The sequence below is a fragment of the Enoplosus armatus genome, chromosome 20 (genome assembly GCF_043641665.1).
Source record: "Enoplosus armatus isolate fEnoArm2 chromosome 20, fEnoArm2.hap1, whole genome shotgun sequence".
Classification (NCBI taxonomy): domain Eukaryota; kingdom Metazoa; phylum Chordata; class Actinopteri; order Centrarchiformes; family Enoplosidae; genus Enoplosus; species Enoplosus armatus.
Window position 1 is genome coordinate 17,412,129 of NC_092199.1, and position 144,179 is coordinate 17,556,307.

Sequence of the window (144,179 nt, forward strand, 5' to 3'; positions counted from 1 at the left end):
CCGTGCAGTCCAAAAGGCATTGTTCTGAAATGATAAAGTCCACTAGGAATCCTAAACATTGTATAGTCTTTAGAAGACTCAGTCAATGGCACCTGCCAATACAGTTTACAGAGATCAAGTGTTGTAAGATACTTGGCATTTCCCAAATGCGCAATCAACTCCCCTACTCTTGGTATTGGGTTTGATCTTGGCATTGATCAAAAGCAGAAACAGCATTCAGTTTAGAGAAATGTATGTCTAGATGGCTCAATGACCCCCATGCCAAGCATGTCTTCCATCTCCTGCTTCAGTGCAGGTTGTGTCCCTGATGGGTTGTTGGTTGAGACAACGTAGCCGTATATCATGTTGGATGATGTATTGATGATGCAGGTCTGTCAAGCCAAATTAACATGAAATACCTGATGCTTCTTTCGGCGATCTGGCATGCACAGTTCATAGGTGACAGAACCTACTTTCCTGTTGATCACATAGGGCCCCTGCCACTTGGCTAAAAGACCACTCTCTGATGTTGGAAGAAGAAACAGAACTTTGTGGCCCTCTTGGAAGAACCTCCGGAGAGCCACCTTGTCATAGTTCTGCTTTTGACACCACTGAGCACTGACCAGATGAGTGTTGGCCATCTCCTGGAACTGTTCAAGTTTGTCTCTCATCTTCAATACATAAGAGAGAACACCACATTGAATTTCAGGTTTTGGTCCCACCCTGCTGCGATGATACAGTTGCTCACCCTTCAGAAGAAATACCTCCCTGACACTCTCTGTAGCCTCAGTTGAGTCAGAGACACACTTGGAAAAGAGGGGTGCTAGAGGGTGGTCCTGCCTTTGAAGCTGGGCTATATCACTTAGTATGACCAATAGTTCATCACTTTCTGGCTCTCGAACTGGCTCCACAATCCTTGTTCCCCTCACTTTACACTGTCTCCTCTGCACTCTGCTCTTCCTTGCACAACCCTGTCTGGATCCCTCAGCCTCAGGAATTTCACTGCCTAGAAGTCACCCCAACCTAGACCTGGCTCTGAATGGTGCTCACTGTGTTTGGACCTGGTGACTGCAATCATACCCTCACATCCATCTGGCTATCAGATCCCAAAGGATGTGGAGATCCCTGCCCAACACCACTTGGTAAGGAAGTTTATCCATTACTCCCACTGACAGTAAATACTGCTGGCCATCAACTTGAATATTGACATTAGCAAAGGGGTAGTCTACAGTGTCACCCTGAACACACCAAACTTTAACTCTCCTACTGAAGGTGACATCCCTGGGGAGACAATCCTGCCTGACAAGAGTGCGGCTACTACCTGAATCTAAGAGGGCAACACAAGGCTTTACCTCAATAAAGACACGTGTGCTCTTCATCACTGCGGTGCTAGTGTAACGCCCCTAGAAAGGGGAAATACAGACGAAAGAAACAGACACGATGTTGCTGCCTTCAAGTCATATGTATTATGAGCGACCAATATGTAGACATTGCATATTCAAGTATATTCAGTATGAACAAAGAGCCAGCTTTCTAGCTAAATCTGCTAGCACGTCTCTATTGCTCAGCTGCACTACATAGCAAGCACGCTAGTCTGCACATTTCTTTGATGTTCACATTAACGGAATTATCAGGCAAAAATAACAGTCTAACAAATGTTCCACCATCCATGGGTCCCTTACACCATATAAAACATAGCGTGAGTGTTCGATAACATATTTCAACTGTTATGCTTACCTAGAAATGGGAAACACAGACGAAAGAAACAGACACGATGTTGCTGCCTTCAAGTCAAATGTATTATGAGCGACCGGCAAGCAACACGCGCCCTTAGTGGACGGACCCGGAAGCAGGTGTAAACAGAGACCAGATTAATCAAATCCTGACTCAACTCTAGAGCAATGGATTACCAATAAACTGATGTTTTAACTGAAGTATATAGGGAGAATTATAAAACAAAAGGTATATACAAAATAAATCTATTCAAAATATTAATAAATAAAATAAGATAATTCCAGTGTCCTTTTAACATCTATTTCAATGCTCACATTGCATATAGTGTATATTCTTATATCCATTACACTAGCACCACAACTTCTTCTTCATGACAATCCAAAAAGCTTATATATGTTTTACCAACCTGCTGACCTGGACAAGTGACCTGTTTGACCACATACCGAGGGGCCTCTGTGCTTAAATTCCCTAATCCGATTGTTGGTTGCACTCAGAGGACCTTTCTGTGAGTTACTGAATCTGTGCCCATGCCCGCCTTACCCAATGACAGACTGGGTCTGGGAGTGGTGTAACTTTTTAGTGTGTGTGGGGCAGCAAGGAAAACGCCAGCCATTTCTGCAGCTTGCTTTGATGTGGTCGGGTTGCACTCTTTTTTCCAGGTCCGAAGGTCGGGGTTGACAATCATCACAATAGCATCTCCTATTTGTTCCTTTTTTTTTCCCTAGGGACCATCCATACATGTCTTTCAGGCATTCAATTCAATTCAATTCAATTTTATTTATATAGCGCCAAATCACAACAAAAGTCATCTCATGACACTTTACAAATAGAGCAGGTCTAGACCGACTCTTTATGATGTTATTACAGAGACCCAACAGTTCCCACCGTGAGCAAGCACTTTGGCGACAGTGGCAAGGAAAAACTTCCTTTTAAGAGGCAGAAACCTCGAGCAGAACCAGACTCTAGGTGGGGGGGGGGGTCATCTGTTTTGACCGGTTGGGTTTGAGAGAGAGAGAGAGAGAGACATAGAGAGGGAGGGAGAAAGAGAGAGGGGGAGAGACAGATAGACAGACAGAAAGAGACAGAGAGAGAGAGATAGACGTAGAGACACAGATAGACAGACTGACAGACCAACAGACAGACAGACAGACAGGCAGAGATGTATGGCAGTAGCAGTAGAAATAGCAGCTATAATTATAATAATACTGGAAATATGACTGATAATAGTAGTTACAGCTGTAATAATAGCTGAGATTAATAATAGCAATAACAGCTTTAATAGTAACAGAACTACGACTAAACATAATAACTGTAGTGATGAGAGTCAGGCAGGCCCATGGCAGCAGCACCCTGGCGTACCAGGACCACGATCCACAGGAACCTGCGAGACGAGAAAGCACAAAGAAACTCCGGGGAAGATTTAAAGTTAGTGACATTCATTGTGTGCAGTGTGTCTGCCTCCCGGACCCAAACTGGGAGCCGATTCCACAGGAGAGGAGCTTGATAGCTGAAGGCTCTGGCTCCTGTTCTGCTTTTGGAGACTCTAGGAACCACAAGCAACCCTGCATTCTGGGAGCGCAGTGCTCTAGTGGGGTAATAGGATACTATGAGCTCTTTAAGATATGATGGTGCCTGACCAGTAAGAGCTTTGTAAGTCAGGAGAAGGATTTTAAACTCTATTCTAGATTTTACAGGGAGCCAGTGCAGCAAAGTTAACACAGGAGAAATATGATCTCTTTTCCTGCTTCCTGTCAGTACACGTGCCGCAGCATTCTGGATCAGCTGGAGAGTCCTCAGGGACTTATTGGGACAGCCTGATAATAAGGAATTGCAATAATCCAGCCTAGACGTGACTGAAATGCATGGACTAATTTTTCTGCATCTGTTTGAGACAGGATCTTCCTGATTTTTGCAATGTTACGGAGGTGAAAGAAGGCAGTCCTTGAAGTTTGTTTTACGTGGGAGTTAAAGGACATGTCCTGATCAAAGACAACTCCGAGATTCCTCACGGTGGCGCTGGAGGCCAGGGCAATGCCATCTAGGGTAACAATATCCTTAGATACTGTGTTTCTGAGGTGTTCAGGGCCAAGAACAATAACTTCTGTCTTGTCCGAGTTCAACATCAGATAATTACAGGTCATCCAGGTCTTTATGTCCTTAAGGCATGCTTGGAGCTTGGCATAGCATAGCAATGAAAATGTATGGAGTGTTTTCTAATGATATCTCCTAAAGGAAGCATATATAAGGTGAATAGTATTGGTCCAAGCACAGAACCTTGTGATTCATCGTTAACATGTACAAACTGAGATCGATCTGATAAATACGACTTAAACCAGCTTAGTGCGGTTCCTTTGATGCCAATTAAATGTTCCAGTCTCTGTAATAGGATATGATGGTCAATGGTGTCGAATGCAGCACTAAGATCTAACAAAACAAGTATAGAGACAAGTCCCTTGTCTGATGCAGTTAGAAGGTCATTTGTAACTTTCACCAGTGCTGCCTCTGTGCGATGATGAGCTCTGAAACCTGACTGAAAGTCCTCAAGCAACTTATTGTCATGTAGAAAATCACACAGCTGGTTGGCGACTGCTTTCTCAAGAATCTTGGAGAGAAAGGGAAGGCTAGATATAGGTCTATAGTTGGCTAAAACCTCTGGATCAAGAGTGGGCTTTTTAAGAAGAGGTTTAATTACAGCTACTTTAAAGGACTGTGGTACGTAGCCTGTTAATAAAGACAGATTGTTCATGTCTAGTAAAGAAGTGCTGACTAAAGGTAAAACCTCTTTAAGCAGCCAGGTTGGGATGGGGTCTAAGAGACAAGTTGATGGCTTAGATGAAGAGATGGTTTTAGTAATTTGGTGAAGGTCAATGGGAGAAAAGCAATCTAAATATACATCAGGTTTTACAGCTATTTCTGAGATTCCTGTGTTTGAAGGTAAGGTACTACCTAAAGACAGGAGGTGATCAATTCTGTCTCTAATAGTTAGAATTTTATCATTAAAGAAGCTCATGAAGTCATTACTGCTGAGGGTTATAGGAATACATGGCTCAATAGAGCTGTGACTCTCTGTCAGCCTGGCTACAGTGCTGAAGAGAAACCTGGGGTTGTTCTTGTTCTCTTCTATTAATGATGAGTAATAGGCTGCTCTGGCTTTACAGAGGGCCTTCCTATAAGTTCTAAGACTATCTTGCCAAATTAAACGTGATTCCTCCAGTTTGGTGGAGTGCCATTTCCTTTCCAGTTTCTGCACTGATTGCTTTAATTTGCGGGTTTGGGTGTTATACCATGGAGCTGACTTTCTTTGTTTTATTATCTTCTTTTTAAGAGGGGCAATAGAGTCAAGTGTCAATCGCATTGAGCCTGCAGCACTGTCAACAAGATTGTCCATTTGAGAGGGACGAAGGTTAGCATAGGAGTCCTCAGTTGTATTGAGACATGGCATTGAATTTAATGCCGATGGAATCACTTCCTTAAATTTAGCTACAGCACTGGTGTAGGCTTTTTTGCCTAATGGCGTGTGGTCCAGTAAGAGGAATTCAAAAGTTATTAAATAATGGTCCGATAACAAAGGATTCTGTGGAAAGACAATTAGATGTTCAATTTCAAGTCCATATGTCAGAACCAGGTCAAGGGTGTGATTAAAACAGTGAGTGGGTTTCTGTACCCTATAAATGCAGTACCAAGGCTATCCTTATCAACGTCCACATGAATATTAAAATCCCCTACGATAATGACTGTCTGTTTTAAGGAGTAAACCTGATAAAAACTCTGAGAATTCAGATAAGAATTCAGAGTATAGACCTGGAGCGCGATAGACTATAACGAATAAGACTGGCTTCAGTGTTTTCCAGGTTGGGAGTGAGAGACTCAGAACAAGGCTTTCAAATGAGTTATAATCCAGTTTAGGTCTAGAGTTCATCTTGAGTCAAAAATGGCTGCAACTCCACCAGTTGCATGTCTGCAACTCCTTGGGGGTCTCATCATCCTCCACCGTAGTGGAGTGGAATCTCATTCGGTAAGTCTCTGCGCTTATTTCAGGAACAGTCTATAGTCTCTTCCATGTCCATAGCTACATAAGCAGCTCGTGCCTTTCCATTGAACAGTGGAGCAAGTTGTAGGTCCCACTCCTCCTGTGGCCACTGGCATGCACTGGCGATTCTCTCAAAAGTTGTTAGGTAGTGTGCAATACCTTCGTCTTCATGGTCTTTCCACCCAGGGAACCTTGCCAGGCCAGAAGAGTGTGCTGCACCGGACGCCTCCAAAAGGTCCTGGCAGAACAGGTTGAAGTGCCGGTTGCTCTGTAGTAGGCCGCTGCCTCCTACTGGCCTGGCACGAGCTGCTTATGAAGCACTGCTACCATTTGTGAGATAGTTTGGCTCAAATGTCAAGGAAGGTGGTAGGTAGGCAGACTCAGCAGACATGACGAGTTCCCAGAGGTGAATATTTATTTAAAGTGCTCTCCATTTTACATTTAACTAAAAAAAAGAGAAAAAATACAAAGAAAATTAAGAAAATGAGCTCAAGCAAATCAAACTAACAGCACTTGTTAATGGCAGCATGGCCACACCTCTCACCTCCCATAGCAAAAACCCAACTGACTATTTATAGGGTGTTCAATTAACACCAAGACTGCTTCAGCAAGTACCAAAAACAAAGCGGATGAACTACCCAGTTAACGTATCATCAGGAAATCAAATACCATTCATGGGCTTACATCTCAGCTCATTGACCTTACTGAATGGCTCTTTAACGGTAAATAATCCTAATACATGAATTAGAATGTGTTGTTAATTTCTTCTTCATTCCCCAGATGTAGGCGATGATCCGATGATGGAAGGAAACTCTGCTGATACTGACTTTTCACATAATATTCTTTATTTGCATCAAAGATCCGGATCAACAGGCATGCGCATCTTAACCTGGACAGCACCCGTAGCCAAATCAGTACTGCTGCCTCGAACACTGTTCAAGCTCGTCTTTTATACCTTTAGACATGCATGGGGTCCTACTATAACACACGAGTCTGTAAACTTCCGTTCCCTATCTAGGGGTCAGGAAAAGAGACCTCTCAGAATGATGTTTCACGTACCTTAACCTCTCAGAGATAACCTTTCACATACCAAGGAAGACCACGTCTCAACAACAATACATCTTATCTTTATGGGGCCCCAACGTCTGCTAGTTGTTCACCTGGAATATTGCATACGTGGCAACTTTGTACTGCATATCATTTTCTGAAAAGACTACTTTTATGATTAGTATCAAATAATACACATCAAATGCCTAAGATAAACAAAAGAAAACCTCTCCACTTTGGCCCAATGATGTCAGCTATGACATCACCAACACCATAAAAATCAGGAAATTCTGGGAACAAACAATTAAACCATGTTCAAACTTGCAACTCAATAAAGGTAACTGAAACTAATTTACGGCTGTGCGTTTGCTTTAACCTACATATGCTTTAAGATAAAATAAGATAATCCTTTATTAATCCCTCAGCTGGGAAATGTGCTGCTATAACAATTTATAGCAGCATACAGGATAGTGCAATAGCAAGAGACATATAGGCCTAGACTGCTGGGGGACGATGATGCACTGAGCTTTCCTCCTCTCCCTCTTCATCTTTGCACATTCATCACAGTCCAATGCATGTTACTAACTTTAAATCTTCCCCGGAGTTTCTTTGTGCTTTCTCGTCTCGCAGGTTCCTGTGGATCGTGGTCCTGGTACGCCTGGGTGCTGCTGCCATGGGCCTGCCTGACTCTCATCACTACAGTTATTATGTTTAGTCGTAGTTCTGTTACTATTAAAGCTGTTATTGCTATTATTAATCTCAGCTATTATTACAGCTGTAACTACTATTATCAGTCATATTTCCAGTATTATTATAATTATAGCTGCTATTTCTACTGCTAGTGCTGCCATACATCTCTGCCTGTCTGTCTGTCTGTCTGTCTGTTGGTCTGTCGGTCTGTCTATCTGTGTCTCTACGTCTATCTCTCTCTCTCTGTCTCTTTCTGTCTGTCTATCTGTCTCTCCCCCTCTCTCTTTCTCCCTCCCTCTCTATGTCTTTCTCTCTCTCTCTCTCTCTCTCTCTCTCTCTCTCTCTCTCAAACCCAACCGGTCAAAACAGATGACCCCCCCCACCTAGAGTCTGGTTCTGCTCGAGGTTTCTGCCTCTTAAAAGGAAGTTTTTCCTTGCCACTGTCGCCAAAGTGCTTGCTCACGGTGGGAACTGTTGGGTCTCTGTAATAACATCAGAGTCGGTCTAGACCTGCTCTATTTGTAAAGTGTCATGAGATGACTTTTGTTGTGATTTGGCGCTATATAAATAAAATTGAATTGAATTGAATTGAATGCCTAAACAATAATGAACATTATAAAAAAAAAACACAATAATTTACAAATTCACAGAACGGGTGAATTTTACTGTATTACACATAGAGAGATGTAGATATTGCACCATTTATTATACAATCAGACTATCATATTGTATGAGAGTGGATTGCCCATTTTGGTGTGTGTGGTCTACTGGGAGCAATGCTGATTGTAAAGCCTGACAGCAGCCGGGAGGAAAGACCTGTGGTACCTCTCCAGAGTGTCCTGCATGGGGTGGGACATGTTCCCTCCACTGAGTCCAGGGGGCATCCCAGAACAGAGCTGGCCAATTCTTGCAAGAAGATGAGCTGTCAGTCAACAGAGTATTAGTCTATTGCATGAGAGAACTCATAACTCAGTACAGAAAACCTCAGATACTTATAGGGAGAGACAAACAAGAGCAGGCAAAGGCGGGGGTGCTGAGTCATGCTCCCTTAGTCGCTGCCTGTAGCAGGTGTTGCTCAAGGCTGCACAGGGGGTGCAGACGATGGGGGTTGCAGCAGAGTGGACTGCGCGTGGGGGTGGGCAGATGTCTGATGAATCTATTGAAGAAGACGTTCAGATGATTCACCCACTTCTGGTCCCCCACAGGCTGGGAGTTGGGTTCCTTATAACCAGAGACGGTTTTAAGGCCCTTTCAGACTCCACTGATGTTGTTCTGCTGCAGCTGATCCTCCATCTTCCTCCTGTAGCTGATCCTCCACCTCAGCTCCTTCTGCACGTTCTTCAGCTCCTCCTTGTTTCCTGACTTAAAGGCCCTCTTCTTTTCCTTGAGGAGAGCATCCGGGGTAATCCAGGGTTTGTTGTTGTTGAAAAAACACCGTACAGTCCTGGTGGGTATTTTCCACACAGAAGTTAATATACAGTGCATCCGGAAAGTATTCACGGCGCTTCACTTTTTCCACATTTTGTTATGTTACACCCTTATTCCAAAATGGATTAAATAAATTTTTTTTCCTCAAAATTCTACACACAACACCCCATAATGACAATGTGAAAAAAGTTTTTTTGAAATTTTTGCAAATTTATTAAAAATAAAAAACTAAGAAATCACATGTACATAAGTATTCACAGCCTTTGCCATGAAGCTCAAAATTGAGCTCAGGTGCATCCTGTTTCCACTGATCATCCTTGAGATGTTTCTGCAGCTTAATTGGAGTCCACCTGTGGTAAATTCAGTTGATTGGACATGATTTGGAAAGGCACACACCTGTCTATATAAGGTCCCACAGTTGACAGTGCATGTCAGAGCACAAACCAAGCATGAAGTCAAAGGAATTGTCTGTAGACCTCCGAGACAGGATTGTCTCGAGGCACAAATCTGGGGAAGGTTACAGAAAAATTTCTGCTGCTTTGAAGGTCCCAATGAGCACAGTGGCCTCCATCATCCGTAAGTGGAAGAAGTTCGGAACCACCAGGACTCTTCCTAGAGCTGGCCGGCCATCTAAACTGAGTAATCAGGGGAGAAGGGCCTTAGTCAGGGAGGTGACCAAGAACCCGATGGTCACTCTGTCAGAGCTCCAGAGTTCCTCTGTGGAGAGAGGAGAACCTTCCAGAAGGACAACCATCTCTGCAGCAATCCACCAATCAGGCCTGTATGGTAGAGTGGCCAGACGGAAGCCACTCCTTAGTAAAAGGCACATAGCAGCCCACCTGGAGTTTGCCAAAAGGCACCTGAAGGACTCTCAGACCATGAGAAACAAAATTCTCTGGTCTGATGAGACAAAGATTGAACTCTTTGGTGTGAATGCCAGGCGTCATGTTTGGAGGAAACCAGGCACCGCTCATCACCAGGCCAATACCATCCCTACAGTGAAGCATGGTGGTGGCAGCATCATGCTGTGGGGATGTTTTTCAGCGGCAGGAACTGGGAGACTAGTCAGGATAGAGGGAAAGATGAATGCAGCAAAGTACAGAGACATCCTGGATGAAAACCTGCTCCAGAGCGCTCTTGACCTCAGACTGGGGCGACGGTTTATCTTTCAGCAGGACAACGACCCTAAGCACACAGCCAAGATATCAAAGGAGTGGCTTCAGGACAACTCTGTGAATGTCCTTGAGTGGCCCAGCCAGAGCCCAGACTTGAATCCGATTGAACATCTCTGGAGAGATCTGAAAATGGCTGTGCACCGACGCTTCCCATCCAACCTGATGGAGCTTGAGAGGTGCTGCAAAGAGGAATGGGTGAAACTGCCCAAAGATAGGTGTGCCAAGCTTGTGGCATCATATTCAAAAAGACTTGAGGCTGTAATTGCTGCCAAAGGTGCATCAACAAAGTATTGAGCAAAGGCTGTGAATACTTATGTACATGTGATTTCTCAGGTTTTTTATTTTTAATAAATTTGCAAAAATCTCAAAACTTTTTTCACGTTGTCATTATGGGGTGTTGTGTGTAGAATTTTGAGGAAAAAAATGAATTTAATCCATTTTGGTATAAGGCTGCAACATAACAAAATGTGGAAAAAGTGAAGCGCTGTGAATACTTTCCGGATGCACTGTAGTCCGTTATGCAGTGTGTGAGACTGTCAATGTCCTCCCCATGAAGATCCCACATCGTTGTGTCAAAACAGTCCCTCAAAGCATCATCAGCTTCGTTAGACCATCTTTTCCATCTTTTCACTGTGCGGGAGAGAGAGTACCAGGGGTTTGTACACAGGCAAGAGGTGCACCAGGTTGTGATCAGATCTTCCCAGGGGAGGGAGGGGTGATTCGAGTTATATGCCTCCTTGGTGTTGGCATGAAACAAGTCCAGCATGTCTCTTGTGCGGCATATGACATACTGGGTGAAGGTGGGCAGGGTGTAGGACGGAGAGGCATGGTTAAAGTCCCCACAGATAAAAAGGAGGGCATGCAGGTGCCACATGCCCTCCTGCAGCCTGCAGGTCTGCAGCCTGCCTGTAACAGAGTGGAGGACGTCACAGGGGGAATATACGCTGCTATCGCGATAACATCCGTGAATTCTCTCTGTAGATACTATGGTCTCATGCTAACGGCTAACAGCGGGGCGTTGGTATCTGGGGTTAGCGGTGTTAGCCATGTCTCCGAAAAACACCATGATGCTACACTCCCGGTATTCCCTCTGGTGCCGGGTCAGCGCCGCTAACTCATCCATCTTATTGGGCAGAGATCTCACATTCCCCATGATGAGCGATGGAAGGACAGGTTTAAAGCGTCTCCTCCCGGCGCGGCGCTCGGCTCCAGCACGATTTCCCCGTCTCCTCCTCCTCACCTCACGGGGGGTGAGTTCTTTAACAAACTAAAGAAAATAACAAAATAACAAAATAATAAAACGGTGAGCCAGAGCTGCTGTAACAGGCTGCCACTAGTGCGGCGCCATTCTTAAGCTTTGATGTGGACTGTAACATAATTCTAACACAAACAAACATGCCGGTGAGTAAAGCAGAGTTCTTACCCACTTTGTCACAATACCATGTTCTACCTTTGTGTTACACAGTAGGGCTTTACTTATCCCACTTGTTGATGCTGTGCTGATTGATTGTACATTGATGTAACAAGTAATGTAAATCAGACTGTTCCCCTGTCTCAATCAGTGCTTCCGGCTCGGCCGTGTGTATCATCAAATGTGGAGTATGCAGGTGGGAGGCTGGTGAGAGATCATTTTTCAGCATTTGCAACATTCTACTGCAGACCACCTGTGCACACAAATCTGTTTTAATTTTTTAGGATATTCTCTATTTTTCTATGAAAGAAGTTTTACCTCTTTGGGCCTTGAACAGTTACTTAAATGAAACCATCTGAGAAGTTTACATGGGACAACAAGCCAACACCCCCAAACCCAGATAAAATGTCTGCCATTTCGCAGCAAAAATTATACAAACATACATATAGTATTTTACTGCAATGTAGATGAAATGTCACCCATAGCCTAGATATCTGCACTGTTTCAATGGAGGACTGACTAAAATTTGCCAATTTATCAATCGCAGGGAAACAACAAATTTGACTCAACAACATGTAAATTCTTCAATTCAAAGCCAGAATGACCATGTATCAAACCTAATGTAAATGCAAGCTGTGCTTAGCCTTACTGAAAGTTGTTACATCATTAAACCTGATGTTTATCGATCACCCACTTAAGCTGATCCTAAACCCCCCAAAGCTCAGGGAAGTCCTTCTCAAACCAGTTTACAATGGCACACAGGGAAACTCCTAACTGCTTAGAGAATAAACAGAACAAATTCTCTTGTATTAGGGCAGAACGATATGCAAAAAAAAATCATACTACGATTATTTTGACAGATATGGGTCATGACTTTAGTGGGAATGCTCATTTTTGCATCTCCTTTTCACTGAAGAAAAAAAACAAAAAAAACGATGATGTGATTTTTAGCTGGGATCTGTACCAAACGTATGTTCCCATACGTCTGGAGAATATGATTTGTAGGCCGGGGGCATCTCTGTAGCACCACCATGATTTATTTATAATGGTATATTTTACCATTATCAAAAATTTGCAGCTCCAACGATTTGGATATTGCACTTGGCCAAATGCTACTTCGATGAGTTGTTCTTGCACGGAGCTGGCATTGGTTGACCCGGAGCCTTGGAGCCGTGTTCAGCTTTAAAATATTAACCTTATTCTTGCCAGCCGCCGTTTATAAGGAAGCAGGTGGGTGTGTTCCTTCTCCTGGTAGGTGAGGACTTCTGCTCTGTTCCCAGTTTTTCCAAACCCTTTCCTCTCGACAACCACTTGACCTCATAATGAAAGGCTAGATGCTCAGCTTGCACAGCTCCCTGAACAGCCTTGTTTGGAGAGTCCTTCACTTGAGTCAGAAACCTCCCCGAAGTTTCTCTGTGTGCTTCGCTGGCCTCTCAATATCATTTGATGCTCTTTCAGCACTTCACCTCAGTTGACGGTGAATATAAGACAAGACTGAGCTTTCATTTCTTATCTGTGTCACTCTCAGCCATCTGCTATCTTGACTTCTTTTTTTTTTTTTTTTAAATACTACTAATTTGCTTTGCCAAATTATATATTTTTAGTGGCATGCAATGGTCCAAATGTGTTATTTCAACCAAACTTATAATTCAGTAGTGTAGCTTAAGGGACTTGAAGAGTCTCCTGTCACCATAACCTTTCTCCTATGATGGTTCCTCGTGTTTCAAAAAGTGAAGTCCAGTCAGGTTGGAAGGAACATTCTGGAACTGGTCAAGCCCAATTCCTAAATCCTATGAATTATTGTTGTATAGTGAAAACTACACAACATTATAACATCCCTCATTTGAACACACAGACTGTCTCAGAAACACAGAAATAAACATGATGTATATTCATGATTCTTGATATCCATCTTTTACATGTTGGATTTATGGAGAAAGAAACACAAAACACTCAAAGTGATTAGCGAGAGGCCTTTATTAGTTGTGACACACATACTGGAAATATTACAATATAAGAGAGGAGCATACACTGTCACGTCCTTCTCCTTTTCACAGCAGTCAAATCGCCACATTTGCCTCCAGTCACCTGACCCTTCATAGACCAGGTCGGAGGTCTCAGAGGTCAGGTCGGCTGTTGTATAGTGGGACTGCTGCTGGAGGTCATGAAACCAAGTGAGGGTTCATGGGAGTCAGAGACAGCTCCGGGAGGATACAGCCTTATATCCACACACAACAGGTGGCTTAATAGTCATTCACAACCTAAAAGCTGATTTTGGGGAAGGATGCAACATTTAGTGAGGACATTTACGTACCAAACCGGTTCAGTACATCTCTATGGGTCTGTCAACATACTGTCACTAGTTTTCACCTTGTGTTCACAGCGCAGAACGACCAATAAACTCAACAATGTGTTGGCATGAACAGGTTTGTCAGCTGGGAAAAGTTGGCATGGGCTGACCTATGCTGTGGTCCTTGTTTGCTCATCAGTGTGGCCCTATTTCATGAACAGTCCCTTATCAGTCTGTAACAAGTTATCTGTCTGGCAAATGCAGCATCTTCACTTTCTACAAATTCTTATTTGACGCAATGCAGGATGAAGATAAAGATAGTAGCATAGATGTGACTACAGCAACAAGGCAGCTGACTTGGTATTTGCTCACTACAGCCACAGAGCCAGTCTTTCATGCTATGCTAGGCTAAATTCTAGAAGTGAAAGGTGGAACATGATGCCTAAGACATTCTACTATAATCTAGACATGTTAACCATTGTTTAAGTGCAGTTAACTGATCCAAAACATTAACTGAAAATGTAGGAGGTGAGGGACACGCAGTTTGAGGCTATGTTCAAACCAACATCAGGGCTGCTTAAAGAAAATGCAGCGCCCTGTTTTAGTTCAATTAATGCCAAAACAGAGGCTCGCAGGGTCGTCCAGCAATGCAATGTCATCCAGCAGCGAGCTGCACCCACAGACTGTATATAAAGATGGACGACACGACAGCTCCCCAAAAGTGAAGCCAAAACGTCTCAATCGCCCCCGGTGGCTGGCTGCAGTATAGGTCATCCATGTTAGCGAATGGGACATGGACCAAACAAAAAAAAATCCCAAAGATGGTTTCTGTCATTTCAGGTAGTTCTTTTCACGTTGATGTTTGTTCAAGTGTTCCTTTTTCTGATACGTTTGGTTTTAATTAGTAATTTGATGCTATAAAAAGGGGGTGAAACATCATGATTGACGAGATTGACTGTGGTGTGCTCGTGATTGGGTTGGGTGGGTGTGTGGGCGGGACCTTGATACCTTAATACCAAGATGGTAGCGGCCTTATCCAGGATATTTTGGCTTCATTTTTGTACAGTGGGAGGAAATGGAGACGCATCGGCCATCTTTATATACAGTCTGTGGCTGCACCCAGTCAATTAGTAAGTGCACATTGTTGATAACACATTCACGTTACAAAGTAATCCGTTTACCTGGCCATCGTTGAGACAAAGCATGAAATGATTGTCACGGTGAATTGTGAAATTCTTTCACATAGTTTTAAGAAATTGCTGTGCAGTTTTTTGGCATGACGTATCTATTGTTCAAACTGGACTCTCTCACCATCATTGGTGTGGACATGTTGTTTGTCTAAATACCAGGTAACAGTCAGTCTGTTCTGCGCTTGCCTTGGTCTGCTCACTGTGGCAGTCTCCAGAGCCAACTGTCCTGAGTAACAAGTTGGTATATGTGTGATATTTAATGTGGCCTTATCCTGTCTGGATATAGCCTAGGATGACTGTCAGTGAGGACTTAGGTACAGTAGGCAATATTACTGAAATATAATTTTGGTTGAAATAACTAATTTTGACCATTACACGTCACTAACAATATCTAAACTTTAAAAAAAATGTGTGTCTGTGAGCACCCGCCCCCTTTGTATGTAGTCTTTCAAAAAACTGGACCAGGTCTGAATCAAACAACCAATCAGGGTATTCAGGGGTTCTGTGTTCTGATTCACTCTCCAATCCAGAAGGTGGAACCTTCTGTAGAACGCCCTTGTTTGTACATAGCCAATGTGATTGGCCAGTTACGTGCTAGCTAACCCTGATTGGTTGTTTGATTCAGACCTGGGGCGGGTGCTCACAGACACACATTTTTTGCGCGCTAATGTCAAACTAACAAGCTCCAACAGAGAACAATGCTAATGTTACTCCCTGTAGATAAGCATTTTACACATGCTTCCACTGATGTCTGAAACAGAAGCCAAAAACCGTCCAACTGGATGACACTGGTTCCACCTGAGGAGGTGATTTAGCAGCTGGACTAGCTACAGTGAACAGACTGCACACAGCTAGTAGATAGAATTAGCTCATTTCTTAAATAAAACTATTTGTTGTCTTATTCTAGATTTCTGCTCGCTAACAGACATTTTCAGTTGGCCAACAGACACAACAGGATGGGACGAGGTTTGTTTTAAGTTAGTCTCATATTGTTCTAAATTCCGTGTCCTCCATTGAAACCTGTGTGTCATTTTAGAAATACTGACAGATGGAGTGGGAACATGCACAAGCAGCAATTTTAAGTGAATTATGAATTTCATAATGCAAAATAATAAATTTTTTCTTGGATTGTGCTATGAAAATAGCTCATGTAAATAGTATAAAAAAAAGAAAAGTGACTAATGATTAATCAGTTATCGGTCACTTTATAGCTGACTCTTGATTAGAGAAATTGCTTTATCCCCCCCCCAAAAAAACTGAATGAAACATAGCAACATAATGAGACATAACTTAGAACATCTCACTCATACTGTACAAAATGACCGCTGGTAAACAAACGTGGTAAGAGCTCTGATAGGTTATGAAGAGCGTCCATTGCTTGGATTGACCAATGAGATTTGAAAAGGTGCAATCAGGAGGAATAAGGTGCATTTGGGATATTTGGGCCAAATGGCAAAGAACGTAAACATGCCGCGTCAAAAGACTTACTATATTATTGTCACTGTATAAAAAAAAGTTAAACCTACACATCTTGAACTAATTGGAGGAAGAGACCCATTTGGGGAATTTTGTGGAATTAGTGTGAAGGTGGAGGGTGTGGTCGGGATTGGGGCGCGTCTAGCCCTCCCTTGCTGTGACACGTGGCTCAGCCAGTGAGCTGTGGATGATGCTGATGATGGACTCCGCCCCCTCTCCTTCCAGGAAGCTGCGGTGGTCTCCCTCGATGACGTGGACTGACACGTCGCCGTCGCATACCTGAAGAGAGACAGGCCAGTCAGACGGAACTCATTCAGCGTTGAAGTAGAGAGAGATTCGTCTCATAGTCATATTTTCAATATGTGCTGTTAAAATACTATAGTTTGAGATGGACAGTCACTTCTGAAAGGTTTGGCTTTTTGCTATAAAATGTTGTCAAAATGATAAGCAAATTAATCAGATAAAACTGCAAGCAGAGATTTCAGTCACATCCAGTGAATACAAACATTTTTCCAAAGTGAGGGTAGATATGTTGAGCAATAATTTTACTCCACAGTTGTTTTGTATGTGGGCAAGACCAAAATAAATGCACCAGTGTTCCTCTGAGCTCTCCACAACTTGCATCAATGTCTTTCTTGAATTTCTGCAAACAATGATTAGTTGGATAAAACCTGTGAAGCATTTTGAAGGATATTTCTTTGACTTTGCTAGTCAAAAGGAACCAGTTGAGCCAATCTCTGAGAAAAGTCATAGCATTCTATTACTAATAGTACTGCATGATTTGATGTATTTTTTGTGTTTGTGCTGACAACTGTACAAGAACAATATATAGAATATGCAGAACTAGAGAATGCAATTTCTGAGGAATTTGCTTTGTGAATGCTGACTGTTGAAAGGCTGACGGTGAACTGGATTGTTGACTTTATGAAGAAGCAGCTGAATGAGTATGAAGAGTCGGAAAAGTGGAGAATGGTCTAAATACAATGAATAGGATTGAAAAGTTGAATAAACCTCATTGTGTGTTCCAAATGTGGAACATTTTAAGGTTCGAATGGAATTTCTAGCTGAAAGTATGAATAAAAAATTGAGACCTGAAAAACGCCTGACAAAGTGCAAGTATGTCTTAGTACCTGTATGTTTGTGTGTCAAACTCCATTAATCAGCTGTGTGTCTCCAGGTGCAGTCAAAGGTTGCCATGGTGATGATAACTGCTTTGAGACTCTTGGCTCAGACAGGTCATTTCACTGCGATTTTAGGTGAGACGAACCTCTCAAAGTCCAGCTTACCAGGGAAAGACTGTAACTCTATCGTCTAAACTAAATTATCGTAAGAGAGAGGAGTCAAAAATGTGAGCACAGGAGCGGTTTACAAAAGACCCTTTTTCTGCCTCCCTCCCGAAATTTGTGCTCTCAGTTACCATGAGAGTCCACGGGACAGTTGGTTCGCAACCTGTCACTCTGAAGCTGACTGTGAGAACTGTGTGAGTCCGTTAGATTCCATAGTTAGATCATATGAAAGAGCCAAGATCCTACAAGTGGACGTATAAATTATGGATGTCAGATGAAAATTGTGGGTGTAAGAGCAAGTTTAAGACAAGATTTTTTACACGATTTTACTTTCCCTCTGCACTCTAGAGATGACATCAGCCATCCATTAGCTCTGAACACTACACACCAATGCAAATGTCTCAGAAGGGCTGAAAAAGTTTTCTCTTCAAACAAAGTTGAATATTTTTAATTGTTTTCATGGGATTTGAAGGTTGAATAATATCCAGAATGTGAGGGAGATGTGGAACATTTTGATGTTTGAATGGAGTTTCTAGCTGAAAGTATGAACGAGTAGTTAACAGTTGAAAAATCTTTTTTTGAACATTCATTCAAGTGAATGGAGGGAATTTCCATGAATGAGAGCTGAGCTGAATATTTTGACGTTTGAATGAAGTTTCTACGTTGAAAAATGTGGAAGGAGAAGATGTTTTTGCTTTCAGTAGGTAAGAGGTATAGTAATAGTTCAGGCTCACCAATTAGAGTAAGAGTAAAAAACTATAAATATATGTCATACTTGAAAAGTGCTTTCATATTTGTAATAAAAAAACAATTGTAGATGAGACAGTTACAGACAGAGTTCATCATCCTGATGGTCTGAAAGAAGAAGCTTTTTCTGAGTCTCTCCGTGTTGCTGAATAGTCCATAGTGGGTCCTTCAGAATCCTACTAGCTTTGGTTCACACCCTCTTATAAAGTCCTGTGAAGATCCAATGATAAGAGTCTAATTATGGTACTGAAAGCTAAAGTCTACAAAGCCCCTGATTAGGGCTACAGGGAAATCCAGGCATCCTGGTGAAGAGTTCTTGGGCACAAGAAGAGAATAGTGAGGCATGTGGGGACCACAGACCCCAGGGACAGGTTGAGTATAATGGTGAACACAGGAGCTAAACATGTCTATGCCTTTAAAATTGTTTGACAAAATAATCTTAACTCAAGGACTACTTTGTGTGCAAATGTGTGAGTTGATGTTACCTCGCTGAGCTTGTAGTCAGCTCCCAGGTTCTGTTCGTATTCACTGCTGGTTTTGGCACGCAGTAGCGTCACGTTGCCATGGTATTTCGTCGCAGGCACATAGCCGTCGGCAGCCTTCAACTTGTGGTAGAAGGTGGTGGCTGCAAAGTGCAGCGAGTCTCGGCTGATGTTCTTGTGGCTGGAGGTGATTAAGTCCACCGCAGTGTTGACGCGGGCCTCCAGGTCCGACAGCGGGAGAAGAGTCTCCAGAAGCTGCAGAATGAGAGGGAATCAGAGATTTGGATGGAGACCACTACAGGAACTGTTCTGTGGTCTGGTCTATCACTATATCAAGGACAGACTGTGGTCTGGGGTTACACAAAAAGTCAGTGTGCTATTACATTGCTCAAGCAGCCGGAGACTAATATTGTGAGTGATGAAGATCTTTGGTGAGCGTGTGTGTGTGTGTGTGTGTGTGTGTGTCAGAAGCTGTATACCTTGTTGTACTCGATGCCAGCGAACAGCTGGATGAAGGCACACAGGGCTTCGGTTTCAGCCTCAGACTCTTTACCTGGTGTCAACTTGGCCCTGTAGGTCTGGAAACCAAATACTGAGTTAACTTGACATAACCAACCTACAAGTTGGGAACCCTGAATGTCATTAAACTAGATCATATTGTGGATTAGCTCTTTCCTCTAACCTGTGTGTACGCTGCCACGTAGGAGTGTGATCCGTCAAACAAGAAGAGGTACTCCACGGGCCGATTCTGGGTTTGAAGCTGGGAGCACATTTCAAATGCCACGCAGGCGCCAAAGGAGTAGCCGGCGATTCGATACGGCCCGTCTGGCTGAACCTGTCTGATACAGTTCACATAGTAGGCTGCGAGGGACTGGATGCTGTCCAGAGGTGCAGCTGGGGGGAGAGGGGATACATTGGTGAGCTTGGTTGGACATAATCAATTTAATGGAAACAGTCAAAGCTGGTAGCCTTTGACCACAGTATATATAGTCAAAGACTACCGGGGACACTTCACACATTCAATCAAACAACATTATTAAGATCCTCACGGCACCTAAAATCAATGTAAAGAAATGTGCATGCACTAGTGGAATGACTTTAGAACCAGGTATGAGAACAAATCGAATGCCGAGTTCGGGGCCTGTCGCCCCACCGCCGTTGGGGGTGGGATCCACCTCTGAGGTGGAGGTCAGGGGCCCTGGTGCCTGCATTGCCAAATATCGCTGACGCTAAGCTTCAGGAAAAACCTTACTTACCATGTCAGTTTTGGATAGAGATGTTGGTGAGCATTACACCATCAGTAATGACCAGAGAGAGGAGTCAACCATCTGTGACTCAGGCTCAGCACAAATTGTAATATTCAGGACTTAACATAAGCAATCCAAGGACAAAGTGTGGCCTAGCTCCTTATTAGCGTATTAATACAATGGTTGATATTTTCTTTTCTCTTGGCCTTGTATGAGCCTAAGTGAGTGTGGTTTGTGAACACCAGAATACCTTTTGTGCACTGCAGGCCGTAGCAAGGCACGCTGAGCTTGAGGGCGAGTGTCTTAAAGGCGGCAATGGAGCCCTCAATGGGATGGACCAGGAACAGTGGCCTCTCCTGGCTCTGAACCTTGTTGAGCGGTGTCACCGTGGGGCCATTGGGGTTGACTAATAGTTGGGTCAGATCAGACTCGAACAAAGAGCGAACGCCATCCCTCTTAGCTGTGGCCTGGTGAGATTCTGGAGAGTTAGAAGTAACGAAGAAAAAAAAATCATTCTTTCTGTTGTGAGTGTATCTGCAGGTTTTAAAAAGTCACATCCTACAAAGAACGTGATTTTAGTCTATGGTTGTTGTTTTTAAGAGCAGCTCTTAATAGTACCATTTGATCCGCCTGGCTTGCTATTGGCCAGCTCTCGCAGCTTGTTGATGGTGAGCTGGCGGATCTCCCTCATGGCCATGACGATGTCGTAGTCCCGCTCCAGAGTCTGGCGAACCTCCACGCCCATCAAGGAGTCCAGGCCCAGGTCAGCCAATGAGGCATCGGCGTTCAGGCTGTTGACATCCCTCACACCTGAAGGTGAATAAAAAAATGTCAAATTTGCTCATTTAAATAGAGCAGTTCTTTCATACTTCACCTCTAAATATCTTTTTTAGCCACTGGTTTCCATCACAGACTGTATATAAAGATGGACAACATGACAGCTCCCTGAAAGTGAAACCAAAACGTCTTGCTCACCCCCTGGTGGCTGGCTGCAGTATAGGTCATAAACCCCACCCCCACCATGTTACCGAATGGGACATGGGCCAAACTAAAAAATCAAAGTACACATCAAATACATTTTTCCCAAAGATGGTTTCTGTCATTTCAGGTAGTTCTTATCAGCTGATGTTTGTTCAAGTGTTCGTTTTTCTGATCAGTTTGGTTTCAATTAGTTATTTGATGCTATAAAAAGGGATGAAACATCATGATTGACAGCTGTGATTGACTGTGGTGTGCTTCTGATTGGGTCGGGTGGGTGTATGGGCGGGACCTCGATCACCACTGCGCCGACTCCAAATGATGCCACCAGGCAACATGGCTTCATGTTTGTACAGTGGAAGGAAGAGGAGACGCGTCGGCCATCTTTATAGAAAGTCTATGATTTCTATTCATCTCAGTACACTGTAAAAATCAACTTTCAATTTTTTAAAAACTTGCTACACTTAGGTCAGCTTAGTGAGTAGTAGTCCTGCATTTCCTAACGGTTTGATGATGCTTTACAGACTTTTCAAATCAGTCTGAGATTGCAAAAGGGGCACAACAGGGGCCAGTCAACATTCACAACAGATGACAGGCATGATTACACCTTGTTTGCAGAACATGTGCTTCAAAGTGTGGTTTTGTTTAGCTCAGCTCTCACCCAGAATGTGAGCCACAGCCTCCACCAGGTCTCTCTGGCTTCCTGCCGTGCTCTTCACCGCCGTCCTCTCTGCCAGCACGAAGCTAGACATCACTGGCTGCTTCTGGCACAGGAAGAGGTCGAGCACCTCCATGCAGGATGTGATGCGCTGCGGTAGGGTGCCACCAATCACTGCGTCGTTGCCGCCCATGGTCTCCAGCACCACGCCCACATCACCAATGGCACCCCACTGGACTGCCAGTCCAGGTAGGCCATCACGGTGGCGCTTTTCACACACGCGCTCCATGGCTGAGTTAGCGTAACCGTAGTTACTTTGGCCGGCGTTGCCGCGGCCGCAGCTGACTGAGGAGAAGGCCACAAAGTAGCTGAGGTCTGGACACAACTTTCTTGTCGCTCTGGAGAGGGAATGGAAGTGAGTGCATCAATAGAGGATCTTCATTAAAGCGCCCTGATTTAAACAGAAGGATGATTGTGCGTCTTACTTGTCCAGGTTTATGGTGCCGTCATATTTAGGTTTGTTCACATCAAGGAAGAGTTGAGGAGTCAGATTCTCCAACATGCCATCTTTCAACACCTGATAACGACATACCAAACAATGAAGTTTAGGTGAAAGCCAAATCAACTTAAATGGAGCAGCAGTTTTCAGAGCAATAACATCTGAGTGGTCAGTCTTGCAGCAGTGCTACCATGGACATAATCACAGTAAAGAACTGTGGTGTCAAATATTAGACAACTTATACAGTATGAAAATATCATTCGCTGTCTGACAGTCGACTGTATGGTTTCTGCAGATGCCTTCCCAAGTATGCCACGGAGAGAGGTGGGCAAGGTCGGCTAACAGACATTGCTATCCATAGAGCCACGATGCTAGTGTGGATAAAAATAAAGAACACGTAGGATTATTTGGGATTTTGATATAGAAAAAATTGGATTGGTGTTTATTTGAATCTGGGAGAATAATGGATATGGTAAATGAACTTCACTTTCAACCTTAATGGTTCCCAAAGTGCTTTACAGATCAGGTCTCATACACGCACCGACGGCGACCGAGCTGCCATGCAAGGTGCTGGCCTCCATTGGGAGCAACTTCAGTGTCTTGCCCAAGAATACCTTGACATGTGGGCTGCGGGTTGAACCGTCAACAGGCTCTACCTCTTGGGCGACAGTGCTGACCACTGCACCATGCCGCCCCTGGATCTTAACAATACTAAAAATTCCCATTCCATTTTTCACTTCACTTTCTACTTTTGAAATGTCGCAAAAAATAAATGCAAATCAGGCGTGTTTCCATCAACTGGTTTGGAGCGAATAAACTAGGCTTGTTGCAGAAGTTGGCGGTATAGGCTATGCTTTACACATGGCTGTAATCCTCCAGTAAACAGAAGAAGTAGTTTCTATTGGCCATGTTTCATGCGGTCTCTCTAATAACAAATTGATACGGAAGCTGGTCAGTCATGTGAGTTGAATGTTTGCTACATCACAACTTATTCAGTAAAGGCGTTTCCATATCCCATTTAGAGCATCAACTCTTTTTTGACAAAGGAAAAAAACACCTCAAGTGAGCATAAAATTGAGTACGTTTTATCGAATTCTGAGGTTTCCATACAGCTTTTCTAATGTGATACTTCAACATACGCATAAAAATACATATAGGGAAACACAGCTAGTGTCATCTTGCAGCAGGAAACACAACATATCAACAAAGCTTTGCTACTACCTAACCTTCAGAGTTTTAGTTTTAGATGAGATTGTCTCACTATCCCAACAGCTGGGCAGCAACTATTACTGTTGGACATGGATTTTTGAGTGCCGAAGGGGTCAGAAAAATGGATTTTTACATAATGTTCATAACCAGTATTTTCTACATTTGAAAAAATGATTTCTGGTGGCTTAAAAAAAAAAAGAGTTGAGGGGGACTGATGATGAGGTGGACTGATGCATTACCATGGCTAGGTGGAAGACACCGCCCACTGGGCCCAGTACGCAGGCCTCGGTGATGAGTCGCTCTGATCCCTCCAGTGTGCTGACATCATTGGTTGACACGAGCACTTCCACATCTTGACTCTGCCATTCACGCACTCGCTTCGCCTGGTAACCTAGAAACAGTTAGAGTAAAACTTCAAATGACCAACTTTGTGATCATACTGTCATACTGATGTGAAAGATGATAAAAAATATATTATACGAATAATGTTTGTAGCTCACACTTCATATCACACAAGGTTAAATAAAGTATTGTCTGTTGTAGGTACGGACAACGTTATGTGTCTACAGGTTTGTCATGCCCACCTCATCAGAAATGGGGGAATAGCGTTAGGTGATTTCTCTTGCTACGTTAACTCTTTTATCACATTAGCTAACTTTGTTACGAAACTCATTTGTTAAATCTTTGCATTTCAAGTCTTGCAGGCCTACATGACCATTCATAGTTATAGGAATGTAAAGAGTTATACGCCCTCAGTTTCTTTTTACTGTACACGCTTGGTTTCTCTATCAGGTAGGTGTACCGCTAAATGTCCGGCCATTCCACCGGAGTGGGCGTGTACGGGTTCGCCAGTCTGGCCCCATGTTAACTTTAACCGAGTGAGTGACCATACATATTCAGAGAAACTCCTATTTTCTTCAGCCACTGTTAAAAGCCAACAAAACTTGCTAGCTAGCGTTAGCTAACGTGTTCAGGGAATTATTCTGCCTCCACCTAAGCTCCGCCTACTAAAAAACGTCATAATGTTTACTAACAGAAAAGGGGTCTATATGATTTGATTTAAATCCCTTCAGTAATATCCCCACATATTCAATTAAATGTGGACACAGGTAACATGACTCCAGATACAGACATTCTAACTTCTGCCCTTTTATACCTAACAACACTTAACTGCTTTCGATTAATCTGAATGTAACGGAGCAGCAACCTCAGCAGCCTTGTGGCTACGGAGGGACCTACCATTCCTGATGCCTGATCTGGAAGTCAGCACCAGTTTGCGGGCTCCTCTCTCTGTCAGCCACTGAGCAAGCTCCAGACCAAAGCCCCCGAGTCCACCAGTGATGATGTAGGAGTGGGAGGGGTGGCAGAAGGTGCGACAGATAGCTGGAAAAGACAAAGGGGAAGCAGTTTGGACCACTGCACCCCTCTCCTCACGACAGACCTGTGTGAAGAGACGAACCAGTAAGAGGATACATTCTGGTGTAGAGTAATATTTTGCAGTCAGTCACATAACAATTATTTGAACTTAATCAGATACTGAAGTGGAAACATCTAGGATCTTCCAGGTGTATTCAGTTTTTATTCATATTCTAAGCAGGAACCAACGGGCACTTGAGTTATTACAATCTACAGTCCTCTCACACTAATATCAAAGGCTGAAGGTCGGGGGTGAAACTGACCTGCAGGAGGACCTTGCCAATGTGCTTGCCCTGAGCCATGTATCTGAACGCATCCTCCACTTGGTCCCTCTCAAACACCGTGGTCTTCAGAGGCTGAACAACGCCTCCATTAATGCCTTCCTTCAGCAGCTGGGACACTTCCTCCCACTCCTGGTTGCCCTCTTCAAAGAGAGCGTCCAGCAGGATGCCGTGGAACGCCACATTCTTCAGGAACAGAGCCATGCCTGGGAGAGATCAACAACAACATGATGACACTGGTTAGTGCTGACCTTGTTGAAGGAAGAACCAGACCTTGGACAGTCTGCAGTCTGCATTTGTAACATCGAAAGTAACTTTTACAGATTATGCTGAGCACATTGAATGTAACACAGGTAGCCTTTCATTTCTATTTGGGTAAAGTTCTATGAAATGACAAAGACACCAAAGAACCCGCAGTATTGTGGGAAAAGGTCACTATTTATATGTAGTCAGGCACAAGTTTGTATGCTTTACAGATGCTCACCATTCACTTTCTATATATTTCTATTTGAGTAGCCTATAATGTTACATAAGGCAGGGTGCAGGGTGCAGCCACTGGGGACCAGCCATCATTTCATCTTTTATTTTTTCTCCCAGGTGGGACAATAATAATAATAATAATAATATGATGATAATAATTTATGCAGGGTGCGATTTAATAGTTTTTATAAAACCTGACTGTATCACTGCATTTGCCGGAATGTTTATTGTCCTTTCCTCATGCGGACACGTGGGGGATGCGATCATACACAACAAATAACCCACTTTTTCTAAGTGGGTTTATACACTACCCTTCAACTCTCCTGCGCCCCTCTGGGAAGGAGCGCCTCACACTTTGAAGACCTCTGGTCTAGAGTACAAAGTTTAGTACAAGGTTTTCTCTGGAAAAAGGCAAAAAAAACCCAAAAACTGCTGGTACAATGAACACTATAGACTGGGACCAGAATGAATTGATAGTATAATAAAGCGACTGTACATTTATTTACTAACTCAAAAAAAGTGTATTAAATCACCCAATTAATAACCTGTAAATGATCACAACAAGCGAATGTTTTCCTTTTACTTGATTAGAAATTAAAATAGCAGCAATATTTCACACAGAAACGTTTCTACTAGTCCTCATTTATTCTAGAGGTTTCTGGCTGTTAAAGGAAGTTTTTCCTTGTTGCTGCTGCTGTAATAATATTATAAAGAGGACGGTCTAGACCTGCTCTATATGTAAAGTGTCATGGGATGAGTTTTGTTGTAATATGGCGCTATATAAATAAACATTTAATTCAATTGAAAGTTAGGACGGCAACAAATTTCTTCTGACACTTAGAGGAAGATGTAATTACTTACTTTTATGTATTTGTAAGGATGGAAATTAAAAGGAGAAACTGACACTTGCACTGTTACTATAAGCCTGAGTGTGTGAGCCTGCGGCTACCTACTGACCGAGAGGGGAGTTGTTGGACAGGTCGTATTTGCCTATCTCCAGGAATCGCCCATGTCTGGCGAGGCAGCGAACACTGGCCTGCAGCTTCTCCTCAGCCAGAGAGTTCAGCACCACGTTCACACCTGAAACACACACACACACACACACACACACACACAAAATACAACGTATGTCACAAAAAGTGTACTTTGTGCAGTGCTACTGTAATCTGAAAGTGTAATTTACTGGTTGCTCATTCAACAAACAATTGTTTCTTACAGAGCTCAAAAACGGTAAACCGGTCTTAAAAGAAAACTCTTATTTTAGAAATACAGAGAGAATAAATTGAAATGGTGTCTGACCTTTGCCCTGTGTGTGGAGCAGGATGTGCTGTTCAAAAGAGGTATCTCTGGAGTTGGCGAAGGACTCTGCTGAGAGCTGAGGGAACCTCTTCTGCAGGTAGGCCCGCTTCTCTGCCGAGCCTAATGATAACACACACAAAATGGGTTAGGGTTAAAAAAAGAAGATTTTCACAAAATTATGACTTTCTCAGAACGAAAAAGACACAAGTCATAATTATGAGAAAAATACTAACCGACTGTGGTGAAGACTTTGCAGTTCTTGCTGAGTGCTATAGCGATGGCAGCCTGGCCGACCCCCCCTGACCCTGAGTGGATGAGAACAGTCTCTCCGGGGTGGAGCCTGCCGCGCACCACCAGAGAATAGTAGGCTGTGGCGTAGACCACTGGCACCGAGGCTGCCTGCTCCAGTGTCCTGCATGCACACAGGTGCATCATCAATATTATTTGCAATTATATAGTATTATATTTGTATTGCACTTACATTAAGAGGACAAAGAGGAGAGCAGCTTGTTTAACACCATGATGCTCACGAATACACTTCAGGGTTCAACAAATGTTTAATGAGATCTCAGATGGAACATAAGGAGCAACAACATGATCGTCTTTGGAAAATTTTAAAAACATTTTAAGGTTCAAATTTAAAGTTACACTTCAGGCCACGCCCCAAATGAATGTTGTCACAACAGCAACAGTAATCATCTGTTCCCATATCGCTCATAAGAGGGTGGCCAGAAGTACAACAAACTTCAAAAAGGGTGCTCTCCATTCTGGGGGGGTGAGGAGAGAGGAGACTCCCAGAGGAGCTTGGGGCAATGAACCACGGTGTATCCTATGCAGTGATTGGTCAGCTGATCTGATGGGGCAGTAAAAGGAGCTTGTGAACTCTGAAGCTTTTACGTGTCTTAAAAAAGGCAGTTGCTAAAAAGCTCAACCAACATACAACATTCAAGAACTGCTTATATCAATAATAATGATTCAACAACATAATAATACAATATTAGTACATTTAGTTACTACTACTGCTATACGATATATATGAAGTAGATTACTTCTTCTGCCACTGCTTTAGTTGTAGCTTCCATTGTGGTTACATTGCAAGTAAAGCCTTTGACCTCCCTGCAGTGCAGTGAATGTCTTCTGCTCCACTGTTTAATGTTTATTTAGCCTTTAGAAATCATACATTTCCCCTAAGGACCACTATGAAACTCTAGCTTTGACCTGACCTCCACCTTTTCTTTCATATGCTCCATCTACCTTGTGTATGTACACTCACACAGACTATTTCCTGATTGTAACAAACACATCATTTAAAAATGTGACACTAACCAGCTGGAGGGAACATGCCAGAGGAAGCGCTTGTCAGCGTCCACACTTGTCGCCAGGCCTTTAGCAGGCAGCAGCCCCATCACACGCCGACCGGTGGGGTCACAACCGGAAAACTCCATACCCAACATGCACTGCTGCAGAGCTAGGTCACCTACATGATGTACAATGAATAGGAGAAGTTAGTTGTCTAATTGTGGGTGCTTGATCTACAAAAAATGTGTTTGTGTAGTCTACGTAAACAATAAAACCCCTCAAGATGCTGTGGGTTACTACGGTTATAGGAACCATGGAATTCCTTGTTGTGTGTCTTCTACCTGGAATAGCGTCTGGAGGAAGTTTGCCAGTGGCCAGCATTATATCTCTGAAGTTGAGCGAGCTGTAGTAGACGCGGCACAGCTGCACGTTGGGGTTGCTGGTCACGAAGTGGCGGAGTGGCGAGGCAATCCAGCGCAGAGAAGACAGGTCACCTCGGGTTAACACGTTGACGTAGGCCTGCTCTGTCAACTCTTCATTTAGATCTGACAACCAGGAAACACAGACACGATATACGCATTACACTGAGCCAGATAAATCCCCTCTGTCAACGAGCTTTCTCTTGGTTTAAGTGACATGGTTACCAACACATGCACTTTCTACAATCTTCACAAAGAAGCGGGGGGGGTATTACCATACATCATACATACATACATTACCATACTGTTAAACAATGTGTTTAAGGCATGTCAAAGCACAGCTTCAAACAGGCAAAAAACTAAGCACATCCACGTATCAATCTGTCCACAATGAAAAAGGCTGCATTAAACCTATGCAGCTCATTCAGATTTAGAACTGTCACTGTTTATTCTGCATTAGGCCACACCGTGGTATGTGACCAGCACTGCAGCAACAATAATGATCCATGTAGGCATTACACTGTATAAAAAAAGGAATGTTGAGCAGACAAGAATGTGATGATGTAATAATATGAAGGTATGATCTCTAAAAGAACACAGCTGCTATTCTGCCACTATCAGTCTGTTGTGGTTTGACAGGTGAACCGTGGTGCTTCCCCTCGCAAAGTTCAATTCTTTCTCCACAAAATCCCCCCAAAAAATGTAGCTTGCTTCAGAACAATCCATGTAAAAGGTTTCTCACAGATAACCACTGTTAAAACTCAAATATAATAGTTGTGGTGTACAAATGAAACAGAACCACATCAGTCTAATCGATATTTTGATATTCTGGTACCGTGAGTGATGAGCTGATGCCTGAAGACGCCCCAGTGTCCGTCTCTGAACACGTTCATAACCAGATCCCCCTCCAGCACCGCCTGCATGGACTTGTGGGGCGGCTGGAGGCTCGGTGCTGCTGAAGACTCGTTCAGATTGGACACAAACGCACAGCTGGTGACGAGGAAAGGAGAAAGCAGAAAAGGGACATTATAAAAGAGAACACAGGACAAAAACCTTCGGACTGACCCAATACATGGATGAATATGTAAGCCAATGCCCACATACAACATATATATGAACATATATGTTTTGTGAATTTTTATATTGTGTGAAGGCCAACATTCTGTTACTGTGACAACACTAGTACAGGAGTATGTATGGTAGAGTATTTTACAATTGTATATACACTGACAACCCCCACCGACCCCCACCCACATACAATTACAAAAAATGGGTAAAAGCAACATACTTATTTTGAAATATCTTTATGTATATTTCATTATATTCATTGTATAAAAAACAATAACAGCACAGAACAATTAACTGTACAATAAACCCAAATATTGAACTTAACACCTGCAGGAAGATTGAGTAAAACTACTTTTGTATAAAATTCTGAACAGACTATTTCCTGTGGAGATTACAATGCATCAGACAATTTTGCCTTATATCTTTAGGAACACAATTCTATGTCCGTATTATGATTTTCTTTTAATTTCACTATCATACATACGTTTAATAGTTTAAAAAAAACTTACCCTTCTTCAGAGAAATTAATTAAATGCATGTATATTATATTTTGTATGTATGAAAATTTGTACACCCTTAAAATCAAGAGGGCTTTGGCGACCCCTGATGGGGGTCAGGAACCTCTGTGGTAGAAGATACATGTCCTACCGTATTCGGTTGCCTCCTGGCTCCTGCCGTAGACAGTTGACCATTCCCACAATGCCACAATGAGCCTGAGAGGCCGTCAACCACACTGGGCCATCTGACGACTCGGCCATCGTCGCCTGCAGCACAGATACCCACACAGTTACGACTAATGTCACACTTGTAAATGATGACTGACGCCACAAGGAAACACTATTCTGACCTACTTTGAGGGTGTTATACATTCTGTTCTGACCTGAAAACAGTATTTCTGGTCACTGTTGGATATTTCAAAAGCCAGACACACACACAGAAGGTTATGGAACCCACCTTGAGTGTTTCCACCCACTTGTAATCGGTGCTGTCCACGGTTAGGAAAACGGGCTGTTTGCTTGGAGACCCGCGGCGACAAAGAAAGAGGGCCGAGCCATAAAAAGACTTCCTGACAGCCACCAGGCTGAGGGAGGCCTCGGAGAACACCGTCTCCCACTCAGCCTGGTGAGGAGAAGGAGATAATATCAGCAAAACATCTCAGCATGTTACAGATCAATCTCACTTCTTTTACTTCTTTCTTTGAGCTTCCAGCTTCGGGGGTGTTAAAATCGAGCAGCTTGACGCTCGCTAAATGTTCTCATATGTTTTGAACACTGTCTCCACTGACCTGTGTGAGCAGTCCTCGCTGGCTGCTGCTCTGAGCGGTGCTGGAGAGGAACGCAACCGTTTCCCCAAGAGTCTCTCCCTTCAGCAGGGTGTGGAGGAGAACGAACCCCCCTTGTTTGGCTCCAGAAGCCAGATTTTCCACCAGTAGTCTAGGGTCCGTCCTCAGAGGGCCCCAGGCGTGGTTACACACCACCAGGTCTGCCCCTCCTACTACACCTCCAGGAGCCGGGCCCATCAATGGGTCCCACTGAGCTGAAGTGACCGCTAGCTTCTCCATGGTGTCCTGGTGGGGGGTAAGGAGTTCCACGTTGGTTGCCGTGGCGGTGTAATCCACGTGCAGCATGGGCTGGATGTTGAGGAGGGCTACCACGCGAGAGAAGAGCTGGCCATCGTTGGAGAGAGCCTGACAGTGGTCGGAGAGGTGGAGACGGTTGGAGACTGTAGCATAATTCAGCCATTCTGCAACAGGATGACATTTGCCAGATCATTCTTACCTCCAGGACTTTGATCTTGCCAGTCATGCTGTTTTCTATGGTGGTGTCCAGGCAGTGTCTGAGGGCCGGGTTGTCTAGCAGGCCCTGTAGCAGGCTGTCCTGCAGTAGACACGTCCTCTCCTTCTCCACTGTCTGTTCTAGCTCGGATTGAAGGTTCCCGTTCAGCTCCAGGCTGCAGAGCAGGGCCAGCAGCCGCACCAGGCCGGGCTCAGAGGGTTCGGGACTGGGTAAAGGACCGTCTGACTCCCCTTGTAGCCCGGGGATGGAGAGCTTGACGCCGTGAGGGGCCAACTTTTGCTGCAGCCTGTGGATTAAACCTGGATGGAGACACAAAGAGTTAGGACGAGTACAGGCAGATGATACAAAAAAAAGAAATGCACTGATCGTTAACATTTTGTTGATTTCATAGAGCATGCTTTTTACTTCCTTGCTTTACAGAACAACTCAGGTATGTCCAATATAACAAAAAATATCAAACATTGTAATAAGAAGACAGTAAGTAAAAAATGCCACTGACCTTTTAAACATAATTTGTCTACAAATCATGTTCTTGGGAAAACTATTTTTTTTTTATAATACTAGTAAGACTGAAAGCTAACACTAATGGCTGCTTCATCCCACAAAAGTCAACAGTGTTAAAAAAAAATTATCAAAAATTATCAAAACAAAGAAATCAAAGAAATCAAGCCGCCAGCGTTCGTCGTACCTTTGCAGAGCCTCAGCTGCTCTGCAAGTTTCCCATTGGCTGTCAGGCACTCTGTTTCCACATAGGGAACAAACACAAACTCCTCCAGGGTGGGGGGACTCTGCTGCTGCTGCCGACGGGGGGCCACGGTGGCGTGCAGACCGCAGATCTGGACTCCACCAGCAACAATGTTGTCAAGACAGTGGTTTACGTGGACGTCCACGGCTACGGGAACGAGAGAGAGAAGCGAGTCTGTGTAGATTCTTGTGCAGACACAGATTATGGAAAATCCATTTGGAATAGATTGATTACACACAAACGCACACCTTGCTTTCCGTCAGTGTACTCGCAGACCTTCTCCAGATGGACAGCCGGATCAACACACACCGAGCGGATCCTGGTCGGCAAACGCAGACTACGACCCGACAGGCCGACCACGATCATCTGGAGCATGGTGTCCAGAAAGGTCACCCAGTTTCCTGTCCACTGCAGTTTACCGCTGTCTCCTAGAAACCGCCGATCACACAGTGACAGTGTCCAATCAGCAAATGTATAGTGCATTATAACAAAATGAATGACAGAAAACCAATGACAACTAATAAAAAAAGCTTCAAAAACACACCACTGTTACCTGCATTGTTGGACTCTAAGATGCCTTGGAAAGTCTTCCCATAGTCGTAGCCACGCAGTCGCAGCTCTTTGTAGATATCATGTGTCGTGAGCTTCATTTTGGGGTCGCCATCGTCGTTGGTGGCTTGTCGACTTATCTGACTCCGGAATGAGTCGAGGGCTGAGTCCTCCAGAATGCTCACCTTACCTATAAAAAAAAAAAAATCACGTGTGAATAAGACCAGGACAAATCACGACAGAGACACTAGGGCTTGCAAAAGGTACTAAATGACATGACGCAGACCAGAAGTAATTCATTTAAATTCCAATTTAATAGGATGTCTGGCCTGAACCACTACCTACCACTGACAGCCAGGTTTCCGTTCTCTGACACCTCAAACTTGTTGGTGGCAGGCATGAGACGTACTTCCAACTGGACAGAGCCTTAGAGTAACAGAAGACAGCAAAATCAGATGGACATTGAACAGGAAGGCAAACAGCTCATCAGTCCATCACAATCAAACACCTCCAACCCCCCCCCGTGATCACACCTCTGTTGCTCTGCTCTCACCTGTCTTTGGCAGGATGGTGGCCCTGTGGATGGTGATGTCCTCAAAGGTTACAGGGGTGGTTTCCATGACGGCCCCCAGACTTCTCAGCAAGGTACGCCAGGCCAGCACCAAGTAACCCGTCGCCGGGTAAAGGACGCGCCCATCAATGCAGTGTCCAATCAGGTAGTAGTCTGTGGACTCTGGGTTTATGTCTGTTGTTGGTCAGGGAGAGTTGGACACAGAAGAACACCACAAGTGGTCAAAATAAATAACAAAGCGCTGTTTTTCTTAATATGACACAAGAAGGTACACGCAGAGCTGCTTTTCTTACCGATGTTATAGACAGTGGCAGAATTGGATGCTCCTGAACCAGAGGAAAAATCCTCTACCTTGGGGACATCCCAGGTCTGGGCATGGTCCCATTGTACCAAGGGGGAGATAAGAGGGGTACCAACCGGCACAGGGTACTTCACTGCTGGGCAGAGGCTGTTAACATTCACGTTGACGCTAAAGCGAAAGAAACAAAACAAAAAAAACAAAAATCTAATATTAGCAATCTGAAACCCATCCAGAACATCCAGGTCCCCCCAAATACATTAAGGGCTTGTGTTCATATAGCGTTAATGAGGACAGAGGCACCCAGCAATGTTTTTCAGCGTGTGGCCACTCCGAGTACTTAAAGTTGAAAATCTCTGAACTTTTCAGAAAAGCGCTGGTGTCGTCACTGTCACACCTTTTCTGGAAACTACACATCGTATAGTCCTATTAGATGGGGGCGGGACTTGTCCAAGAAAATGGAGGAGAGGCTTGTTCTGGCCGTGTGCGCCTCTCCTGAGATTTATGACAGAAAACCCCATTTGAAGGAGCAGATTGTTGCTGTTCAGTGTTGTGCTTTTATCACCCTACATGTTGTTAGCTTGCTGTTCGCTGTGTAGTCACCCCTCAATTAACATAGCATTCAGATATTGTTGTCACAGAAACAAAAATCCACGTGCTGTGCTACATGTGCACAAGCCCTAATGCACCAAAAGTCACTAAATGCAGACCGAGTGAGGCGTTTACTGACCCGTTCATATGGATTTTGCCAATGTGTGAAAGGAAGAACTCGAGGTTGTTGGCGTGGCCTCTCTTCATCAAAGGGAGGATGGAACACGTGTGCTTCAGGCTACGCTTCAGGATGGCCTGTGAAAGAAAACATATGAGTTGAACGGTGGAAGAGAAGATAAAGAGAGAAGATGCAGGCAGTAAGACACAATGTGATTGGACAGGGCTGACTAGCTGACCCTTTTAAATTATACACATTTATATCACGTTTATTTACTATTCAAGCTATATTTATTGTTTAACTGACTTGCCAGAGTTTACTTACAGCCTACTGCGAATGGCTTTTTTGATAAATATCATTATGAGATTCAAGCTATTTATCAATTTTGGCATCATGTTCTTGTAAAACCTATAGCATAGTCAGCTATATTATACTATCTACTACATCTTACGATTTAATATTTAAAATCGAAACTTTCAGACCAACTACAACACATCTTCTTAAATGTCGCACTTGGGGTCGTCCTAGCTGAGAGTCATCATACAAGTCCTACTCTGAGGTAGGAGGGTATTTAGTCCGAGTTCAACTTTGAGCATCATTCCTAGGAGGGATTCTGAGATGCTTGATCAATACAGGTCCTAGTGCACATTGTATAGGCGGCTGTGAGTCTTGAGCTTCCCAACCGTTTTCTTAAGGGACCCCTATTCTGGCATTGTATATACAGTGACGACCCCCATCGCCCCCCACCCACATAAAAAAGGGAAAAAGTAGCCTACCTCTTCTGGAATATCTTTATGTATATTTTATTAAATTCATTGCATAAAAAACAATAACAGCACAGAACAATTAACTGTACAATTAACCCAAATACTGAACTTAACACCTGTAGGAAGTTTGAGTAAAACTACTTTTGTACGAAATTCTGAACAGACTATTTCTTGTGGATATGACAATGCATCAGACTTTTCCTGATATTTTTAAGAACACAATTCTATGTGTGCACTATGATTTTCTTTTAATTTCACTATCATACATACGTTTTAATAGTCCAAGCAACCTGGCTTTATAATAAATAAATACGATTGAAATTATTTAAATGCATGTATATTATATTTTATACATACAAAAATTCTTACACACTTAAAATGAAGAGGGCTTCATGTCCCCCTGTGGAACTTTGGCGACCCCTAATGGGGGTCGGGACCCCCAGGTTGGGAACCACGGCTTTTAACAGTCTCTAAACTAAACAAAAGGTCTATGGTATTTGGACATTAATCAGAACCATCAGACAGCAGTGGCAGGCCAATACAACACCATCCACCAAACTACACTGTATACAATATATACAGCAAGCTCATTATTTTCAATTAAACAAATATAATGGGCAAATATTACATTTTCATTTCACTGCAAATTCAATAAGTGAAATGTTGCTAAAGTATAAAATTAAATGCAAAATAATCAACTCTATTTTATTTGCCTTTCCCAATGGACACACATGGGCATGCAATACACACAGTTCACCCCTCCCCCTTATCCCACCTCCAGCTACCAATTCAAGTAAATTTGTATAAAAACGAGAATAGATGTATAACTCCGTGCCAAATAATGAAGTTTGCTTCAATGATACACTGTTTATGTGTGTCCAAAGTGCTCAAACCGCTGCTTTTCAGGAGTGATGTTGAATGTTACACGCTGAGCGTACCTGCAGCAGAGCATGAGGCGCGATCTCCACCACCACAGCATTTTCGGGCACCATACGGAGGCCTTCCTGGAACAACACTGGGCTCACCAGGTTGTTGACGTGATAGTCAGCTGAGCTGTACAGAGCCAGAGGAGATTCCCACTCGGACTGAGGGATGCTGGTGCTCACCCAGCGGGGCGAACGCTGCCGCGGCTCCTTGATCACCTGCGCACAAGACGTTGTTTTATGTTATTTATTAACATTCAAATATGTGCCACACAGCATGAAACCTGATCTGCATCAAGCAGCTTGGTTCTTTTAGTTGGAATATATAATAATGATATTAATTATCTGATGTGCAGTGAAGAAAGACAAAGGTTCTAGACATAAAGCAGCCAAAACATTCATCATGCTGAATTTGCAGGATACAAAACACTCTCTCTCAACACAGTCACTGTAAAGGTGTTCCTACATATGTGGGTCCAGAAGTCTAACAATACTAACCTACAGCTTATCCAATATTCCGATACATGCTTACTCTGCTCAGTGAACACATCAGACAATGACTTCCACTACTACACCTGGCTCTACCCACCAACTCATTACTTCTGGAGACAAGTCACTGATGAGCTGTGGCATCCCTCTGTCTGCTCGGTGACCTCTCAGCTAACAACTAGGGCTGGAAGGAATCAATTGATTCATCTAATGATTAATCGATGAATCTTTTAGTCTAGAAAAAGTAAAAGATTTGTGAAAAATGCTCGTCACAGTTTCCCAGAGCCCAAAGTGACGGCTTCAAATAGCTTATTTTGTCCAACCAACACTCCAAAACCCAAATACTCTTCATTTACTGTTATGAACGACAAAGAAAAGCAGCACATTTAAGTAGCTGGAACCAGCAAACGTTAGACATTTTTGCTTGAAAAATTAGTTGGCAACTAATTTACTTTCGATCGATTAATCGTTGCAGCTCTACTATCAGCCCGCCCGTCCAGACCTACAAACCCACTCACTGCCCTAGCCATCACCAAGCAAACTATCCTGTTAAACTGGAAAACACGAAACACAACCTTCTTTTCTCCATCACTTACATTATTTTATTTATTTATCGTCCCCCGACTCCATCCATCTTTTGCTCCATCTTGACTGTTCACCTGTCTACTCGTATGTCTGAGTGTCTTGCTCTCTGTCCGTCCATCTGCCTGTCTGTCTGACCATCTGTCTGTCTATTACTGTCCCCGTCTGTGAAAATATGTGTATCATTCACAAATGGTTTGGAAGGTGGGCGTGAGAGGGCAGGAAGGGAACGAGGGGAGGGGTAGGGTAAGGAGGACTTTACCTGGGTCTGTAATATGTGCACAAAGTTGAATAAAGAAAACACAGCAGGAGCTATGTACCTTCTTCAGAGCAGCCAGCAGGGTTGGAGCGATGGAGGCCATGTAGTAGGAGTGGAAAGCAACGCCAGCGCTGCGCACCTCCTTTGCAAACACTCCCTGCTCCTTCAGCTCGGACACATATTTACTGATTGCTTCCTGATGACACACGCACACGCACACGCACACACACACACACACACACACACACACACACACACACACACACCACATTGACATTTTTACATTGTTTAAAGCATCCTGGCGTCTTTAGTGTCGTTACTGCCATGCTAGTTAACAACTAGCTGTTGGCCAACTACTATATTCTTGTTCCCTCTTCTCTTCCTGTTGCCATCTGTCAGAAAAAGTTACAGTTTCAATCTAAAAGTGAAGGTTAGCTATTTTTCCAGCTACTCATCTGTAAAATAAACACAGCACTGGTGACATATTACAAACTTTCCAACTTGTAGGATACAGGTGACTAAACCTGCACAATAAGCACAGTTAAAAAATCAACACCACAGTGAGCAAATGGAAATGCAAACGTACGTAATACCATACGTAAAAGCAAGTTCAGACTGTGTAAAGCTCAGGTTCTCTGTGCGTTAACGGGGCTATAAAAGACTAAAAAAGAAAAACAAAAAGAGTCTGATAGAATGTTCAACCTGAGGACCAGAGATAGTGACGGTGTCCTCGGCGTTGTGGCAGGCTGGGACCACCCCCTGAGGACACTGAGCCAGACACTCCTGCCAGGTCAACCCTGGAACACAGACGGCAAGCAACTAGGTCAAATATGTGCAAAAAAATACATAAAAACAAACAGTGAAAAAACACTGTGCCGCCCAATATATATAACAGTAGTTTACTCCATAGTAAGTAGTACATTGCTAAGTCTAACATCTATCAAATGCAACAGATTGCATTGTGGGTTTCCACCTTTTCCTAACTAATACACCTATGGACAAACGTATACAGTGTCTGCGCAGAGGACAGTACAGTGGGATTGTTAGCAAAACGCAGTGTCCATGCCATGTACACAACTTATTACCAGTTATAAGTCTGCATGACGCAACATAAAATTGAGACCAGTGAGCCTCAAAAAAATCATGGAAAAATCTGCTGCTGTCAGACAATCAAAACAAACACAGATAAATTATTAGATTTGTTTTGATGAAAATCCCAAGAAATGAGCCATATCTACAGAAAAAAACACTTGCCTGACCAGTAACGTCAGCCAATATTACCGTCATTTTCAGTGATTGAAATGTCAGTGATGTCTCCAAAACAGTATATCCTAGAACTGGTCTTTCTGTTGTGTAAAGGCTTGTTGAACAGTCAACATCAGAGAAAAATATCAAACCCTCCTTGCCAGGATCATCTATTTTTGAGGAGATATTTTGGCTGAAATATAGACTTTTGAAACCCTGACTGATGGATTAAAGTTCTTCCAAATGGATTGTAGCATTTCAGAATAGAAACTTACAGTTGACACACTTGGACTATGAAGGTTTTCAGTCCAAACAAGCACATTTTACAATGAATTCCTTCTCTTCTTTTTTCATGAAACAGCTGTTGAAATGTGGTAAAGAATGCACTCTCTCTCTCTTACCGACCGCAGCCATGCCTCCTGGAGGGAGGTTGGCCTCCTTGATGCAGCGGCCTCTCCAGTAGGCAGCCAGGATGGCCTCGCTGTGACTGAGGGACCCGTCAGCGTAGCCACAGGCCAACTCCCCCACTGAGTGCCCCACGATGCCATCAGGCTGCAGACCCATCTTGGTGAGCAGGTCGATCTCGGCTATCTGTAAGGAGGTGAGCCACAAAACACACATGGGAATGTTTTTACATAACTGTATATGAGCAGTTCCAAAAGTCATCATTGAACTATGTAAAAGACCTTTCATGTATGTTGTTCCCACTGCATGGAACCTTCTGCTACTAGACTTGATCTCTCTCTACAAGTTGAACCCACTGCTGCTGTAGGGCATATTTATTTTAATAGCACGTCTTCATGTGTTAACTCTGTAGACCCCATGGCGCCCGTCATTTTAAAACCATTCCCAGAGTGTCAAAACAAGGAAAATAGTTATTATTTTATATATAGTATTATCTGGGCCAGGTCACTCTTGAAAAAGAGAGATTTTTAGCTGCAAGCGGCAATGAGCGGGCACCCATTTGCACACATTTACTGGAGGTCGCCTGACATGGACTTTCATGAATATTGGACATTGCATGAAGGAGTGGCGCACTAAATTATACATTATGTTGCTGTATGTCAAGTGTAGACCACACAATGTCAATTTGATGTAAACTGAACGATGTTTGTCACATTCATCGACTTCCTGAAATGGTTCCCGGGACCCGGGAAAGCTGTCATGGTAGAATATACACAGACATGCTGGGGTTCAGTGTTGTGTTCTTTGCTCATTGTTCTTTACCAGTAGTGGAGTAGTGGAACAAAATACAGATAAGTGAAATCAAGATATGGAAATATATGATCAAATGGATTCAGAATCAGAATAAACTCCTTGAGATAAGATATAGCACATATCATATATCAAAGCTCCGAGGTACAAGTCTGTAACTTGCATGAAATAACTAACATACAACAGCACTTTGTGTTAAAAGTTCCACCATATGGTCCACGTGGAAAACATGCGCCTCCACTCTACCTGTATGGCGGCGAGGCCGACGAAGGCGTGAACAGTGTCTTCAAAAGTGGCTTCGTCTGCCTCCATGAGCAGGCGAGACACAACCAGGCCGGTGTCCTTCAGGGCGGCGTCTGACCGCAGGACGGACTCTCTGAAATCCGGTAGCTGCATGAGACTGCGGCCCATACCTGCCCACTGTGTTCCCATACCTGTTGATGCAATGAAATGAAAAGTCATGCACCTTCATCCAGCAATACATCAGCTACTGAAAAACACCCATCTGTCTGATCTGAGCTCCATTCCAAAAGGTAAGAGTTACTGTTTGAGCCATTGTGGGGTTCTTTATTCTTTTCTCTTTTGTTTTTTTGAAAACCACTGATGAAATATATATAAATATTTCTGTCAATGTTAGATATCTTCTTTTAAAATTGATATATTAATAATATTAACAAATTACAGTGTTTCCAAAGGCACATAAATCAGTTGCTCAAGTCTACAAAAATATTTAATGGGTTGGTTCACCCTAATCCTCACTTAACACTGGTGGTATCTTTTCCATGCAGAGTTTTATTTGTCCAGGAATGGAGATGTGCCTCTGGGATTTCCGTTTCCCCCCAATACAATGGAAGTGAATGGACTTTCCTTCCACAGCATTGAAAAATTGCCTTTAGAATAAATCAACAGCAACATCTCTTTCCAGAAACAGATAATCCACAAACTGAACTGTGAACTATTTCCATTGGGAATTTTACAAAAACTGGAGACATCTTACTCTATAGATGATAAAAAGCAATTACTAGCCAACCTATAGATCAGTTAAGCTGAAACCTGTTGGATTTCATCTATTTGTTTGATGACTCACCTGAGCAGACGTACCAGAGCGGCCTGGCAGCGGCTTGCGCCTGCTGCACCTCCGTGATGTCACTCTGAGAGCCAATCAGTGTGTAGCCTCGGTAGGGCATGCTGGCGATGGGAACTCCTGACACATGATTCAGTAAAGAGAGGAAGCTGTCATCCGCAGCGCATTCCTTCCCCTTTTGGAGCATGGCTTTCACCGCGGCCTCTGTACGGCCGCAGACCTGAAGCACCCTGGGAAGCGTCCTGGGCGGCGGCGCATCAGTGGGTTTCTCGGCTGGACGGAGGATCACGTGAACATTTGAACCCCCGAATCCAAAGGAATTGATGCCCACAATGCCGCCTCGGACGGGAATAGGCCGGTCGACGACTTGAACCCGACCGTCGGTGAGGGCGGGGATGTCAGTGTTGGGGCTGTTGAAGTGCAGGTTGGGAGCCCAGACTCCTCGCTCCAAAGAAAGCACCACCTGTGTGTGGGATGAAAAACAACCAACAAAATAAAAGCACAGACGAAATGAAGAGCATCCCTTTAGTGTGGCTGAAATAACAAAAATAGCTCATTATTCCTTTTCTCTTTAGTTGATTTGGTATCAAAGATGCCCTACCTACTTTCTTTCTGAAAATAAACTGCAGTCAAGATCACTGTAACACACAGTATATCATCTCCTATGAAGAAATGAAGGAAATAAAATCAACAAGCGTCCCTTGTGCTCACAGTGGTCATTAATTAAGGCTTCACTTGCATCAGTGATGCAAGCTGTGAGAAAACATCACATCATTCAACTTGTCAGCTTGTCGCTGTTTTGCAGCAGTGACGCCGCATCCTCTCGTGCACATTTCTCTGGAAATGTCCGGTCATGTCGGAAAGAAAAGCTGTGAAAACTTTAACGTCACCTCTGTGAATCAATTTAAACAGCCCGATGAAGCCAACGTATGTTACGTATTCTATGGCTGAAAAAGCCAGAGCTGTGCGTCGTAATCTCCGATATAATTCTTTGTGTCAAGACTATAAAGATCAGAGAGGCAGTGGGGTGCAGCAAGAAGAGGCTGTGACGGCAGGTTTCTCACCCCACCTTCCAGGGTGAACATTCAGAAGAGGTAGAAACATTTTGACTGCAGACATGGCCTGAAAATACAAACAACAAAAAAAAGGTCTCTCACTCTCACCTTTGCCAGGGCAGCCAGACCGGAGGCCGGTTCTGGATGGCCCATGTTGGACTTGGTGGAGCCAATAAGGAGAGGCTCTCGCTTTGACTGACAAAACACGCCGACGATGCCGTTCACTTCCTGTGGGTCGCCAACCTGCATGTAGAGAGCAGAGACGCCACAGAGGTAAGACACTCCTGGTGATGTGTGTGTGAAGGTGACTAAAATGTGTAGCATGTGACGGTGTGTGCAAAGACCTTTGTTCCGGTGCCGTGGGCTTCGATGTACTCCACTTGCTCAGGAGTTATATTCACCTCTTGGTAGAGAGAACGAACCAGCCTCTGCTGCATCTCCCCCGAAGGAAACGTTACGCCTGAGGGACCAAGAGGAGTGTGTGAGGACGAGTACGGTACACCATACCATAACTGCACTTACACATTTTCGTCACAGACATTCAAAAGTTGATATTTCTGTTCAAACCTGAGGTTTTTTAGATTGCCGTTTCTGAGATGTACCCCGATAAGACCTTACAGTGATGTTGAAAGAATGTGTGCAATTCAAGATGCTATTTGAGTTCCTTTCTCTATGCAACAATATTGCTTAACCCTCTAGACCCCAGTAGAATTCTAGAACCCTGCTGCAGTTCACTGAGACCCCTCACTTAAATGAGCAGTTTCCTACTTAATCCAAACAGACAGCTTTATCTAAAAAACATTAAGACACTGATACTCACAAGTTGTTTTCATTTTAAAAAACATAACTTGCTCTTTAATTTCATACCAAACATGTGGCATGTGTAGTTTTTTAGACTGAGTTTGATTCAACACATTTACAACAACAAATTGCACTGAAACTCTTATAAATAGCTATTTCCTATAACTTTCTCATATCTTCCTCACACACACTTTGAACGAAACGTGTGATCCACAACATTTCTCTCCGTCCTGAGTCAACATTCAGAGTCTGACAACAAAACAGACCCTCCACTGGATAACGCTAGGCTTTCAAAATAAAAGAGAAATGTCCCACACGGCAATGTTATTAGAACAAACAACAGTGATGTGGAAGCATGTTGTGTCTTTGGTGACTTATATGAGAAAAAAAAAGGCTGAATTTATATGTGGAAAAGTTGCGGCGGTGCAGTCAGTCCTCCCTACCGACTGTTTATTGTACTGCGACAGCCTAGAAGGTCCCGCTGTCCTGAAGGTGATTTTGAGCAAAAAACTTGAACTTGCAGTGTCTTTGGTGCTTTCCACGAAGGTCAGGGTCTCTCTCACAACACAATCTTACATCAGATTATAAAGACGATGGTTTCTTACATTTACAAGTGGAAACCAAGTGGGAATGGAGAAAAGTCAGATGTCAACGTTACAATGTGTATTTCCGATTATTGATGACAACTTGAAGTATCTACAATACAAAGTTCAGGCCTTTATTTTCCGTGTTTTGACACTCTGGGAATGGTTTTAAAATGACGGGTGCTCCCGGGCGCTATGGGGTCGAGAGGGTTGAAGGAAAACTAGGGTTTTATTACAACATGGATTATATTTTGGTATCTCTGGCCAAGTTAATTGCAGTGACGTCACTAAAAATAGGTCCAACAAGTCAAGAAACACGAGCAGTCAGGTGTCCAAACAGGTTGTAAACACAGCCGACAGTTTATCCAGGTTATTTAAATCACTCGGGAGATAAAAACTGAAAATGAGTGCACCTAAAATGTCAGTAACAATCTTAATTGCACACAATTACAGTAAGTGCAGTAGGTCAAAGTTGTGAACATTTGGGTTACAGTTTTACTTTTCACCTTCATTTTCCAACTAATCTGATCCTCTAACGTGCCCCTTCTGACTTTCTTTTTTATGTCACCGTGTTCTCCAATTCCTCGCAAGTAAATAAGTGGGTACAGTATTATTATTACTGATAAAAATTGTCAGAGGTACAAAAATAAAACCCAGTTTGCAATAAACTTAAACATAGTTTTCCTGTAACCAAACTGCAGAAATGATGGCAGCCACCATAAAGGTTCCTGCCTTGAAATCTCTTTTTTTGGACAACAGATCATACATTGACCTGAACGGAATTAGGGGGAAAAAAGGTGACTTTATCTTCTTTTCAGAAGTATTGTGAACTTGTGAGTGTGCCATCAAGATAACCTGAATAATCCACAGGACTGAAAATCAATCTGCAACTATTCTGCTAACTGATAAGTCCTTTTTAAGTCAAACTGAAATAACATTCATACGGTGGTGGAAGAAGTGTTCAGAGTAGAAATACCGTCGTCACAGGGATGTTAACTTTGCTCCTCACCCTGCTCTTTGTATCCATCTGTGTTGTTGCCAGCGTTTACCACTGTGGCGTAGACCCTTCGGGCCACCGACCGCTTGGTCAGCAGCACTGCCACTGCTGCCTCAGAACGGCAGTATCCGTTTCCTGGCCAACAGAATGATAAAAAATAGAAACTTCATATATACACATATGTACACAGAGTGCATCAACAAGTGTAAATAATACATCATGCACAGTTAGATCAATATGACTCGAAGACTGTAAGCAAATGGTGACGATGGAGAAACAAGCTTTAAGATAAATAGGTGTGCAGATGAAAAACGACGCTGAGCCAGATGCAACAAAGGTCTCCAGCCGGATTCCACCGGTAGACATTGCTGTTCAAAGGGGGGGGCCCCACTGACTTTCTTTTACCTGATGAGTCAAAGGACTTGCAGGTCCCCTCAGGACTGAGCATGCCCAGTTTCATGAACTGCACCGAGGTGTTCGGCTTGAGCAGCAGGTTGACTCCCCCCACCAGAGCGGCATCACACTGGCCCTGGCGAATGGCGTGGAAGGCGTTCTCTAAAGCCAGCAAGCTGGAGGAGCAGGCTGTGTCGATGGCGGTACTGGGGCCTGGACAGGGAGATGGAAGGGGGTGGATTAAATTAGAGCGAGAAACCACATCTGCAGAAAAGGATATCCAGGGATACAGAGGAGTACGTGGAACGGTTCAAGTTGACTAAATGACATTCACTTCAGACTAGAAAGCACTCAGACCAAACAATCCTCTAAATCATAGGTCACTAACTGGCGGACCGCGGTCCGAGTCCGGACCCAGACGCCGTCCTATACTGACCCGGACCTATAATCAATAAATGATTAAGGGATTTTAAATTTTGACGGGGCGCTTCTATTTTAACTGGCGCAGCTTTTCTAGTCTTTACTGCACTGTTTCAGCAGATCAGGAAACTCACAGGCCAATTGCATATGAGTTAAGCCAGCCCACGTGATGCTACTCAGCCAATCAAATCTGTGCATTCCAGGCGCTAAACATTGCGACTCTGAATACAGACAGATGAGAGAGGTGAGAGGCGAGTGGCAGATGATAAGACGAGTATTTATTTTCTCTATTTTATTTTTAAATGCAGCCCTCCTTTAACTTAGTGAGAGAAGAACATTATACATATCTACAGTATTATATATCTGTATAGTTCCATGTTAAGTGACAAATATTGTCAAAATGTTTTTGAATTGTACTTTCTTTATTTGATTGACAGTCAGTTGTTGATTACATGCAGACGTTGATACAACTACTAGGCTACTTCAATATATATCACACGAAATCACAACGCAACAACAAGTTAGACATTAGGATGTTCCGGACCTTTGCTTGAGGACATTTTCTCTAACTGGACCTCTTCGAATTTTAGTTGAATACCCCTGCTCTAAATCATGTTACAGCAGATGTTATATATGAATATTTCTACATCTTGGAGTCTGGTATCTAGTCTTCACAATACATTCCAGATTTGAACAGAAAAAGACATCCCCTACTTAGTCTGCTGTGTGTGTGTGTGTGCTTTCAGACCAGCATCAAACTAACAGCCAAAGAATGAACGTACCGCTGAAGTCAAAGAAGTAGGAGAGTCTGTTTGCCAACATGGCGCGCTGGCAGCCGGTCATGCTGTAGCCCAGCAGCTCCTCTGGATCTCTGCTGAACGCCTCGCCGGCCTCCGAGCCACTCACCCCGATGTAGACGCCAGTCTTACTGCCGCGCATTGCGGCTGGGTTCAGTCCTGCATCACAGCAGACCATTCGCTCAGCATTTCAACAGGTAGCCTCACTCAGATCATGAGCTCCGAGAGCAAACATTTACTGTATTCCTTTCCCACCATTTCTACCCACTTTCACTCAAGTTACTGTCCTCTACTGATCTGCAGTTTCCTCACCTCCATCTACAATAGCCTCGTAGGCGATCTCCAGCATGAGACGGAGCTGGGGGTCCATGGTGTTGGCCTGTTTGGGGTGGACGCCGAAGAAGGCTGCATCAAAGTGACTGATGTCCTTCAGTTTACCATTCCTCTTTGGAAGACCATACAGACCTAGACAAGAGGAGGTGGTTGTGAGCACATTGCAAGTACAGAGTTTGTATCACATATGACAAAACATCATAAAATCATTCAAACACAAGTTACTGAGATTCTATTCTACATGTAGAATTAGACATTTTTATATCAGTGAATCATTATGATACTCATTTTGGAGACATTTGGGATCCTCTAATGGCTTGGATTCAGAGGGAAAGAAGAGAGCGAGGCGTTTTGTTTCAGTACAAGAATTTCAGCACCAACAGAAAACCGTTCACTCCTGAAATCTCACACAGCTATGGTAAAAAAAAGTAGTTGAAAACTGTTAGCACTCTTGGCGTCTTCCACCTGGATCACTGACTGGCTGAAATCACCTGTGTGGCTACCTTCTTTTCTGGTTAGGTAGCTACTAGTGAGGCCACCAGGGGGTGCTGCTCCCTTTAGCATACCATACTACACTTGAGGAACTATATTAAAACTAGACTAGGTCGAAAACCTAGTATAAGGCTGGACTGTGTATGGTTAATGTGGCCAAATTGTTACACAGAGAGTCGGTGGTGGTGGATGTGAATTCCTGAATATTAAATGTTCATCTGCAATTTTCCGTAGTAAATAAATAAAGTAAATAAAATGAAGCAGAATATTACATGACATGGTCAAGCTACATTTGTTTTCAAAAACAATACTTTCCACTTATATAATGCACCACCTCCGGATGTAGCTCGGTGAGCACAGGTTTTGGTTTTGGTCTCTGTACAGGCACAATGGTATCAAACCTGGCAACCTCACTGCACCTGTCACCTGCAGCTGGCTGCTGTTCCACAAGAAGAAGTTCCAATGCATAACCCCTCTTAAAACTGCAAATTGTCATTTTGGCATTTCAGTTTGAGTACAGATTAAAAAAAAGATCTGACATATTACTTTGTGAGTTGTAGATAAATGGTAAATGATCTCACTTATATAGCACTTTTCAACCTTCACAGTTCCCAAAGCGCTTTACAGCTAAGTCTCATTCACCCATTTACTCACACACCAATGGCGACCGAGCTGCCATGCAAGGTGATGGAGACCAGCACCTTGCGACTTAGGGTTCAGTGTCTTGCTCAAGGACACTTCGACATGATGGGGGCAGCCGGGGATCGAACCCCCAACCCGCTCTAACCAGCTTTACCTCCTGTGCAACAGTGCTAACCACTGCCCCACCATGCCGCCATGTAGGGGAGTTGGTAGGTGTTTAGTCGTGTTAGAGAGAGCAAGGTTAGTCATTTCCCCCTGCATCTTTGTGCTAAGCTAGGCTAACCACCATCTGTCTCCAGCTCAGAATGCAGACATGACTCATCTTCTCTCAAAAAGACAGGAAAAAAAAGCCTATTTCCCAAAACATTGAGCTATTTCTTAATAATATCCTATGTCAAATGATGAATGTCTTGGAGTCATGGAATAAGGATGGGATAACGTACAGTGAACCTCTCATCAGTAAAGAATGTCCAACACAGTGAAGGATCACCCTCACCTTATCTAACTGGTATGTTTAGGCCAGGCCAAATCAGAAATGTCCAACTTGTGGTTAGCAAGTTGGAAACTTCACTGTCAAAGTTTTAGTTCTTTGAACCACTTGGACCGTGGCAGTCCCTGAGCCTGAACACTGAGGAAGTCATTAGCTGCAACCTCCCTGCTTGTTAGGACAAACGAAAATAGCAATGCAGCAAATGTGAACTTCACAAAAAAAGACTTGTGTGAGTGTGGACCAGTTTACCTCTAGTTGGACATAACCAGCTTGCTGTACATCATTCCTCATAAAGTCTGTCATTTCCCATTTTCCTTTTATTTTATGCAAGGACTCCGTCAGCCCATGAACCTTTTTATTGCTTTCTCTGTCTCCCTTTTCTATACTTCCTACTCTCCCATGATGCCCAGTGTGTGGTCTCAGCCGTGCCAGCTGGCCCGGGCCTACCCTTTCAGCACATGAATGTGAGTTCAAGATGGTTGCTAGGCACTGGAGGGATGGGTCTTTCATTCACAGAGAGGAGAAAACTGCAAGCAAGAGAGAAGGAGCATTGGAAAGAGTGGGACAGCGGAGAAAGCTGTTACAACTGGTTAAAAATGTGACACATAAAAGTAAAGTAAGAGTAGGGTAGAATGATACAGAATACCAAAAATCTGTTAGCTAGTCAGGATGGGTGACCAACTAGCACTTATTGAAAGCAATACTAAGGAAATGGGTGAGGCCGCAGTTCAGAACCACTTTAGCCCTCTCTGAAAAAAACACAGCCCCTCATTAATTTGAATGGGGCCCCTCCAGCGACAGAAGCAGGCGGTGCCAGCGCTAAGTGCTCCAGGAAAAAAAAAAAAAAGCAGGGTTGTCCAGCAAAAAAAATGTAACCTGGTTCAACTTTTGCTGCCACACAAAGTGGCCTCATCCAGCAAGACGCTGCATTGACCAATCAAACACATGCAAGCACACATTCCTGGTGGATTGCTTACGTAACTTCAACATTTCCCTACGTTTACCTACATTTTCCCACTGCACAGTCAAATGATTTCTCTGGTCGGCTATGTGCTGTGAAATGACAATAAAACCCACTGACTAGAGGAGCCTCATATTAGTGACAAAAGGTTGGCTTTTGTTCTCAATTCCTTTTGCTGTTTTTGCACAGAGCCTCTGTCTGTTAGAGCTTTTTTATTCAATAGTTCAACATGTCTCAATGTGAACGAGCCTTTTTTGTCTGTCCATGACTGACTTACTGAGTGAGTGATGAAGTTACACCATTGGTCAGTTGAGGGAGTTTCCCCATAGGCCGTTGTTCTTTCGTAAAGAACAGGCGCAAACATTGGTTATGTACCATTACGTACCCCACTAGTTCCTTTAACCAGCTGAAGAAACTGCAGACAGTCCAGTCTCAGCTTAACTTGTACACAAGGTGAGGCGCACATAGTAAGTAGGCTTAAGCTAGGCTTCAGTAGCCTATAGGCTACACATAGAGTCTGGAGTTAGGGTACGTAACTAATGTTCTATTTAGTATAGGCTTCACCCTCTAAGGCTATTGCTAGTGCGATAAGGGCGAAGCAGGATGTGGTCCATGCCCCACTGGGTCTGTCGGGTGTACCCGCAAGCAAGAAATCAATAACCAGGCCACACCTCGCCAATGCATCACAGTGAAATGGCTCATCACAGTACATCATATGCGCACAGACGGCACAGAGAGAGTACAATACATCCGTTCCGATCATTCAGTAAAACATATTGTCCACTGTCCATTGTGGCCAATTGTCACATTGTCACGCTCTGACACCACAATAAATGTATAATCAGTGTTGGAGCAGCATTCATCAGGCATGCAGTTGAGATGCTGTCCGTCACGAGTGGTTGCAGTCTCCTCAAAATGATGCTGGAGTGAGCCAGGAATGTCCCGTTTGGTACGATTCCTGTCTCTCTGACTCTGTCCTCGCATCTCTGTGTATATTTTTATTTTCTATTTCTTATTTTTTATATTTTGTACATACACATTTCCCCCCCAGGGATCAATAAAGTATTTCTGATTCTGATTCTGATGTGCTAAGCATCACTTTGAAGAAGGAGCAATTACAATCAATCAATTCCAGCTTTATGAAGGGGTCTCACCTGGTGTCCACCGCCGGTTGTCCTCTGTCACCATGTCCACACCGTTGATGAGGTTTTCCCAGAATTCCTCCAGGTTGTTAGACTCGGGCAAACGGCCCGATATCCCTGCTATAACTATCTCATCCATGCTGAATTACTGTGGAGAGAGAGAGAGAGAGAGAGAGAGATGTTAACAATAAGAGTGGTACACATTTTATACACATTGTAATGAAATGCTGTTGTAGCCCCCTCCACGTTATGTACACAGAATATGTATAAACAAATATTCAATACAATATTAGCGGTTCCAATTAAATCAATCAATGAGGCATGCTTCAACAACACTGTGCCTTGGTTTAAAGGTCCCATATAGTAGAAAGTGAGGTTTCCATGTCTTGTTTGATTCTAAAGCAGCTCTAGGTGCTGTATAAATACTGTGAAAGGTTCAAAACGCTCAGTCCACAGAGAAATGCACACAGCCAGTATTCAGACACTGTGCCTTTAAACGAGCCGTCGGGACTTCCGTAAGGTTGTGATGTCACAACTATACAGTCATCACACTAAGCCACGCCCCCACCCAGCAGGTCATCTGCTCCAGGCACAGCACCACCCACCAAGTACAGGGACGCTCATCCACCCTGTCATCCACCCTGTCTGTCTAAGTAATTGGAGCGCTCTGCTCAGGAACTACTCTTCAGGTTTGTGTAAAAGGGCTTGTTTCAGACAGAGGGGGAACTGAGGGGCTGCAGAAAGGGCCGGGACAAGATACATAAGGACTTTTTGAACTGTGAATCATGCAAAGCTGTTCTGGTGGAGTCCCAGAATAAAAATATAGAGCTGAAATGAGCAGAATATGGGACCTTTAACTTGTGCAGCCCCTCTTCTCCAGCTGATATTTGGAATGAATCAGTCATCAGTGTACATCATTGGAACATGATGAGAAATCCTGAGTTTAACACTAACAACACGAACGATGTGAGCTCCTCAACATTCTGCACAAACAATTATGTTATTTAATTATGTCTGAGATGCTTTTTTCGCAGACAGTCAGCTGATGGGGAAAAGAAATATGTGGAATAACCGCATGTCTTGAAATTCTTAAATCACAGAAAAACATGAGATGTGAAATTTCAGTGATTCACACTAAACATGTTTCAGTATTGAAGCATATGTAATTGTGTTGCCGTTGACTGGCAGGTTTGGAAATGAGGAGTCCCTCTGAGCATGCATGAAAGAGCACTTACAGCAGACAATGTAGTCTGCTGATAGACTACTCTGTCTACATGAGTGAGCATTATACATGTCGTACTGTGTGTATGTGGTGTGTGTGTGTGTGTGTATGTGTGTGTGTGTGTGTGTGTGTGTGTGTGTGTGTGTGTGCGTGTGTATGTCTTAGTCTTTGTCCCTTGTTTCTAGGCCAGGCCGTTTTCATGTCAGCAGGGCCAGAACCCGTCAACCAATGAGCTAGCAGCTTGGGACAGAGCTACTCCAAATGAAAGCATGTCACCACCTCAATGTAGAGCAGCCAGGAACGGCTGCCATCATCCTCAGACACCTTCCCTCATAATATACTGTACACACTCCAGAGGTGTTCAGCATACTGCCTGAGCCCACATGGTCGAGCAAACACATGGCATTAGATGGCGCTTCCTGTTGTTAACACAGGCTGACAGGGAAATATATTATCCAACATTTCTTCAATATTTATGATGCCATTGTGTTATCATAGATACAAACTGGTACAAGGCAAACAAAAGCCTGAAATTCATTTCAACTTTAGAGGAGACATTGTACAAACATGAAGTGTCTTCAACTCAAATTATAATTTGAGTCCCCATAGCTGGTCATCTGCCTACGTCCACAGCAGTCTGTATGCATGCACCAACTGCACGTTAGCAAATATGCAGCTCTATGCAGGTTTGGGAGGATATCCGGGCCTTTAGTAAAGTGTAGCTCCACCACAAACCTCCAGAACAGCTTCAATGCTGTTCATACACTTCACATTCATTTCATACTCATCAAACCATCAGTGGGCCTTCATGGCAAGCAGATGGGGGCCATTGTCATCCTGGACACTCCCCACCATCAGGACAGAGGTGTTTAATCACAGGATAAAAGGTGATCATACAAAACTAACTCTGCATTAAGCTGCAGCTACTAATCCATCAAGGGGACAAGTGAACCCAAAGAATGTCCCCCAGGGCACAACAAGAGCCTCACTATAGAGGTCTAGCACTCAGGCCTGTACATGCACCACACCTGCACTTGCACAGTCTTGTCGCTAATATGGTAATTTTTACTGGTCGTGAGCAGTCGTTAAAGTACCTATATGGATATGTAATTTTTTAATTAATTTTAAATTAATTTTAATTAATTAATAACTGTCTGCCACACCGCAGCCTACAAGCTGTATGAACATCCTCCCAAAGTATGTTCAATAAGGATGACTGTCATTGTAGCATTGTCTTCTAGGGTTATCCCTTCTTACGTTCCCATCAGCCCCAACATTCTGGATACAAGACCTGACTTGTCACACAAACCGAACCTGAAGTTGGAAATAGGCAACTATATGATCCTCTTGAAGAGGACAAACTTGTTCCTGGATTGCAGTGATGAAACCAGTTCACTTCACAGTTCCAGATGGGGTTGTCTCTCCCTTGCACACTTGTGGTCTCACTGCTGTTTGAAGATATTTCTTAGTTAATTACAATGTTTTGTTGTTTAATTGGTGACAAATACTTTTCAATTTGTTTGTAATAAGGTGGCAACATACACACACACAGCCAATTCCTCAACAACATGTTAACGTGAGCAAACTACACTGAATTTATTCCAGGGTCTTTATGTCACATCACTCTTTTTCTGGTTTAACTCAACCATGTTGCACCAGAGATATTCCTGTAACAGGGAATTCCATGTATCATCAGTATTGCAGTAATAACAGACCAGTGGTGTGTTATTTACTCCACACACTACAGTCACCAACACATCCCATCATGCACTACAGTTACAGCTGGATTAGCTAGTTTTGTATAGCAGCAGGGTTTACTTTCACCGGGCAGGTTTATCTGATGCAGCACCCTAATTTGAGCTAAGTGTCCAACACAGAGTGCTAAGCTACTGAAATCTAGGCACAAGGACAAGCAGGACAATACTTTCTATCCCATAATACAATGCGAATATTATGAGAATCAGCAATAACCGAACGAATGTATGAATGAATTTGGCCTTGAATATGATCCACCAATCAAGAGGAAGCAGACAACAATGCAAGCCATTTCCAAAAAGTTAGAATTCATGCAAATAAAAGCCGCATGGTGATACAGTACGTAAGTTAGCTACAAGTCTAATGTAGAATTGAACCAACATAAAGTAGCTTTAGCTAGCTAAATATTGACCAAAGAAAATATGCCTAGTCACAGCGTTAATTAAAGAAGTTATTCTTAGTGATATAACACTGTCACGACCCGGTGTTAAGCAACGACACGTTAAACATGCACGTTTTTATAGCGTTTAAATTAGCGTAGCATATTATTGCGATAGCTAATAAACGTTAGCAACTTACCTGTGTTATCCAGACCGGTTTAATGTCCCTGAAAAAAAAAAACGAATTCGAAGCACTTGGTGAACTGTTAACACTCGTTTGGCATGTATTCGCCCGGTTATGGCCGTTAGCTACCCTGTGTCGGTTCACGGTGGTGTTCCTCTCGCTGCAACAGCAGGGGAGGAATGTCTATCTCTGTCGCTTCCCTGTCTATAAGGTTAGCGTTAGACTCCGTGCTTCTTTGAATCTTTTATTTTTTTTCTCTCTCTCGGATGAATTTAAATGTCTCACATTCTGCCTGGCCACGCCACATGGGCTGACAGCTTGGATTGGCAGCACAGTCCAATGAGAGAAGAGGCAGGGCTCGTGGATCCAGCCAGTGATGGAGTAATTCGTTGAACAACCCCCGTTGTCACACGGAGAGAGAGAGAGAGAGAGAGAGAGAGGAAAATTTTTTTAATGTTGAGACGGGGTTACTGGAGTTCAAACTGGATTCGTCCACCGTCGCTCCGCCCCGCCGGACGACCAGACAGGCGACAGCTGCATCACACTACAAAGTGACTTGAACTCAACAAATAAAATAACGACGTGTGGCACACACCACACCTAACTGATGACCTTGTTGCATAGTACTGCGTTTGTAGTATTTCTTTTTGATTGTGTTGGTTGTCCAAAGACTTACATGTTAATTGGACACTCATAATTGACCATAGATGTGAGTGTGTGTCCTGGAGACCTGTCCAGATGTGTCCCTCGCTCAATTGCGGCACCCTATAAACTCTGCATGCATGGATGGGTGTTACGTGTTTACCGCTGATCACCAACATACCTTACACTATGGACATACCTTATATTATTTACAAGTGTTAATGTTGGTGGAACTTGTGGTACTCAAACCTTAAAGGGGACCATTTGGAAAACACCTGCCTGGAAGACAGGCTGTCTGTGTGACACATGGTATTGTATCAGAGCTATGTTCCAAGTCAAACTTTAGAAATCCTGTGCAGGACAAATATTTGTTAACATGTGATGGAATGTTATATGCTTTGTGATAATTGACTGCTTCATTATTTTCTCCCCTGGGTGATACTTTCCATCTGGAGATGTGGCCGTAAACCTGAGAGCCACTAGCGGCTCTGTGTGGCTGTATACTGAGGCCATCAGTGGTGCTTTGAGCCATATGCTCACATCTGCATGCTAACATGCTCATAACTATAATGCTGCAGCATGTTGATTTCTTTAGCAGGTATGTTTACCATTTCAGTTTAGCATGTTAGCAATGCTAACATCTGCATCCATGTAGAACACACAATAATAGTGTGCTTTATTGTCACATCAAGCAGCAGTTCTATTTTGACCACTTTAGGCTTACAATATAAACATGAATAACCTCTTCAACATGTGCCTTCTCAGGCTTGTGGGCCTTACCGTGTTCATGTTTCCCTCTACATTACGTAACTTTACATTAAACCTGGAACTACAGGCCGGCGTCGGCACACGTGTGTACACATATTTGCGTATTCAGGATGGCATGTAAATCGGCCAATCACGGAGCGAGGGTGTGAGGCTTCGTCCAATCACTATAGACGGGAGGGTGCTGCTGGAAGATAGGGTGATTAAAAGGCGGGGCCCCAAGTGGTGACGTAGCCAGGAAAGCTCGTCTGACTTCTATGGGGAGGTGGGGGGTGGGGGGGGGGTTACTGGAGTTCATCGTTTCAGATAGCATGATGTTCTAAGGAAGGTTTTTTTTCTTCCTACTGACCCACTGTGGCAGCACGGTGATAAACAGGCTCTAAAGGCACAGTGCCCCTGTGATCAATGCAGAAACAGCCCATGGGTGCTTCGGCTGATATTAAGTAGCCCCTCTTTATTTAATGGACTGGCATAGTAGAACATTTGAGTTGAATAGACATGGGTTGCTTTCTTTTCTTTAATAAAAATGTATTTATAGACGATATTATTTAATAGAAATTTGTTTCATGGCCCATGTGCAAAATCATAGAACTGTGGGGATTGTGCTCTGCAGCATTATCTCTATCTGTATGAGGACAGTCACCATGAAGATGATATTTATGAGACATCAAGACAGTATTATCAAGAAATGAGATGGCATTGTACTCATAAAAACAGCAGAAATGAATGCATTTTCTGACAAGATATTGCATTCCTGCTCGTATACTGGCACTCACAGCAAGCGATAAAATGACAGGAAATGAGTGGGCATGACACGTAACAAAAGGTCCCCAGCCTGACACGAACCGGGGTTCGGATGTTCAGTTCACGGTCGGTGCTTTCACCATGAACCACCATGTGAAGCAATCTGAGCTCAATCAATGAAAACAGACAATTTCACAAACAAATCTTGAACTGTTTTTTGGGAAATAAAAAAATAAAAAAAGGCGAGTTTACTACAATGCAATGAACCATGCAGAACAGCCTTGAACCATATATATATGGTTATATATAAAATATGATTGAGGAATATACACAACACACAGTAAAGCCTATAGGTCTATTTTCATTGTGGTGCTATTGTAGTCCATTAACTGCACACATGAGCTCCAATGTCCTTTTCTGTTCGGGTTATGGAATGACCTACCAGAGATGACCAGGGAAGCTAACACATTGTCTTCTTTTAAAAACTTTAGACTTGCTTTTTATAAACTGTCTGTTTCAATGCCTTTCGTTTTTATCATATTTTCTCATCATTTTTTATCAACTGTTGGCTTATTGTCTGTTTTTAACTGTATGTAAAGTGCTTCGTAACTTATTTTGAAAAAAGCGCTATATAAATAAAAGGTATTATCCTTCTTTTTATTGTTATTCTTTTAATTCCTACTATGGGTCAAGCTTCAATAAAAAACAGGATCTCCATGATCCTAGGTTTAAATGCAGGCTAGTTGTGGCTGAGATAACCCTGATGACATCACTATGACATAATCAGGGTTATTTTCTCAGTCTTGACAAAGCTCCTCCAGAGATTTTAAACATCTGTTTCCACAGGCTGAGTAGCACTGACCAGTATACTGACGGATTGTCCTACGTGTGTGTGTGTGTGTGTCAGTCTTTCACATTGTAATTTCTGATCTTGCTGATCCTGCCAGGGGCTCCAGGTCTGCTGGTCTTGGTAGTGTTTGATGGTGGGTTCCTCTTCTGCTGGACCTTGGTTGGGGGCTGGCTATGGATGGAAACACTGATGCCACGCGCCACCGTCTGGACTCCAGCGCCACCTGACTCAGCCACCTCCCTCCTGCTCAGCTCATCGTCACCTTTAGGTGCAGACAAGAGAGATGCAATTTTTAATGGCTGTTGACAGATGAAACGTTTTCATTTGCTGGTATCTTTAACCAAGTTCAGGTTCAAATTTGTAGGTGTCTGAGTGGATCAGCCATTACTTTTTCTGTGCAGATGTGGATGCAGGACTATTAACTACATTTTAAATCTATGGTTGTCTATCCCTGTGCGTGTCACATGAGAGGAACTTTATCTAACCTTTACTCATACACCTGTTAAATATCTGTAATAACCTCTTTGACCCAGTCAGTGCAGTTATTATGTGTGTACCAAAACCTTGTGCCAGGTTTGTCTGGTTTCACAATTATTAGATGGTGTGATGCTGATCTGGCAGCTACTCTGGTTGAGAAACTGTTCCTTGGAGAGTTGACAGCGATTACAGCCACAAATTGGGCAACAACCCTCCCTCCGTCTGTCCAACAGTGTTCATATTGGGTGAAGTGGTTATGTATTTTGATTTTCTGCAGACATACCGTCCCTCACACATAAGACTAGCCCACTAGTTTGATGAATTACTGCGGACACACTTCTTAAATCCCTGTTCACACAAGACTACACTTGGCAGAACTTGGATGTCAGGATGAGTCTTTATGATTCTGTATCGCCAGCCTGAGACAAGATAAGCAGCTGTTTAGAGCCCTGCAGCCTGTAGGGGTCCCCAAAAGATGTCCACCCACCAGACTTCAGTTCAATTCAGTTTTATATATATATAGCGTCAAATCATACCAGAAGTTATCTCAGGGCACTTTTCATACAGAACAGGTCTAGACCGTAATATGTAATATTATTATAATATTACAGATCCAACAGTTCCTACCATGAGCAAACACTTGGCAACAGTGGCATGGTACAACTCACTTTTAACAGGCAGAAACCTTGAGCAGAACTAGGCCCCTGCCTCGAGCGGTTGGGGAGGGGGAGGGGGAGAGAGTGAGAGACAACATACAGTAGCACAATCCCACATAGTCCTACATAGAGACGTCTCCGTCGTTTCCATGGATATGTATTAAATTTCCTAACCCTTTGACCCATCTTGTAACCCAAGTATTTTTCTTAACAGTTCTTAACAGTAGACAACGGTTGACATTCACAATAAAACTTTCCCTTTATATGAGCATGGAAGGTCCCATATTGTAGAAAGTGAGGTTTCCATGTCTTGTTTCAGACATATGTATATTTGAATATTAAATACATTACAAGAACATTGGCACCACTCCTTGCCCACCGTGTTCCTAAAAAATAATAAGAGACTTCTGCCACATACACATACATCCAGCCTTGCCCCATTTTCTTCTAGCGGTTGGCATCGATTAGGGTTGCATTATCGCCATCTGCTGGTTCAGGAGCATTTTAAGTTTTTCATGTACATTGATGCTTGTGAAGTTAACTGGTTAACCACGACTGACTGAGGTGCCCTAACGTACGCCTGAACTCCTCAGATGTTGGCATAATGGGTAATTATTAAAATGTAAAAACAAGACAGGTGGTACTAAGTTATATAGTTTGGATTAGTTAGATAAATACATTAGGTTGGGGAGTGACATTAAGTGATCTACCACAGATTTAGGTGTACAGTTAGCACACTATCTAACCCTGAACCACTTAAAATGTTGTACGTCAAGTTATCATTTTTTTGCTTTTACTCCGTAAAACACCCAAACATGTCGGGTGTAAACATGCAGTTTATCTGACCTGATAGGAAATACCAGGCAAAATGCTGAGTCATGTGTCAGCATTGTGATTTTTAGGCATAGCCATATTCAATATTGACTAAATATCAGATATATGAAAAAAATTAATCGGTCTCCAAAAAAGTTAGTAGTAGTAGAGCCCCCCAGTTATTCCACTGTGGTTACCTTCTGAGAAAATAGATGGACTCAATCCATGGTCTAGTATCTCCCACAGCTCCTTTAACGACCGAAGTGATTCCTCGGACGACAAATGAGACCTGGACAGACCCGAGGGGGGCTGTGGTGGCCCCACATCCAGCGAGCTCTGCGTCTGGCTGAGCGGAGGAGTGTTCTCTTTGTTCTCAGAACTCTAAAGAAGAAGAGGGCCGGAGAGTAAATTCATTTTAACACGTTTTACTTAACAGTGTGTGTAAGAAATACATTTTCTATATTTTTGTTTACTTTCCAGTACATTATAAATGTATATATAAAAATACATAGATTTTAGAATGAACTTAGGTACAGTTTTGCAACAGATATCCATTCAACATGAGGAGTGAATGGGACAACTGAGCTGTTATTGCTTATCAATGCAGTATTTAAGACTCTGCTGTTACCTCTGGCCTGTCTGTGGCTTTGTGCTCCACGGACCAAGGGTTGGCAGCCCCCTTTGTGGCAGGACCTCGGTTGTTGGTTCCAGGGAGGAGTTGTTCGGCAAAAGTGCAAGCCCTCTGCCTCAAAGCGTACTGCAGCTCCTGAAGGCACAAATTAGTGGACCCACTGTGCTCTCTGGAGGTAGCACAGGAAAGTACACACACCAGGATCACTCCTTCTCTGGGGGTCTTTGAGACAGCGTTCTTGGTGGCTGCCTTTTTATTTGTTATTTGTGTTTGTCCTCCTGGCCTGGAGGATGTAGCACTTGGGTTGTTCATGCTCTAGTTGCCAAGATGTCTAGACTAATTTACCATTCTTCGATAGCCCTGTCAAGTTATGTCTTTTGTTATTAAATGTTCTTCTGAGTTACTATAAAATGTTTATTAGGCAGAAAAAACGACAAAGAATGCATTTAAATTATTTTGTTGTTATGTTATCAGAAAATAACATCACAGTATCAGCGTGGAAAAATATCATTCCATTGAGCATGTCACCTGTTTTAAATGATCCTAATGTCAGAACTGTCCCAGTTTTTAAAAGTAAGTAAATAAACATACTTATTCACTTTCCTGCCAAGAATGATTGTTAATTAAAAGAATGTTAATTACTGAGATTCATAGCTGTTGGTAATCTTTGGACAGAACCTGCAGAAAGCAGTTTCCCCCTTTTTCCAGTCTTCAAAGTGCACTAGGCTAGTCACGACTCCTCATCCACCCGCTCAGTCTGTGTAAGTTATCGGAGCGCTCTGCTCAGGACTACTCTTCAGGTTTTTTAGAGGTTGTTCAGTTTGTCTAAAACGGCTTGTTTCAGACAGAGGGGGAACTGAGGGGCTGCAGAAAGGGCAAGGACAAGATACATAAGGACTTTTTCAACTGTGAATCATGCAAAGCTGCTCTAGGGGGACCTTTAAATACAAGTACAAAATATCTTTGGTGTCAGTTAAAAATAAAATATTGCTCTGACCACTATTCATCAACTCTATCAACATATGCTTATTTGATTCTGGGGAAAAAGTGAAAGAATGGATTGAAATTTTATGTTGGGGGGGGTTCAACGTTTTGGTAGTGCACCAACACAAAATATCCTATATACACGATGAAAATAAAACATCACTGAGTTGCAGCAGACCGTGTTAAAAGAGTTCCATTCATTTATAGGGAAAGTTAGAGTTTCCAAGACGGTGAGAGGAACCCAGAGTACTGAAAGAAAAGCCATTCCAAAAGGCCACCATCAGCAGAGGTGCTGCAGTATTTGTAACTTGGATACACACAAATTATGGTACCAAATGTGAGACAACAGAGGCAAAGAAGATTCTCATGTCCAGCCGGCTATTACCAGTTGGGTACTAAAGTGAACACTGAAGAGGCACAATGTGAAGGTGGCTCTGAGGTAAGCGCCTGAAGGTTCATCTGAAGAAATTGAGAGGAAGGAGCAGTTTATTGGTGAGAGATGGACTTGAAGAGTCGGAGCAGATACCTGTGTGGTGAGCTGGTACTGCAGCTGTTCCAGAGCGGACAGACGGTCGTGTTGGTCTCCTTGTTTCTCTGTGGAGGAGTCCCTCTCTGGTTCTGTTGGATACACAGAGTTCTAGGGGTGATTTCCATTCTGCTAATTGTGATTCCTACTGTCCTCGCTCCTCTTTGATTGGAATCTGTCTAGTGATTGGTCAGCTGATGGGGCAGTAAAAGCAGTGGCCAGCTGCTGTGGAAATGGCTTTCCGATAATATTCATAATTCTGTATGATTGTAATACTGTAGTTTGGGTGAACTCCCTGTGGAAACAGGAATAACAGCATCAACAGTGGATCTATATTTATAAAAAAAAAAAATTATTAAATATGAGTGTGGAGAATCTGAATCATGAATGTGTTAAAGACATCATGGTAGCATCATATCATACTGCAGCATCAGGTGATGCTGACTGATGCTGCAGCACTCATCAAGCACAAAGTGATTTGAAACTGTAATTGCTGTGTGCTATGAGTAATAAGCCGTCTCCTCAAAATGCTGCTGGAGTGAGCCAGGATGTCCCGTTTGGTACATACAACTCCTGCCTCCTCCCGAGTCTTGCTCGCATCTCTCACTCGCATCACCACTGAGAGGAGCTAAGACTCAAGTAAGAGACGTGAGAGTTGGCTGAATTGAAAGCACCCTACCGGAGAATACAAATAGCCTATTAGTAAGCTATGATAAATGGAAATGGTAATATATATAAAAATATTTGAAAAAAACACTGTTCAAAAATCAATAAAAGTCAACAGCGCCACAAACTACAGCCTCTAAAATGGCCGATATATGATATATGTTTGAATCAGCACATTTCTGGTACAACAGAAACTCAACAAGCTAGGTTTTACGGCAGTTGTACTGAATTTAGCTAGGTGTACCAAATAAACAGTAACTCTGCCTCATGAAATACCCCACAGGAGGTGAGTCTTTAGAACCACAAATCTTACCTGGCCCATTAAAGCTACAGCAGGCAATATTTTTGTTAGTGACATGCAATGGTCAAATTTCGTTATTTCAACCGAAATTATGATTCAATAATATTGCCTACTGTGGCTTTAACTGTGTCATTGTTGCTGATCACCAGCCCCATTAACCCAACAGATGAGTTGTGGTCAGTTACTGTACCTACTGATATTGTCCCATTATTTACACTGCCAGCTCTTTCATGTAGTGTGTGTGGTGGTGAGTGTGTCGGTTATTGTACCCTGTAGTCCAGCAGCAGCGATCTGGGCACGGAGGCGGTTGCCCACCTCTATCAGCTGCTGTTTCTCTCTGCTCAGACGGGCGATACAGAACGCTGCCTGCCTCAGTCTGGTATGCACGAGAGGAAGGTTGCTTTTAGCACCCTGGACATTTTCAAACGAATCACCAGACATCAGACCCGAGGACTGCTGCCGCCGCAAACACTGGTTCTCCTCTTGGAGCTGTCGCACCAGTGCACTCTGGAAGGAAGATGAGAAGACACTTGAAGGGACTGGGTTGCTGCAGCAGCTTACACAATATCTTCCAATCATCTCATATGAGATCAGTAGCTGTGACTAGTTCACTGATTTCCTTCAGTACCTGTTCCGTGATGCTGGCTAGAGCAGACTCTGTATGTTCCACTCTGACCTCCTGCTTCATCAAAGTGGAGGTGTTGGCACGATCTTCAGGATCCAGACCACATACAAGAGGAAAAAGAACGAATTAAGACAAAGTTTCCTTACTACCAAATACCAAATACAAATAACACTCCATTTCGTCCATGTAAGGGTGGTAAAGCTGTCACAGCATTTCTGATGGGACACTAAAACTCTCAACTGCAACATAGGACGAACATAAATTATGCCTTAGACAAAATACTGATGGATGCCAGGTCCTCTGTGGGTTTGTCTGTGGCTGGAGCCAGGCTGGGCGGTCTTGTAGCGCCTTCTAGCCGCCTCTTGAGGTGCCTGCATCGAGCCTTTAGTAGGGACACCTCTGGCTCCAGAGCCCAAGTATAGTCTGGGGGCCAGTTTCACCAAGACATTTTAGACTGTCTGCAGTGTTAGGCCAGTTTTAATTTTGTCCTTAAATTAGTCCAATACAAGTTAGAAAGTGTGACGAAAATCAAGACTGACTTATTTTAAACCCAAAAACGTACCCCCCCCCCCCCAGGCTAAACGGTTTGATGCAGCTGCTCAGTCAGTCATGTTTTTTAGTTTGAAAAAGTCTTTTTTAGTCCTACTTAAAATAGTCAAGAACTAGATAGCTTTGTGCAACAAATTAATTTGGACTGTGGAGCCACTTTAAACTTCAATTCCATTATCAAGTTTGCCGACAACGCTGCTCGTGGTGGGCCTGATCACAGATAACAATGAAAAGACCGACGTGAAGGAAGTAGAGGACCTGACTCCCTGGTGTCAGAGCAACAACCTACTCCTGAATGTCAGCAAGCTAAGGAGCTGATAGTGGACTTTGGGAAGAAGCAGGGAAGGAACTACATCCCCCTTAATATCAATGGGTCCTTGGTGGAGAGGGTGGACCGCTTCAAGTACCTTGGTGTCCACATCCCAGAGGGCCTGACCTAAGAGCTGCATACTGACTCAGTGGTGAAAAAAGTAAGGGAGAGACAGTTTCTCTTCAGACGCTTGAGGAAATTCTGGGTATTCCCTCAAATACTAAGTAATTTCTACTGCCTACAGGAAGAGGGTATCCGATACACCAAGCCAGCACTGAGAGGATCAGGAAGAGCTTCTATCCTCAGGGCACTAGGATCCTAAATGAAGTCACTGCCTAAGATTGCCTGCCCCTTCTTATTCTTTTTAGACTCTTTTTAATGCACAAATTGAAGGAACTGGCAGGGTTACATTTCACTGTGATTGTACCATATATGATTACATGCGACAAACGTGATTGTTTGATTGATTGGATAGACTTTTATCTCAAGTTTGACTATTAGTTTGATCTAAGCCATAGTACAAGTCAATCTGAAACACACACTGGCCCCTGGAGCTAAACAATAAAAAGGTCAGTGTAGCTTGCCACAGTATAAGCAGTAATGAATACGTTTTTTTCAACCATGTTTATGTAAAAGAGTGCTGTCCACATCTGCTGCAATCTGAGTGCTGGCTGTGGGGGCGATGGAGGTGGTGGTGGTAGGAACTCCTGGATGCTGAACTGGCTGAGGAGAGGAGGCCTGTGGAAGAGCCTGGGGATGGGGCAGGAGATGGCCGAGACCCTCCATATCCTTCCTCATCTGGGTAATCACGGCCCGCAGGATGCGGTTCTGCTCCTGCAGACGACGGATCTCCTCTGATGCCAGAGAATCTACCTTTGGTGTGAGACCCTGTGGACAGATACACACTCGTCTGGTCAGAGCAGTGTCAAGTATGTATCTTCATGTTTTTGTATCATGTTGCTTATGCTTTACTGTTATAGGGATAGAAAGTGTACTAGAATTCTGTAAGAAATAGAAATATACACTGATAAAAGTAAAAAGTAGGTAAGTAATTGTTACTGCATTACATTTTTGCACGACACAATAAATTGCATTAAATGTCAACGTATACACTAGTGGAACAACATCATGCCACCGAGCCCTCATGTCCAAAGCATAAAGTTTTTCACATTTGTTTACTGATTTTGTAAAGTGATATAGAAATACAACAGAACAAACACACAAACAACACATACATAGGGAGAAAAAAAACATTGGCAGTAACACAAAAGAGGAAACGTTATACAAAATGTATCACAGTTACAAGGCGCAGACACTGAAACTATTCACTCCAGTTTTCCTATCAGACTAAGAACAGGTTGCCACATCTTCTGAAAGAGACCCTCTCTGTTTGACGTAGTGAAGCTAATATTTTAATAAATAAAATGAAGAACCAAAGGAGTCGTTCATTAGCCGGCGGCGGGTGAATGAAACTATTACTGGTCACTTAAAACAACTGGTCCTCTCATCACTAAGCTGAATGCATCTGTTGTCGTAGGTGCGACAGCTGGTGAAAACAGCAAAAAGACACATAGCTGTCCTCTTCTTTAGTTTTTCATCAAAACATACATAACTGACTTCTTCTTCTTCTAGCAGCAACCTACTCCTGACCGTCAGCAACACTAAGGAGCTGATAGTGGACTTTGGGAAGAAACTACATCCCCCTTAATATCAATGGGTCCTCGGTGGAGAGGGTGTCCGCATCCCAGAGGACCTGACCTGGGCGCTGCATACCGACTCTCACTACTACTACTACTACTACTACTTCTTGTTCTTCTGCTTCTTCTTTGATTTAATGGTGGATCACAAACCAACCTGTATAGGTGCATACCGCCACCTACTGTACACTGAGTGTGTAGCATCAGGGCTTTACCTACTTCAGGTTACATAAAAGTAATGAAAAACAAACAAAAAAGGCTATATCTTACAATCTAATCCTGTGTCTTTATGAAAAATAAAGAGAGCCCTGCAACATCTTTCAACATTTTCTCACCCATCCCTAAAATCCCCTCCAAATTCCATCCCCGTCCCAGCTCATATATCTTACCACCTAAGATGTTCCTCTCTCAATTAGATTCACAACACCTGTTCAACATTTTCAGGAACATCACAAACATCACATCATCAGTAGATCATCTATTATTGTTTATTAAGAGCTGCAGTAGAGTCTGAACAAATGACAACTCTCTCAGGCCTTAGTGCTTCTATCCATTGTAATGCTAAAATGACAGCGGTTATTTCTGCTGTAAATAGAGATAATCTATCATTAATTCTTTTGCATATGCAAACTCAGGTGTGTACACTCCTGTTCCAAAATGTCCAGTCTCCATACCATATTCATCTTCTATCTACACTTTCTGTGATCTTGTGGAATATTTGCATTGACAGCTTCTTGCAAGGATTATAAAAATGGACTAATTTGATATCTCCTTTGGGACTACACATTGGTACTGACTTGGGATTTTCATTTTTCTAATGAATGTTACACATCCTTCACCTTGTTTTGCCATTCTGTCACATCCAACAGAGTTGTAGCCTTTTAAGTCCAAGTGTGGTCTTAACCATGTTTCTTGTATGCAAATAACATCAGGTATCACTCCTGTCACTTCCTGGATTACGTCATCCATCGTCACTGCCAGCACCATAACTAACACCTCTAAGATTTGCTGAATTCCCTGGAATATGAGCACTGACCCTTTCTCCATTTAGTGTTGAAACTTATCTTTCTTCTGTTACTTCAATATTTGGCGCATGGTAAACTGCATAATGATGGGCCGTGTACTTTTACCCTCTCTTGGGCGCAAAACAATATGGAAAGCCCTCGCAACACATACCAAACACAGACAAATGGAACCAGCTACAAGGATCACTGAAGTCTCATCTTAATATGTGGGTGCTATAACTCATAAAATAAATATATACAGCACAGTGACTTAATGTGTTTTAATGTGAGCAGTGAGAATATTACTACCAGAATCCGTCGAAAGAACACTGATCACTGGTCATGTAGTGTCATATTTTGACCACTAAATGGCGTCAAACTGTTAGCTCTGAACACACATGGTGTATGCACAATTGCATACATAGAAATGAAGATCAAAACCCTTGGACAGAAGAAGTGACACAATATACATTTGTCAACAGTCAGAGATTTAGCCATACCATTTATATCATGGTAACTATTCCTTTAGTATCTCTGGGTGTGTGAGGCAATAGTGGGTAATGATTTGTCAGGTATTTCATTCGCTGGATTAGCCAAAACAGACATCCTTTTTCAATTGATTTTCCAGGAAAATGAATTAATCACAAAATAAAATTACATATATTGTGATAGAGGATTTCATCCATCATCCACTCCCAACAAAAATGAAACATTAATTGACATTAATTAATCTCAGCTCTGTGCTCATGCTCTGCTCCTTCCTGCTCCTTCAACACTGAACAGGAGGTTTTGACCTTTTCGGGAAACTGTGATGGATGACACTCTTCCAACTTGAGCGTTCTGCATCAGGCCACATCCCCATGGTTAGAGGAATACCATGAACTCCTTCTATAATAGTCACCAGAATACACAGAGCGATAGCACCTACTTGGGGTCAGCAAGGTTTGTGCCACAGATGTTTTTAGTCCTATGAGGGCTTTAGCACCGGAGACATTTCGGTGTGAATCTATAGCTGGTTGCCTCACTGACCATGTTGCCATGCTGATGATACATATCAACCATTTCCCTCAGAATAAATAAAGTCCAATCGACAGTTTTTAAGCGGACTATATGGTGTGAAGGGAACGATTAAGTCATGATCCTCTCAGGATGTTTACGATCACAACAAACCCTTCAATTTGATAAAAAGACATATCAGCTCAGTCACAGTGATGATACATATCTGACAAATGAATGGACATGTACAATATGTTCCTATTATAAGTGTTTTCTTTGGCGTTTTCTTTGGCATTTCTGCTATCTGCACAGTCTGCTAAAATACCAGCTCTGAGGCCATCTGTATACAACATTTGTACTTTAAAATAGTCACTTCAGTTGTGCTCTCATTGAAACATGAGGTGGACTAGCTAGTCAGTATTGTATACTTTGAACATGGCATATGTAATGTTTGAACATCTCTCACAGAAAGTTGGAACATGCAAGGAACAAGCCTAATGTCTGTAAATAATAAGTCAACACATATATCACACGTTACTATGTAGAGCCTCTTTCTAGGTATTCAGCTTAAGTGGTTTTTGGAGTCATTTGAGAAGGTTTACATGGACAGGACCATGATATGTTTGTCCTCTTGGTGCCAGTGGAACTCACAGAGGCTGGTATGTTGGGGAGGCACTGAGCCAGACTGAAAGGCCATCATACCTCTCAGGATGCTTGAGGAAAAGGCCAAAGGACAAAAAACAGGACAGCTCTGAACGCATTAGGAGAATTTAGGGGCATCAGGTTAGCATCGCCCTGGTTCCCTCCACTAAAAGCCAATGGGATTGTTCCATGGGATTTTGGATCATTGCAGAAAATAAACTCTGTGGCAAACAAAAGTTTATGATTCTTACATGTTTTGTTCAGCAAGATAATCTTCACTAATGAACACCACTTTTAGGATTTTTGAAGTGTAAATGGAATCGCCAGAAGTAAAAAGCTAACGTTAGGCTATAAAGGAACTACACCACTGTTCTACTACTACTTCAACGTCACCACCACTAAGCTTCACTTTGAAGAGAATATAGATAGATATAGATATATAGACAGATAGATATAGAGTATAAACACAACAAGGCTGTAAAGGCGGACTAGTGAGTAGATGACTTTCCGTGTTCGGCATGAAGACGTTAACGTCCGCGACAACCTCTGTAGTCTCATTTAGCCACTTGTTAGCAACCGCATTTTTTAAGAAAAAGTAAAAGCTTCCAAATTCACGAGTGGGGTATCTACTGACGTATTTTATGTCGTAGAACAAAACGTGGAAATCTCTTCAGCTTGTGTTAACCACAGACCTTATTTCAGGCATCTAACCAAAAACCCATTCAAGAAACCCTAACACTAATTTCCAGGTTTTAGGACTCATTCCTGTAGCACTCTATTGCTCCATGAGGGAAGACAATCGCCCCCTGGTGGGTGGCTGCAGTATAGGTCTTAAACCCCACCCCCTTCATATTAGTGGGTGGGACATGGGCCAAACTAAAAAATCAAGTCAAATACATTTTTTCCCAAAGATGGTTTCTGTCATTTCAGGTAGTTCTTATCACGCTGATGTTTGTTCAAGTGTTCATTTTTCTGATAAGTTTGGTTTTAATTAGTTATTTGATGCTATAAAAACGGGGTGAAACGTCATGATTGACAGCTGAGATTGACTGTGGTGTGCTTGCCATTGGGTCGGGCGGGTGTATAGGCGGGACCTCAATACTGCAGCTCCACCCCCCGATCACCACTGCACAGACTCTGGCTCCAAATGACGTCACCAGCGCAAAGTGGCAGTGGCCGTATCCGGGAGAGTCTGGTTTCACAGAATGAGGTACTTCTTGTGTTCATGTGGAACTTTCAGCCTCGTAGAAATGCTTGTCACCTAAACCAATGTGACTCATCCTAAAACAAATTTCATAGCAATCTGGCCAGTAGTTGTCAGGATTCCTTGCTCTGGACCAAAGTCGACCACACTGGACAAATGGCAGCACAGACAGACAGAACAGACTATCATCATCATTCCTGGACCTGAGGCTAGTGTCCTTAATGTAATTCAAGTAAGCAGATTGTTAATTAAGTTATCCACATCACCTTTGGGCTTGGAGTAGTCTTTTTTTTTTGGCAGATTTGGATGTTTGGGCAGAGTTTGAAACCATCTGTTGAGAGGAAAGGTTTCTCTGTAGGTGTGCTCCATAATCCAACCAGCTCAGTGTCGGTTTCCGCTGTTTGGGCATGGTTTCAGATTTTCTTTTTCTTTTTTTAATTCCGCACACAAAACAGGACATGCTGCTTATGCCAACCTGAATCGATGGCTTTGTGCGTCACATAAATCAAAATACCACATGTACCATGTCCATCATAAACAATATGAGATTGTGAAGTTTATCACAGCACCCCTCAGTAAGGAATTCTGGGAAACATGTCTTATGAATATTCACCAGTGCTGAGTAAATGCTAGACATAATCTGATACAAGTTAACGGTCCTCATTTCAGCTCTATATTTATATTCTGGGACTCCACTAGAGCAGCTTTGCATGATTCACAGTTGACAAAAGTCCTTACGTATCTTGTCCTGGCGCTCCAATAACTTAGACAGACTGAGCGGATGAGCGTCCCTGTACTTGGTGGGTGGTGCTGTGCCTGGATCAGATCACCTGCTGGGGGCGTGGCTGAGGGCGGTGACTGTATAGTTGTGACATCACAACCTTAAAGGAAGTACCGACGGCTCGTTTAAAGGCACAGTGTCTGAATACGGGCTGCGTGCATTTCTCTGTGGACTGAGCGTTTTGATCCTTTCACAGTATTTATACAGCACCTAGAGCTGCTTTAGAATCAAACAAGACATGGAAACCTCACTTTCTACAAAAGTGAAAGTAAACTAGATGTATCCCAGTGTGTCAGCATTGTGTAACAAATGTAAAAATCAAGCTGGCACCCTTACACACCAATTCGGGTGATTCCCCAGCCTCCACTCACTCTGGACTTCTGTATTTGATTTCTACTCAAAAGCGTTTGAAAAGCAATGGGAACCTGACCCCCCTTGTGGCCAAATGGCCAGTGTATCTGGGTACTGTGATGGCTAAAAAAAAAAAACGTATTTTGCGATTGTGGAAGTCTGATGCTGTGCCTTCAATTTGAGATGTGGCTGAGAGAGCTGGGCGAGATCCTCCATTTGGAGAACCTTAAATTCAAGACTACAGGAAGGTGTTGAGCCATTTAAGGGGTCTGAGAGAGGATGAATGAGTGGGGTAAAGGATAGTAGCGGTCCTAATAGTGGTTATTTATTATTTAAGTTGTCGAAGGCTGAACAAGAAGAAGAAGATCAAGTGCAACATTCTATAAGTCTGCACAGAGTAATGTGGATGTATTCTCACCTGTATTGCCTGGTCTCTCTCCGTTTTAGCAGAACGTAGTAGGACAGTCAAGTCCTGCAGCTCTTGTTCTTTCTCCTTTAGCTCTGCTTTAGCCTGATAGAGACCAACACGAAAAATTAGTGTCATTATCAACTGCATCATCACCATGGGCTTTCAAACCAGCATTGAGACAAAGGTGATCTATATTTCTGTCTATATATGTATTCAATAAAACATCGCTATAAACACATTGTTTTGAATGAAAATTAGTGCATAGCGAAGTTTTTTGGGCCCAGATGACAATACCAGTCTTTTAATATCTGCTGAAATGGAGTCCGATCCAACACTCATTTTGACTTAAAGGTTGATTAAATGTATCTGACACAGCTGTAGCCTACTCAATGGCCCTGGTCTGGGCAGCATGGTGCAGTGGTTAGGTTCCCTGGTGTCCTTGAGCAAGACACTGAACCCTAAGTTGCTCTCGATGGGGGCCAGCACCTTGCATGGCAGCTCGGTCACCATCTGTGTGTGAGTGGGTGAATGTGACCTGATCTGTAAAGCGTTTTGGGCTCCGATAAGGTTGAAAAGTGATATATAAGTGAAGTCCATTTGCCACGAAGTCTATTTAAATCGGACACACCTTATTATTAACAAGCTACTTGGTCAAAATACTGAAGGTCCTGATTCAAAAATATTAAATTTATACACTTATTGATATGATATGAATGAAAGATTAACTGGGGGCTCCTGACAATGACATGGTTTATGCAGGATGGCAAGCCTTTGAGAAATGATGTTTGGAAATCTAAAGGTATTGAAAGACTTGTGGACATGATGGGTCCCCATGGGAGGAAATTACTCACATTTACACAAGCCAAAGACAAGTACAGTATTGTATATGCAATAAGGAGAGAGGTACACCGTACACAAACTGCGACCCCACCCAGGTATGCCTGGTGATACACCTATGTGCTGTCTAAGGAAGGACGTGTCACATTTGCACGTTTTGCCTTGTTTCCTGAAAAACATCTGCGAAAGTCTTGAATTTCAATATTTATATTTTCCAATACAAAGCAGGAACAGTTTCAAAAATACATGGCAATTTGGCATTAGGTGAACTCCATCATGCATGTGTGTACCAGTAAGTCAGCAGACACTGTGCAGAGGGGGGGTTGTGTTGTGTAAGAGAGACTGACCTGGTCTCTTGCCTGGGTCAGGTCTTGTATTAGCTGCTCATTAGCAAGATGGTGTTCAACCTTCATGTCCTCACAGCGTCTCTGCCACTCCAGCTCCACCTGAACTTGCATCTGTTCTAAGGCCCTCTCTCTCTTCAAACCAGCACTCAGCTGCTGCTTGTACCTAACACACACACACACACACACACACACACACACACACACACACATTTGCATGAAGAGACACAAGGAAACCATGGGAAGAGAGAGGAAACGATGTCCTCTTATTTCTGTTCGTATCCACGATTTGTTCTTATTTTGTTGATTTCTGGGAATCACCAATGTTTTCTTATTTTTGCTCGTCTCTCAGGTAAAAGAAAACTTAACGGAAAAAACATCTAGTTTCCACAAACTGTTTGTCCAACGCAAGGAAACATAAGTTTTAAATTCGAGGAACATAAAAAAAACCATGAGTATCATATAATGAAATTCTGATTATTCTATGTTTTAGAGAAATTAGAATGATTGGATTATTCAATTCTAAAGAAATACTATTGGTCCATTGATCCCAATTAAGACTATAAAAGTGCTTGGCTTGGGCAATGCATTTTTCTGCTTCCGTTTTCATGTCAAACCATTTTCTTTTCATTTCAGTTACTGTGTGTCCCTCTGCTGACTCAGCATTTACAGCATCACAAATTTTTTGCTGTTGCTATGTTTCTGATGTTTCTGTAACGGCAGTTTACTTTGTATATTTATCAGGTACCTCGATTTCACTACAGCTGAAGTTCTTCTTCTTACAGCCTTTTTTTTGGTGGCATCTCTCCAGTTCTTGGGCATGTGCCTGAGTATTTGCACACGGCACAACACCTGCCCTTATATAGTGTTTAGGGGGCGTTACCTATGCTAATAAACAATCGGCCACGTGCCTCCAATTTATGGTCAAGTGGGAATCATCTTTCAGCACACCTGGGTAAGAACAGACAACGTAAGAACGCTTGGTGCATCTGGAGTTGACGTCTTAATTTTTCTCTCGAAAGAAAATTAAGAGAAAATAAAAGAGAAATTTAAGAGAATTTTGCTGCATGCAGCCAGGTTAACACTTGTAATGTTATTACTGTCGTAACGTAACAGTTTCTAACACATGATGTCCGATAAATAATAGAGTGCTGTACAATAGTATGATAAAATATGTGCTAGGAGGGTGCTATTAGTGAGATTTATGACAAAACAAAACAGGCTGTGGATGTAATAAACTTCATTCAAACATGATGTTTAGGATCCCCATCTTCTTGCATTAAATATAATTGCTCTTTGGAGTCCTTAATGTAGGCACGTCTGAATTACAGTGATTCATTGCAAAGAAGAAAACGGGCACTTGCAGTGTTTCTCTGCCAACCATGTGTCAGATGAGGGGCAGAGTATTTATACGTCATGGTATTCAGCTTAAAGTCATTCTAAAGGCTGCTCTCGTATTTCCTCGCTCATGGCTCCTAAGAGATCCCTCCTCGGAGCAGAAATAAGAGCTTTGGGACAACCGGCAAGATGGCGGCGCGACTTCCAGTTCAAGCGAGGAGTGAGGAAATACAAAAAAAACCCCAGTGTGTTTTTATCTGTCTCCTCCTCTCCATCTCTTTCTTCTTCATTTCTCACCATCTACCCCCATTTTCCGGCTGACTTCTCACCTCTCCATCTCCTCCATGCTCCTCTCCCGCTCAGTCCTAACTTTGGATTCTCTCTCCTGCAGGGCAATCATTTCTGTATCCTTGGCAACCAGCTCACTGGAGATCTGACTGATGTACCTGTCCCAACCTGTCCGGGTTGTTTCTACCTCTCTGCGAAGGCTTTGAAAACATGAAAACACAACACAACACAACACAACACACACACACACGGTCAACTGGTTACATCACACACAGTAGCCTACACACGCTGCATATGAAATATACGCAGAAATATATACAAAATAAAGCTCAACAAATATCAGGTTTATCAATGTCAATATGATGTTCTTTATTTTCAGTGTCTGTCTCACCTCTGGATTGTCTCATCTTTCTGTTCCATGGCCTCCTGATGGTCTTGCTGTTTGCAGTGTGCCTGTGCAGCCAGAACGTCCATATTTTCCTGTAGTTTGACAATGTGTTTCTCAGCCCTGTGCAGCTGCTCTGCGTGGGCCCGACACTGATCCTCCAGCTGCGCATCACACTCCTTCAGAGCCCGGACCACATCCTCATATCTTGACAGAAACAGCCACACAGTTGAGACATTACAAGGTGTTTAGAGGAGTTATGGTGAGGTCTTTCATGCATTGCTATTATTGGTTACTACTGTAGCTGAATGAGAGAAGCTTTGCGACTGCTGAGGAGCTTAAAGGTCCCATATTGTAGAAAGTGAGATGTCCATGTCTTGTTTGATTCTAAAGCAGCTCTAGGTGCTGTATAAATACTGTGAAAAGATCAAAACGCTCAGTCCACGGAGAAATGCACACAGCCCATATTCAGACACTGTGCTTTTAAACGAGCCGTCGGGACTTGCGTAAGGTTACTGGAGCGCTCTGCTCAGGACTACTCTTCAGGTTTTTGGAGGTTGTTCAGTTTGTCTAAAACGGCTTGTTTCGGACAGAGGGGGAACTGAGGGGCTGCAGAAAGGGCCAGGACAAGATACATAAGGACTTTTTAAATCTGTGAATCATGCAAAGCTGCTCTAGTGGTGTCCCAGAATAAAAATATAGAGCTGAAATGAGCAAAATACGGGACCTTTAAGCCGTTCAGTTTTTAACAGCCCGCCACAGACTGCAAATAATAGAAACAATTACAAATGAGATGAGCTGATGTTCTAACCTGATTTATTGAACTTTTATTTACAGGGTAGGTTCAGCAACACCCGGTAACAAGTATAAGGATGGATAGATAAAACAGATATGTCTGTTTTGAGATCAGATGTCTGACTAAACCAATTGCGTGATACCTGATTTGCATAACAAGACGAGGCTGGAATGACACTGTTTCCCCCAGACAGCTGTGCCAGAGTTAATCACCGTCTGTAAACGGTTGAAGTTGCTGCTCTCTGACATGCAAGAGAGACGAAGGCAGCTGTGAGTGGCTTGCACTATCACGGTACTGGTAAGCTCTGGTTTTGTGCAAAAGTGATATGGTTTTACGCACAAGGTTGATCGTGATGAAGAGAAAGGATTGCTGTCCTCTGCATATGGCCAAACAGTCCATTATGACCTGTGGCACACTTGAAAGCCATTGAGTAGCCCGTAAGACCCCCCTCCACCACCCTCTCAAACAACGATGTCATCGTCCATCGCAATGTTACACTGTGGACATCGTCATATGCCAATTAGGCAGACATTGTCCACCAAACCTACAAACTTATATTTCACACCAGTCCATGAACGCCTTCAGTATTGCACCATGTCGAATTCATCATTTTCCAACAGGCTAAGGCATCCTGGGTATCTGCTGCGGCAGCTGTGTAGTACGTACAGCAGTGGTGACAACATGCTGCCCTGTGAAGCACCAATAGAGGCAACACGCACGTCAGACCCCTTTGCTCTTTCAGTCTGTCACACAGGATAAGTGGGTGGATTGTATTGACTGCAGAAGAGAAATCAGCAAAGGGGACTCGGGCATGTGTTTTGCTACCCTCCAGATGCATATCGAGGAGGTGCAAAAGCATACCAATGGCATCACCCGTCTCTCTCTCAGCACGACAAGCAAATTGTAGGGGGTCTAGGATGCTTAGTTTAGTTGATGATTTTTTTCCAGTGTCTTAACTACAACTGAGGTCATTAGGAGTGGATGGGTGAGGGATTTTTGGAATGGGAGAAACAGCTGATGTTTTCTTCACGTGACGGGATCACCTGAGTATCCAGGGAGAGCTGAAAGAGTGAGCGTTAAATTCCACTCAGTTGGGCTGAGCAGTGTTTAGCACCCTGCCACCAATGTTGTCAGGCCCAAGACTCTTCCATGCATTAGTGCTCTCCAACACCCGCCCTCTCCTTCTCATTTAGCACCTCCTTTAACCCTTTCGTCACTTGAACTCATTACAAGCATCTGGACACAGCTACACCTTCTTTTTGCTGGGCGCTCTTAACAGTAGCTGCCAGCAGCTGACTGCCTGAATGAGAGGAGTTTGTGTTATTAATGACTCACTTCTTAATGTGGTCATCCCCCTCCATCTTCAATTTGGTCTCCATCCATTTCAGCTCGTCCTCAAGCTCCTTTATCCTGAGACAGAGGATAGTCACAAAAGCTTTAACACATGTAGACGCATGTACGCACGCATGCACAATGGGGTAGTATTTTAGGTGACCTGTTCCCTGAATTGAGCCCAGACGTTATGCCTGTATAAATTCTGCTAAAATGACAACTGAAGGTACAGCTACATGCCTGTGGTTTCTGCACCTGCCGGACACCCTATGCAGTGGGAAACCACAAAAGCACGGACACCTCTGTGTCTATAGGTGCCCCTCCCTAAGCAAGGAAGTTGTTACTTGGTTATATTTTCTTCTTTTTGAACATTTTGTATCCATTTACTCATTTGATAAAAAAAAACTGGGTTGAATTTTGTACACTCCAACCAAATTCCTGTGTTGCTCCTCTCTGAGATCATCTAAGTAGCCTCCTTCAGGTAAGAAGACTACTCTCCTTGAGATATGCTGACAGTAGATAATAATTTGACCTTGATTGGTGAATTTTGATGAAAGCTGCTATATATATATATATATATATATATATATATATATATATATATATTATGATGTACAACATGGAAGGACATGTTGAATAGGTTCAGCTCAGTTGTCTGATGTTTTGCTGCTGCACAGGGAGGGATTTCCTAAATTTATATCTAAATTATAAATTAGGGTTTGGGCCTTTAAGGCGGCCCAGTGTAAAACCAGGCGAGTGTCTGCCACCCTTCACTGTGGACCTCCCCCAGTATTGATCTTTTCCTTCAGGGGTCTTACTGGGGTACCACCAATCTCCAAACACCTACAGGAGCATACCTGTGGTCCCTGGCAGCAGTGAGGTCTTCGATCTTCTGGTGTTTGTGTCGCAGCTGGGTTTGTATCTGCTGACAGAACTCCTTGGATGCTTTGAGAGCCTCTGTGGCCTGGAGCTGAGCCTGGCAGTGAACTTCAGCCTCTTTAGCCAGCAGCTTCACCTGGACAAGGACACACAGACACACACAGACACACACACACAGACACACACACACAGACACACACACACACACACACACACACACACACACACACACACACACACACACACACACACACACACACACACACACACACACTGATGACAATATTAACCCTCGTGCCCTCCTCAAATTTACTACCCTCTGGACACCTTCGTGGCAAAAATGTACATGCACAAAAAACTGCTATTAAATCATCATACATCAATATTTTTTTCTGTTTTTTTTTTTTTGCTTGAATCCCTTAATCAACTTCAGCCCAAAATGATAAAATATTCAATAATTTTCAGAATTATAACCCTTTAAATGCCAGTTTAATTATTTGAATTATTTATTATTTACTACAAAAAAAACAAAACAAAAAAAATATTTTCCATATAATAAATAGTAGGGGGATGGGGCTTTGGTGGTGATTAGAGTCTTGGATATGTCAAAGATTAGCAAGGCCCCCTGGTAGTCACACGGCTCCATAATATAACTGGCAAAAATACAAGAATTTCATGCATCTGCCTACAATGGGAAAATGGTTGAATATGGTGGAATACAGTAAAAATGTCAAATATCCCTACTTTTCTTCAAAATTAAATGCTGACATTACAGAATGCATGGTTTTATACTGTAATGGCAATGAGATTAAAAAATGTGGTTTTAATGGAAGTCAACGAGGCATTTTTTGGCCACGAAGGTGTCCAGAGGGAGTATCTGACACTACATAAAAACTACTAATGCAATCAAATCAATTTTGTTGCTAATCTTTGACATGTCCAAGACTCTAATCACCACCAATGTCCCACCCCTCCACTATTTATTATATGGAAAATAATTAATTTTTTGTGTTTTTTTGTAAGAGATAATTAATAATTCAAATAATTAAACTGGCATTTAAAGGGTTAAAATCCTGAAAATGATTGAATGTTTGGTAGTTTTGAGCAAGTTTATACTGATGTATGATGATTTAATAGCAGTTTTTTGTACGTGTACATTTTTACCACGGAGTTGTCCAGAGGGTGCAAAATGCATCAAGAGAGTATAAAAGACATGCAAGAGTAAAAGATTTTACTAAAAAGAAAAGTTCCTAACCCTAACCCTAATTCATGCCAAAAGCTGTAACACAGCCAAAATGATCAATCATCAAAAAACTATATAAACTACTTTGCGTACACTATATGCTGTGTACATATAAACCTGGTATTTTTGGACAACATAGACGGACTCATTATACATCCTGTTTACAGAGAGACACTATCCTTTCACTCACCTTGAGCTCATGAGACAGCACCACAGCACGCATCTCATCCATTTTCAAGTTAAACTCATGTTCCCGCTGTCTGAGCTCACCGTCCAAAGCTGCCGTCCTCTCCTGTCGGCCAGAGGAGAGCGATTAGACTTTTAACATTGTGGGATATAGGCATGGTTGCTTTAACTTACCATTTATGTAACCTAGAACTAAGCATTTCAGTCCCTACCAGCCTCCACTTTACCAATTCAAACTCTTGCTTGTTTGCTAGCTGAGTTATTACAATTAATTTGATTATAGATGCCATATTCAATTTATCAAGAAAACTAAAATCAGAAATGATGGAAACTAGAATGAAACATTTCCTTTGAGCTGAAAGATGATGGACAAAGGTGGTCACAGGGACCAGTGGGTTCAATTATGTTGACATTTTGGCATAATCAAAAGACACGTAAAACAGAATGTGGTACATATAATGAGAATGTCCCACTGTTTTTCCCCTTATGGAGGAGTGTTCTGGAATAGAGTTGATTCTAAGATGCTGGAAAGAGCCTCAAACTTCCACTATGAAAATGTGGACAGAACAAAATGATGGAATTAGTTGCTTCTGATGGTCTGATACAGCACATTTGTAATTATTGCCATGTATTAATGTCCACTACATTATTGTAACCAAATCATTGCCTTTCCTATATCAATGTCTGTTACCTGCTGTTCTTTTCTTTTTCTTTCTTCCTTTTTTATTGCTGGATATTTGTGTTATAAAACAAAATTACAAAAAAACAAAATACATGAACACAGGGCATCTGCTGCATCTCTAAACACTGTACATGCTGAGTCTGCTTTGGATTTTTATAAAGGGAATTTCAATTACATGTTTTTAGCATTTAAACTAATTTTATGTAACTAACCAAAAAAAGGAAGATAGGTGAGTAAGGAAAGAGAAAGCAAGAGAGGGAGATGGAGTGCGTGAACGAGACAGAGTCTCTGAAGTCTCTGAACAGTGGAAACCTGGGATTAACCCGTGTCTTTGATTTTGCCTCCAAACTTTTTACAGTTTCACTGTTATTTGCTGACTATAACCTCTATAAACAGCATCCAGATCAGAGAAGAGAGGAGCTGATGAAATGGTTGAAATCTTCCTGCAAGGTCTTCTTCAGTTATTAGCACTAAGCCCCCCTCACCTGGTTTAGGGAATTTGAATCCATATTTTGTGTAATTATAATATTCTCCTAAAAAGACATTTGAATTGAACAAAGTTACTCAAAGATAATGCAGTAATTGAAAGTAAAGATGTACATGCACATTATACAAAATGTTTTATCGGGTCTCAGGTTGTATTAGGTTGGGTTAGTGAATTAATAATGAAGCAGTTTACATACAATCTCTGATGTTTTTTTTATTAGACGGATATTCTTTATGGAAAGCACAATGCCCAATTTCAATGTAACAGTTTAACTCCTTGTTTTATTGTGTTGACGAACCCGTGACTTCAATATGTCTCCCACCTCTGAAACCAAACCTACACCCCTGGCGACAGCAGTCTCACATGAACAGGTCAAACTTGCAGGTTGAATGCGTGTTTAGTAGAGTGCGTCGTACAGATGGGGAAAAGATTGTTTCACGCATTTGTTTGCCCTACAGCATGATGTTAAAATGAACTAATAATTACCGATCAATTAAAAGCAAATATGGACATTGAGTCTTTTTAATTTGTCAGACAGTAAGGGGGAGGATGACAATGAATCTTTTACGTTGTTATCTGATGAGATAACAGATAAACAGCAGATTCTCTTATTTATCACTCAGTATTAGCACCTGCTTATCTTACCTGACACACATACACACAGTATGCATGATAACAAAGCCATCCAATTCAGACACCAGCCCTTTTGACTGGGTTCATCCTAAAGGTCTGCTGCTGGTCCCCGCTGATGGCTGCTCTGCCAGTTATTTCAGTCCTGCAGACTGGATGGCTCTCCACGGTACAGAGCCAACTCAAGGATTTGCAACACAAGTGTGTTACTGTGTACAGTTGCGTTGTGGCATAGCTGTGCATGTGTGTCAATAGCCCAATGTGGTTTAGACTGTGTCATATTAATATATTCTTTATTTTGGGGGGGAGCTACCAATGCCATAACAGTTTTATTCACGACAGTGTGTGTGTGGGTGTGTGTGTGTTCACCTGTCTCTGTAGGGTCAGCTCTCCTTCCACCTCTTGTATCCTGCACTGCAAATCCCATTTCATCCTCTCATACTCCTCCTTTTGTTTCTGAATTTCACCGGCCATAGAGCTACCATCCATTCATCACATAAAGACACACACACAACGTTTCAGTAACATACCACTGATTGAGTAAGAAAAACAGCTCAGTCTTGAGTGTGCCTACTGGGTCAGCCCAGACCCCAGTTTTAGAAAAGAACCAGCAAGGCTTCATCTGAGGGTGTAAAAGTGGCACACTGGCCTGGAAGTATGTCGCCCTTAAGTGTTCATTATTAAATAAATAAATACTTCGGTCTGAATGGGTAAAGAACTCAAATCTCAGAACTGGCTCTGCCCTGTTCGTCTTGGTTGACAGACAAAAGAGTTAAATGTGAGAATTAAATAAAAATGACTTGTAATAAACTGTTCTTTGTGAAAAGAAGCAGGATGAATAACATTTCTTCAAGGTTTCAAAAATGTATTGGATTATTTCACAATGATATCACATATTTTGTCTGTATTTATTCATATGGATATCTATTTCATAAGGCCTTTTTAATTAAATATTGAACACTTTGGGTCTTCATAGGAAGGTGTCAAAAAGGTCTAGAATATATTGAGGCGCCAGACTGTAGTGGGGAAATACAACACATTCCTTTTCTACCCTGAAGAGTTAATTTATGGTCACAGGAATTTGCTGTAATACCCTTTGACCATAGTAAAAGGACTATAGCTTTCTTTATGTTTTCTTAGCTGTGTGTTATCAGATGTCTGGAATTACCTTTTATTGTGGCTCCGTTTCCTACAAGGTAATAATTGTCAAAGAGAGTGACATATGTCTTACGAGTGTTCACATTCCTTGCTATACATGCTGTATAAAAGCAGACCACTCAGAGATGCAGTACGGTGAGCCGGGCAGGAGCAACTGAGTTGCTGTCGGGGCTGTCCGTCTGCAGGCGTGAATAAAACCACAAGAACTACTCCCTTGTTGCCAGTCTTCTGTTTTCCTGAAATTCCCACGACACAGACCCAAGCTGAAATTTGAATTCTGCTCACTTTTTGTGTAAGAAAATAAAAATCATAACGATACAACTATTGTGCTTTTTTTTCTTCCATTTTTCAAAAGACGATAAAATACAGAGTTAAAAAAATAGAGTTCTGTCCCTTGAACAACGTAGCTAGAAGTAGTTTGGAAATGTTTGAACAAATTCCCAAAAGATTATTACCCTTCACACACGTTATTTCAACACTGGCTGAGTCAGTGGCAGCTCATGTACACAAGTTACCACGTTGTGTTTGTCGTGGGGGAGGTCTAGTGAGCGCCTGACAAATGACCAGACTGTCAAAAGTCACAACAATGGGTAACAATGTTCAAACCTACAGGATAGTATTGAAATCTGTATGAATATTTTCTATGAGATGTTGCTATGATGTTAACAAATTACAATAACTATTTTTTTAGTATTTCCTTCACAGCTAACACACTACAAGAAAGAATATTTAGCTCGTTTTCTACCTGACAAAAACCATGATGTTAACACGACTTCGAAGTCTTGAGCAGAGAAACAGAGACCCTACTCTCTTTCCAGTGTCTTGCAGAAGGTCTGCAGTTGGCCCCTACTCGTGTCTGCAACAGGCCCCGTCTCCAACGTTGTTTATGTTGTCTGCTTTTATGTTTGATTTACGGCATTTAACCAAGGTATTTCATTGTTATTGTGTGGTGGGGTTCACCCTTCACTGGCAATGTTAAAATGGTTATTTCCGAATGTGCCGACACTAATCACAGCTGTAATCGTTTCTTTGCATTTGTTCTCAGTTTCCTTCCCGACTCACCGCTTGAGCTCGTCCAGCTGCAGCCTGTGCTGAGCAGCACTTTGACTGAGCTCCTCCCGCCTCTCCTTGCTCTCTCTGGCTCTCTGCTCGTCCAGCTTGCCGACCCGCATGCGGAGCTGGTTCAGCTCCTCCTGCCTGCAAATGACAGCAGTATTTCAATAGATGGAGACAGTCACTGTGTCTCCTGGGACCATTACCGTTCTCCTTCTGTCTAGGCTCTAGATTTAATATGATGCATTAACATGGTGAGCTCTGGTTTCACAAAGTCTCCCTGCCTGCATTTTATCACCGTGCTTTATTCCATGTTGCTGTGTATGGAAAAATCAATAAATCAAATGTACAAAATCAACGAAGGAACAGAGAATAATAATAATAACATCAACAACATCAGCATCAACAATAATAATAATAATAATAATACGACATTTGATTTGAAGGACAATTTCCAAGCAGAAAGAACTAAATGAATATAAAATTGCCAGCAGGTCATCTGCTCCAATCACAGCACCACCCACCAAGTACAGGGACGCTCATCCACCCGCTCAGTCTGTCTAAGTTATTGGAGCGCTCTGCTCAGGACTACTCTTCAGGTTTTTGGAGGTTGTTCAGTTTGTCTAAACGGCTTGTTTCAGACAGAGGGGGGAACTGAGGGGCTGCAGAAAGGCCCGGGACAAGATACATAAGGACTTTGTGAACTGTGAATCATGCAAAGCTGCTCTAGTGGAGTCCCAGAATAACAATATAGAGCTGAAATGAGGATAATATGGGACCTATAATTACAATTAGATAAATGTAATTGTCAATACGGAGTTCACTCTTCACGCACTTTTCTTTACCAACATTCAGCTCAGCACAACAGTTAATCTCATATCCAAAATGCAATTATTCAACCAAAACACTTCATTCACATCTCAAGTCATTCTAATATAACTGTGAGAAAAATGTCTGCATCAATTTCTGCACCATTTTCTCCTATGTGATCTTCTATGTACGTGATGCACAGTTTGCACTCTGCACTTTCACGTTTGTTTTCTCATGTTTTAGATGGAATGGATTATTCTTTCATTTTCTTAGTTTTGCTATGTTCTACTGCTATTTTACATACAAATAATTCCCTCCTTTTTTATTTCAATCTAATGTAAAAGTCACACATGAACTACAGCTGCCACGAATTTGGATTGAAGAGGGTCAGATGAATTGTACCTGTTGTGCTCCACAGTCAGAGCTCTGGCAGTTATGATATCATATCTCTCCAGCTCTCTGTCTCGTTCATCCACGACGGCTAGGTTGAACTGGAAATCTTCCCTCAGTTGCCAGTGGCATTCTCTGAGAAATGAAACATTACAGAATAATGAATTAGTTATCACTGTGCTCAAAAAAAAAGACACTTCAAAAGAAAGTCCCTCCTGCTTCAAATGCTCCACAATCGTCCCAATCCTATATCACAGACTGAATGACTGTGGTCATGACGTCCTTTGAGAGACTAACATCTTGACTCCCCAGGGACATGTGGAAGGATCCAGTTTGTGAACTTCAGCCTGGTGTTCAACACGATCATACCAGAAGTCCACTCCACTGTAAGCTCTACCCAGCTCACTGTGTCCACCCCGACCTGTCAGTGGATCAGCGACTTCCTGACAGACAGGAAGCAGCAGGTGAGGCTGGGGAAACAGCCTGCACTGGCGCCCTCCAAGCAATGCGTGCTCTCCCCACTGCTCTTCTCCCTATGACACCTCAGGAGACCTGTCTGCTAAACTCCTGACAGTGATGAGTCTGCATGCAGATGGGAGGTTGAACAGCTGGTCCTCTGGTGAAGTCATAACAAACTGGAACTGAATACGCTTAAAACTGTGGAAATAACAGTGGATTTTGGAAGGAGCCCCCTACAGCTCTGAAGTTCTTTTTTTCACTCATTTTGGTGAAATTAAACTTTTCCACACATGGAGCAAGAACAGGGAGCCTCATATGGCAATTTCAGGGGCGTCGATTAAGATAATGATGAAATCTCAGGAACGGGCACCTCCTCATGAACAGGTGGGATTCATCGGCCCGAAACAAGCGATTTACAGCAAGTTTGTCAAGTCAGGTTAAGAGAGTTTGGTGTATCTGACTTGGAACACTCGTATGAGCAAACCTCACACAAAAAAGAGAGATTTAGGGTAAGAATTTGAAAATGTTTTTACATGAGGCCCAATTGTTCAGTTCAGACACACATAGCCATACACCTACATAAACATAACTATTATGCACATACATGTAGGTGAAAAAAAAATAGATGCATATCTAAATATGAATTCTGTTCACACCTACAGTAAGAGAAAACTAATTATCTTAAATCATTCGTACGTACTGCTTAAGACCACAGACTGTATATAAAGATGGACGACATGACAGCTCCCTGAAAGTGAAGCTAAATCTTCTCGATCGCCCCCTGGTGGCTGGCTGCAGTATAGGCCCTGCCCCCTCCATGTTAGTGGATGGGACATGGGCCAAACTAAAAAATCGTAGTACACATCAAATACCTCGATACCGCGGCTCAAGCGCAAGATGGCAGCGGCCGCATCTGAGATATTTTGGCTTCATGTTTGTACAGTGGGAGGAAGGGGAGACACGTTGGCCATCTTTATATACAGTCTATGGTTATGAGTGGTTTTTGCACGAGGCCCAATGTTCTTAGAACTGTGAGTAAGTACATTGGACAATGGAGTGAAATTCCTTGTATGCGTTAACATACTTGGCCAATAAAGCTACTACTGAAAAGAGTCTGTTAACTTTCAAAAAGCATGTTTTGTCACATATTTACTTATGACATATTTTGTGGTGGTATCTTTCAAGTCAGATATTTCTGTTTGCATTTGTTCAGACTGTGAGATATCCGTCTCTGAGATTTCTGCCTGCACCCCAGTACAACGGAGGTGGATGGAATTTAGTTTGACATTGAAACATTTCAATAGCAATGGATCTTTCAAAATACAATGTCCTGGTTGCTCTTGATAATCCACAGACCTCTATTGTATTGGGTTGGAGGCAGATATCTCTGACACACATTTCAAAACACGTGTAAATAAAACCAATGCTTTCTGCACAGAGAGATTCCATTAGACGCAGGTGAAGAAATGAGAGTTAAGAGTTCAAATGTTCAAACTGGTGTCATGTCATAAATTTATCATTTCAGTTTACTGAGCAGGTGAAGGCAATTCTGTCTATATTTACATTTCATTACACGTAAACTCAGTGTGCCTTACATTAAAATGTAGAAAAGAATACAATAAAAGAAAATCAAATTGAGAAACAAAGAAACAAAACACTATCCACCCAAAGACAGTAAAGAATCTCACACTTCACATATACAGAATGAATCAGAGGCCTTAACAAACACAGAAGACATGGATGAAGACATGTTGGACAGCAAACTAGGGTTGAAACGATTTATGGGCAGAACATTTATTTGATAAACGATTCATCCTTCAAATATTTCATTAAGGAAAAAAACACCACATATTCTTTTCAAACAAGGATTTTTTTGCTTTTCTATGTTTTCTATTATTGTAAACTGAATATATTTGGGTTTTGGAATGTTTGTCAAACATCCCCTTGGGCTCTGGGAAATTGCGAAGGTACCATTTTATATTTCATATACTAAAAGATGAATCAGTGAACTGAAAAAAGAATCGACAGATGAAGTGACCTGAAAACAAACCAAGCAGCTATATGTATTTCCTTGTTGGTGGCATCCATTTCGTGAAAGTGCATTGGCAAATCTTAAATTCTTACTGTAAATCTGATGTGAGGTGGACGTAGACGTGTACCTGAGGGAGGAGCACTCGTCCTGGGCCTTTTTGAGGGAAATCTCCAGTTGATGAACCCTTGCAGCCTGGAGCTCTTTCCACTCCCTCTCTTTACTGACCAGTTGGGCCTCAAGGTCTCCCAGTCCACTGTCCTCATCTGACTGCATGGTGGAACTGGGATACACCTAGGAGCCAAAATATAGGTCATCATGCATTGCACAGTATTCATGCTAATAGTTAACTTACTTCCTGTAGCAATACTAACATGATTTCTGTGCTACACATTATGGAGGCCCTGGATTCCAGAATACATATGTTTTTCTATCTTGTAGTACACACAAACTAGTAAAAGTAAAAGTCATAATCATTTTCCCCATCGACAATGTTCCGTGCCTCACAGTTGGAGCATTTCTTGGGCTTTGATCTGACAGGAAACCCTCGTGGTCGAATCGTCAGTCTAGCTACTGTGTTAGAAAACACAACAATAGTTGATGTGTTTTTTGTTTTGTTGTTGTCATTTTCCATGTTTTCAGTTTTTATTTTTTAACCACACAAGAGTAAAGAAAATATCAAGAAACTACACTTACACACTTAATAAAGGAACACGCGGGGGGGGGGGGGTTGTCCTGTTTGCTTTCGAAAAGATGACAACGCGCGCGCACTAAATAATAATTTGGGTGCAATACATAGCCTAATATTTGGTTCACACAAGATTAAAACTTCTTTTTGGGACTTTTTGCCACCTACCGACAGAACACACCCACTGAATTAACAAGCATTTCGTGAACTTACCATGATACAGTAGCTTTAGCTTCTGTAGGACTCCACGGGTAGGCCTGTATAATGCGTAACCTGCCGTTTGGGCTCGTGAGTGTTCTTCTACTTCACACGAGCGACCAAACGAATAACTGGCTAAGCTAGTTTAGCGCAGCTAACGATATCCTTTAACAAGCTGAACTCGAGGTTAAGTAAAAACTTGGCTCGGTCCTTTTTTGATGGAGATGGTTTCCACGGCAACAGTGCGTCTGTCAAATGTTTCCCCAGCGACAGCGGCAGACAATGATTCCTGGGCCTACTGCAGTAACATGAAAAGGTGTAGTTTAGCCTATTCAGCCCTGTTTACTTTGTTCCATTTCATCTAAAATCACAATTAAAATCTGGCAACGCAACTGCGAGATGTCAGTGAAGCAGAGGAACAGACAGCAGCTTATATCAGCGTAATGGAGGGTAAACATTAAGGTGGCCCCCACCAGGACCTTCACCTAATAAACTCACTTTATTGTTTCTGCAGAAATTGTAAAAGTAGGGTTAGCTTTTTAAATGGGACAGTGGCAGAGGTCTCACTTGGAAAAGCATTCATTCATTGATGCAGGTCGGGGGCGGGGGGGAGGTGGAGTTTCGGAGTTTCTTGTCTGGGGATAAAGACAGCGGCTGAGGCGCGCACACGCGGTTCGTGTAGAGGGGCTCTGAAGGAGGGAGACAGCATCTCAGCAGGTACCGTGTCATTATTTCCCTTCCCTTTTTCAATCAGTGCTTTGTGTGTCTGTGTCACTGCCTTTTTCGAATGTCTTTCCCGTATTTGTAACAGTGCTGTACGCCAGGTACGCCGAGTAACAGGTGGCTGAATATCAGGCGACCAAGAGTAAAGCAGTTATTAGTTATTAGCAGTTATTATTAGTATTTTAGTATTTACATTTACATTACGATAGGCCCAATTGTGTCAGATGGTTATAGCCTCTGGATGTTATAACGTGTTATTATTGCTGAACCTTGTCAGATGGTCTCCGGGGATGCACATCAAAGACCCACGCCTCGGTCCTCACGTAAGCCACCGGGGGTTTTGTAGTTACGCCACACGCACAGCGAACCACAACAGTCTGTCTACTTTACATCATAGAATGAGTTTAGTATACGCGACTTTATCTAAGGGGGGGGGGGGCATAATACCGAAACCCATGACTTGTAGGCTACCCTGGAGTAAATGCTGCTTAATAAACATTCTTCCATCTATATTTTCTATTAAACGTTACAGGTCGAGGTCAGTGTGCTCTTGACTTCCGAGACTAGCCTGGTAGCTATAAAATAACATGATACCGAAACAGTCTAACCAACTAACAAGGCAACAAACTAAGAGCTATAACTATATCAGCCCCTCCACGCTGGGTTTGTCTCCTGGTTCGGTGGGTGATGAAGACGTCCGCGTGTGATGCAACAAGCCTCAAAGTTTGAGCACTCTCACAGTCTTGTAATGGGGATGACGCAGTCGGTCTGCCTACGTGCGCTCGACCGCATCCCAGAGGCGGATCATATCAGGAACTCTCAACATCGTCACTTCTCTCCGTTTTAATAAACTGCTCCTCAAGTCAACTCATGTCTCTCAGCTTGGACCATTAAGAAATCCAGATGATTATAATGCTGCTGGTTAGTGGGCTGAGTCCCCTGATGTTGAGGATGCACTGTTAAAAAACACATTTTCACCCGGTTTCAACTGTACAGGAGATGAACTGCTCAAGCAACTCATCTTAGTGTGTCTTCATGGGATACTATTACCTCTATGTATTCTCTATGTCAGTGGTTCTCAAACTGTTTCACGTCAAGGACCCCTAAACTGTCTTTGTGTTTCTTATGGATGGAATTAAAGTGAAAATAAATGATTCCCTGTTATGCTGGGGACCCCCTGGAAACCCATATTAAAACGTAGAACTTTAGAAAGCTAAAGAAGAGAGCTTACAGGGAGGTATTATGTGGTAAAACTGCATGTGGCAAAAATGAGGGGTGGAAAATGTTCACCATCCCGTCCATCTCCCATACAGACCGTGCTCTAGAATATTTTGGTCAGAGCCCTGGTGGATTTTTATAACCTGGTGGTGCTTTTGCCTGACAGAATGGTGAGGAAGAAGCATCTGGTTAATGACAAGGACCCCTCTAAATGGGAGTTTACCCATCTTGTCTACGTGTGTTGACTTGATGAAGGCCTATGATGTGTCTGACTTCCATGGGTGTCTTGTGGGAGGTTCTGCAGGGTTAGGGTCCCAATGAGTACTGGGGCCGCTACCCCTGTCCTAGTACCCCTGGAGTGAGAGCTGCATTTGCATTTGCAACAAGTTAAGCACATTCTCGGTGGGTGACAGGGCATCTATGACTGGGACTGATTTCAGCAATTCAGGTGACTGAATGGCTGGACGAAATGATCTCCCTGATGCGTCCACAGGATAAGAGAGAGTTAATTAAGGTGGACGAATCATTTATATGACATTTTAGGGAGTGACATGTCTCCCCCCCCAAAAAAGCTCTGTCTATATGACAAATGTCAATGTCTCTTTGTAGTGCATCGCTTCAGGTTTCAGATTTGTGTCTGGTCCTTGCTGTCTCCCATTTTGTATACATTGTATGTAAAGTTCTTAACTATATGCTTGTTTTTTTTGGGGTCCCTTTGGAATCCTTTCAGGGAAGCCTGAAGGCCCTCAGACTGGTTAAGGTGGAGAGTCACCTGATGATGTGTATAGGCTTAGTGGCTGCTGAATCATGTGGCAAATGGTACAGAAAACTGTTGAAATGTTGAGCTGGATTTAACTGCAAGACTTTGGTCAGTTTTGCCAGATGATATATTCGGATCTAATGTTATAATCGCTGCAGTTCCACTTGGCAACTTCATCACAATCACAACCTCGGAACCCATCGGCAATCATGTGATAACAATTTGGCCTCTGGGGGCATTGACCAATGTTTCTGGACTTCCTCTCATTTGTTAAATAACAAGTCTCCACCTCACCTGCATCATGGCACAGACTATCCCTCCTGATTACACCACTCCCCCAATATTATATAAACTCCGCCCTTCAGGCCTGTGACTCTCTTCTTCCCTCCAAACTGTTCCATGCAGAACAAAGAGAACTGATGTGAGTTAAATATGGACTTTTTCACCTTGTGTAATACCTTATTTGGTTGTTATGGCATGTATTGTTTGAAGTTAACATATTTAACATGTTTTGTATTTATTATGCTAGATTCATGAGTTTAAGGAAAGAGTGTAATGCTATGTGGATGCATTAATGATGTAAGTTAAAGTGATGACCTAATTTATTATTATTATTATTATGATAGTATTCATACTTTTAATATTTCTTTGCATAGAAAAAAATCACCCAGCATCCACCATCCCTAAACCACTGTTCAACTGTTAACCACCCTTGCCTGCAATAAATAACCCTAACCCTAACCCTAGATCCCGTGTTTAAATGTGCACACCACATCATAATTCTCTATGGATTCATCACTACAGGCGACCCCTGTCACTGTCATTTGATACATTGTTATGATAAAAATATCTATTATAATTATATTATATAATCATAATCGATAATGTAAGTATGTTCAGCCCTCACACAGCCAGCTTTCTCTAGATGTCCCTCTTGTTGTTTAAGAGAAACTAGGACTGTATTATACTAAACCACCAGTACGAACTGACTTGGCCAGAATGTAGTATGTAAACAAAAGCTAAATATGCAATATGTCAAAAACAAAAGGATGTCGTACTGATCGGACCAGTCCACCTCGCCTACTGTCTCCCACAATGCAAAGCGCTGACGGTGGATTGCCATTAACGTCACGTAAACTTATTTCACCTCAGCAGTCACCAAAACCTGTTTCTGAACAAATCTGAGGCGAGAAATAAGTGACCCAGTTACTGAATCTTCACTCGTATTAGATCTCCAAGGCCTCATTTAAAGGTTTGATCCCACTTCATGAGGCAGGGGCAGAATACCTGCATGATTTTAACTTCCGCTTTCCAAAACCGGAAACCGGCTAAGCCTGGCCAGGCATACTGCAAAATAATGGATTTGACAGTTTCATACTGCATTCTGATAAGAAAACCAGCATGCTGTATGTACTGCATACTGCATTTGTCAGTAGCATGTAGTAGGCGGTTTCAAATACGGCCTAGGATTTTACTAAATATTAGATTCCCCCCTTGGATTCAACTGTAAACACAATTTGCTGTGATGGCGGGTTGGAAGTCATCAAGGGTTCTTTAGTCCTCATGTCCTTGTTGCGGCAGTTGTGACACCCACTGATTGGTCAAGGCACCTGCACAGTGGTAGATGGACCTGGTAGGGAGAGCAGCTTCAATAATACAACAGTTTATTAAACACAATTGATACAGCAACTACAGATTCTGATTCTGATTCTGATTCTGATTACAGAGCAATAAATATTAGTTTAGTTTCTTGGCAGAGTGTTGCAGTCATTATAGAAATAAGTAAGACGAGCTCAAAAATGATGGTATAGTCGGGCAGGAGAAGATGATTTCTTCTGTTTTACTGTGTCTGTCTCTCTCTCACACACATGCATATTTGCATACACAGTGCAGGATAACATCCAAGTGCCTTTCATCTGCGAATCAGGGATGAGAAATTATCCCTGTGTGAGAGCTTGCTAGTGTGTGTGTGTGCATGAAGAATGCAAGGGTCTTATTTTAGCATGGGTGCTGATACTTGGGGCTCCTGACAGAATTCTGCACGGGTCACACCAGGGTCATGAAAGGTATGGATGATGTGTGGAAGGGGGGATTTGAGGGAGGTGCCATACTGATATCACTGGGTCTCTGTGTCTATATATACGTGCACTTGCTGTATGTTTGCATAGCAGTACTCCAGCTTGGTTGTGCATTCCAATAAGTTGGCTGCGTTTGCAGAGTGAAAGCCAGAGTTGCTGGGATACATGTGCTGGGGCTAATTGAAGGAACAAGTGACAGGTGTGGGTGAATGAGAGAATCAGGGATACGTGTGTTCAGGGTGGAGCAGAATCAGGTGACTGGCAAAGGGCTGGAAACTCTGGGGACACAATAGAACATCTGTCAGACTGTCAGCAATATACAGTATGTGTCTGAAGATACAGAGAATCCGATGAACTATTAATGGACTATTATTGTGTAACTGTCCTTTCAAAACTACAACCTGCGCCGTGCTCTCAGTACCAGATCAAGAGTTGATCAAACTTCCCTGAGTTTGTCAATACTATTCATGAAACATCCTGTCATGGATAGACTGTTGTCACAAATGAGTGCAATGAAGAAGAAATTGCTAAAGACAAATGAAGCCTTCTCTCTGAAGTTATTGAACAACTTGTATGACGTTGTATGTCAGAGGATTGAAATGAAACAAAGGGAGGAATATCACATTTGCTCAAGAAAATTCAACAGAAAAAGTGACCAAGAAGCAACAATGTACAAGACATATGATATATGTATCATCTAAAATGATAATCTAATCTAAAATGGTGCCGCACTAGTGGCATTTAAGGATTATCTTATCTTAATATATGAAAGCTAAGCCTACTTTACATATGTCATAAATATAATATGTATGGCTTATCATCTGTCATAAAGGATAAACAAACCCCAAAACCTGTATGTACTGTAATATATCTATCATATATATATATTGTCGTGGTAGACTTTTAAGGGTGTTAGAAGGGATGTGTTGTATTTTCCCACTACATATATATATATATATATATATATATATATATAATATAAAATCGTGTGTATCATTACTCAAAGGAGCATCTTCCAACCAATGGATGAATGAGACCAGATCTGTAAAGCACGACGGTTAAAGTTGAACAGCGCTATATAAGTGAAGTCCATTTACCATAATCTTGTTCCCAGGCTGATTCAGCACACAATAATAATACATTTTATAAGATAAGAAAATAATAACACATACAAGAAACGAGGTCAATATTACTACACAGAGATGACCCTTTGAACCCTAGATTGTGAAAGACTTGTAGACGTGGAACGGATGAATGCAATGTATAAGAGATGATGTATGTAAGTATGCGTTATAGTACTGTGAGGGTACACAGCAGAGATAAAAGGCTGTGTAGGAAATGAGAGAATGTGTCTGCATGTGGGGAGCGTGTGTGTGTGTGTGTGTGTGTGTGTGTGTGTGTGTCTTCAGGAGGAAGCTTCATCAGTCCTGACGAGCTGTCAACAATAAATGACCCCCAGCAGATACCATGTTCCCATATTTACACCCTTCACTGCAAAAAAAAACACAACACACACAACACAGTCTTTAAATAGAAGTACTCTAAATAACAAAGAACCTCTCCCACAAACGGTAGCCTCAAATCCAAACAAGTCAGCTGTTGATACATATTGTTTGACCTCCTAGTTATAAACTATAGTAAGCATGAAGTGCTCTCGGACATGACTACAGTTTAAAATAATTCACACAATCAACATGAACATCTGAAATTCATATGAGCCAGAGTGACACCACAGGTTAAAAGATTTTGTCTTTACCTCTGTGTTTATAGCCACTGACCTCAACACAGCAGTCACAGAGCATCATGGGAGGAGCAGTGGTGGACGACGGGCCTCCCGGGGTGAAGGCACCAGACGGTGGCTGGGGTTGGGCGGTGTTGGCCGGCTGCTTCGTCATCACTGGCTTCTCCTACGCTTTCCCCAAGGCCGTCAGCGTCTTCTTCAAGGAGCTGATCCGGGAGTTTGACGTGGGCTACAGCGACACCGCCTGGATCTCGTCAATACTGCTCGCCATGCTATATGGCACAGGTAAGGACAAGGCTTAACACTCATCACATGTGATAGTGATGAACCGCACTATGTATACTGTATACTCACTGAACGACTGTGTTTTCTCAGGCCCCCTGTGCACGGTGTTGGTGAACAGGTTTGGCTGTCGACCAGTGATGATGGTTGGAGGGCTCTTCGCCTCGCTGGGAATGATTCTGGCCTCCTTTGCCACCAGCATCATACACATCTACCTCTGCACTGGAGTTATTACAGGTAGGGTCACACAGAAATGTGCACACATACATACCCTTTGTGAGACTGTGGTCGATGGACTTTGGACCCTCTAGGGGGATCTCTCGCGCAATTATGTGCTCTTGTAAACAATTTAATAATGAACACATTGGTTGGATAGATATGAACAGTATAGCACTGAAAAAAGTCCACACCCACCTGTTGCGAGAAAGGAAACAGTCCAGCTCGGAGCAGAGGAGGGAAAAAAGGCAGGAGGGAGAGCGCATAAACCAATCAGCTGAGAGCAATCACTCTGACAAAACACTCAGTACAGAAGCTCTGATGGTCAAGTTCTTACATCACCTCAGTGCGGCTACGAAGAAAACGTCTTTTAGTCATTGTATTACTGAGAAAAGAGTAAAAACATAAACACTGTTGAAGATGTGCGGAGTTAAGCGTCCCCTGATGACACAGAAGAACGTAGGCCTACTCACCAAAGTTGCCATGCAGTTTGCTGTGGATGTTCTTGTTCCCCAGAGGGGAGGTTGAATATGGATGTTTTGGTGGCTCCCTGACCTTTCCTCTAGTGCCACAATATATATATCCAGTCCTTTTCAGAATGTGCAACTAGGCAAACACACTCTAGACTATAATATGGTGTTTATATTTCTCGATAAGTAAGGTATTAAAACACGTATTGTTTTGGTCTTGGTACCTTTCACAGTGGTGAAAGTAATGCCACCAATGATAAAAAAAAAACCTCCCTGCAGCTCAGAAATCTGTCGAAACAAGCCAGCATTCATGTTGTAATTTTACTGTCTCAACACAAGCCTGGGGTACTGCTCACCAGCAGTGACGGAATCACATAAAAACAGCCAAAATGATCATGAAAAGTTTGAAGGAATTCAAAGTAAGTCTTGTTTTCTACAGCATTTCAATACAAAACAAGAAAGACTGAGCCTGAGTTCACAACCTGCTGCTCAGGATAATTTGGAATGCTTTCTGGAACACTGCCTCTCTGTCTCTCCTCAGGTCTCGGTCTGGCGTTGAACTTCCAGCCGTCTCTGATAATGCTGAATCGCTACTTCAGTGAGAAACGTCCTCTGGCCAATGGCTTGGCGGCAGCGGGAAGCCCCGTGGCACTGTGCTGTCTCTCCCCACTGGGACAGATTCTCCAGTACCAGTATGGCTGGAGGGGGGGGTTCCTCATACTGGGAGGGATGCTGCTCAACTGCTGTGCCTGTGGTGCCCTCATGAGGCCCTTGTTGCCCCCTAAGAAGCCCCAGGAGCTGGAGGAGAGCACTCCCACAGCTTCCAAGGAGGAGGAAAAGAAGCCAACGAAGAAACTGCTGGATTTCAGTGTGTTCAAGGACAGGGGTTTTGTCATCTATACCATTGCAGCGTCCATCATGGTGCTGGGCTTGTTTGTGCCCCCCGTGTTTGTGGTCAACTATGCTAAAGGCCTTGGCTATGAGGACACTAAGTCGGCATTGCTGCTCACCATCTTGGGATTTGTTGATATGTTTGCCCGGCCCGCATCAGGACTCATAGCAGGCATGAAGTGGGTGCGGCCCAGAAGTGTCTACCTGTTCAGCTTCGCCATAATCTTCAATGGGTGCACCGACCTCATAGGATCACAGGTACCATTGCAGCAATGGGTTCTATGTTACAAGGAGAATGGAGAGGAACAGGCCTGTATGCCACAAAGACCAACCCCTGTATAGAAGATTTACTAGAAACCATGTCTGTTGCCATCATATAGGTCCAAGAACTGGACTAGTCTCCTCTGATCAACAAGGCCTGTTTCATCACCTATATGTACTCCTCTTAACCTGTTGTCACATCTCCTCCTTCTCTCCTCACAGGCGAACAACTACGCAGGTCTCGTGGTCTTCTGTATCTTCTTTGGCATGTCATACGGCATGGTGGGAGCGCTTCAGTTCGAGGTCCTCATGGCCATTGTTGGGACAGAGAAGTTCTCCAGCGCCATCGGTCTGGTGCTGCTGGTGGAAGCCATCGCTGTGCTAGTGGGACCTCCTGGAGCAGGTCAGATCACGGAAGGATGAACGTGAATGCGTGCTTCCTATCCTCAAATTTCTCTGACACGGATGGATAATCTGTCCGGATACAGATCACATCACATCACATTTTAATACCAGGTGTAAATGGGGTGAAAGTCACAAAGAGCCATGACATGAAGCGTACAGTAGCTTTCTAGCCTTAAGTATGGACAGAAATGTCCACCAAATAAGTAATATTGCAGCCAGAACCAGTAACGATCATGCTAACATTCTTGCACTCTCCACCAGGTCGCCTCTTGGATGCCACCAATCAGTACATGTACGTCTTCCTGTTGGCGGGCTGTGAGGTCACACTGGCGGCCTTTGTCATCAGCCTGGGTAACTTCTTCTGCATTAGCAGGAAGCAGGAAGATCCAGAGGCTAAGATGGAGATGGCTGTGACGGCCTCAGAGAAGGAGGGGCTGAACTGCGGGGTGGAAGGCGAGGAAAACTACGATGGCGAAGAGGAGCCAAAGGGAAAAGAGAACGGAAAAGTCGGTGCTGTGAAAGCAGGGGAGGGGGTTATGATGGTGAAGGAGATGGGGGAGGAGGGCGGAGAGGAAAACACATCGTTATGATGAATAAGACTAGCGGTGGGAGAAGACAAACTGTGCACCAAGAGGACACACATAAAAAGTACTGAGGAGGATTAAGGAGCCACACAGAAAGTGAGGGGGGAACAAAGAAGAAAAGAGGACCGATATTGCCCTTTAAATGAAAATAACTGCTGGATATAATGGATACAAGGTGGAGCGGTTTCATTGGTTCTATACAACATCTAGATCAGACACTGTACATTACAGTTACCCTGGAGTTAAAGGTCCCATATTCTGCTCATTTCAGCTCTATGTTTTTATTCTGGGACTCCACTAGAGCATCTTTGCATGATTCACAGTTCAAAAAGTCCTTATGGATCTTCTCCTGGCCCTTTCTGCAGCCCCTCAGTTCCCCCTCTGACTGAAACAAGCCGTTTTAGACAAACTGATCAACCTCCAACAACCTAAAGAGTCGTCCTGAGCAGAGCGCTCCAATAACTTAGACAGACTGAGCGGGTGGATGAGCATCCCTGTACTTGGGGGGTGGTGCTGTGATTGGATCAGATGACCTGCTGGGGGCGTGGCTGAGTGCGGTGACTGTATAGTTGTGATATCACAACCTTACGGAAGTCCTGACGGCTCGTTTAAAGGCACAGCGTCTGAATACGGGCTGTGTGCATTTCTCCGTGGACTGAGCGTTTTGATCCTTTCACAGTATTTATACAGCACCTAGAGCTGCTTTAGAATCAAACAAGACATGGAGACCTCACTTTCACTCACTATATGGGACCTTTAAAATAAGAGTTGCTGTATAGGCTAAATGCTGCAAATACAGCAATTCCTTTTGGGCATGAAAATGTAAGTTGACAAAAAAAAACACTGAAGTTCCACTTACTGGCTTTTTTTTTGAGCTTTGAAACACATCTCACACACTCAGTCATCATGTCATCAACTGTAAGGGGGGGGGCGGTCTTGTCTTCAGAGACAGAACTTGTTGTGTCGTGACTGTGCTTAGGTCACATGATGACACCTCCATCCACTAATAAAGACTGTGAGATGCCGTTGAAAGCTCTGGAAAAACTACTACGTGGGCCTTGTGTTAACAGTAAAGTATCTGATATCGCTGATCAAGAACAACTTTTCACACTCGAAATTTAGAATAATGCACTTGTTTGTTGCACTTTTATTTGTGGTTGCTTTATTTATTGACATTTTGTGTAACGACGGGACAACTTCCAGTCAAAAGACTGGTGATAAAAAACAGTTCAATATTTGGGCCTGTCAACATGCAGGACACTGGAACAAACTTTTGATTGTTAGTCTGCAGTGCAGCGTACCTGTGCTGACTACTCAGCTAATGTGTGTCCTACCTTGTGGTAAATGGTAAATTTATCATTTACCTTGTCTTCTCTACTCTGCAAAGGTCTGCTGAATGCTGTTAACACTGGGACCTGCTGTATTGTGTGTTGCTGTGATCTATGTGCTCCTATGCCTGCTGTGTGTGTTTGATCTAATGCTCAACAGACCGACATTACAGAGCCAGCACCACTTGCTTGGGTGAAGAAATGTAGCACACACCCACTGGACTGCTATTTTTGAGTGATGTCCACATAAGAATATGGTGCCTGTTGTTTTCCCAAATAAATGATACTTTCTGTTGTGAAAATTGACTACATGGCATCTTTGCTCGGCTGGTGGAATTCTAGAAATGATCAGTCTTATTTGGAGACAGCAACTGTTGTCCATAAATGGATAAAACTTCATACATGCAAATGAAGGTCTACTTTTTTTTTGCACCTTTCAAAGCTCATCCTGTAGTGCCCCCCTTTGGTCACAAACTAATACATTCAGAGGCACTGTAAAATACAAATACAAATAATATACAAAAAAAAAGGTACAAGTAATTCATTTATTTACAGTTTAGGTACACAATTACAGTGGCAAATATAAATGTGAGAAAGTAAATCTTGCTGATCTGGTTGCTTACATAACTCCAATAGGTGTAGAGCGGCTGACCAAAGAGGTCAAGGGTCAAAATCAAGAACTATTTCAACAGAATGAGCAGCAGCAAGTATGAATTACGACAGGCCATTTCATTCCGACGTGGCCGAGTTATTCCTCACAACCAGACGCGTCAGATGAGTCGCGTTTAATATAAAAAAAAACAACAACAAACCCAAAACACTGCTGTTGGAGAAAGCCTGTCATTTCAATTAACTGTTTATGCAAGAGGATTCATGAAGAACTGAACCTCTCTACTGAGAGAAGGAAAGCGCGTCATACAAAACATCTTTCACATTTAGTGCCACTTTAGTCTGCCCACATCGCTGCTTTCTGGAATACCTCCACGGCTCTGATGGGAGACTACTACACTTACAGCAGCCAGGTTTCCTGGACCAAGCTCATGATCGGACCCATCCCTACAGGTCAGTGAAAACAAAACAATTTACAATCCATATTACAAGTAATTCACAGCTTCAAATGAATACAAATTAAAAACAAAATAATGAGTGAATGGACATCTGGTAAAATGTCAGATGATGCCCTTGCCCCCTTACATAAAGTGCACTTTTTTTTGTACAGGACACTAGAAAGGGAACAGGGCTCATTGGACACCAGAGCCTGGAGGTGACCAGCTTGCCAACTAAATCGGTGAACACACAACCTCTTGCACCCAAACATACCAAAGCATATTTTTTGGTATGTTCATGGGTTCAAACAGCACTCGAAGCCTCCACACCCGACTGTGAAGGCTCGCCTCTAAAAACATGCAAAGAAGTAGTTTCTTTTTATTTAATACAAATGGTTATAGAGTAACTGAAAGGGGCCACATCAGCTGTGGCGATTATTTAAAAAAAAAAAGTGACAAAGGGAGGGAATGAAAACTGCAAATACCAATGAAAAGCATCACACCCCAAAAAAAAGCTACACATATATACTGTGTGTGTGTGTGTGTGTGTGTGTGTGTGTGTGTGTATATATATATATACACACACACACACACACACACACACACACACACACACACACACAGAGACAATGAAGAGCTGCTGGTTCAGCTTGATACACCTTAATGCTAAAAAAAGAGAAAGAAAGCTGTTTTACTGATCAGGTATGAAACTAGCAGACAGTGGAAGTGGAGAGGTTTTTCTGCACAGGAAGGAGGAAGCCAGTGGTGTTAGTTGTTGCTTCATCAGTCAGTAGGTGTCCTAGAAAAGACTGCTGGATTGCCATGTTTGTCCCCTAGACAAATCACTGCCCATTCAGAATCTGGTGGTGGTGGGGGGGAATGTGGAGATGTCTCCTGAAGAAGTGGAGAGAAAACAGTCCTGACGTCCGACACCCTTTAATGTTTTAGGAGGTCAGACGACACACAGAAATGGAGAGAGAGCGAGAGAGAAAACAAGACCGCCAGTCAGAAAGCAGTTTGTGCTGAGTCAGAGGCTGGTTTCCAACAGTAGCTGTAGTAGTAGCAGTAGTAATTATTGGGGGCGGTAGTATTAGTATGTCAGATTGCTTCAGGGCTTGGTCCGCCATGGTTGCTCATCGAGGAGCGAGAAGATGGAGACCGGCAGGCGGTACACCGGACACCATCTAGAGGAAACACAGGACAAGCAGGAGGGTCAAAATAAACAACAACCACCACCACCCTACATCTGTTCTATATCACTGGACACATTAAGCTTTCCATGCATGCTTCTGCTTCTGGATGAGCATGGAGGTAAAGCCTTTAAATTGATCTACAGTCTAAATGCTAAATGTTCAAACCACAAAGACACCCCTGAGCTACGTTACCAAACGACTGCACACTTTATTAACTGAGGAAACAGCTGCAGAGTTGGAACTAAAGACAGCTGATTGCTGCTCATACCAATATCCCAATATTTTAAGACTTTGGACAACATTTTTCAACTGCTTTTCACTGACATCCTAATAGTGCTGCAGGAAAGACGTATTTTTGTAGGCCAACCCTGAAGTTAGCGTCGCCCTGGTTCCCTCCACTAAAAGCCAATGGGATTGTTCCATGGGATTTTGGATTATTGCAGAAAATAAACTCTGTGGCAAACAAAAGTTTATGATTCTTACACGTTTTGTTCAGCAAGATAATCTTCACTAATGAACACCACTTTTAGGATTTTTGAAGCATAAATGGAATAACCAGAAGTAAAAAGCTGATGTTAGGCTATAAAGGAACTACACCACGGTCGCGTCACTTCAACGTCACCACCACTAAGCTTCACTTTGAAGAGAATATAGATAGATATATAGTATAAACACAACGAGGCTGTAAAGGCGGACTAGTGAGTAGATGACTTTCCGTGTTTGGCATGAAGACGTTAATGTCCATGACAACCTCTGTAGTCTCATTTAGCCACTTGCTGACACGTAAAAGCTTCCAAATTCACGAGTGGGGGTATCTACTGACATATTTTATGTCGTAGAGCAAAAGGTGGAAATCTCTTCAGCTTGTGTTAACCACAGACCTTATTTCAGGCATCTAACCAAAAAAACCCATTCAGAAAACCCATTGACCTTCAGACGAGGTAACAGGAAGTGTAAAAATGCTGACTCATTTCCGGGTTTTACGACTCATTCCTGCGGCACTACATTGGACAGTGAAGAGACAAATTCATACCATTTCATAGAAAGACATGCTTTTATATTGTTGTGATGAAGGGAACAAGCTATCAGGGAAGGCTTACAGCATCAGGCAGGACATTTGCAGATGTTATGAAATTACAAAACTGAGTAAAAGGTCAAGGAATGGAATGATTAGTGGCAGAGCTGTGAAGCAGCTGCAGGCGCATGGTATACAGGATGTGATGAGTTTGCAAACAGCCAGTGATGGGGTAACCGCTCATACTGCAGCACGGCTAAGAGACACCAGAGGCACAAAAGGCATTTGATGAAGCTAAATAACATTACATAACAAATACATTGATACGGACAGCACTATTCATGGTTTTTATAATGCCCACCCCTGGTTATAACCAATCCAAACACACACTAAAGTCATCATCTGCACAACAACAAGGCTGTGAGGAAAACTAACTTAAAGAACAGGTTTGGATTTTTTGTCACAAGTATGGTGAAAGCATTATTGGTGAAGAGATCCCTTTGTAGAGTGACTACACTGCAAGTAGTCAAGGACAAAAATCCACAGTCCCCATTCTGTGTCAAATGCATTCCTAAGTTCACTTGAAGCTAACATCAGCCCTTTTTCCACTACAGGATCTTAGCAACCCCTAACCTGGAGCTTCTAATAACCTGAGCCTGTAAGATCTTGGAGGGTCTAGATTCCACATTCTTCCTTGTTTTCCACTGTGTTGCACAAATGTTTCAGATATACAGTAATGTGCAAAAATTTAGACAAAAACACTTATTTTATATATTCTGCATTAGTGTGTCAATAGGAAATATCATGTTTTAGATGTTGAAAAATTCCTTTAGCAAATAGTGGAATATTATGGTGTCAAATGTATACGCGGCCTAGAAAGAAAGTAGCATGTGAGGCCCGGCCTCAGTTCATTCTGCAGCATGACAACAACCCCAAACATACAGCCAGTCATAAAGAATTATCTTCAGCAAAAAGAAGACCCCCACCCCCCCCCCCCCCACCACACAGATCCTGGATGTGAACATCGAGTCAGTCTGGGATTACATGAAGAGACAGGAGGAATTCAGAACCCACAGAACCCACATGGTCAATGGACATTGCACACACATCTAACCTCTAACTATGCTACTCACCAAAGCGGGGTGAGCATAGTGGGTACAAAAGCAGAACCTGTGCCAATGGCTGCACCTCAAGTTAGGGGTTGTTAAGTTCCTGTAGTGGAAATCTGCAGGTGAAATAACAAGCACCAAGTAAAGCTGGAGGGGTGGGTGTAGGTATGTAAATTCCTTTGGGATGCTATAGCTGTAGGCCTGCTATCTGATCTATGTGGCCTCAGGCATCAAACCGACAGTGCAAGCAATAAGCCACAGAGCAGATTAAAAGGGCATCATGTCAACCCTGAATAGGCAATGGGGGAAGTGACAGTCTCAGGCTCTGGTGCACTACGATGCATTCACTCCAGTTCTCAGAGGACTGCACCCTCCTGCTCAGACAACAGTCAGTATCTGGCTGTTCAATGAGACTTAAGGCCCAACTGCACTGAAAGTGTCCGATGAGTGCGTTGTGAAGTATTGTTTTAAATGGCAGAACGTGCACCAAAAGCGCTATGAGGCGCATCAAACTGCCTCGACGCCCCTACTCCGACCTTTTTCGATGCAGCCAAAGCTGTGTTTTCTGTAGCCGCAGCACCTGTTAACACCTGACCCATATAATCTATCACGAACGTTTAAACATGCTAATGCCTACTCAGGCAGTGTGCTGTGTGAATTCGAGACACATGACTTATGTGGCTTTACCGGTGTTCTACTGGCAACAAACTGTGTAGAAAATGAATATTGGGGGGGGGGGGGGCTACATTTAAATAGCAACCTTTTCCCACAATACTGCGGGTTCTGTGGTGTTTGGCATTTCATATAATGTTACTCAACTAGAAATGTATAGAAAATAAACGGTGGCATCTGTAATATACAAAAATATTCCCTAAATAGCGACCTTTTCCTAAAATACTGCTGGTTCTGTGATGTTGGCATTTCAAATCTCATCAAATCGCTTTCAGTGCGTTTGAAGCCAAACCTCATTCACAAACTGGATGTCCAGCTCATTGGTGAATGACTGAGCATCTGCTGTGCCATTCACCCCTGATTCCAGATAGAGCTGCGATAGAGCAGCTGTTGATGCTGCTGATTTAATCTCATGCCTACCATATGTTTTCTTCTTGTGCCCCTTGTCTATTTAGAGAATTAAAAAATGGCAGACAATAGGCTGGGAAAAGAAACATGCTGGAACCAGGACTGAACACAAGACTCTGAGGCAGCCCAGTACAGAACTGGAGTTTAGACCCATGCATCCCTGGTGCTTTAGGGACGGGACTCACCCAGTGTTGCCGCCGTCACACAAGGACGTGGCGAGCGTCTACTTGGCGTGATGCTCGTAGGGAATGCTATTCTGAGGTTGGGGGAAGGGAGAGAGAAGGCCCAATATGTCAAGTCAGAACCCACATCCTGCACCAACCACACAACTGGAGAAAGTCTTTTGTAAATGATGTAGACAAAAACTCCATTAGCATCCCTCTCCATAAGATCATTTAGTCTCTGATTAGTGAAGTAACAAGATACAGACTTCCATGAAGACAAAGTTTAATGAACTTTTAAATGTAATTGCACCTGCTACTAGTTACTGTAAAGCTTAAAGCACAGCTTCCTCCTAGATATTCAGAAGAGGACTTCTATCTCAAGCCAATCCTGGGATGAGTGCATCGTTTCTTCTTTCTATCAATGCTAGTGGGTTTAGGAGACACTATAATAAGAAAGCAGATGTGTCTCAGGGGTGTCTTGTACCTGTGAGGTGGACATGCGGGAGGTGTCCTGCCGTCCTGTTAGATCTGAGGAGGACACGTTGACAGGAGCGCCACGGTGCAGTCGCATGCTGACCTTTCGTTCACGCTCCATACCAGACACTTGTCGAGGGGATGTGTTTGCTGGAGATCAGAAACCAAAAAAAATGATGATAGAATTCATGAATACTTCCCTATTTGCATCAGGTTCCACACAAATAGGGTATGTCGAGTATGTGTAATGACCAAAACACATTTTATTTTTGAATAAAGGAAAAAAATAATAATAATAATAATATAAGCCAATCTGCATTAATGTCATAATAAACAAGCATAGTCAGATCAGAGCGCATATTGTAAACCATTGAATTCTAGTGTTGAAATCTTAAAATCCTTAAACGCTACGCTGATGGGTTTGCCACATCTACTCACAGATGTAGGGCTGGAATGAACTGACCTGTGTGTGAGGTGGGCGTTAGCGGGGTGGGTGGCGCTCCGTCCTGGGTTCCTCTTGGTCGTCCTGATGCGGCAGGTATTCCTCTGGCTCCTGGATTCCTGCCGTGCCTCAGCCTGTCCTCCCGGTCCCGGCGTTCTCGCTCTGCTTCCTCCGCTGCACGGTTGGCTCCCTGTGTACAACAACAACAGCAAAAAAATTCAACGAAAACCAGAACCACTTGCTGGCATCACAGGAAAAGTCAGAGGATCGCCAAGGTGAGTAGGGAGTCATAATCTGAGCAACATGGATATCTGTACCAAATTTCATGATATTCCATCCCATAGCTGTTGAGAGATTTCAGTAAAAGCCAAAAATGTCAACCTGTTGGTGGTGGCTGATGAAAAGTCAGGTTATTAATTAGTCTATTACAAAAGTCTGGCTACTGTTTGCTAGGCTATTTATTTTAATAAGTTATAAAATATGTTTCTACACTGGGGATCTAGGCTGTTATGCCTACTAAATGTTCTAGGATTCAATGTGTGTCGCTGAGTGAATCCTCATGTTCTGTTGTTTGTTTTGCTATTGCACATATAAAAATAAACCTGGGCGAAGAACACTAATGCCCTTCTGAGGCGGCTGAGGTCCTTCAACATCTGCTGGACTATGCCGAGGATGTTCTACGAGTCTGTGGTGGCCAGTGCTATCCTCTAGGCTGTTGCATGCTGGGGAAGCAGGCTGAGGGTGGCAGACACCAACGGACTTTAAACAGTGCATTACATACATACATACAGATATATACATATATTTTTCATTTTTATTTTTCACTTAAATATTGTAAATGTGTAATTTTTTATTTCTTATTTTTTTATATCTTATTTTTGTACATACTCTCATTTCTAAATTTATGCTACTTTCTACTCTTAAATGGGAGCACCAGTACTGTATAATTTCCCCCCGGGGATCAATAAAATATTCCTGATTCTGATTTAATCTGGTCGGTTAACGGCTAATGATCGGTTAACGAGGGTCGGCTATCGGTCAGGAAAAACAATCCTAAATTAGCATCCCTAGTGAGGATGATTTCATATCAGTCTGACATGACCAGCATTACAATACGACGTGGAAGGATTTGTAATCAGATCGTCTCCTCTGCTTAAATGCAGTTTCAAAGGCTTTTCTACCATATCAAAAGGATTCAATCCTGAAGGAAATGAATATGACGGGAATACAACATGAAAATTATAAAACGCAAAAAAAAGAAATTGCTAATCTAAAATTAAATATCAAGGTATCAACACAAATTCCTCGTCATGAATCAAGGTATTTTCGGTATCTATAAACACTTTTCAAGTATAAATACTGTAGACAGTTCGGACATTATGATTAGTACTCACAAACTTGAGCATGTTCCAGTCAAATACATAGTCATAAGAGAAGCCCTGTCTGTGGAACAGGTTCCTGAAGAGCTGCCGAAGGTATGAGTAGTCCGGCTTGTCGTCAAAGCGCAGAGAGCGACAAAAATTCAGGTAGGTCGCAAACTCAGCTGTGGCGAAGACGGAGAAAACATTTCACAGCTGATGGTAGTGACTGACTGTTCTCCATTAATATTGGTCAATATGGAATTATAAACACATAAAAATTTAAATGAAGAAAGTAAGTTGAGACTCACAGGGGTATCCCTTGCAAAGCACCTCAATGGGGGTGGACATTTTCTTCTCGCTGATCCGCTCATATTTCTGCCTTTTGGTAGCAGCCTTGAGGCCTTGCCAAGGCAGCGAGCCCAGATTGAAATACATGAGAACATAGCCCAAAGACTCCAGGTCATCGCGCCTTGACTGCTCTGTAGAGGGAGACAGCAGACAAGAAGAAGGACGAAGAGAAGAGAAAGAAAAAGCAGTCATTCCTGCACTCAACAATGAATTTGAAGTAGTATTTAAGTATTTTGGAGTAATGTGTTGACGTCAAACAGGTCTATTGACTATATTTGTTTACCAATCCCCAGATGTGTGTTGATCGAGGCATAGCGCGCAGTGCCAGTCAGGTTCTTGTTCTCACGGTAGGGGATGTGCTGGTGCGTGCGAGCGTCACGATATTTTTTAGCTAGGCCAAAGTCGATAATGTAGACTAGGTTGCCCTTCTTGCCCAGTCCCATCAGGAAGTTATCAGGCTTCACATCTCTGTGGATGAAGTTCTTGGAGTGAATGTACTCAATGCGACTGATCTGTAGTAGAGAAGAACAAAATCCAAAACAGACAAATTAGGGTCACACACCATATTAATTATGAGGGCATTTGCTAAGCGCCCATTCTGTACACCACAGTCAAGTCACATTTTGGGGGGTTAGGGTTGGATTAAGAATTTACTGACTAAACTGGATGATCATGATGTTAATCAAGGCAAACCATTAAATTAAAATAAATTAAATTAAACATATTCTATGAAGTTGAGTGTTTTCTATTTGTGTTCAAACCCGGGTCACTGTAGACTCAGCCTCCAAGTGTATTTTGGACTCCCAGGTGGCAGTCAGATAATGCACTCGCAATTCATCGTACTGGTGTGTGATGGTGTTCCACAGCAAAGTAAGTGAGGGGAGTTCAAGATGGATGATGTCCCTAAATCCATCTCCAGACACTGCAGCGAGCAGTCAAATATCCATCGCAATGAAATTGACTAAACAGACCTGTTATTTTCCTTTGTCTGTGGTCGGTGATCAGACGTTTGGAGAATTCTCCGATTGTTGTCAGCCTACTTTGTTCCCTCTGTTGACGCTTCTCCTCACTAAGGTTGCTGCTGCTAGCGCTAGCCATAAGTGGGCGTAGCTATATACGGTTATGCATAGCGTTGGTGCTGTTGTTGTGACACTGACGGTCTCCACACTGTTGATTGTAGTCGAGCATTGCTGCTTTGGGCATGATGAGCGGTGCTTGATGATTAGAATTGAGGCCAAACAGTTCAATCTTGGTTTCATCAGACCAGAGAATCTTTAGATCCTCTTTAAATCCTTTAGATGGTCTTTTGCAAACTCCAAATGTCATTTGTCTTTCACTGAGGAGAGGCTTCCGTCTGGCCACTCTGCCATAAAGCCCAGATCAGCGGGGTGTTGCATTGACGGTTGTCCTTCTGGAGCTCAGCCAGAGTGATCATCAGGTTCTTGGTCACCTCTCTTACCAAGGCCCTTCTTTCCTGATGGCTCAGTTTGGCCGGGTGGCCAGCTCTAGGAAGAGTTCTGGTTGTTCCAAACTTCTTCCATTTAAGAATTATCTAGGCCACTGTGCTCTTGGGAACCTTCAATGCACCTGGACATTTTTTGTAGTCTTCCCCACCTCTGTGCCCTGACACAATCCTGTCTTTGAGCTCTGGAGGCAGTTCTTTCAACGTCATGGCTTGGTTTTTGCTGCAATATGCATTGTCAGCTGTGAGACCTTCTATAGACAGGCGTGCGTCTTTGCAAATTATCATTTAATTTACCACAAGAGGACTTGATCGAGACAATCAAGGTGGTAGAAACATCTCCTATACTTATGTCAATGTGTATTTTAGTTTTTTCCTTGTAATACATTTGCAAAAAAATCCAAAACCCTGTTTTCACTTTGTCATTATGTCAGTACTGGGTGTAGATTGATGAGGTAAAAAATGAATTTAAACAATTTAAGCATAAGGCTTAAAGTGGCCCATATAAACACTGAAGCCCTTTTCTGCTCTCATTTTCAGCTGCTCTGGATTAGTAGTTGAAAGTGTGATACAATCTAAAAGTAGGATACGTGCAGAGGTCAGGAGGTAAAGAGTGTGTCTGTGTGTGTGTGTGTGTGTGTGTGTGTGTGTGTGTGAGAAGTGAGCAGGCAGTCTCACCATCTGATCAGCCAGTAGCAGGACTGTCTTGAGGCTGAACTTGCGGGAGCAAAAGTTGAAGAGATCCTCCAGGCTGGGCCCCAGCAGCTCCATCACCATCACGTTGTAGTCACCTTCTGCTCCACACCACTTTATTGTTGGAATGCCCACTGCAAAAACATGGGAGTAGACACAATTACAGTGGTAAGAACACAAAATTGTATTCTCTTCTTCTTGATGATGTGTTTTACTTGCACAAGCAAGAAGTTGGCTGCAATAGCATCACCAGGGTAGATGTCACACATCTGATAATGTGTATGGGTTGTAACTTCAGTGACAGCACATTCTTTGCAGTCTGGACTATTACCATTTTCTGTCCCGCTGCCTATTCAGGGTGGCAACACACACTGCACTGTAAGGCGACAGTACAAACAACCGAGCCACCATTCCATTCACATATTCTTTATCGTGATTTTAAAAGTATAATTATGTGTCCAATTTATTTTGGTTGCCTTAAATAGGGAGATTAGGTAGAAAAGGGGCTACAAATCCTACACAGTTTACCCAATATTAACAACTGCACAACCTACTTTTTGTCTCATTTGTGGTCTGATGAACATTAAGTTAAAGGCGTCTCCCTGCCCCTCCGTAGGTTTCAGGAAGTTGGCCAGTCAGAAGAAAGTGGGCTAAAACAGCTTGGTTCAGACAATAGACTGTATATAAATATGGACGACATGACAGCCAAAACGTCTCAATTGCCCCCGGTGGCTGGCTGCAGTATATGTCATAAGCCCTGCCCCCTCCATGTTAGCAGATGGGACATGGGCCAAACTAAAATAATCACGTCAAATACATTCTTCCCAAAGATGGTTTCTGTCATTTCAGGTAGTTCTTATCACACTGATGTTTGTTCAAGTGTTCATTTTTCTGATAAGTTTGGTTTTACTTAGAAATAGGGGTGTGGCGTCATGATTGACAGGTTTAATTGACTGTGGTGTGCTCGCAATTGGGTCGGGCGAGTATAAGGGCGGGACCTCGATCCTGCGACTCCACCTTTATATACAGTGTGGTGGAGACAGAGGGTGAACTGAGGGGCTGCATAAAGGACCAGTATAAGATAAATAAGGAATTTTTTGAACTGTGAATCATGCAAAGCTACTCTAGTGGAGTCCGAGAATAAAAATATAGCTGAAAGCATAATAATTAATAAAATGAGAATAATATGGGACCTTTAAGGCTGTGAGTTGATTCAGTGTTGCAGCCAGGCTCTCTCCCTCAGCTTTGTTTGGTGACTCATGTGGATCACTAGCTGCTGAAGCCATGTAAGCATCACATTTAAAGAGACGGTGGTGGGTGTAAGGGAGAGGAGAGTATCAATGAGGAAGAAAATTACAAGAAAGCAGATATGGTGGGGGCAAGGGACAAAAATGACCATGCGACTCTGTACGAAAAGAGGAGTAAATAAATATATGGTTAGAGGGGGGGAATGATGAGGAAATGGAAGCTGAACACACTAGGGCTGAGATGGACATCACAAGTCCAATGAGAGATGAGGACTCCAGCATGTGAGCTGATATATCACCTCCTCCTTGCATCATCTTGTAGATCTTGCTCTCAATGTGGAGCTGGGGGTGTTTGGTCTTCACACATTCCAACTTAATCGCAACCTCCTCACCCACCGAAATATCTGTGCCTGGAAAAGGACAAATGTTAATACACAAATTACAAATAAAATTCCACTTACTACTATACAGAAAGCTTAAATTTTATCTGTCATGGTTTTACAGGTACAGCAGTGTGTTTGACAGCTCTGGGGAAAGTTCTGCTGGAGAGCATGTACAGACCGTCCTTTGTTGCTTCATTTCAGCTGGTTTAAACCCAGTTTAGAATTGTTGTGCAATGTAATTGGACCAAACATTTTCATCGCCTATTTGTTATTTGAAGCATAACCTAAAGACCCCACCTCAAACTAGTGTAAAACCTCTTCAGTGATAATGATTTGAGTTTTGTCAAATTTTGTCGCTTTTCATCCACCTTTTCTAATTAGATCATTTGCATAAAAATGCTTGGACGGAAACATGGCTTTGCATTTCTCTGTTGCATATTAACTTATTTAAATAGAATCAAGCATCCTTTTACATTAATTAACAGTCTTGAACCAATTTTTGTTGCATTACATAGGCGTACTCAACAGTTTTAGAACAAGCTATTTAAGATAAATCTATGTGCAGCAGTGAGAGGTGAAACATTGTTTTAGAGCGCACACATGCGCAAACTATTTGCTAACAACTGCACTGTTTCGTTTTCATGATTGTGAAAGACTGAAATTTGACTTCTTTTAGACTGTTTTAGAGCTCCCTCTAGTGTGTTACATGCTAAAAATTAACACATTATCTAAAGACATAGTTACTCTAGATGGCATTGCCCTGGCCTCCAGTGCCACCCTGAGGAATCTTGGAGTTGTCTTTGACTTAACTCCTTTAAGTCTCTTTAACTCCCACAGAAAACAAACTTCAAGGACTGCCTTTTTTCACCTCCGTAACATTGAAACATCAGTTAGATCCTGTCTCAAACAGATGCAGAAAAATTTGTCCATGCATTTGTTACATCTAGGCTGGATTATTGCAATTCCTTATTATCAGGCTGTCCCAATAAGTCCCTGAAGACTCTCCAGCTGATCCAGAATGCTGCGGCACGTGTACTGACAAGAACCAGGAAAAGAGACCATATTTCTCCAGTATTAGCTTCTCTGCACTGGCTCCCTGTAAAATCCAGAATAGAGTTTTAAATCCTTCTCCTCACCTACAAAGCTCTTACTGGTCAGGCACCATCATATCTTAAAGAGCTCATAGAAAAGAGCTCACCTATTACCCCACTAGAGCACTGCGCTCCCAGAATGCAGGGTTGCTTGTGGTTCCTAGAGTCTCCAAAAGTCGAACAGGAGCCAGAGCCTTCAGCTATCAAGCTCCTCTCCTGTGGAATCAGCTCCCAGTTTGGGTACAGAAGGCAGACACCCTCCCCACATTTAACAGTAGGCTTAAGGCTGTCCTCTTTGATAAAGCTTATAGTTAGTTGCTATAAGCCTCCACTACCAGGAGAATTCCTATGAAGTACTGAGCTCCTCTCTCTCTCCATCTGTACACTTATCCCATTAATGCATGTTACTAACTCAACATCTTCTCTCTCCCAAAGTTGTGTGCTTTCTCTTCTCCTGTTGCTTTCTGCAGGTATTTCTGCCTCCGGAGCTGTGGCCTGGATCTATTTATTCCCACTTTTAGACTGGGGAAGACCAGCACTAGGACTTGCTCTGGTAAAATCCTGTTAAAACAGTCTGTGACCATGCAAATGGTAGATGGACAATATGGATGGATGTTCTCTGTCAACAGGAAGAACCATGCTAGCAGTTCTCCGGACAGTGAGGTCGACTCATACACTATCCAATGGTTTAACCTGGCGTCTGACCGGGGAGGTGGCCTCAAAGACTGTGCCAAGGCTAAAGAGGAATTAACTGCGACACAGATAAAACATTGTGCTAGTCTTATGCAGCAACACTTAGCCTATGATTTGCATTTTTAACTTCACAATTGGATAGTGTATAGCAACAGCGGCCCCTTAAAAAGATACTGTATAGTTTACATATATTTTCATCATTACATTACCAGTGTGCTTTGGGTTGTCAAAGCACACAGGTCAATTTTTATATTTATTTCTATTATGTGTACACATTAACTGCCATGTCTCTTCATCTATCTTCATATGTTGATTGACATGATTACACTGGTCTGCATACAGTGCCGTCAAAGAAAAGTAGTGTGCAACATATATAAAAAGGTTTTACACTCACTTGAGGTTTTTTTTCCTCTCCCTTTTGTCCATGAAGAGTTTACGCGACAAATGGGCAAACGTGTTTGTCATACAAATAATGATTTAGCAAATATGACATGACAGATCAGCTGTTTGGTCCGATTACATTACACAACAATAATAAACTGGGTTTACACATACTGAAATTAAGCAGCGAATGACTGTCAATGATCTCCAGCATAACTTTCCCAAGAGCTGTCAAACACACTGCTGTAAACTGCTATAAATCAGGAAACCCCTCACTTTGTGCTCAGGTAGACTGTTTTGCCTCAACCCAGCTGATGGAAACACACCTAATTCACATTCTGTTTATTGGAACATTTCTAACACTGGCTAAAATTCCTTTGATTGTGGTCAACTTAAATAATTGCGGCAATCATGTCATAATTGTAACCTACCAACCATCTACTTATGACATGGCAAGATTAAACTGACTCTTGATAAGTTTCCTAAGCCTGCACATCAAAGTTTACTTTGTTTAGGAGCTAACTGATGCCTTCATCAACCGGAAATAACAGTCCCAAACATTCCCACATGACTACTCAACAGTAAATCCACGCAATACATCAAATGGGTGATAGAAATAGAAAGAAGCAACCTTGGAAAACTGAAAGGGACAGGGCAGAATTACCTAACCATTTGGCTACAGTCCTCTCCAGAACTTGAATTTGCTGAGAGACCGCAGGGGTCAAGCTAGTTTAGGTTACTCTTTCATTTTAGCTGGCTACCTATTTCGCCAGCTAAAATGACAACCATCAATGTTGTGAGTAGAAAACTGAAACTCTTTGGTGCCTGCCAAATGTAAATGGGGGACGGGAGGGCTTGTATTATTATGTCGGTGTTGACTGTGTAGGGTCTCGGCCGAGCCGTGTAGCTGTTGGCACATAATTGTAATGTAGGCTGGAGCTGCCAACAATCAGCGTTGTTCTGCTAACGATACACACTAATCTAAGACAGCAGCAGCATTGCAGCATTGTGTATATGTAACACAAATCTCAGTTAAACAAGCTAGATATCTGCATTTTCTGTAATGCCTGCAATGCCACCAACCGGTCAGGGTATTTCGACTCACATTGCCTTGTTTCGTCATTTCAGTAGATCGCAATAGTTAGCTAACTTAGCAAGACAGAAGCAACGTTAAGGAAAAGTAACAACTAGCTAGCTTGTTGACGTAAACTGGGCTGAATACAAACACGACATGAAGCGGATATAATTTGGACTCGGAAATGTTTTAAAATGTTGATAATAACGGGCAGTGAACATCTGGTTAGTAAACATACGGTCAAGTTGAAGATAACATTTTTTACTCACCTAAATAGATGTCCCCGAAAGATCCACTTCCGATTTTTCTGCCCAGTCTGTATCGATTCCCCACTCTCAGCTCCATTTCGCTATCAGCTAACGTTACGTCTGTTTGCTTCGTTGGCGAATAACGTTGCTTATCCTAAATGTTCAGCGTTTAACCTTTGATTTACGTTACCTCGACAATTATTCCACCTTCTTTGAATGGTTTACAACCCCTTCATTCACACTCCCCCCGTCCCCCAGAATCCCAGCTCCCTCTGCAACAATACAAATTTCACCATCCCCTTTCAGTTTTTCTAAGGAATAAAGGCCTATAATATCGATATCGTCCGATAGTGTGAATCGCGTAGTTTATGCTCGCCGTATTTTGGGGGTCATTATGGCCCCAAAAAAAAAGGATGGAGACGGATTTCGCATATAGACTTGACCCGTAGTCGTACGCAGCTTCACTTCACTGTTGGATTTTCCTCCACCGTGAAAGCTGTCATTCGCTGCTGACGTCACTTCCCCTAGCAACTACAGGCAGATTTGGAAAAACCTCTCGAAACAATATGGGATGTCGAGCCAAAACTGGTCATTTAAAAATCTGTCAGTTATTTACATACAGTTCCATCATACATATGGAAAACTGGAATAATCCAGATAGCACAATTAACCCTTTCATTACATGAAGATTTAGAAAGCATGATTTAAACCTAAATGAATTAGTAATGTCTTACGACTACATAATGTACTGTTTTGGAGCACTGTACATTAGGCTACTATTGTAGTAATACCATAACACTGGCTGCTATAGCCCAACACAATACATAAGAATTCTTCTTCTTAATGATTTTTATGTAGTTTTATACATTGAGGCTTAGCAGTAGAATGCTGATGAATTCATGTTAAAACGTACTTAAGGGAAATACAAGCATGTTGAATTTGTGACAGATTCTTTCATCATCCAGGCGTAATGATATATAAATGTTGTCTATTGGAATGTGATAAACAAGACAACATTAAGTAACACAAACTGAATCAGAGCTACACTGGCAATGATGTCAAGATACCATGTCCACAGTTGACATATTAATAACTATATTGATTATTTATTATGTAGTAATTTTATTTTTTTATTGAGTAGTAATTCATAGCTATAGTACACGATGCACAAAATGGCAACACATATAAAAAGGATATATAGGGAAATAAAAAAGTGAAACCTGTGTCAACAAACTGTTCCCTGCTTTGCATGAGATTGTGGTTGCCAAAAAACATCTGACCCCTATTCATAAGAATGTAATTTTATCTGCTGTTAGCAAGACCAGTTTCACCTGTCAGACAGACACATCTCAACTGAGATGAGACACAGCAGTTTTGTGGGTTGTTATAGCATTCATAATCCACAACATTCAGACACACACTGTCCCTAACCCAATACTGTATCAACTGAGGTCAAGTTCCATGTTGGTTGTTAGGATTATTGCACAACTCCAGCACAGAAAACCAGAGAATGACAAATGGGAAATAATCTTATCCAGCATCTTTTAGCACACAGTTCTTCTGTCTCAGTCCCATGTATGGGAAGAAGGCCATGCTCCATTGTAACTTTCCCCTTTGCACACATCACATGAAAGGACAGACAAAGGTAGACAAATCATATGGGAACATGTCTCTGTTAGAGAGAAGTAAAGTACCAGTCTGAGTCATGCCCTTATTGTCAGATGGTCAGCCATTTAACTAGGAGTATACAGTAAGTGGGAATTTTTGCATCTAAAATTTTCCAAACTAAATTACATAATACAAATTTTCAGGAAATAAAATGAGTGCCAACACCTAGTCATTTCCTTTTAATATGCTTGAATTCTGTTTAGATTTGCATATAAAGCCAGAGAGAAAGAGACAGACAGACAGACAGACAGACAGAGGAGGTTCTACTCATATCCAAGTTAGGTCAGCTCCAGCTGTATAGCCACACCCACTTAAATGAGTTAGGATTTTTCTGATTGGCTGAATATGGGCCAGCCCAGCACATTTTTTCTCATTGGTCGGCCTGTGGGCCAGTAAACATAGTGCTGAGGCAGCTCACATGGCAGACCTGTTGTTCTACAGATTGGGTAACAGTCTGGCACATGTAGACCAATGCTGTGCATGTTGTCTGCATGCTGCATTCACATCCTGTAGGAATAATGACCGACTTCACAGTTTAAGACAGCCTCATAGTGCTCGCAATCTTGATTGTGTCGAAATGATTCTACACCAGGAATTAATTTTCTGGTGAAAATACTCCACTGCACTTTGTCAGTTAGGGAAAAATAATTTTTTGTAAACAGCAAACCAAACATTCAAATGTTCACCACCTTAAAATATAGCAATTAGCCATGTAATGCAATGCAATTAATGATTTTGAATTTTAATGACAAAATGAATGTAGAATGACCAAGAATGTCTCTTTTGTATCATTTTAAATGTATATATCTTACTACAATTGACAGAACATGTGCTCCAGTTTCCTCCGACAGTCCAAAACATACAGACCATACAGCAGCTGTGGATGTGTTTGTAGTCCTGTGACAGGCTAGTGACTTGTTCATGGTGTATCTTACTTCTTGCTGGCATAGGCTGCAACCAGTTGTAGTATTTAACTTCTGTAAGCTTAAGTGGTTTTGGTAATGGAGGTCATATTATTTAAGTTCTTCCACTTGAGCTTCATCTGACCAATAAAATCCTTATGTTGTTTACATAAAGTAAATTACCATTCATAATAACTATGTCATGCAGCATGACATAAGTGAGAAATTGTTCAAATATCAAGATAAGTTCAGTATATACACATTTTAGGGAACATGGGCATATGTTAAAGAAAGTGATTTTACAGTGTACAAGCATGTTCACATTAACATGTCTGTAGGAGGCCATATGTACAGTGTGTGCAGGATAATAACTGAATTATTCAATGAAGAGATTTACCAGTTGAATCCTGATTATTCATGAATGATCCACTTATAACAAATAGCTTGTGGCCAGAGAAACATTCAACTCTATGATGTCTTTGGCAGTTTGAGTTCAAACTAACAGTGGCATCTAGTGGATGTTTGGAAATACTGCAGTGAGTTGGTGATAGTTCCGTTTGGAAATTCTCAGTTGAAGTGCTTTTCTAAAAAGATGTAATCAGTGTCACCTTAAACTCCTCAGGGGACAGGCTGGCACAATCTAACATACTGGAGATTTCTCCTGTCCCATTTCTTGTAACTCCTCATCCTCCTGAGAGAGTTCATGGGGCCTCGTAGAGAGCTCGTCAGCACCAGCATTATTCCAGTCAGATTTGTAATGAATGTCAAAGATGTAGAGTGACAGGGCAGCAAGCTCAGTGGACAGTTAAGTCAAGAATCAGCATGCGTTGGTTAATACTACTAATCATTTTAATTCATCAGTGGAATGTGAGAAGCCTGATTGCAAATGGACAAGATTTCAAACAGTTTATAGTTAGTAGAAGAGAGAACCCAGACACTGTGTGCCTTCAAGAGTCCTGGTGGCCTAACTTTGCCTTTGTTTTATAGGCAGTCAGACAAAATAAAAACACAGAAAAACTTTCACTGTCTAACTTGCAAAAATACTAGACTTTCATCAGTTTTAAAGTTAAGTTGGAAAGACTGCTACTCACTATAGTCCTTTCTGTCTCATCAGAAATAAAATCAATAAGAGACTGAAGTTTATATTTAGATCTTGTTTTGAGTCTTTTTTTAGATAGAAGTGAGACAACTCTGAGAACAGATAAAATAGAGTTGAGACTTGAATTTGTTGGAACAGTGGAAAGACTAACCAAGACGGTTTGGGTGAGTTTTATTTTGTTTCTGTTGCGTTTGAATGAAGTGTATTTATGATGAGCTAACAAGGCAATTAAGCTCGTCTTAATTCTGTGGAAGACAGAGACTGGAATTCAGAAGGTATATGGTTGTAATCTTCTGTTCAATGAGGAAAATAGATGTAAGAGTATTTCATTCGACATTGAGAGTTTATTTATTAGACTAAAAAAAGCGAAGAGAATATGTGGAACGAGGCGCACTCGCAATTCATTCATCACACCTTTCATTGATCATTCCTATCACATTGTTCATAAAACGAATGCAAAGTTCACCGCAGGCGTCCCAAACTGCAGTACCCCGACATAACCAACAGGAGAATCACTTACGTCACGTCTAGAGTTTGCTTCGAGAGGAGACCATTTCCACGTCAAAGTGAGGTTTTATAGAGAACTACTTCCACGTGGTTTTCTGCTTAAGTCATACCTCAGATCAAAACTGATCGTAAGGTCGATTGATGATCGTTTTATAAATGAGGCCCCAGCTGGGGTCCCAAGTAAATCAGTCTAGTGTATGTCACCAATGCCCAGGTTACTCGCTCGCGCCTACATAGTGTGGGCCCAACAGGATGCTGACTGCCCTTCACTTAACAGCCACCGGGGTCAATAATAACAAGGACATTCTGCTCCACAGAGAACCTTTAACCAAACAAACAGAGCAAAAAAACTTTCTTCTGACACACTGTTCAAAGCAGCTGTTGCAGATGTTGACAGAGGCTGAGATAGAAACTCTAAACCCTCCTTCCTTTCTTTTCTGACACACACACACACACACACACACACACACACACACACACACACACACACACACAGTGTAGCTCCTCCTCCTATTTATTAAGCTTTGCTATCCTCTCTTTCAGTTCGCCACTTTTTCCTCCCTATTTTCTCCTCCTATTCTCCACGCCTCCACTTGTTCGGAGGAGCAAGACTTTCTGGCAGACGCTGTGTTGTTATGTTCTGTGGTTGAGGAGAAAAACAATGACCTGAAGAGGGAGAGACAGGACAACAACCTAAGAAAGGAACCAAGGACGCCACCAGAGTGGGACAGAAGCGAAGGGGAAAAGCCATTTTTCATTTCCAGAGGAGAAATACTGGACTACAACGGCAAAAGTAAGATTCCTCTTCTTTGCAAAGAACTTTCTGTATGGAAACAAGTCAAACACTAGCTGTGGTTTGTTGATGCAACACTGTGAATGTATTACAGATACTGAATGAAACAAGATCCAGGCATGTTGGCATCAGGTTCATCTTGCTGTTGTTGTGCTCTGACATCCGGCCGGCCTCCACACGCATTAAAGACTCCCAAATTCCACTTGGTATCGTACATGTCCAAACACATACACCCAATTCTACAACTGTAGGACAAACCTTTCCCAGACGTCAGACCTTGAATGCCCTGTACTTCCACTCAGGGGATGATAGCTTGAAGAAGAGCAAAAATAAACAGCAGCAACAAACTATGATGCAGTTCCACTGGTGGGTATTATATTTGTTCAACTCGCATGATTTTAGTTTCCATTTCTCCTGAGCATTTGGTTTGCACATAAACTGCACTATGGACACCTCTAAAAAGGACGCATATTTGGATTTGGATATATATATATATATATATATATATATAAATAATAGTATGTCATGGAACGGGAACATTTAGATAAAGTGGTTTAAACTAGCTGTAATTGAGTTGATGCCAAAAACAACAACATGATCCATTATCATGTTTCACTGTGGACGTCGTCATCAGCCTATTCGGTAGACATCACGCAACCCTAATCCACAGTGGATGTGAGAAGAACCCTGCTGAGAGCGAATGTGAGTAAAGCTGATGGGCCTGATAACATCCCTGGCGTGTACTAAGAACATGTTCCAACCAGCTAGTCGATGTCATTCCTGACATATCACTGTCACAGGAGAGTGTTCTCACCTGCTTCAAGACAGCCACCATCGTCGCTGTACCTAAAAAGTCTGCAGTGTCTAGTCTGGGGACGGCATGGTGGTGCAGTGGTTAGCACTGTCGCATGGGAGGTAGAGCGGCTCGATCCTTGGCTCCACTCTTCACACACCTTGAAAATAACAACACCTACACCTAAATCGTGTTTGCTGATTTCAGCTCAGCCTTCAACACAATCACCCCTATGAAACCCATTGGCAGACTTAGATCTCTGGGTTTGCGTACCACACTCTGCAACTGGTTTTTGGACTTCCTCACAAACAGACCCCAGACCATTTGGCGGTTACATCTCCTGCACTCTAGTGGTCAACACCGGAGCCCCCCCCCCAAGGCTGTGTGCTCCCCTTGTTCACGCTATAGACCCACGACTGCAATCCCAGACATGGAGAAAACTCTGTTGAGAAGTTTGCAGATGACACTATTTTTCAAACAACGATGACAATTCATATTGGGAGGAAATCAACAAGCTTGCAGGGTGGTGCACAGAAAACAACCTACTTGTCAAAGGCAGCAAAACAAAGAGCTGATCATTGATTTTAGGGAAAAAAAGCAAAGAAAACACCCCATCTACATCAGTGGAGCTAGTGAACAATTTTTTTTATATATATGTAGCCTGTTTTGAAAATGTCTTCTCCTCTGAAAGTCCCTTCCATAACCACATGAAACTATGGAAACATTATGTGGATGACATTTTCATGATCTATGACGTTCATTGCAGAGCATCTCAATAGCTGCCATGAACATTTAAAATTGATGATCAATTTTGAGGTACACAAATCCATTTTTTTGGACATCCTTGTTAAACGTGAGGGCAGGATTCACACTCCTCTAATAGTTTCAAATGTTAAAACTCAGGTCAGGTTGTTGTTGCATAAATCTATAACCACTGCACATCAATCTGTGCTTTATTTTACAAACTATGCGAAATTTAGTTTTATTGTGTGTTAATTTCAGTTAATTTCAAAAGAGAAAAAAGAACATGAATAAAGACTAAAATACCTAATACCTACACCTGGTACATTTCTGACTTAAACTGAACAATTGTAAGTATCTGTCTATGATGTGTATTACGAAACACTGTTCTGGTGTATTAGAGATGGCCACAGCCTGTGTATGGGCCCTGCTGCTCCTCTGGGCCTGTCCAGTGCACCCCTACCAGACCCCCTACGATGAGAAAAAAGATCCAGATCCCAGTCGAGACCAAATGACTCCAAAGGACTACCATCAAGATGTCAGGTACCATTTTAATCAAGCCGGTCTGGTGCATACATTTGCAGTTTTTATGCAAAAACTACAGACAGACAGCACCCAGTTGGCTTGTTGTTTTGACATTCTCAGTGTTCATTTACTCTCCATCTGATGTTAAACTCAGACAAAACTGAAGTTATTGTACTTGGCCCCGAACACCTCCAAAACACATCAACTTATACTTAAAGACCAAAAAGACAAAAGCCTACACTTGACTCAGCTGAATACCTTGGTTTGGTTATACAGGCGCAGGGAGGTGAGGGATTGTCGGCGATGCTGCGACCCAGGAGAGGAGGCTCCCCATCAGTACTCCAGCCAGCACTACCCACAGTACCAGATAGTACCGCAGATCAACATCACTCTACTCAAAGGTAAGATCAAGCACAATATACATATCTAGTGTCTCTGTCCATGTTTAATACACTGTGGGTTATATGGTGGTTCTCCAAAGGTGTATTTGTCAGGACAGCAAAGCCTTAAAACATTAATCTTTTCAATGCTTAATATCCTCACATTTACATGCCATACATTTTTGTAGATACAGTATTGTAACAAGACATAGTTAAATCTGCACTCAAACCAATAATAACAATAATAATAATATCTTCGACTTTATTCTATATTGGTATTTTTTAAGGCAGTGGTCCCCGACCCCTGGGCTGCAGACTGGTACTGGGCCCCAACAAAAGGACCTACAGTATCAAAGACCTAACATGTGTCTAAATCACTAGTTTCTCAATAAATTAACAAAAAAGGAAAGAAAACAATTAGAGAAAGATGATAATGTAAAATATATTTTTAAGAGAAACAACAAAAATAGCTCAAATAGCGATTCAATTTATTTTATATAGTTATTTTTTAATTTATTTACAGAAAAGGCTGTAAATAAGGAACAAAAACTAGAATGAGGTAACAGTTAAGCAGTTCAATTACAGGAGAGGGAAAATCGTTTTTTCTTAGCTTATTGTTAACCCAGTAAACATTGCAACGTTGTTTGACCATTGTCTGAATGTCACAACATCTGGTAATGGTTTAAAAATTGTTACAAAATGAAAATTGAACCGACATCTGGGGCATTCCCTGGATGTCTTCTCTGGACATTAAAATATATTGTTATCATCATCAATCATTGCAGCTTTATACATCCTCTATGTCTAAATCAGCACCTAACTAAATGTTCTGAACTGGTCCAACCAATGCTGTGGTCTGGTCTGGACCTATGTAAGACGCTTTATAAACGTGTCACTCATAATCAATAAATGATATATATACCCATTTACATAGCAAACGGAAAGGTCTGTTACACTAGTAGCTAATACAGGACATGCTATCATTTTTACAGAAACACAGTGAGTCAATACAGACTTGCAACAATATCTTATTAGGATAAACAGCAGAAAAATATGATCATTGAAAATACAGCAACAATTTTATATCAGGCAGCGGAAACAAGTTGTGAACATGATATTAACAAATCCTCACCTTTTAACTTGTGGCAAACGTGTTAGCAAAGAGTGTAAAGAGCATTTACACATCCAGCAGCTCTGGTTTTGGTCTCTACCAACTCCTGAGGGAAATGTCTGGCAATTTAGCTCTACTATGTTCACAGTCTCTAACTGTGTCTGCCTGTTGTTTGGTGCTGAGCAGGTAGGGTATAGTGGGTTTCCAGAGCTTTTTCCATGAAAACAGATGCCAGCTGTGGCCAAAAATGAAGCTATGAGAGTCCGTCGGCTAACTCCAGGATGTCAAACAGCTGCTGACAATCACCGTTGGCACTCTGTTATAGTGATGAGAAGACGTGGTTCGTTTCGTTCACCCGCCACCGGCGAACCGACTCAAGAATGAGTTTCTTGGTTCTTTATTTTCTTAATTAGGTTTAGGTCTCCTAACAACCAATTGAAGACAAAATTAAACACTTTTGCATGAAAGAATAAAAAAAACAAAAGATGGGTAGATGGGTTGCACAGCGTTCTGATTATTTTAGGGGTTTTGGAAGTTGGGTCCAGGTGGACCATTACTGTAGGTGCACACCATGTGACTGTCTGCTCACAACCATTTCTCAACCATAAACAGACCAAACCTAAAAGTCTGTAGAAGGAGAAATTAACACTTATATGCGTATCTGTGCACCAGGACCACTTGTCGCTGGGGTCCTATGTTTGGTAGGAAGTTACTGCGCTCTCTGGTTAAAGGTTTTCATGCCTGTTTCACCTCTGACACAACTCTCCTCCAGTACAAAATGCTTCACACACCAAACACTGCAGGCTATCTTATCTTACCTTCATCAGGGCTGTTTGCAGTTTCCTTACATACAATGTATTGATTTGTCATGTGACCAATAAATCAATCACCATAGATACCACATATACCAAACATTACAACCATCCTTTTCTTCAAACAATACTATTTACAAAATATCATTACCCTCAGTTGATAAAAAAATTGCAAGAGAAATATCAATTACCATAAATATAACATTACAATCATCCTCTCTCAATATTCTTTAGCAACCCAAAAATGGGTACAAAGGTCGAATATCGATGCCTCACTTAAAGTAAACAAATGAATTTGTTACTGATATTGAGAGCTTGAACAAATGGGATCTAATGAAGCTCAAGATCTAACAGAGATAAAGACATGAATGCAAATGTCCATTCAGTACAGAATAGACTATCCTTAAAAAGCATAGACCATTTACTTAAAATAACCTATGGGTATGTTTCCCTGACAAGTGACCTCTTGAGACTGACCCCTCAACTGGCTGGAGGTCGCTTGGCATTAAAGGTAAAGGGTTGAGTATATGAACAATGTGAGTATAGTTTAGTTTAGGGAGGCTCTGACAAACGACCTATTTTGAAGTTGAGGTAAAGTTGAGGTACTTGTTGGTACAGAGGTAGGTCCAGTAGGTGTTTAGCCTAGCGTAGCACAAAGACTGGACGCAGATGGAAACTTATAAACTAGCTTAGTAGATGAGTAACATAAACTGCTGCAATACATTCTAGCTCTTTTGAGATCAATATGGTTTGTGGCCGTCTCCTTGTTTTGACGTTTGTCTGCCTCTTGTGGTGACAAATTGATTGATGCAGCTTTAGACAAAAAGTGATTTATTTGAAAGACCTTGTCATTTACAGATTGTATGTATGCAAACTAATGCACATTGAAGGCATGCTGTGAAGTGTTGGTGGCTTTACCTCCACTACATTTTGAACTTGACTCTTTCTGCTGCTACTAGGTGAGAAAGGTGATACTGGTGAACGAGGACTTTATGGTAAATCAGGCAGAGCTGGTCAGGTGGGTCCTCCAGGTCCCAGTGGCATGAAGGGCAGCAAAGGCAGCATGGGCCTCCCGGGTGAGCCCTGCAAGTCTCACTTTGCAGCCTTCTCTGTTGCCCGCAAGAAGGGTCTACACTCCAACGACTACTACCAGACACTGGTATTTGACACAGAGCTGGTCAACCTCTATGGTCACTTCAACATGTTTACTGGTAAGTTCTACTGCTATGAGCCTGGCATCTATTACTTCAGCCTCAACGTGCATACATGGAACCAGAAGGAGACATACCTACATGTGATACACAATGATCGGGAGATGGTGATCCTCTATGCCCAGCCCAGTGACCGGTCCATCATGCAGAGCCAAAGCCTAATGCTGGAACTTGAGAGAGATGACCAGGTCTGGGTCAGACTCTTCAAAGGTGAGCGGGAGAATGCCATCTTCAGCGACGAATTTGATGCTTACATCACCTTTAACGGACATCTGATTAAGCCCAAAAATGAGTTGTAGGTGGTACAAGTGTGAGTTGAGGTTGTTTATATGTAATATTCCTCAGTGTATTATCAATGGTGGTTTAGTACAGAAATACATTTGTTCTTTAGTGGCAGTGATTTAAGAAAATTTGTGGCATTCACCAATTTTCTCATGGGTACAAGCGAAATTCATGAGTGGCCCTGACCTGTCACATGTACAGACAGTCTGCCTGTTGCCACAGGGGGAAAACACTTGTTTGACTTACAATTTATAAAGCCTTAATCTGAATAGAGTCAAGTTTGACTATGATATTGAATTTGTATTGCCATGTCTGTTTCCAGTATCATCCTCTGTTGCCTCCAACAGTGTAACATCACCTACACCAGCTCTCAAAAACAAGAAAATAGGCCTAATTAAATTACCTAAAATAAGCAAAATTATCTGCCAACAGAACAGGAAAATTTCACTTGCACAAGTAAAAACATCTAGTCTCAAAGAACCCACAGATATCTTGACAAGTACATTTGTCTGGATACAAAGAAAAAATGTAAGAATTATTTTCTCAATATGTTGGAAAATGTGCTGAAATTTAGCAAATGCTAGTGCCATTGTCTTGATATAAGGCTATATGTTTAGGAATTATGTCTTAAAACCAGTACAACTACACTAAAAGTACATTTGTCTAGATAAAGATTCAATATGTAGGAATATGTGCTTAAATTTAGCATCCAATGCTATTGCAATCATCTTAAAATAAGGCTATATACCCTGGAATATACAGAGAAAAATAGCATTTTGTGCTTAAAATAAGTAATCCTGAGCAAGATAAATGTACTTGCAGAAATATGTTTGGCATATGGGCAGACCAAAAACAACATAGGCCATTGGTGGTGAAAATGCGTTCAATCATCGGATTGCGTTTGTTACTCTACCCGCGTATTTGGGAGACCTCCGGTTTTAGGCTATTTTAATTGACTTTAGCCTGACTTGTAGCTGCTGACTAGCCAACTCAAACAGGGACCTTTAATTTATTTTCTGGGGCAGTAAACACAACACACAGCCACTACTATGCTGCAACCTGAGCTTAATTACACACTTTATTGGCTAACTAAAGTAACGTAACTACCCTTCACACACCGGGATAGACTCACTTTCACAACAAACGATGCATGTATTAGACTTCATCACACACAGACCCATACACACACACCTAGGCCACCTTCCTTAAGGGGGAATGCCCAGCCGGTAACACACAGGTGCAGTTAGGCTGTGAGGTGGAAGAAGGATCAGGTCCTTACTTAAGCAAAAGTACAAATACCCCACTTTGAAAATACTCCACTACAAGTAAAGGTTCTGCATTCTAAACCTTACAAATGTAAAAGTAAGTATTATAGCAAAATGTACTTAAGGTAGTCATAGCCCGGTCAAATGGTCCCTGTCAATGTTTTACTATTATATCTGATGTTTTGTAACAATATTACTGCTGCATTAATGTGTATGTTGTATTTCACTGCCAAAAATGTTTAAAGGTTGTGCTAATTTTAACTACTTCATATACTATTGGGTAGTTTAATCTACAGCAATGCATCATATTCCGAAAGATCATCATATGTTTGCACTATTTGAGAATTTACGGTGTTATTTTAGAGAAAATGTATATATGATATACGAAGATGTATGTCGTATATCACGGCATAGCCTAAAAATATTGAGATATTATTTATAAGCCGTATCGCACAGCCCTACCTTCTTATAATAAACAACAAACACCCTTATTAAAGCTTGGATCAGTCCTCGGATCGACCGATACACACAGTTCTGTTATCGGGACCGGACTGTTGCCACAAGGAGTCCATGACTCATAGTGTGTTACCCAGATATGAAAAGTGTCCTGTCTTTGTTCTGTACTGTCTTTTGTCTATAGGAATACATGATTGCTGTGCTGTGGTGTAAGATTGACAATAAAACTGTGAAGTCCATTTGGTCGTTAAGAGATGAAAAGGATGAGATGCATGAAATGAATGCATGATCAGTGTTGATCAAACAGCTTTGTAATTCTGGTTTCAAGCAATAAGTTACTCAGAACCAGTAATAAAATATTGAAGAGGATTCTACATGTTATAACAGATACCCCCACCCAACGTGGATATTACATTGAGTGATGGCTGTTCTACGACCTAATCTTTAGGTTTTCGAACAGATTCCCAAAATCTACACGCAAGACCGTCTTAGCCTGCTTAGGAGGCCTAATTACGTTCCCGGAATACCACATCTCTAGGGCCTATATAGTCGACTATGTGCCGACGACCGGATATTAGCAGGAATATCTGTGTGTGGTAGGTGTTTGGGGATTGGTGGTACCCCGGTAAGACCCCTGAAGGAAAAGATCAATACTGGGGGAGGTCCACAGTGAAGGGTGGCAGACACTTGCCTGGTTTTACACTAGGCCGCCTTAAAGGCCCAAACCCTAATTTATAATTTAGATACAAATTTAGGAAATCCATCCGTGTCCCAACTATTCAGAAAACTTTAACCTTAACACCAAACATGTTCCAACAGCAATAAACACCAAACATAACACAGCAGCAGCAAAACATCAGACAACTGAGCTGAACCTATTCAACATCTCCTTCCATGTTGTACATCATAATATATATATATGTAGCAGCTTTCATCAAAATTCACCAATCAAGGTCAAATTATTATCTACTGTCAGCATATCTCAAGGAGAGGAGTCTTCTTACCTGAGGGAGGCTACTTAGATGATCTCAGAGAGGAGCAACACAGGAATTTGGTTGGAGTGTACAAAATACAACCCAGTTTTATTGGAGTTTTATCAAATGAGTAAATGGATACAAAATGTTCAAAAAGAAGAAAATATAACAACCAAGTAACAAAGTCTCGCAAACAACCAAGGCAAGAGCCCAAGCAGTCAGTCAGAGGTGGCAGGTCTGGCCGAAGGTCTTGAGCCTTTGTTCTGCTCTTCCTTTTATAACCTTTGCCCCCCTGTTCTTGGGGGTCAGAGATCCATAAAAGGTCTTCCTCTGCACAAGCACTTTAGCTATTGGGTGAAAACACATGAGATCACAAAAATACATTTTCCATACGTTAACAAAGCACGCTTCAACTTCCTTGTTTAAGAGGCACCTCCAGGCACCTAAGCAACCGTGCGTTTGTGGTTTTTCACTGCAAGCGTAGGGTATCCAGCAGGTGCAGAAACCACAGGCATATAGCTGTACCTTCAACTGCTGTTTTAGCAGTTTCATAAAGGTGTGAAGTCTAGCCCCGTACTGGGGGGACAAGTCACCTAAAGTACGTCTTGACCTGAACTGCTGAACTTAATTTGAACTGTTACTTTGAAGAGAGAGGGGGTAAAGGGTATGACTCGGACACAACACAGGTGGATTGCTCAACACCCTCTCTTGGCCGAGGCAGAGCCTAAGTCCCATCAGGCGGGAAGTGGTGGCGCTGGTCAGGGTAAAAGACGTCGAAGGCAAAGCATGCCCTCTCCATCACAGAGTTGTGGAAACACATCACACCATCTCGTCTACTGCCTGGTCCTCCGACTGGCGGCCCCGTCACAGCTACCACTGGCGTGAACGTAGTCATGGATCAAGGTACATTTAGCATTTAATGAGTCGAGTCACCCCAAACCCAAAGAGCCCTTCTTCAACCAAAGTAACAACAATTGGAATTTCAAGATGTGGTCACAGCCTGGTTTGTGCAGCCGACTTCGCCCCATCTGCAGGACATCAAGAATAAAGAAAAGATTAACCATTACATCGATAAAATGAGGAAATGAGTAAAAACTTGGAAAAGCACAAAAACTTAAAATCATCGTTTATTTCTATAGCACAGTTTTTCCTTTTTTAACTTTTTTTGTTCACATGTCAAAAACACAAAAACCTTTAAATGAAAAATGAAACTTCAAAATATAAAAACTCCCTCCAAGAGTAAATGTAACATAGGGTCTGAACCTCAAGATCAACGTATCAATAATAATCAAGGTAAAAATGCATAAAAACAACCACCAAAATAATGATGACTTAATAAGGTAAATTGATGAATAAATGGAAACCATAAAAAATGTAAAAATTTGATCAAAATCAATGATTGAGAAAATATGAATGAATGCAAAAAAGATAAAATGATAAAAATATCAAATAAGTTATACGTTATATTAACGTACACTGCCCCTGTCCCCCCTGCGTTACATTAACGCACACCCCACACCCTGCACACACTTTATTTTGGTCACTGCACTGTTTGCTATTTGTCTTATCTTATTCTTTTACCTTTATATTTTTACATGCTTGTTGTCTGTCAGATTATACGTTATATGTAAAAAAAGAAATGTAGCACCATCAGACTACGGCAAATTCCTTGTAATGTATGTTACTTTGCAATAAACAGTTTCTGATTCTGAAAAAAACAAAAAAAACAACAACAAATATGAATTGAAGTACAAACTTAAAACATAAATGAACATTGTCGAGTTAAAATGCACTTTAAACCTGCAAATAAACTTCAATCAAGAGTGAAAAACAGCAGGATCAACACTCAATCATCCAAATCGGCAATCAGAGCTCAGTATTCACCGTCACGGGGATCAGGGCCATCCCCTTGGGTTGGCAGATTGGGAGAGTTTGACGTATCCGGGGGGTGACTGAATCCATCACCCTGGACATATTGAAGTTCGGGAGGCCTGTCGTTTTCTGGTGATATGTTATAAAAAATTATACTGTCATCAGAAGTGAACCAACACGGGATTACACTCCCTCTGCCAACATACCGGTAGGAGAGCCCGCCACGGACATCAGGCAGCAGGTTATCCCCCAGCTCGTCAGCATACATGACACGTCCATCAGCCTCCATCCACCCGGTCATGTCCTCAGCCAGAGGACATCCCACGTCCCAGTTGTCTTCAGGATTTATCGTGTGAACGGTTGTAGCATAGTCCATTATAGCCCCGTACTGGGGGGACAGGTCACCTAAAGTATGTCTTGACCTGAACTGTTGAATTTAATTTGAACTGTTTCTTAGAAGAGAGAGACTGTTAAACTTAATTTGAACTGTTACTTTGAAGAGAGAGGGGGGGGGAAGGGTATGACTCGGACACAACACAGGTGGATTGCCCAACAATATCAGTGACAAGGTATAATATTAAAGACAAAAAAGCTTAAAACAAGTGAAATTCTCCAATATTAAAACTGCCCGATTGGAAGAAATATCTTGTCCGACATGACAAGACAACAAACATGCATATACTGCCTTGATTTAAGATATTTCATCTTACAGACATTTCACTTTTTGCAATGTACTGTAGGCTATAATATTCTCTTGTCTAATATCTCCCTGTCTGTCACATGACTGCCTCTCATAGATGTCATGTTAAACTATTCCCTGTCTATGTCTGCCAAGTACAGCTCTGCTCCGATGACACTTGGCTGGCAGATGTATTAATCATTTCTAATTGTTTCAGGTCCTATAACACCACTACTGACTGCTAAATGTTTTATGTTTTAGTCTGCTAATTTCTAACAGCAGGACCTGAAGCTCCACAGTGTGAAATTGTGAAACGTGCCCACAAAGTGGAACAGGTAGCCTTATATGGCAATTTAGAGGTGTAAATTATGGTAATGATGAAATCTCAGGAACGCACACCTCCTCATGAACAGGTGGTATTCATCAGCCTGAAACAAGGGATTTACGACAAGTTTGTCCAAGAGAGTTTGGTGAGCCGGACTTGGAACACTTGTACAAGCAAACCTCATTGTCTTTTTTATTCCATCTTCTTCCTTGTCAAAACCTGGAACCTACAATACACACAATGCAACTCAAAGAGTCGGGTGCATTATGCTATCTCCAGCCCAACAGTCAGTTGAGCTGCCAGCTTCAAGTAGAGATGAGGAGCAGGCTACAGAGGTCTGGTTAGCCCACTTCTTTCTAGTTATAGGTTGACTAATAGATAAACGGCTCGTGTTAAAGTTAGACATCTCACCGGGAAGATGTTTTGGGTTAGTTGGAAGATAGGTAGGGGGTGGGGTGGGTGCGTGTCCGTAGTACCTTTTTGTTTTTTCCTTCCTCTTTTTCCTCCTTTATCTCTCTCTCCTCTCTTCTCAAATGTTCCATCTAAACTGGATACTACCAACTCAAACTCAACATACACTGTTCTTATCATTACATTTTCATTTAAATGACAGCCATGCATAATGAAAATACGGTAAAAAATTACTTCTTGGAATGTCAAGAGGGTTGAACCATCCTGTTAAACAAAATAAGATTCTCTCAAACCTCTCACTCTTACAGATTAGGATAGATTTTCTACAGGAAACCCATCTTTGTAACTGATTTACCTAGGATTCGACAAAGCTGGGTTGACCACGTATACTACTCACAATACAATATTAAGAGCCGTGGATCTGCTCAACATCGCTGGAGTCCTTCCACTTACACCTGAACAGGTTTATTCCAGGTGAATTTCATGATATAAATTAAATCATACTATAATATTGTAATATACTTTATAGTAATTACAGAGGAACTGCACAAATTTCTTCTCAACACAATACAACTTTAATTATAGACAGACAATTGCTAGCAGAGTGGCGCAGCAAATGCGTGCTGGGCCCGTAACCTAGAGGTCAATAGATTGAAACCATCTTCTGCTAATAGTGTTTTATTAGCTTTCTGACTGTCACAGTGACATGGGTAAAGCCACGTTTGTAGTCCCTCTAAATGGTTGCCAATATAATTGGACAGTGGTCGGTTTGTTTATGGTTTTGATCGAATCCTTTGAAGTCAAACTGTTCCAGAGCAGCATAGATTACCGACCCTGGCCATTGTTATGTTTTTCAAAGCAACACATTGTGCTCCCCATGTTGTTGGAGGAGACCGGAGACCGGCACTACCGCCACCAAAGAGGGCCTAGTTCTAAAAAACTATAGGTGTGCCAGAGGCTCAACAACGCTGGAGTCCTTCCACTTACACTTGTATAGGTTTATTCCAGGTGAATGTTATAATATAAATGATATTATACTATAATATTGTAATATACTGGTAAATATACTTATAGTAATTACAGAGGGACTGCACAAATTTCCTCTCAACACAGTACAACTTTAATTATAGGTACAAAAGGCCAACAGCCTGAACCTCCAGCTGTTTCTGCAGGAAGGCCTGAACAGGTGGAGCCAGGACCTGGTTTTAGCCACCAAGCAAGCAATCTACTCTATTCAGCTCCTCTGGAGACCTTGTCGAGAGTGTCAACATCAATAGTTTGAAGGTACGTCATCGGAAGTATGTTCAGTCTTTCCAGCCCCCACCCCAGTACACCGGTACGTTCAGCAGCAAGTGGTGTTAAGTGCTACTCACCATTCATAAACTCATGCATTTACATGATATTGTGTGTTTATGTATTTGTGCTCATTCATGCTAATATGTTGTGGTATTTCTTGTCTGTTTTCTCTCTCATTGGCATTGACTATCTGTATAAGCAGACAGGGCAGGCCATTCAGGACATGAGCCCAGACTCTGAAGAGACAGAAGAGCTGTTGTAACATTCCAACATTGGGGAGGAGCTGGATGATGAAGGGTTTGAGGACCAGGATCTAGACCCAACAGTTGGGAACCTTATGACCACAGCATCTGCTCCTGGCCAGCCTACTGCTTCATCCACCCAGCCTGCTGCCTTCTCTGCTGCCTCTGCCTCCATCCAGCCTGCTGCATTCTCTGCCGCCTCTGCCTCCACCCAGCCTGCTTCCTTCTCTGCCACCTTTGCCTCCACCTAGCCTGCTGCCTTCTCTGCCGCCTCTGCCTCCACACAACCTGTGGCCTTCTTCTGCTACCTTCTCTGCCGCCTCTGCCTCCACCCAGCCTGCTGCCTTCTCTGCCGCCTCTGCCTCCACACAACCTGCAGCCTTCTCTGCCTCCACCCAGTCTGCTGCCCTTACTGTGAAAGCCACTGGTGCGACTCCCGAGGTGCCTGGGTGACAGCTGGTAAGAGGGCTTGACTACCTAGAAGAACCTGCTGCCATATGACCAGCAACTGCCCGGCACGACAGGTGTGCTGGGATCCACTGCCTCCCCTGCCCAGTGGCAGTTGCCTAATTCACCAGTGCAATACATATATATATATATATATATATACATATACATTGTTATTGTATATATTTTTACTATATTTTTACTTAAATATTGTAAATGTGTATATTTTTTATTTTCTATTTCTTATTTTTATATTTTGTACATACTTTTAGTTCTAAATTTTTCTAAATAACTTTGTGTTATGTATGGTGCTTTAAATTTCATTTTTTTGTTTTGTATTGATTTTCTTATTTATTTAGTTTCAGTTTTTAGTTTTCAGTTATTTAAGTGTTTCATACTTTTTCAGCTATTTTAAGTTATACATATTAAGCTTTACTAGCAACCCGACTGTTGCTCCCACGCCTTTCTCTCTGACCTCATGGGTGAAGCCTCATCTGTAGTCCCTGTGATTAGGCACCAATGTAATTGGACAGTGATCAGGCTGTTTACAGCTGGAAGTTGCGGTTTCACAAAGCCAGTGATTGTGGGTTTGAATCCCTTCTAAGACTATTGCTAGCAGAGTGGCGCTTCCCACATCGCATGCGACCGCGTCCTCGCGTCCAATTCTTGCCAATCAAAAGCTCCCTTGCCTCCAATTCTTGCCAATCAAAACATCCTCGCTCCAATTCTTGCCAATCAAAACATCCTCGCTCCAATTCTTGCCAATCAAAAGATCCCCCCTCTCCAATTCTTGCCAATCGCAAACTCCCCCCTCCTCCCACCGCTCCTTTTCTAGCCAATCCAAAAGACGCCGCCTCTCTCCTTTTCTTACCAATCAGAAAGCTTCTATTTTATTATGACTGTCCATCGGTGGCAGGCACCCCTAGCTACCGTACAGGTGAATGAACACGACCAGCGCTAGCTCGTACAGGCACGTTCCGCAGGAAATACATATCAACTTTTTACATTTCTGGTTGTTATCTATTACCGGGCGCTGTGTTCACGTATTTGCCCGCGATCTTACCTTGTGGTTCACTTTGCTAGCTAAGGACGTACTCAAGTGTCTTCACATTTCTGTCGTAAACTAATCTGTTTACCGGCAAATGTCTCCTATTAAACTTGTCAAATGTTTAGTCAGTGTGTTCATTTATTTGCCCACGATTTTGCGTTGTGGTTCACTTTGCCAGCTAAAGAATTAGGATGTACTGTAAACGTTATGTGTACAGTAACTATACAGTAACTATACAGTAATGCTGAGGAGGTTTGCCACTACGGGGGTTTGGCCCGCTGACGCTGGGAATAGACCAGCCCCGAGGCAAAAGAAATGGCATGACCTCTATCATAAGGTATAGCTTTTTGTACATGTCAGTGTCAACAATTATTGCCATGTATTCTGGTGATTTTTAATTTTGGTTTGTTACAGGTAGAGAAGTGTCCACTCCAGCATCGGGGCCAGATGTTTCTGTTTGGTGGAGCACAGGTCTGCGTGTGCGGATTTCACAAGGTAAAGTTCACTGGGATACTTAAATGAAATAGACTGAAGTCCAACCATAAAATATGTTGTTAAGATTGATTTGTATAGATGTGTGTGTGTGTTTCTTTGTTATTTTCTTTGTTACACCTCAATCACAGGCAGCCACATCTGCTGCTGCAGCTGGCCCAGCTCCGTCAGCGGCTGCTGGCTCTGCTGCAGCTTCTTCCAGTGGTGCGGTACCTTCTGCTGGTAAAGTGCGAGAGCGACCCAGACTGACCCTTGAAATGGTACTTAGCACTACTATTTTATGAAAAATCTAATCAAAATCAAAAACCTGCCAACTATAGCTTACACAATGATGAAATTCCAAAACACTTAAGAGCATACTTTGACCTGTACACCTCATTTAATTTGTGACATTTCATCCTCCCCCCAGTTTGTCAAACCACAGTTTGGTGGCTCAATTAGCTCAGCACTGAAGCCTAACCTCAGTCTAGCCAGAAAACCTTCTCAGGTATGATTCCAAATATTGTTTGATGAATGTAGTAAGCTTTTTCTAATGTTGTTTACAATCCTTCAAGATAAATTAGGATCTGCTATTGTTTTTTTATTATCTGTTCCAATTTCTGCGAATCTCGTAGTCCCAGGTTTCACTTCATTTCACTTTATTATCCCTTAATCATTGTGATATAACGTTTGTCTAATATGATAAATAACCTTGTGTTGAAAAATTAAAAATGTATTTAGGAATAATTTGTGTGATTGTGCTTCTCCTTTCTCCCAGCCCCTTTCCAGCGTCACCACCTCATCTGACAGTGTGACTCTGGCCTCTCCAACAAGTCCCACTGTTCCTGCACCTCCGTCGAACCTTCCTATGGCCTCTACCAGTTCCCTTGTCTCCCATCCCGTGTCCCATCGTAAATCCTTTATAAGGACCGTCTCCCCTTTCTCTCTCCCCCCTTCCTCTACTGCCTCTGTGAGAACTGAAATCCCCTCAGATTCAGCTGGCTCTGTACGTTTCTTTATTCTACTTTTCACATTTACAATAGTTTTCTGAAGTACTGAAACATTATTTCTCTCTGTCTTCTCTCTCTCTGTCTCTGTTCCACTTTAAATTAGGATGGATCTGTCTCATCTGTCTCATAGGCAGAGGCAGTACTGGTACTGGTACTGCCTCTGCCTACGGTTGCATCACCTGGATCCGGTCAACTCTGGTTGCCTGAAAATTTGAAGAAGACCCTCCCTGTGCAAGATCAGCAATGGATTGCCTCAGCATTGTGGAGAAACCAGCGCCTATGCGGCGACCTTGTGGTATGAACCACCTATCCCATCCCTGATCTACCACCAGGTCCCTACTCCAGAACGCTTCTTCTGCCACCGGCTTCTGGTGTGGATGCCCTTCCACTTGTGGAAGATCAGAGTGTTCTGCCCCAAATGCGGAGGGCACCTCACAGGAGGGGGTATTCACAAGAGGGCACGTCAAGTGCTAGATATTGACAGAAACTATCTCATGATAACGGAGACCCTCAGGTGCAGCAGCTCAGAATGCAAGGCATCCTTCGTGTCTTCAGGTAACCCCATTTTGGATCAGCTGGACCTTCCTCACCGGTCAGAGTTCCGCATCATCCTGACACGCAAGTGAGCTGCTGTCCACACACATTTGATCTATCTGTGAAATTCTATTCAAACTCTATTCACACTAGTTTTCATTTCATTGTGCAATCATAGACCAATAACTGCATGTGTGTTTCTAGAAACTAACATAATGGGTTTGTCACTGTCCCCTGATTTCTTTTTTTTGTAGGTATGCATGTGACATTCGTGTCATACGACTGATGAGGGAAAGAACATTGGGGAATAGTTCTACCCATCTGGCCAAGCAACTAAAGGAGAACCACAGTGAGGAGTGGCTGCAGCGCCTGGCGAGGTACTTTGGCGAGTGTGTAGATTTTGTGGATCGCCCTAGCCTCTTCCCTGTAGTCTGTCAGGAGCCCCCAGAGCCTGTAGCTTTACCAACCAACAGGTGGCTTATGACAGTCTATGCCAAGGACATCATGAGCAGGATGGACCACATAAAGGCCAGAATCACTTCTGTCTTTGGGTCTGTTTTAAAAATGGACTCAACCAAGAAGGTAAATAATTCAAATTACATGAAAACATTCATAAAAAGAATGTAAGATTATTATAGTTACCACAGCAGGCTTATTTGGTTTATTTAAGATATGAATTAACCACTTTTATTTTTGTATGTGTAATCACAGATCACCAGGAAGCTGTCAGGGGCAGCAAAGGGGACGGCACTGTGGCTGACTTCAGTCAGCAATGAACTGGGTCAGATCCTTATCAGTGTGCTGACTGCACAGGAGGGACCTGGCCTGGATGTCATGGTGGCAGACCTCATTAGAAGGTACAGCCAGGCAGGTATGCCCCCCCCCAACACTGCTTTATGTGGACACTGGCTGTTGTATGGAGACAGGTGGACAGACTAAACTCCAGAAAAGATTTGGTGGATGGCCAGACCTCAACATCCGTCTGGATATCTACCACTTCATGCGGCGACTGGCAGCTGGTTGTACCACTGACGCCCATCCTCTGTACCCCACTTTTATGGCACGTCTCTCTGTGTGTATTTTTGAGTGGGATCCAGAGGATGTTGCCCTTCTACGGCGGTCCAAGAGAGTGCACCTGCAGCAGGAGGGTGTCCCTGGCATTACTAATGCTATGGTGGATAAAAGTATATCCAAATATGAACTTGCTCTCCACTGCAGAAGGACGACCAGAGGACAGGAGACCACCATCAAACTTATTGACCACCTGCTGCAAGAGCTGATGGGTGAAAAGGGGAAAGACCTTTTGGGTGTTCCACTCCTGGTCAGGGTGAGAATGGAGCACATCTGGCGCGTGCAAAAGAGGCACGTTAAGTGCATCCAAGATGTGCCAGGTGTGGCTCTCTACACGGAGACCGGCATGACCACCACCAAGGAGGGCATAGTTCTTAAAAACTATAGGTGTGCCAGAGGCTCAACATCGCTGGAGTCCTTCCACTTACACCTGAACAGGTTTATTCCAGGTGAATTTTATAATATCAATTATATTATACTATAATATTATAATATATTGTTAAATAATAGTAATTAGTAATTACAGAAGGACTGCACAAATTTCCTTTCACACAGTACAACTTTAATTTCAGGTACAAAGGCCAACAGCCTGAACTTCCAGCTGTTTCTGCTGGAAGGCCTGAACAGGTGGAACCAGGACCGGGCTGCACAGTCTCTAGCCACCAAGCCATCTTCTCTCTTCAGGTACTCTGGAGACCTTGTCCAGAGTGTCAACATCAACAGTTTGAAGGTGCTTCATCGGAAGTATGTTCCGTCTTTCCAGCCCCCACCCCAGTACACCGGTACGTTCAGCAGCAAGTGGCTGAGTGTTACTCACCATTCATAAACTCTGCATTTACATGGTATTGCGTGTTTGTATTTGTGCTCATTCATACTAATACGCTGTGGTATCTCTTGTCTGTTTTCTCTCTCACCTCCCAGGAGAACTCATTGGCATTGACTATCTGTATAAGCAGACAGGGCAGGCCTTTCAGGACATGAGCCCAGACTCTGAGGAGACAGAAGAGCTGTTGGAAGATCTCAACATTGGAGAGGACCTGGAAGATGAAGGGTTTGAGGACCAGGATCTAGACCCAACAGTTGGGAACCTTGTGACCTCAGCATCTGTTCCTGGCCAGCCTACTTCTGTCTCCACCCAGCCTGCTGCCTTCGCTGCCCCTTCTACCTCCACACAGCCTGCGGCCCCCTCTACCTCCACCCAGCCTGCTGCCTTCGCTGCCCCCTCTACCTCCACACAGCCTGCGGCCCCCTCTACCTCCACCCAGCCTGCTGCCTTCGCTGCCCCCTCTACCTCCACCCAGCCTGCGCCCCCGTCTACCTCCACCCAGCCTGCTGGCTTCGCTGCCCCCTCTACCTCTACACAGCCTGCGGCCCCCTCTACCTCCACCCAGCCTGCGCCCCCGTCTACCTCCACCCAGCCTGCTGCCTTCGCTGCCCCCTCTGCCTCCACACAGTCTGCTGCCACTGGTGCGACTCCCGAGGTGCCTGAAGTACAGCTGGTAAGAGGGCTTGATTACCTTGCAGGGGAATGATCCCATGGTATATTTTACATAACATAAGTGATTACATTACTTGTAATTGTTGGTATGTTGTCCTTTTTCAGGCTGTGGATGAGCACAACATGCCTGGCATGGATCTTGTGGACAGTCTTGCAGAGTATCTGGTGGGTCTGCGGGACCATACTGGTTTGACCTTGAGCAACCAACAGGTCAGCACCATCGTAGGCCTCTGGCAGAACCTGCTGCCATATGACCAGCAACAGGTGGTGTTCGCTGCCCGGCACCAGGACAGGTTCATAGCAGGAAAGTTCAGGTCTCCAAAGAAAAAGGCAGAGTTTACTCCTGGTGTGGAGAGCCTGAAGCGGTGTGTTTTGGGATCCACTGCCTCCCCTGCCCAGTGGCCAGACTGCTGCCGCTTGGTGGAAGCCATTTTTATTAGACTCTGTTCTTTGCACAAGAGTCCCAAAAAGCAAGGAAAGGGGACCCTGACAAGATGGACTCTTATCCTGCAGGATTACTGCAACATCCGGCAGCTAATTCTGGGCAATGGAGCCATCATGCAGAGCACTACACTGCAGCTGGTTGAGGTCAATCAAACGACCCTCATACAGTGGCATAATAAACGGGTGAAGCGCCAGGATGTCACACTGCTCTTGCAGGGAGTAGATCTACCAGGTCCACTTCCTGTGGCTTCTAAGGCCCTTCAACCTGCCAATATCCGTCCTGCTGCTCCTCCTCAAACACATGGCACTGAACATGTGTACAACTTACCCCCAAGCACTGCAGGACTGGCAAAGACGAAGCGGCGGGCTGAAGCTCCTGTCACTGCTACCCCACAGGCTATCATATCAGGCCAAAGCCATCAGGCCAGAAGCAGCTTTTTCCAAAGCCTCCTGCTTCTGGTCCTGTGTTTGTCTTCCCCCAAACAACCCCTGTCTGTCCTCAAGCCCCAGCCCCTTTCAGTTTTCTTGCTATTCCAACACCTGATTACCATGCCCCCCATACTCCTGTTGCCCCTCTTGCCCCACCTCCCCCTCCACCTGCCAGCGGTCGCCCTGCCTCTAAGGCAAGGTTTAACAAGAGGAAGGTGATGTTTAACACTTGCAGGAAGTGTGGACAATTCAGGACTGCAGAGACTGGGCACAGTCAATATCAGGGCATTATCTACTGCCCCAACACAGAGACAATCCCCAAAGAGCTGTGGTTGGAATGGATAAAAAAATCAAAAATGTAAACATGTCATGTCAATCTAAAATGTAAATTATATACAGACTTTGTATTATGTATGTGTGCTTTAAACGTTATTTTTTGTTTGTTTTTTATTTATTTTATACATTTTAAGCTATTTTAAGGTATACATAGTTTGTACAGTATTATAGTTTGTTGTTTGTTAAATCCTAACTGGTGTCACACAATAAACCTTTATATACAGTTTTGTTCTGAAACTTGTAGGCAGTCATTTCTTTGATTCTTTAATTCAGGGTGTCTAGTAATTGTCTTAAATTCAATTTTACAAATGTTAGACCTTAAAAGTCATTACATATGCCAGTTGTTGTTGTTGAAATGATGAGGTCTTGATTTCAATATCGTCCGAAATAGTCAAATCCACATAGAAAACCCTAAACTGCTGAGCTAAACTGCTGAGTTTTATACTTACTTACCTAATAATGACTCTTCATACTTCGATGTAGAGGAAAGAGAAAGGTCTAAGATCTTGGTCTTGGTTTTACCTGTCTGACTCCTTAAATTATACTACAGTACCAACTTGATATCTGATGATATCTGACCTAAACAAAACTATTATTCATACAATTCATACACACACCTAGTTAATAGGCAACTGAACATACCAAACTTAACTTTTAATATTGACCAAATATAGTGGGATTACTAAATAAATACTTACCTGCAGTTCTAATTTAAATAAGAAACAGACTATTTGTCAATCTCAAATTTATTGAGAATTCTAAAAATAACTAAATAAACCAAATCACCCATGTTAGGTACAACAACAAAGTAATGGACTATAACTGGACTTTCTAAGGTGTTAAGGCAACTCACTAAGTTCACCAATAAGCTTGTGGCCCTCTGTGCTACGTGGGACTCGAACCAGCGACCCTTGGATCCACGTCAATCTTCCCTTATCCAACAGAAACTACAATTTCAGCAATTAAATAAAAATTTCACCATGCAGCAACTATGTAACAGTTACACAACTTTAGTATTTCAGACTCTCACTCATCTTTTCTCTCCTTCTTCCTTTTTCCTCTTTCCCCTTCTTCCCCCCTCCCCCCCCCCCCTTACAGACTATTGTTCCCCAGCTTCTGTTAAGTCAAGATGTGAAACAGTTAACAAAGAAAAAGGGAAACTCAAGCTGCTGCTACACTTTATTTTGCTTTTCTAAAATTAAGCACTTTATTTTAAGATGCACAATTTTTCAAAAGCTACTTTATTTTCTCTATTTTATTTTTAAATGCAGCCCTTCTTTTAGTTAATGAGAGAAGGACATTATACATATCTACAGTATTATATATCTCTATAGTTCAATGTTAAGTGACAATAAATATGGTCAAAATGTTTTTGAATTGTACTTTCTTTATTTGATTTGACAGTCAGTTATTGATTACATGCAGACGTTGATACAACTACAAGGCTACTTCAATATATATCACACTAAATCACAACGCAAGTTAGACATTATGATGTTCCGGACCTTTGCTTGAGGACATTTTCTCTAACTGGACCTCTTCGAACTTTAGTTGAATACCCCTGCTCTAAATGGTGTCAACATGCTGGGGTCTGGTGCGCAGTTTGACTGTGAGACCCTCAGCACGTCTGAATACTTATACCACTGGTCACGGGTATCCAGTGAGGGGGGACTGTCTCTCATATAGGTGTCCCCCTCTGCCTCTGGGTCAGTAGCCTGATGAGGGGGGCTGCAGTCGTCTCACAGGAGCAACATCGAGGCAATTTTTTGGAAGGTGGTGTTTAACACTTGCAGGAAGTGTGGACAATTCAGGACTGCAGAGACTGGGCACGGTCAATATCAGGCATTATCTACTGCCGCAATACAGAGACAATCCCAAAAGAGCTGTGGTTGGAACAGATTAAAAAATCAAAAATGTAAACATGTAAATCTAAAATGAAAATACGTTATGATGTTCTTATATACATACTTTGTGTTATGTATGGTACTTTAAATTTCATTTTTTTGTTTTTTATTGATTTTCTTATTTATTTATAGTTTTTCAAATATTTTATACTTTCAGCTATTTTAAGTTATACATAATTGTACAGAATTCATTAGATTGTTGTGCCGGTTGTTGATTCTCTCTCTTTCCTAACCGCTGTCAAACAATAAACTTTTATACACAGTTTTGTTCTAAAACGTGCAGGCAGTAATTTGTTTGATTCTTTAATTCAGGTGTCTAGTAATCGTCTTAAATCCAATTTTACAATTGTGAGGCCTTAAAAGTCATTACATATGCCAGTTGTTTTTAATAATTGGACAGTGGTCGGTTTGTTTACAGTTCTCATCGAATCCTTTGAAGTCAAACTGATCCAGAGCAGCATAGGTTACCATGGTGAACGCCCCCGGCCATTGTTATGTTTTTCAAAGCCACACATTGTGCTCCCCATATTGTTGCTTTATAGATGAACTCACCGTGTTTTCACAAAACTGGTCAAAATGGTGGACATAATGGATAAGGCATTGGATGGATGGATTTTCAATGGATCAAAACTATCCTCTGCTAACAGTGCTTTACTAGCAGCTGGGCTGTCTCCTCCACGGCTTTCTGTCTGACACAGTGACATGGGTTAAGCCTCATCTGTTGTCGCACTGATTGGGTAACAATTTACATGGCCCATTTGTTTGACATGTTATGAACTTTAACCCCTGACACAACGGCTGCTGGTATGCCGGCTCGTATGAGTGATTGATTGTCCGCATCAACAGATTAAAAACACACATTTACTTTACATAAATAAGCAGGATACGAGGCCTACCATTATCGTGTGGCTTAAACAGGTGCACAAGGCCAAATGTTACACTCAGTTGTGTTTTGGTTATTCATGCTGCCAGCATGTTTGCCGGTAAAAGGTAAACAAGGTTCGAAGCCTAAACCTAAACTACCCTCATTCAAAATGAATGGGAGGATTGGCGTTTTCATTGCAACGTTGGATTTGGTCTGAATTCCACCTTTGCCTCGATACGTGGTACGTAGTCTACCACGTGAGCTACCACGAGAGCTACCATGACACCCCTTCCCATTACATATCTGATGTAACTGAGCATGGTAAAGACAAGTTTGTCTGTCTGCTGTACTTTCAGCTCCCCAGACGCTGTGTTGGTGACAGGACAACTGCTTCTGAGGACACTGCAACTCTGTTTGGTAAATCAGTGTTGTTGGGGATCGAGCTTATGTGCTGCTGATGTCTCCTCTGTGGTATGAATTGAATGAATGTGTGTGTGTTACAGTTATCTCTAGTCCAAATACACTTTTTTGATAATAAAATGTCTGTCTTCACTACATTGTGCTGTCAGATTTGATTAAAAAAGTGACATTATCCCTTTAAAGACCTTAAAGTGTTTGTTTTGACCTTATAAGTCACATGTTTAGCAAAAAAGAACTGCCTCCATAAACTACAATAATATCAGGTTGATGTGACTTAAGTGCAATGGGTTTTATCTGATATCTAAAGTGAGCTAAACTGTTTAATTTGAAAACACAAATTGTTGGATTGCATTAAACAGATTTATGTGGTTGACTCTGACCATGCCGCTAGAACTTGAGCTTAAAGTTGAGCTTGAACTCAAATAGATAAAAATGTTATCATACTGTAAAATGGTAAAGGACTACAGCGTGAAAAGGAATGACTTACTGTCTTTTTCTCTTTTGATCTTTGCCCCCATGTCCAAATTATACATCATGAAGAGTTTACTCAATCATATTGAGGGCCCAGTCTATGCGCAATGACCACAGTGTTTGGAAGCTGGTCTGCGATGTCTACAGAGATCTTGCTGAACAGGCAGAGGATTCATTTAATGACAACTGAACCAACTCCATGACAACTGAGCCCCACTAATGTAGGCCATGAGATACAGTTGAAAGCTCTGATAAAAAGCTAGTGAGTCAGTCAGGATTTTTTAGTAAAACTACTGTTCCCACAGTTAATTGGTATGCTTGAGTTTAGACAAGGTTTTTGGAACATGATTCTCTTTTGAAAGCTGTTTTTGCACTTTGGGTTTTCAGAGTTTAGCATGGAAGGACAGGATAGTGCAGTTGTGTTGCTACATGATCATATTTCTCAAGCAGCTTACGTTGCCAACCTTAGTTTTTTTTTTTAGAGTTTTAAAAAGCACTACTGTCATTGGAATAAAGGTAAAGTTCAAATCAAGTCAATGAACTGAATCAACACCATGGCCCAGATAGATGAATTACAGATTGTCTCAAGTATAAAAAGATTCAATTCCGGGTAAAGAGTGCACTGGAGCTGTTGATCTTGAAAGATATCTTATTGGTCCCACCAACCCTGTGCAATTGCTGGAACCACACCTCCAGAACACAATCGACCCATTCAAAGCTTTAAATAACTCTATCTTTGCAGGCTTGCCAGCACTGTCTTTCAACTCTCCACTTCCACACTCCTCCCTGACTGTACAAAACTGTATCACTTGAAGAGGGTCCTGGCACTGTACAGTGTACATGGCGCATATGACAATATATCCTATAATACAATACCATTTGTATTACCATCATAGCCAAAATTTCAGTTACTAACATTTTACATTTTACTAACCCATAACTGCATGCACCATTAAAAAAACAACTTCACTTTCAACTTTATTTGTCCCAAAAGGAAATTGGTTTTGCAGCGAGACATTAACAAAAACTGAGGGTTGGGGGTACTGAACTGAAACAACTGAGGTCCCAGATTGACCTATCTACTATCTTAACAGCACTGAATCCTGCAGAATATTGACCCAAATTACCTACAGTTGCGTATCACCACCACTAGATGTCAGTAAATGACCATATTTCAGTCTGCATCAAAGCCATTTCATTAATAATCCTTTGAAAAGGATTTAATATTTTTTCATAATAATAAATATTCCCATGGAGACCCTGAAATTATGCCAACTGACATGTCATTCAACACAATGCTGCTCATCTCCTTAAGTTGGGAGTAGGGCTGGTTCATTGGAAGCTGCATCTGTTGGGCCTGGCACCAGGCAGGGACAACTGATTTAGTACGAATAGCTTGCTAAAAGTTTGCATGTATTGATTAAATGACAGCTAAAACAGGAGTGAAATGTAAACCCTTCAGATATTTATTTCTGTGAAGATATTAAGTAACTAATGTTAGGGGAGCAAAGGTAGCCTATTTCACTGTGGACAAAGCTTATAGGTTAATTCCCCCCACCCACAGACTACGATGATGGCGCCCCTGCTGATGGTCCTGATTGGATGGCAAAAATTACGATATGCACAGAGAGAAATAAAGTAAAAAGTAAAAAGGCAATTTAACTGAGGTGTGCTCATATCTGGGATACAGATGTGCACATGTAACTGTCAATTTCTCCTTCCAAGGATGGTTATATTCGGTCTGGTTTTTACCAGCGCTGGACTGGTAATCTATACATACAGGAAGCAGAAAGAAGAGCTAAAGGCACAGTTACTTGCAACTTACAGGGTGGCTATAATGCCTGACTGTTGGACTGTGTTAACTGACAATTACCTGCCACTACATCAAGATG

At 42.5% G+C, this 144,179-nt stretch overlaps 5 protein-coding genes across 9 annotated transcripts; 2 read left to right on the forward strand and 3 right to left on the reverse strand.

Annotated features, from left to right (window-relative positions):
* Positions 1-15,942: 15,942 nt before the first annotated feature.
* Positions 15,943-53,821, reverse strand: fasn (fatty acid synthase). The gene is given in 42 exon segments (XM_070926576.1): positions 15,943-16,729; positions 18,969-19,220; positions 19,445-19,543; positions 19,648-19,859; positions 20,463-20,690; positions 20,831-21,022; positions 21,852-22,246; positions 22,334-22,425; positions 23,796-23,947; positions 24,796-24,997; positions 25,236-25,459; positions 26,691-26,813; positions 27,033-27,152; positions 27,266-27,444; positions 28,359-28,509; positions 28,673-28,876; positions 29,586-29,740; positions 30,467-30,582; positions 30,773-30,937; positions 31,104-31,505; positions 31,597-31,913; positions 32,303-32,506; positions 32,608-32,787; positions 32,913-33,003; positions 33,195-33,334; positions 33,462-33,653; positions 33,773-33,948; positions 34,508-34,623; positions 36,192-36,395; positions 37,568-37,702; positions 38,209-38,303; positions 39,153-39,342; positions 40,213-40,400; positions 41,054-41,513; positions 42,214-42,348; positions 42,450-42,565; positions 44,500-44,622; positions 44,893-45,093; positions 46,083-46,256; positions 46,410-46,562; positions 50,170-50,305; positions 53,714-53,821. Coding segments are annotated over 41 exon segments (7,518 nt in total). The 5' UTR covers positions 50,297-50,305; positions 53,714-53,821; the 3' UTR covers positions 15,943-16,591.
* Positions 53,822-56,588: 2,767 nt separating this feature from the next.
* ccdc57 (coiled-coil domain containing 57) lies at positions 56,589-86,658 on the reverse strand. The gene is made up of 20 exons (XM_070927597.1): positions 86,549-86,658; positions 85,778-85,941; positions 83,172-83,294; positions 81,969-82,103; positions 80,118-80,226; positions 77,954-78,055; positions 76,499-76,656; positions 75,645-75,719; positions 73,520-73,720; positions 73,170-73,328; positions 71,506-71,668; positions 70,331-70,423; positions 63,879-64,125; positions 62,661-62,801; positions 62,382-62,482; positions 62,023-62,260; positions 60,787-60,878; positions 59,274-59,411; positions 58,843-59,026; positions 56,589-56,961 (listed from the first exon to the last, which is right to left on the reverse strand). The coding sequence occupies exons 1-20, from the start codon at positions 86,549-86,551 to the stop codon at positions 56,753-56,755; spliced, it is 2,835 nt and encodes a 944-aa protein (XP_070783698.1). The 5' UTR covers positions 86,552-86,658; the 3' UTR covers positions 56,589-56,752.
* A 6,457-nt stretch (positions 86,659-93,115) lies between these two features.
* On the forward strand, positions 93,116-96,168 carry slc16a3b (solute carrier family 16 member 3b). The gene is made up of 5 exons (XM_070927576.1): positions 93,116-93,338; positions 93,429-93,572; positions 94,563-95,170; positions 95,396-95,576; positions 95,840-96,168. The coding sequence occupies exons 1-5, from the start codon at positions 93,116-93,118 to the stop codon at positions 96,166-96,168; spliced, it is 1,485 nt and encodes a 494-aa protein (XP_070783677.1).
* Positions 95,521-113,464, reverse strand: csnk1db (casein kinase 1, delta b). 5 transcript variants are annotated; one of them, XM_070927581.1, is made up of 10 exons: positions 113,017-113,464; positions 109,424-109,534; positions 107,863-108,011; positions 106,006-106,234; positions 105,683-105,853; positions 105,408-105,556; positions 104,035-104,203; positions 103,582-103,721; positions 103,119-103,189; positions 95,521-95,647 (listed from the first exon to the last, which is right to left on the reverse strand). In XM_070927581.1, exons 1-9 carry the CDS (start codon positions 113,090-113,092, stop codon positions 103,157-103,159), a joined length of 1,227 nt encoding a protein of 408 aa, XP_070783682.1. In that variant the 5' UTR covers positions 113,093-113,464; the 3' UTR covers positions 95,521-95,647; positions 103,119-103,156. The 5 variants fall into 5 exon arrangements, with proteins under 5 accessions (XP_070783682.1, XP_070783681.1, XP_070783680.1 ...); XM_070927580.1 differs by lacking the exon at positions 95,521-95,647 and adding an exon at positions 98,022-98,546; XM_070927579.1 differs by lacking the exon at positions 95,521-95,647 and adding an exon at positions 99,088-99,720.
* Positions 113,465-117,782: 4,318 nt separating this feature from the next.
* Positions 117,783-125,779, forward strand: c1qtnf1 (C1q and TNF related 1). The gene is made up of 5 exons (XM_070926933.1): positions 117,783-117,964; positions 118,059-118,330; positions 119,900-120,041; positions 120,300-120,424; positions 123,286-125,779. Exons 3-5 carry the CDS (start codon positions 119,902-119,904, stop codon positions 123,834-123,836), a joined length of 816 nt encoding a protein of 271 aa, XP_070783034.1. The 5' UTR covers positions 117,783-117,964; positions 118,059-118,330; positions 119,900-119,901; the 3' UTR covers positions 123,837-125,779.
* Positions 125,780-144,179: the final 18,400 nt, after the last annotated feature.

Bases quoted from the DNA above. Each gene is read 5' to 3' on its own strand.
- slc16a3b (XM_070927576.1), top strand. From the start codon at position 93,116: ATGGGAGGAGCAGTGGTGGACGACGGGCCTCCCGGGGTGAAGGCACCA. The intron at 93,573-94,562 runs GTAGGGTCACAC...GTCTCTCCTCAG, and splicing joins CTGCACTGGAGTTATTACAG to GTCTCGGTCTGGCGTTGAAC. The intron at 95,171-95,395 runs GTACCATTGCAG...CTCTCCTCACAG, and splicing joins CCGACCTCATAGGATCACAG to GCGAACAACTACGCAGGTCT.
- csnk1db (XM_070927577.1), bottom strand. From the start codon at position 113,092: ATGGAGCTGAGAGTGGGGAATCGATACAGACTGGGCAGAAAAATCGGA. The intron at 109,535-113,016 runs GTGAGTAAAAAA...GTCCTTTTCCAG, and splicing joins TTTCGGGGACATCTATTTAG to GCACAGATATTTCGGTGGGT. The intron at 103,722-104,034 runs GTCAGTTCATTC...TCTGATCTCCAG, and splicing joins AACGCCCACCTCACACACAG to CAAACACATCCCCTCGACAA.
- ccdc57 (XM_070927597.1), bottom strand. The intron at 75,720-76,498 runs GTATGCTCCTGT...CCTCTGTCTCAG, and splicing joins ACTGCTGCCAGGGACCACAG to GATAAAGGAGCTTGAGGACG. The intron at 59,027-59,273 runs GTAACAGCAGAG...CTTCTTCTTTAG, and splicing joins AAGCCACAGACAGGCCAGAG to AGTTCTGAGAACAAAGAGAA.
- c1qtnf1 (XM_070926933.1), top strand. From the start codon at position 119,902: ATGGCCACAGCCTGTGTATGGGCCCTGCTGCTCCTCTGGGCCTGTCCA. The intron at 120,042-120,299 runs GTACCATTTTAA...TTGGTTATACAG, and splicing joins GACTACCATCAAGATGTCAG to GCGCAGGGAGGTGAGGGATT. The intron at 120,425-123,285 runs GTAAGATCAAGC...TGCTGCTACTAG, and splicing joins CAACATCACTCTACTCAAAG to GTGAGAAAGGTGATACTGGT.